This window comes from Natator depressus, chromosome 8 (genome assembly GCF_965152275.1).
Source record: "Natator depressus isolate rNatDep1 chromosome 8, rNatDep2.hap1, whole genome shotgun sequence".
NCBI classification, from domain to species: domain Eukaryota; kingdom Metazoa; phylum Chordata; order Testudines; family Cheloniidae; genus Natator; species Natator depressus.
Window position 1 is genome coordinate 36,141,845 of NC_134241.1, and position 141,235 is coordinate 36,283,079.

General features: G+C 46.7%; 2 protein-coding genes across 2 annotated transcripts; both read right to left on the reverse strand.

The window, feature by feature from the left end:
- Positions 1-22,486: 22,486 nt before the first annotated feature.
- On the reverse strand, positions 22,487-84,117 carry PFDN1 (prefoldin subunit 1). The gene is made up of 4 exons (XM_074962136.1): positions 83,974-84,117; positions 82,988-83,154; positions 55,433-55,517; positions 22,487-22,756 (listed from the first exon to the last, which is right to left on the reverse strand). The coding sequence occupies exons 1-4, from the start codon at positions 84,115-84,117 to the stop codon at positions 22,673-22,675; spliced, it is 480 nt and encodes a 159-aa protein (XP_074818237.1). The 3' UTR covers positions 22,487-22,672.
- Positions 84,118-102,033: 17,916 nt separating this feature from the next.
- HBEGF (heparin binding EGF like growth factor) lies at positions 102,034-116,105 on the reverse strand. Its single transcript, XM_074962137.1, has 6 exons — positions 115,841-116,105; positions 115,145-115,318; positions 110,083-110,260; positions 105,426-105,581; positions 104,714-104,807; positions 102,034-103,294 (listed from the first exon to the last, which is right to left on the reverse strand). The coding sequence occupies exons 1-5, from the start codon at positions 115,881-115,883 to the stop codon at positions 104,735-104,737; spliced, it is 624 nt and encodes a 207-aa protein (XP_074818238.1). The 5' UTR covers positions 115,884-116,105; the 3' UTR covers positions 102,034-103,294; positions 104,714-104,734.
- Between the last annotated feature and the right edge of the window lie 25,130 nt (positions 116,106-141,235).

The window sequence follows — 141,235 nt, forward strand, 5'->3', positions numbered from 1 at the left end:
CAGGTCTGTTAGGTTGGCCAGAGACAGGGTAATGTTATACTTGCCAGCAAATTGAAGGGCTGCACGCATGTGACAGTTCTATTTCTGGGGCTGGGCAGGGTGTAGGGTTTCTGACTGGCTTCTGTTCAGAGGGGATGCAAGAGAGTTTGGTGGGACTCCTGCTGAATTGTTTAGAACTTTGTTTGTAAAATGCACTGATCACAGCTTTAGGAATATCACCTAGCTAAACTGGCAGTGTGTCTGCCTAGAGCAACAGCCCTGAAGCCACCAAGGGCTCCAGTCCCCTCAGGCAAACACTAATATGACTAGAGAAGCCCTGTGATATGCCCTGAAGGTCATGACCAGCTCTGTCAGACCAGTGGAGGAAGCCCCTCCCTCCTACTGAGAATGTACTCCCAGTGCCTTGCCTGGCATTCAGATCTGGGCGCTCGGAGCATTCCAGCTGATCCCACCAGCTGGGGTGGGGCATAAGGAGAAGTGGACTCAGCCAGCCAGGATCCAGCTCTCTAGGGCTTCAGAAACACAAATAGCTTGAATTGCACCTGGAAAGTCAGTGTAATGTCTGGAACTCAGATGTGATGTGCTCTGAGCAAGAGGCCCGGCACAGTAAGGTGGCAAACGCCTTGCCAGGAAGGGATAGAAAAGGCATTCTGAGCTATTGTTGCTCCCTGGAAATCCAGGAGCAGCTGAGAATCCCTTCAGATTAAAGGGCAAGTGAACATCTCCTCTCAGCTGAGGGAGAGGAACCCCCCCTGTCATCTCTTGCAGAGATTTCCCCTGTCCATCTCCTTCACCCTCCATAGGTATCATCCCCTCCTTATTCAGAAAGCATCTCTGCTACTTAGGCTGGACCTCCGAGGTGGTAGGCAGCTTCTGCCTGAGGCGCAAGATATACGGCACCATCCAAGGATCTCAAAGTACTTTGCAAATGCTTCTCTCACCCCTATGAGGACAGTATCATGCAGAGGAAACTAAGGCACCAAAAGGAGTGGTTACTGAGTTAGTGAGAGAGCTCAGGAGTTCTGACTCCCAACCACTAGAGCACACTGCCTCCCTTTTTGGTATTCACAAGCAGAGCTTGTGTTCTTCCCTTACTTGGCTCCACTGTTGTCCCTCCTCCATACTGAATAGCTCAGTGTTCTCTGGCTGGCTCTGGACAATGGTGCTCTGTGGCACCAGGGTTCCTTTCTTGTTGCAGCTCTGTGTGTAATGCCAAGAAGAAAGGCAATAGCTAGAGAATGTCTGAGCATTGTCTGCTGCCGGGGGGAAGGAGGGGGCTGATTTTCATGTATAGCAGGCTAATCGGAGTGAATCTGGGCTGGATCAAATAGCTAGATGTCTGGCTTCCTTTGACTGCACTCCTCTGGTTTCTGCCTTTCTTTTCAGAGAGGCAGCAGGACTGAGCTGGCCTCTTCATTCCTGGAAGGGCAAGGCACATGTCAACTCCTCTCTACAGCTGTATTCCCACCCCCTCAGGTGGTCTCAGTAGTAACCCTTTTCACTGCGCTGGCACCTTTCATCTGGGGACCTCAGAACACTGCACTCCTTGATTGAGGCTCTCACCCTTGAGAGGTTGGCAGTGGATCACGGGGAATGCCTTACCCCACCTCTGAAATGGGATAGGATACTAGTGCATAAGCAGCTCCATGCAAGAGGCTTTAGGGAGAGGCTGTCTCCAGAGAGGCTTACCAGCACTTGATTCTGAGCTTTCAAACATGAAACCTAGGTAAACAGAATACCTCAGCTCCAACATAATGACTTTCCAGTGTGCAGTTGGTGCTGGTGACAAGTCTTGGACTGACAGCCCTGGGACAGAAGCCCCTTTTCCGCAGGACAAGGCAGTGTGGTCCCTGGCAGTACAAGCTCTGTCTATTTGTCTCACCCCTGCAGTAAAGAGGGGAGGGGAGTTGTCTCGTGATCCAGTCACTGCTTTTGCCTTTGCTGAGACTGCCTGCGTGGGAGTCAGCTAGAATCGTAGAATATCAGGGTTGGAAGGGACCTCAGGAGGTTATCTAGTCCAACCCCCTGCTCAAAGCAGGACCAATCCCCAATTTTTGCCCTGATCCCTAAATGGCCCCTTCAAGGATTGAACTCACAACCCTGGGTTTAGCAGGCCAATGCTCAAACCACTGAGCTATCCCTCCCTACTGCTAGCTGTGGTTGTTTGTGCACTGGCAACCAGCTGCCACATCTTTGTGCTTGAATTAGAACTGAGGAAGGATGGTCTGGTGGCTAGAGCACTAGCTTGGGACGGGGGGGCAAGTCCCTGCTCTGCCACAGACTTACTCTCTGGACCTCAGTTCCCCCATCTGTGCAATAGGGATGACAGCCCTGCCCTGCAAGGATAAATACATTAGATTGTGAGGTGCTCAGATACAATAGTGATATGTTCTTATCTGGCCTCCACAAAATGGGTCTGTGCAAATGGATTCTACAAACTGCCTTTGAAACCCCAGCAGTGTAATAGTGTGGCTGGCATCATCTGCCTTGCCAGGGAAAGATGGGATCAGATGCTAGAACAAGGTGAGGGGAGGGTAAACCTTGCTTTCCCCAGCCTGCGCCCGGGCAGACAGACAAGCTGGAAGAGCTGTTCCCTTCTACAGCTGACTCTGTGGGGGGCAAATAGACATGTTCACTTCCTGTAACTGTAGGCTGTCAGGGAACACAGAACACGAGAGGCTTTTGTCTTGATTACGTTCCCAGCAAACGGAGGTGTTAATTGGACTCTGCTAATTAGAGTGGGACTTTTCCTGGGGGAGATACTGAGACAACTCCAGTGTCTTCCTGCAAAGTCCTGTGGTAATCCTAATAATTCATTCTTAGAGCATTTTACAAACAGGAACAGATCACCATCGTACCATGTGCAGTTAAGTGACTTGTCCAGGCCAGTACAGTGGGTCTCTGGCAGAGCCAAGATAAGACCTTGGGTGCTCCTGGCCCACTGAGCCATTCTGCTGCCTCCCTGTGTAGAGCATGCACTGGTGCTGCCTATGCTTGTGTCTCAGGCTCTCATACAAGAGCAGGTTAAACAACCACCTAGGCCCTGCAAACTTCCCCTTTTAGCAAACACCCTGAATATGCCAAATCACTTCCAGGATCCTCTCCTACCCGCCCAGTTCTCCCCTCACCTATCTTCAAACAGTGCTGCTGCTGCTGTGCTGTCCCAGTGCAGCCGGGATAAGTCCAGAGGCAGATGACAGTCCAGTGCAATTGTTCCAGGTTGCAAGCAGCTGTCCCCACAACAGAGGCTGAAATCTCCATAGTCTGTTCATGGTGCTCATCCCATCAGACTTCTCTTGCCATCTGCTGCTGAGTGCTGTGCTGTGCTGCTTGGAGCTATTAGTCTGCTCCCATCTTTTGGACACTCAGGCAAACAGAATAATGTCGAAAATGGCAGGATATGTTGGGTTAGGTCAAAATCATTGGGAAGCTGGACTGGTACAAACACACAACACAGGCCATTCTGAGTTGTTCCAATTTACCATCATGCTTTTGACTCTCCAGTAAAGCATTTGAGTTCATCACCCTGTCTGAGGTGATCATCTGCCTAGGTCTTTCTAGTCTACCTCATCTGTAGAGGCTGAGCCTGCATCTTAACAACGTTGAGTTAAAATACTTTGCTCAACTGAGTGAGGTTATGTGCTAACATCCTTCTCCACTCCCAACTTCACCCCCTCCATCAGCCTGGGGATGCAGCTGAGTCACTCCTGGGCCAGCTCAGTACCAGTGGGGCGGGTGAGAGGAGGGGGCTGCAGCTCGGGTGCTGAGTGTACAATCCTGTGTCTGGTGGAAGGTTGCCCAAGCTGCTGAGATGTTTGGTGCATGATGCTGTGAAGTGCTTCAGAGAGGTGCGGCATTGATGGCTCCACCACAGCAGCTGGCCCAGAAGCGTAGCAGTGATTAAACTTGAGGGGCAGGACATCAGCTCAGTAAGCTCTCTGCAGATGCAGCTATTGCTCAACTGTTCGGCTGAAGTGAGGCCACGAAACCGCTACATTTTGTAATAAAACACGTTTGTACCGCTGGCAGGGAGACAAATGCTCCAGTGACATGAGCAGAGGTCTCCTGAGAACTTACCCGTGTGCACTTTTCTTGGTCTTGCTTGTCACAGCGTGCAGCCCTGACCAGCTGGGCCCCTCATTCAGCACTGCTAGAAAATGCCATATGCAAAGCCCTTCACAATGCTCTGATTATGGGTCTGACCCACTGACAGTGTTTGAGCAGGGAATGTTCCCTTTCCATTTATTTGTATTTCCAAATCAAACTGCTTCTGATTCTGGACCCTGCTGGAGTTCCTCCGTGGAGACCAATGGCTGTTTTTAATCTGTTTCCCCATTGGCTGACAATTGCCGAGATGGATACCATGAAACTTAGTTTTCTTTCTGGAAACAGGCTAGAGGGATTTCCTTAAAAGGCACTGCCCCAAAAGTGTGCCACTGCCCTGTCTGTTTCACTCATTCACCATTCATGGCGAGAGGACAGTTTTACAACAAGTGAAAGTAGCATTAGTAAAGCAGGGTAAGAAATTGTTTCTGAACTTTTGGGTGCCTCTCATTTCTAAAGCAGTCATACGAAGGATGGTGTCAGGAACATCTTGTAAATTGCTGCTGCACTGTTCCTTTAGGACGCTGCCCCGGAATAGGCTTTGTTTGGAAGTTAGCTGCAGAGCTTCTGAGATTCTAATAGCAGGCAGTAGGACATGCTGGATGGAGGTGACCTCCACGGGACTGCTCGTCGGGGAGCAAGGCTTTAAGCCAAGCCTTTAGGAAGCGGGGGTGAGTTCTTATACTGCTTCCTCCCAGGAATGTCCCGTAGCAGGAACAACCCCACCCTGTATTCCTTGTCCTGTGCACAGTCATGGTCCCTACCCCACAACAGAGGGCTGAGGGAGCTTTGAACTTGTCCCTCCTAAGAGTGCTGATTTGAGCGTACACTACAGAAGATGCCAAATAGACTGGTTCATATTCTCGACTGGGGAGATCGGTCTCTGTGCCCAGTTTCATAGATTCATAGATATTAAGGTCAGAAGGGACCATTATGATCATCTAGTCTGACCTCCTGCACAACGCAGGCCACAGAATCTCACCCACCCAGTCTCATTCCCAGTTCATTAAGTGATGTACATCTGGAGGCTGGGTACAGCCTGCAAAGCACTTTTACCATTAAAGTCTCTGGAAAGCAGGATGCTTCCCCAAATCTGTCTGGATGAGTCTCTCGCCATGGCGGGCGATGCTTTGAAAAGCCAGGGAAACCCATGCTGCCAGCTGCCTTAGTGCTGCTCTCTGGACCAAGACTCCATCTCAGTCTGTGGCCTGCCTGAGGTCCATCAGTGACACCTGGCACTTAAATCATCCTTTGTCTTCAAAGGGCTTTGCAAACATTGACCATGCCCTCCCACCCCTGTGAGGGAGCTGGTACTATCCCAGTTTACACAGGGGATGTGCCCAGGACCACACAGCAGTCAGTATCGAGCTGGCATTAGAATTAAGGCCTTCCTGGTTCTCAGTGTCTGACCCAGACAGCTCCACTGCATCGGGTTCATTAAACCTGGTGCAGCACATGATCTGTGCCTGAAGTACATCAGAGAGCTGCTGCTTCACTGCTGCCTTTCACACATCCAGTAGCCTTTCTACAGGGGCTTCTTTCTGCTTCCATGCCCCAGCGCAGCCAGATGCTTTAGGATTGGACCCAGTGTTTTTAATCCTCCCTAGCACCAAGTGCAGCATTTGGGCACTTTCCTCCCCCTTGAATATTCTGGAACGTGCCTTGGCCTTTCCTGTGCAGTCTCAGCAGTGCCGCTCTGGATCCCACAGAGCTCATCTACACACGCAGCACCTCCGTAATTCTACCAGTATAGTTCCAGCAGCAAATCCTCCTAGTGTGGAGGCAGTTAGACTGGTATTCAGGTCTTTGTACCAGTATAGCCTGCTCCTGTACAGGAAGGGAAATAAGATATACCAGTGTCAGGCATCTTTACACCTGTGTGTAACTGCATCCTCACTAAGGATGTATCAGTGTAAAAACTCACCTTCCCAACTGACAGTTAAGCCGTGACACAAGCTGCGTATAGACCAGGCCTAAGTATAAGCAAATACTGATCTCAGATGCCACAGCATGGAAACCTAGTGAAAGGTGTGCCCTGTACATCACCCTGCTCTCTTGTGCCATGGAAAATGACTGCTCCTGTCAAAGCCCTGGCCTTGGGTGCAGCATGGGAGGGCTATCTCAGTGCTTTTCTGGCTGTCTCTGAGGCGATGGTTACAGCGCTGTCAGCTGCTGCCATAGACCGGCAGATGTAGCATCCCCTGTGTTTGGATAAACAGCAGTGATATTTACTAAACTCTCTTGAACTGGTTGGACAAAGGAGAGTCCAGATGGATTCCAGCTAAACCAGTTTTCTTGCTCAATTATTGTAACAAGAATCTGGTTTTGGCTGGTCTGATCCCACTGCACCTTTCAGTGTGGTAGTGTCTCAGCAGTGATATTGATCTGGGGCAGGAGTCTGTAAAATGAGGTGTTTAATACAGGGTCTAGGAAGCGTTGTAAATCTGTGTGGCCCAGAGCGGAATGATGCTACTGGGAATGGATTTTGAGGGGGCTTTGTAAGAAGTGTAGAGGCAGGGTGGTCTCGGAGTGAAGGTGCTGTGCTGGACTTTTGGGTTCTGGTCTGGATGCTGCTGTATACTTGCTGGCTGAATGAGGGCAAGTCATTTAAACCCATGCTTTCAAACATGGCCACTGGTTAGGGACCTAATAGAGATACTGGTGTGTTCTGTTTTGTTTTGTTTTTTAAGATGCTTAGTCTCCACCCTTCCTCACTGAAGGTGTTGAGTACCTCAGATGAGACCCTGGGTGTGTCAGGTCAATCTCCTCATTTGCTGATGTGGGCATCTGTCTCAGCATCTTTTCCTGTGCAGTGAGGAGACCTGAGAGGCAGAGGGTCTTTGGTTTGTAGAGTGCTACGAGTGAGAGCACCTTTCACGTGAGGATATCACAGAATGGTGTGTTCTGAATTGTATATCGGGCACAGAAAGCAAATGCCGTGTGACACACACATCAGAGGCCAAAACTACCTGGCAAGTCTGGCAGAGACCTGAGCCATTGGCCATGCATTCTCATGCTGCCCAATATTTGTATGTACCTGACTGCAACCCTTCTGAACTCTCCTCCTGTTTCCCCACAGTGTACATTGTGGAAGAGCAGAGAAGGGACAACACAGGGGAGAGTGCCTGCCTGACAGCGTGTTGGACTGCTCTGTGCTGCTGCTGCCTCTGGGACATGCTGACTTGAGTTCCACAGGAAGTCACCACAGTCAATACCTCTAACTCGGAGTGCTATGCATTCTTCTGTGATCTCTCTTGTTCTGATATCTTTCTATCCATGTAATCAATGATCCGCTTTGCCCAGCCAACAGTCCATGTCTGATGTAGCTCTAGCACCATGGTGGTGTTTGCACTCCTTTAATTTAGTGAAGGGAAATCCCTTCAAAATGTATGTCTAAGATTTTTGTTGTATTTTAAAGAATGTGCTAAATGATTTTTTTTATTATTTTTTGGCCAAAGGCTTCATTATTACTCAATGTGTGTTTATCATTTTAAATTTTACCTTTCTTGGAAATGGAGAAATATGCAATAATTAAAGTCAATGACTGATTTTTCTTTGCTAGTTCCCACTTCTGTTTCAATAAATTTGTCAGATACAGATCAGCTGTGTGTCAGGTATGTGGTATGTTGCTTTAGTTTTGTTCCCCTGGACACCTTGCACCTACTCTGAAAATACAACATAGCAGTGACGGAGCTCCCTGCTTAACTGGCCCCCAAGAGCCTCATGGGAGTTTGTGTTGTGGAAACTGATAATTGTCTCCCCTGCTGCAGTACAGAAATCCTGGGTGGGTGTGTGTGTGTGAGTGAGTGAGATGAGCTAAGAGAGAATTACTGTGGCACCAGCACCCATTTTCCATCAGGTATACTGCTGTTATGTAGGTAGTAACAGCACAGTGGAATCAGTCTTTAAATGACCACTCAAAGGACTTGTGCCAACTGTTTCCAGCAAAGGTGGAGGGGAGGTTTGCAGAGGGAGCTGGGAGATGCTTTGAGGTGGTCTCCAGACAGGAGGTTGCCTAACAGGACAACTTAACTATTTCATTGACATTTGGCCTTTTTGCGGTAGGTTGGGATGGAGACATCTCACTCCTCAGATGCCATATTGCAACAGCCACCACCACAATTGATTCTGATTCAGCCCCACTGTTGGTAGGCTTAGCAGAGCAGCTGAGGGCTGGATGGGTCCTGGAGGTGGCTGAACTCTCCCCTAGTGTCACTCTGAGGCTGGGTGAGGCTTGTGAGCAGTAAGCGTGAAGGGAGCTTGTGCTAGGTCTGCCCTGGGACCAGCCTGTCAATCTCTGGGGCATGCCCAGCTGTGTTTTTTGGCCAGCACTAAATTCATCCAACGAATGTTAAAATTGCTGCTGTATTTCTCCAATGTGGGAGACACTAGATATTAAATTACCAGCAAAAAGCATTATCCAGCAGCACTACAAAGCTCCACCTAAAGATGCTGCAGCCTCTTTTGGACAGCTGGTTCTCTGCCCAGTATCCTCCGTTCCTGTTCCTCGTAAGTAGAACTGAGTCAAATTCCTGAGAGTATTGTGTGGTAACCCCCTTATCAGCAAGTTAATGATGAGGCCAAAGTGGCAGACTTACAGAGGGCAGACAAATCTGTATTTTCAATCTTCCTGCTTCAGTCCCCTTGGACAGGACTCCCCAGCTGCTTGCCTCTTGCCAATCTAGCCATATCAACTCCTTGCAGCAAAAACGGTCTCTGAGGGTATGTCTACACTGCAATTAAAAGCCTGCAGCTGGCCCTGTTTAATTGCAGTGTAGCTGTTGAGCCTCAGACTGGAGCCCAGGCTCCAGGACCCTGTGATGTGGTAGGTCCCAGAGCTCAGGCTGCCTGACCATCTACACCACAATTAAACAGTCCCTAAGCTTGAGCCCCGCAGATGTAGTGCAGTGTGGACAGACCATCGTTCCATGTTTGCTCGGAGCCTAGTGCAATGGGGTTCTAGTCCATGAGTAGGCTCCTAGATGGTACCATCTTACACACAGTGAATGTTTAAAGAAGCCATCACATGCAGGGACTAAAGATAGTCTCAGAATATGGTAACCAAACTCACTGCTATTATACTTCCCAGGGTGTTGGATCACTTCCATTAGCACCAGTAGCAATGTAATCATGTAACTCCCTTGAGAAGTGTAGAGCCTGGATTTGGCCCCAATTAGCATCCTAGCTTATCACAAACCTTGAGACAATGTTCAGGAGACAAGACTTTTAAATTTTCCTCTTCTCAGGGCAACACTGGCTGGGGCAGAGAACCAGGCTGGGGATTAATAGCCCAGGAAGGTTATTGCCTAAGCCTGATTTTAGTGTTTGGAATTTCAGTTCTGCTTGCAAGAAGGCCAAGTGAAATTCTCTTCTTTCAGAAACAAAAAACTGTATTGGCTCAAACATGCCAAAGCCCTGAATCAGTGCCACGCCGAGGAAAATAAATGGTTTCAAAGGCCTGTGCTTCCTCAGTTTAAGGCTGTCCTGACTCTGTTTACCATTAAAGCAAAACATTTCCCAGTACAGATTTCATGGTCTTAATTTGCAATGAACTAACAAGTTCAGGGTTTGAGTGCAAAGTTGCAGACACTATATTGTTGTCATCCACATTTAACACATGAAAAGCTTTTAAAGTGATGCTTCCTTCAACTGCTGTGTCACAGGAAATGGCTTTTGCGGTCTTCCTTTGTATTAGAGGCTTGGTTACTGTTTCAAGCCTGCAGTTAGGTCTACGTGGGCCTGATAGTATGATTGCAGCGTGAATGGAGCAGAGGTGGGTCTCCAAGAACAATCTCCGGCATTGCCTCTCTTTAAATCCTCATTTGAGGACTTCAGTAACTCAGCCAGGGGTTCATTACAGGGGTTGGGTGAGGGTCTGTGGTCTGTGATGTGCAGGAGGTCAGACTAGATCATGATAAGGGCCCTACCTACCAAATTCGTGGCCATGAAAAATGTGTCACAGACTGTGAAATCTGGCCTTTTGTGTGCTTTTATTTACCCTACACTGTACAGATATTAGTGGGGAGACCAGCATTTCTCAATCGGGGGTCCTGACCCAAAAAGGAGTTGCAAGGGGCTTGCGGTATTGCCACCCTTACTTTTGCACTGCCTTCAAAGCTGGCTGGCCGGAGAGTGGGGGCTGCTGACTGAGGGCCCAGCTCTGCAGGCAGCAAAAGAGAAGTAAGGGAGGCAATACCATACCATGCCCTCCTTCCTTCTGTGCTGCTGCTGGCAGCAGGTCTGCCTTCAGAGCTGGGCTCCCGGCCAGCAGCCGCTGCTCTCCAGCTGCCCAGCTCTGAAGGCAGCACCACCACCAGCAGCTGTGCAGTAAGGGTAACAGTACTGCAAACCTCCACCCCTGCAATCACCTTGCGAGCCCCCTTCCCCCACACCCCCCCAGCTCCTTTTTGGGTCAGGACCCCTACACTTACCACACTGTGACATTTAAGATTTAAATAGCTGAAATTTATGATTTATTTAATCCTATGGCTGTGAAATTGACCAAAATGAACAGTGAATTTGGTAGGGCTCTAATCATGATGGTCTGTCTGGCCTTAAAGTCTATGAACAACATTTTTAAAGCTAAAGCAGATTCAGGAACTTGCTGAGGGGAGGCTGTGATCACAGCTGTGCTGAAACTTCATTTTTGTTTGGGCCCAGCACGCAGTCCCCTGGATTTATACTGAATGCTCACTGTATTTGGGCAACTTGGGTGCAGTGAGCCAGGCCCCAGCAAGCTGTCTGGGTCACAGAAATTGCACTGCAGCCAGTGAGGTTTGCAGCAGAATGCAGTGGGGGAGGGGCTGTTTCTGGGCCCTGGGGCTTAGAATTGGACGGATTTTTAAACTTCTCCTTAACCACTGAAACAGATGGCACAAAGTTCAGCGCAGTGCCCAGGAGGCCACACAGACTTCCTGTTTGGCAGCCTGCCCTCCCTGGGCGTGCAGGCGGTGCCGATGTGTTCTCCACAACCTGGTGTCAAGCCTGAATGAGAAATAAGGGAGGGAGTCGGGTGGGCAGCGGTTCGCTTTGGCATGTTGACTCCCAGCAGGGACGGCACTCGGAGTTGTCCCAGCCCCAGGTAGCGAAGCCCCTTTTGGCCAGTCTGATGGAGCTGCTCTTTGAGAGGTGCAGGTTTGGTTTCCATTCTAGGGTTAATCCTGGGGGAGTTCCTCACCCAAAAAATTAAAAATTCTGTGTACAATATTTTAATAGTCTGAAAAATGCAGATTTTATTTTTCAAAACAACAGTATACAATCATGCCAGTTTCTGTTGTTTTGGTAACTTATTTCAAAATACCTATCAGCAACTATGTAAATACAGACACACACAAAATTCCTCCAGGAGTAGAGAGTTAAGGAAACCCCTATGACAACCCAGTTTCTGCTTCTCTGCCCCCTCCCTCCAGAGCCCAGTAGAGTGACCAGACACCCATACCCCATTCCCCCAGAGCCCAGCTGTGGGTCCCTCCCTGCCCAGACACTCACACCCCCTCCCACCTCAGAGCCCAGGGATCCTGAGGAAGAAACTACCTGATGCTGGTCCCAGGCCTGCGCCACCCCCTTCCTTCAAGGCATGCTGGGAACTGCAGCTGCTGGGAAGCCCCCGCTCCCTCCCCCTCCCCTCGGCATGGTCTTCTACTTGCGAGCTGGGCTCTGCCGGGTTCAGTGGCCCCTACTAGCGGACAGCAGCTCTGCAGCCCATTTCCATGGAGGAAAAGGAAATTCTGCATGTGCAGTGGTGCAGAATTCCCCCAGGAGTATAGGGTGCTCATAGGTTGGGCCGTGGGGAGAGGGGACTATGCCATGGGAGCAGCCGGGGGGAACCCTGCAGCACAGAATTAGTCACTGGAGCCATGGGCCAGACTCTGGCTGAAGGGGCTCACCGTGCACCCACAACGTCCTCACTGCAAGGCTGAGCCCTCTGTCCTGGGGGCTCTCCATCCTGGGGCAGTCAGTTCATTCAGACAGCTTTTTTCAGATTGGATGAGATGTTGTGTTTCCCTCCATGGTTCTCCCCTTACTCCCAGCTGGATTTCCTGGGAGAGAATACTGCCGGCACTGGGGCCTCTCACTCAACTGCTGCATTACAGCTGAGCAAATAATTAGCTGGTTTGGTGGTTGAACTTGGTGGGAAGAACACGGCTTGTTTCAAACCCACATGGAATTTTTCCAGGTCCCGTCTGAAAAGGAAAACTCCAGGAAATGCCCTTTAGGTGGAATGGTGCGGTTTGACTGTTGATTTGAAATGATATTTTCTAACTAAAATTTTTACATGTAGCTTTGAAAAAATTTTGACATTTCCAAAAAAAATTCAGCTTTTTCAGTCTGAACTTATTTGCTGAATCTGAGCTAAATTCAGGGATAGTTTTGGGGGCCCCCCAAATGCCTTTTTCAGTGAATTTACCATTCACTGAAAAAAGAAATTCTCCCAGCTCTATTTTGGAGTCAGTGTTCTCAGCTAGCAGCGCCCCAGTGGGCTGCCCTGCCTTCCTCACATTGCTCAGAAAAACCAGTCGTCATCCTCAGAGGGGGAAGGGGAAAAGCCTCATCCACCCACTCCGGCATTTGGATGGAGGCTGGTACCTGGCTGCTCCTCCCAGGAGGAGCAGCAGCCTGGGGAGGTGGGAGTGGAGCCTGTTTCCCAGCCAAGAGGGACTCAAGGAACTTTTGCCCGAGTTGTATCTTCCCCTCTGCCTGTTTTATCTTCATCCATGATTCTGCTTCCTAACCTTCAGCTGGAGGAAGAGGGGCCCAGCCAGTCTGCAAAGCAAGTGAGCATCTTCAAAGGGAGAATTACAATATACCTACACTTTCTCCTGGGGGCTGCAGGTGGAAGAGGGGGCCTGTGGGGGTGCCCCTATGCTGGTTGAGTTGAAAGGGAACCTGGGACCCTTACTTCCCCTAGTCTAGTGGCTGTGGTGTTGCAGTGGGTGAGCAGCCATTCGGCTGTAACTATCAGGAGATTGGACTCCAGGGTCAGTGTTATATTTTGGAAGTTGGTTTTTTTTAACCATTTCCTCTGACCCAGAGCTCTAAAGAGCAGGGCCAAGACCGCCCAGCAGCCAGCGGGGTTCTCAGGCATTGCAGAAGCGCGCACACGCCCAGGCCCTGGCTGGCAGGGCTGGAGGTGCCAGAGTTGCCCTTGTAGCTGCACCACTGAGGGGATGGCTCCTGCTGCATCAGTTCTTCCACCTCACAAATCACCTGGGCGCATGCACACAGCACTGACAGCCAGGAAGGAAACACTGAGGGAGAGCCTTTGTGAAGGAAATCAGGCCCATGGGATAGGCCACAAGCATTGTCAGAGAAGGTAGAACGGGTGCAATCCCCATCCCCATGCCCTGCTGGAAATGCCTGAGCCCCACCCTGCCGCTCCAGTGCCCCTGGGCATCAGAATACAAGCCACACCCATTGCACGTCTGCTCCTGGTTCTAGCCCACGTGAACACTGTTAGCCAAGTAGCTGGGCCTTTCATAGAATCATAGAATATCAGGGTTGGAAGGGACCTCAGGAGGTCATCTAGTCCAACCCCCTGCTCAAAGCAGGACCAATCCCCAATCAAATCATCCCAGCCAGGGCTTTGTCAAGCCTGACCTTAAAAACTTCTAAGGAAGGAGATTCTACCACCTCCCTAGGTAACGCATTCCAGTGCTTCACCACCCTCCTAGTGAAAAAGTTTTTCCTAATATCCAACCTAAACCTCCCCCACTGCAACTTGAGACCATTACTCCTTGTCCTGTCATCTTCTACCACTGAGAATAGTCTAGAACCATCCTTTCTGGAACCACCTCTCAGGTAGTTGAAAGCAGCTATCAAATCCCCCCTCATTCTTCTCTTCTGCAGACTAAACAATCCCAGTTCCCTCAGCCTCTCCTCATAAGTCATGTGTTCCAGACCCCTAATCATTTTTGTTGCCCTTCGCTGGACTCTCTCCAATTTATCCACATCCTTCTTGTAGTGTGGGGCCCAAAACTGGACACAGTACTCCAGATGAGGCCTCACCAATGTCGAATAGAGGGGAACGATCACGTCCCTCGATCTGCTCGTTATGCCCCTACTTATACATCCCAAAATGCCATTGGCCTTCTTGGCAACAAGGACACACTGCTGACTCATGTCCAGCTTCTCGTCCACTGTAACCCCTAGGTCCTTTTCCGCAGAACTGCTGCCTAGCCATTCGGTCCCTAGTCTGTAGCTGTGCATTGGGTTCTTCCATCCTAAGTGCAGGACCCTGCACTTATCCTTATTGAACCTCATCAGATTTCTTTTGGCCCAATCCTCCAATTTGTCTAGGTCCCTCTGTATCCTATCCCTGCCCTCCAGCGTATCTACCACTCCTCCCAGTTTAGTATCATCCGCAAATTTGCTGAGAGTGCAATCCACACCATCCTCCAGATCATTTATGAAGATATTGAACAAAACCGGCCCCAGGACCGACCCCTGGGGCACTCCACTTGATACCGGCTGCCAACTAGACATGGAGCCATTGATCACTACCCGTTGAGCCCGACAATCTAGCCAACTTTCTACCCACCTTATAGTGCATTCATCCAGCCCATACTTCTTTAACTTGCTGACAAGAAAACTGTGGGAGACCGTGTCAAAAGCTTTGCTAAAGTCAAGAAACAATACATCCACTGCTTTCCCTTCATCCACAGAACCAGTAATCTCATCATAGAAGGCGATTAGATTAGTCAGGCATGACCTACCCTTGGTGAATCCATGCTGACTGTTCCTGATCACTTTCCTCTCGTGTAAGTGCTTCAGGATTGATTCCTTGAGGACCTGCTCCATGATTTTTCCGGGGACTGAGGTGAGGCTGACTGGCCTGTAGTTCCCAGGATCCTCCTCCTTCCCTTTTTTGAAGATTGGCACTACATTAGCCTTTTTCCAGTCATCTGGGACTTCCCCCGTTCGCCACGAGTTTTCAAAGATAATGGCCAATGGCTCTGCAATCACATCTGCCAATTCCTTTAGCACTCTCGGATGCAACTCATCCGGCCCCATGGACTTGTGCACGTCCAGCTTTTGTAAATAGTCCCTAACCACCTCTTTCTCCACAGAGGGCTGGCCATCTACTCCCCATGTTGCGATGCCCAGCGCAGCAGTCTGGGAGCTGTCCTTGTTAGTGAAGACAGAGGCAAAAAAAGCATTGAGCACATTAGCTTTTTCCACATCCTCTGTCACTAGGTTGCCTCCCTCATTCAGTAAGGGGCCCACACTTTCCTTGGCTTTCTTCTTGTTGCCAACATACCTGAAGAAACCCTTCTTGTTACTCTTGACATCTCTTGCTAGCTGCAGCTCCAGGTGCGATTTGGCCCTCCTGATTTCATTCCTACATGCCCGAGCAATATTTTTATACTCTTCCCTGGTCATATGTCCAACCTTCCACTTCTTGTAAGCTTCTTTTTTATGTTTAAGATCCGCTAGGATTTCACTGTTAAGCCAAGCTGGTCGCCTGCCATATTTACTATTCTTTCGACTCATCGAGATGGTTTGTCCCTGTAACCTCAACAGGGATTCCTTGAAATACAGCCAGCTCTCCTGGACTCCTTTCCCCTTCATGTTAGTCCCCCAGGGGATCCTACCCATCCGCTCCCTGAGGGAGTCGAAGTCTGCTTTCCTGAAGTCCAGGGTCCGTATCCTGCTGCTTACCTTTCTTCCCTGTGTCAGGATCCTGAACTCAACCAACTCATGGTCACTGCCTCCCAGATTCCCATCCACTTTTGCTTCCCCCACTAATTCTTCCCTGTTTGTGAGCAGCAGGTCAAGAAAAGCTCCCCCCTAGTTGGCTCGTCTAGCACTTGCACCAGGAAATTGTCCCCTACGCTTTCCAAAAACTTCCTGGATTGTCTATGCACCGCTGTATTGCTCTCCCAGCAAATATCAGGAAAATTAAAGTCACCCATGAGAACCAGGGCGTGCGATCTAGTAGCTTCTGCGAGTTGCTGGAAGAAAGCCTCATCCACCTCATCCCCCTGGTCTGGTGGTCTATAGCAGACTCCCACCACTAAATCACTCTTGTTGCTCACACTTCTAAACTTAATCCAGAGACACTCAGGTTTTTCTGCAGTTTCGTACCGGAGCTCTGAGCAGTCATACTGCTCCCTTACATACAGTGCTACTCCCCCACCTTTTCTGCCCTGCCTGTCCTTCCTGAACAGTTTATAACCATCCATGACATTCTTTCTCTCAAGACCCATTTAGGTGACCTCTTCCCTCACCTGGCAGCTGTATGGGTGCTGGGCACTTGCTTTTAGGGGGGAGGTACGATGTTGTGGAGGGCTCACATGCTTTCCTGTTTCAGAGTAGCAGCCATGTTAGTCTGTAACAGCCTCGTCCAAACAGTTGCTCAGATCCTCACTCTGCTGGGGCGGGAGTGTTTAAGGAGCCGAATTTGGGCAGCGTTCGGAGTGAGCACAGGGGATCTATTTATAGAAGATAAAGCCAACAACTCCGTGTTCCCTTTCCCTGATCCCCATAATCCCTCCCCGTGACACAGGCAGCATCTTCATTGCATCTACTACTGGGCTCGGTTCCTCAGGCATGCATATTTCATCCCCACTCCTCTCCTGTGCAGAAAAACCATAGGCCTGGCAGCCAACCTTGTCAGCTGATCACCCCTGGGCTTTGCAGGGAACTGAATGATTCCAGAGCAGCCCCGAGGCTGCGGGCCGAGGGTGAGATCCCAAAACATGCGTCAGAAAAGCTACGGCAGCCGGGAATGCTGGGAGCCCAGCCAGAGCACCCACCGAATGCAGCTCTTGCTCAGCCTGTCCAGCGCATGTCAGGGAACTCCTGGCACAATACTCAGAGAGACGCTAGCTGGTGCTGCCGGCAGCATGAAGCCCAAGGGAACTGCAGCTCCCATTTAGCGGGGAACACCCTGGAGCCGGGTGAATACAGCAAAACAGCGTCCCACCAAGCCCGGCCTCATTTCCTAATGACTCCACCCCAGGCACATTCCTGCCCCGCAAGGGAGCAAGTTTCACTACACAGAAAGCAAATTTCACAGTCTACCCCCACGCTGTCCACCCACTCAGCCTAGCAGTGGCCCGAGGCAGTACCATGTGACTTCTCAGACCATCCCAGTCGGGCAGCTCAGCAGGCATGCGGGGGGTATGTAATCACCCCGTAGTGTAAAATGCTCTAGAAGATTCTTGTTGAGTAAATGTGAGGCAAGCCTGCTTGCCTAGTGAACCTGATACCAGAAGAGATGACGTAATTGTTCACTGTGAATTTGATCTTTCCCTCACTGCCCTGCCCTAAATCTCAGCAAATGGCAATGGCCATTCATGAGGCATGCAGCGCTCTCCTTCATTAAAATAAGCACCCTGCTCTCCTGGCCCTGCTCTGTTGCCCTGCCTGAGGCTGGCGTCCCGCATGGCTAATGTGCATTCGATCCCCAGTGCAGTGACAGCAGAGTCTCTAGTCCCAAGACACGAAGAGCCCCAGGCTTTTCATAATCTTGGCAGGAAGCCAGGGGATGTCTCAACAGATGGGACAGAGTTCAGTAAACACCCAAGGGGCTATTGAGGACCTAGGAGCTGCCCCTACGCAATGCACGCCCCTTGTGACAGTCACGGCTGCCATGCCACCTGGGGCCGGCAGCCCAGGTGGCACCGGAGAGAGGTAAACGCCACCCCGATTTTCTGCAGTGTAACGTCAGGGACTTCCATGGAGTCACAGCTGATTGATAGTGGCAGTGCCGAGAGCAGGAAGGGACCTATGGCAAGGCCTTGTTAAGCTTGCAAGGCTACGCACCAACAAAAAGTCAGAGAGGAATTTCCCACTCTCCCCACCCCCTTAACGCCCCCGGCTTTAGCCTGGCCTCCTGGAGTTCATTTCTTGCCCCCCACACACACACCCCTCCCTTCCCCAGCCCTCCTGGCTCCAGCACTGTTCCCCACGCTGGTTTTGTGCCAGTTACCCACAGGCTCTATCTTCAGTGCTAGGCCTCAGCCTTAAGCCAAGGTCTGACAACCGCAAGAGTAAAATAACTAATGGCGGGGCGGTGCCCTGGGCACCCACCACACAGGGCTGCCAGCATTGCATAAGGGACTGTTTTCTTAGCCCCCATCTCACCCCTCCCAATACTATCACCATTAATAACACCACAGAGCACTCACCTACATTCACCAGGGGCATCTCTTGCTGCTTTTTGCAGCACTCAGCAACACCTGATCTTGTACCGAGATGAAGAAATAAGGGACGTCCCTGTAATATGTACCGCCACCTGGCCCTGCCCATCAGCCTTGACTCTGAGCCACAGCCTCAGTGGGGTGTAGGCAGGGACCACCTCCATGGGCCAATCATGCTTGGCTGCTCTGCTGAGATGGCCAATAGGGGACCTGGGAGGAGGAGGCTTCATTTGCCCCAAGACCCTACCCTAGAGAGGAGGGCAGGGAGAGGCCTCAGTCCCATTCACCAGAGATAAGCATCCACACCACAAAAATCACCCCCAACTGGTGCCATCCACCCTCCTCACTCCTCCCAGAGCCAGCGGTGGCCCCGCCCCAAGGCCAGGCAGACCTTGCTCTGGGTCAGTCCAACACGGCTCACGGGCATGTGTTTTAGAAAAAACCCAACCCAGGGGATACAGAGGGAGAGATCGGAGGAGAGGAGGGGAGCCACTCCAGCCTCGTCTCAGAGTGGAGTGCTGAGCTCTGCCACCTGTCAATCGATCCTCACAGTCCAGTTCAGCCTGTCATTCAGCTTCCCGGTCTGCAGCCCCAGTACCTGGGAGCCTTTCTGCAGGCGGGATGGCACTGTGCTATGGGGAAGCAGTGGCAGAGACTGGGTCCCCCTGACTGATCCCCCGGCCCACTTCTCTGAGGGGGATGGGAGCATTCGGGGCTGCAGCCCAGGGAAGCAGGGTTTGCTGGCTCACCTCCCAGCTGGGCCTGCACTGCAGGGTCAGGTAAATCCTAAGATAGGGCTTGCACACAGCCCCCTCTAGCCCAGTGCTGAAGGCATCACCCCAGACTTTAACCCTGGGCTCCATTCCCCTCAAATATCCTCCTTTGGAACGGGCTACTGGCCCTCGGCTGCTTGCCCCGTGCCAACCTCCCTACAGGTTCCAGGCCCAAGGGGAACCAGCAGCAGGGGACGGCAGGATGCGGCCAGAGCACGGGCCAGAGGAGCCCTTCCTGGCAGCGACCCTTCCTAGTAGTGAGGACTCTCAGTGGTCACCTCATAACCCTGGCAGCTGCTCCAGGCCCTGGGGAGAGTCAGAATCCTGCAACCAGTTGCTGGCATGGGACGCAGTGAGTGGATCGTTATTTATTACTGAGCAGGCAGAGGCTCTGTCACGTACTGCCCCAGCAGGAGCAGCTATTGCTGAGCACAGCAGGCAACCCAGGCTGGAGTTTCAAGAGTGGCTGGTGGCTTTGGGTGCTCAGTACCCACAACTGCTGTTGGAGTCATTGGGAGCGGCAGGTGCCCTGCATAAAGCCTCTAGCCCTGGAGCGAAGGCTCAGCTAATGGGGAGGGTCAGGGTCCAGCAGAGGGCAGTGCTACACACACTAAGCCTGGCGAGCTCTCTGAACAGAGCTTGTTCATTTCAGCCCTTTCCTGCTTATTCACATTTCTGCAGAAGTAACTGAACAGCAAACAGATCAGGCACCCAGAATACAGGCTAGAATTTTTGGCATAACTGTCAAACCCCATACCACCCCCAAGACACGGGGCCTATTCTGCCTTTGGGCTGTGGCTTAGTCCCTCAGAGATGGGGTTTATTGTGTGAAGGAAACTCCCTATGTCACTAGCTCCCGGTGTTATCTGGGGAGAAGTCCCCACCCCACCTCTCTCTGACCAGCAAAGCTCCTAGCAGAGGTTTTACCTGGCTCCCCTCACTGTACTACCCAAGCACCTCGCAATCTGTAAGGCATTTATCCTCCCAGCGAGGTGGGGCAGGGCTGGCACACAAGACACTGCCAGACAGTGTCCAAGGGCTCACAGCAAGTCCAAGAGAGCAGGGAATTGAACCCTTGTCTCCCAAATGTCAGGCTAGTGCCCTACCCACTGGACCATCCGCCCCTGCCGGTTCCAAGGGAACCCTTTTTGGAGGGTTGGCACGAAGTGATTGACTGACAGCCCTGGGTAACAAAAGCCTCCTGATCCTCCAAACTGGTAAAGGCTGGGCAGCAGCAATGCCAGCTTCTGCCACACAGCCACGTGCATGCCTCCCTCTGGTTCTCAAGTGACCAACTGTCTCTAGGCAGCTGCAGTTCAGTCTCCTTAGCACTTCTGCCCCGAAGATGCCAGCTACTGCCAGCCGTGACGGTGGAGCTAACTTCATTTCCCTGCCATTGCAGGCTTCTGGCCCTCGTGTGCCTTGGTCCCTCCTATTCTCTGCCTGTGGCATGTAATAGCTAGTTTCCTAGGGGCTGTGATACTTTGGACTCATTGCAGTGGCTGGGTTTAGTGTGCGTGTGCTGGGGGTGGCCCGGGATATACAGGGGGTCAGACGAAACCATCTGATAGTCCCTGCTGGCCTTGGATTCTATGACTGTCACTAACTCAACTTCTGACTTGTCATGGGCCAACTGGTCAGTCATTGCAAGACAGTGATTAAAATAAGTCTGGCCTCCTCCTAGCCCTGGGATTATGGCCATGCTGGTGCCACCGTGCTGGACAGGGGGTGATGCTGCTGGAAAGCAGCAGGGGAGCACTCACAGGACGGCATCCTTGTCTCTCTTCACTTTGCCTCTCCCACTAGATGAGTTTCACAGGGCTGCTACGATCCAACCCTGGGGGACATAATTAACCCTTCGTTGTGGGTCTCCAGAGAGAGCTACTAGAGGGGATATCATCACACAGGCCATTCATGGAAGGATGGCACCAGCCTGTTTAGCGAATTAACCCTCTCCACGCACTCGGGATGTAGGCCTTAGTCTCACATTAGTGCAGGGAAAGCTGAGACACTGACAGCTCACGTGTCTTATCTAAGGCTACCTAGGAGTCAGTAACAGAGCAGGGAACAGAACCCAGGGGAACTCCCAGTGCCCTGGCCTCCTCCAATCTCATGAGTGACACATCTGGGGCCAGTTAGGCCATGAAACTTGGGCACCAGACAAAGGGCAAATCTATCAAGTTACATGTTAAAGAAAGATGCAGCACAGCGTGGCATTTCACATACCGGGGCTCTAAAGACATGGAAATATTGCCCTGGAATACATTAGTGTCAATAAAAAACCCTGTAACTTGTATTTTGTTTTTTTGCAGAATGGGGAGTATTCATTACAAACATTATCCACAAGGGGGCACCAACACAACACAGTAACTCTTAGTGGCTATGAGAACTCAATCAGAGAGCTCAGTTGTTTCAGAGCAGTAGTTAACCAGGAGCTTTCTAGTGATAAAGTTTAATCTTGTATATGAATACAGGCCCATTGGCAATGTCCCGCCCTGGCATGCCTTGCTGTGCCAGCTGCCACAGCCCTGGCATCCAGGTTTGTTTGTAAGCTCTTTGGGGAGAATACAATCTTTTACTCCATTGATAAAGTGAAATGGGGCCCTGACTGGGGCTCTTAGACATGACTGGAATCCAAACAACTATCCCGGCAAAGATTCTTACTGACATCCCAGGCAGCGACCATTTTCCTAACAGCTACATACACAACGGAAGAGGGCAAGTGACATTACAAGCAGTGAGGTTTAGAGAGAGATTAAAGTTCAAACCATGCTCCCAAATCTTTTCCTCCTCCTCCAGTTTAGGAACGGAAAAGCCATGCTGCACGTGTCTATGTATTTTTCTGCACATACTCTTCTCTCGAGCCAACCACTTCTTCCTGCCATTTGCTTCTGTTTCAGTTTTGCCAAAGGAAACTCCAAGAGCTCTTTCAAAGCAGCATTAAAAAGAAAAACAGAAAGTCCTTTGTTGCCCTGCTGCTCCTTAGGAGACAGTGTGATGCTTTTATCACAGCAACCCACCAGCGTTCGACATAAGACATGCCTTCCCCTTGAGCGCTCTGACTGTGTGCCATGTCCCACTGATGTCAGTCATCCTATTCATGGGAGTAAGCAGTAGGCTTGGGAGTAACCATTTGCTACACTGGGCCTTAAATCAGGTCTATGGGCCAGATTTTCCAGTGAGCTCAGCATGCTGGGTGCACACTTGGTGGTGCTGAACTCTCGAACATCCAGCCCGAAGTATCAGAACAGGAACTGCTGGGTGCTGAGTGCTTTGGAAAATCGGGGCCTGATAGGGTTCTGCACTATTAAAATCTGGCCCACTCTGAGCAAAAAGGACGATACCTGAAGCAGCACATGGTTTCCTCCACTGAAAAGCCAACAGTATGAACGCAACCGGTATAAAATCCAAGCTAGTCTGCTAGACACAGGAGCTGGTTAACACAGCAGTCTTTGCAAGAAGAGTTTATTACAACATCCAGATACAGAAAGGGTGAGACACAACATCCAACGCATTCAAACACAAACTCCTCCCACCAACAGGTGGCAGCAAACAGAGCGCAAGGTCATCTCGTCTAGAAAACATCCCCGTTCTAGCTAATCAACGTGGGCACCAGTGAAATGGACCAACTTGGCTGAGGGAGCCACGCCCCTACTGTGCTCTTCGGGCCATCAACATTTCTCGGATGTTATCTTCAGCGTCCTTTACACTCCGCTCCAGGTACGACTTCCTCTGCTGCAAGGTACAAAATCAGAACAGACTCAACAGCCATATCACCCCCACACGATGCTCTGTTTCAGATCAGTAGCTGAATCTCTGCTTTCCTGTGGTAAGTTATAGTGCTGGGAGTGAATCCTACAGAATGGTATCAACATTCATATCACCATAGACAATGCGTGGGGGAGGGGGGAGGAGAGGGGGAGGGAGTCATCATTTGGGCTCCATGCAAATCACAAGTGAGTCATTTTTAGTGAATAAAGGTCCCAGCATATACTGGTTCATACACCAGGGCTGTTGAGGGTTATTTTTGAATAGTTTTAATCTTTATTAGATATATTTTAGGCACTGTCATATTTATAGGGAAAATGTGTATTTCATTTCTTTACAGACATCGTATTCACAATTGTCATTACATCAGTAACAAAGCATTAAGAAGAGTGACAAGCTAACTGCAATAAAGATACATAAACTTAACATTCTGAGCCTGAAACAAAGGAAAAAAAACAAGGAAAAGAAAAAGTACCTCCGTACTGTTATAAAGTAGCTCTGTATTCTATGTACTTACATCTAAAGAATCAACTGACAAGAACCCACAAGGCCCATAGAATAATCTATTCACACTCAGGTAATACTGGAACATCTATAAAATCCTCTTCCAGCCCAGTCAAGTTTTCACAAATTGGATAATAGAATCATAGATTTTAAGATCAGACGGGACCATTATGATAGTCTAGTCTGACCTCCTGCACAACGCAGGCCACAGAATCTTACCCACACACTCCTTCGATAAACCTCTCACCTATGTCTGAGCTACTGAAGTCCTCAAATCATGGTTTAAAGACTTCAAGGAGCAGAGAATCCTCCAGCAAGTGACCCATGCCCCACGCTGCAGAGGAAGGCGAAAAAACCCCATGGCCTCTGCCAATCTGCCCTGGAGGAAATTTCCTTCCTGACCCCAAATATGGCAATCAGCTAAACCCTGAGCATGTGGGCAAGACTCACCAGTCAGACACCCAGGAAAGAATTCTCTGTAGTAACTCAGATCCCACCCCATCTAACATCCCATCACAGGCCATTGGGCATATCTACCGCTAATAGTCTAAGATCAATTAATTGCCAAAATTAGGCAATCCCATCATATCATCTCCTCCATAAACTTATCAAGCTTAGTCTTGAAGCCAGATATGTCTTTTGCCCCCACTGCTTCCCTTGGAAGGCTGTTCCAGAACTTCACTCCTCTGATGGTTAGAAACCTTCGTCTAATTTCAAGTCTAAACTTCCTGATGGGCAGTTTATATCCATTTGTTCTTGTGTCCACATTGGTACTGAGCTTAAATAATTCCTCTCCCACCCTGGTATTTATCCCTCTGATATATTTATAGAGAGCAATCATATCTCCTCGCAAAAAGAAAAGGAGTACTTGTGGCACCTTAGAGACTAACCAATTTATTTGAGCATAAGCTTTCGTGAGCTACAGCTCACTTCATCGGATGCATACTGTGGAAATGCATGACCTTGCACTTTTCACTATTAAATTTCATCCTATTACTATTACTCCAGTTTACAAGGTCTTCCAGATCTTCCTGTATGATATCCCGGTCCTTCTCTGTATTGGCAATACCTCCCAGCTTTGTATCATCCGCAACCATCTCCCCCAAATTCCTAGTTTAAAATCTCTCTTAATCAGTTGTGCCATCCTCCATCCTAGAAGTCTATTTCCCTCCTTACTCAGGTGAAGTCCATCCCGAGAGAACAGTCCGCTGTCCATGAATGCTTCCCAGTGGCCATACATCCCAAAGCTCTCCTTATAGCACCACTGCCTGAGCCATGTGTTGATGGTCATAATCTTGTCACACCTTTGCTGCCCTTCTCTAGGAACAGGCAGAATCCCACTGAAGATCACCTGAGCCTCCATTTCCTTAAGCGTCTTCCCCAGCCTGGCATAGTCTCCCTTGATATGCTCCAGTGAGAATCTAGCCATATCATTTGTTCCCACATGAAGGATAATCAATGGATTCTTTCCCGCTCCCGTTACGATCCTCTTCAACCTCAGGGCCACATCCCATATCTTAGCACCTGGTAGACAGCACACCCTTCTGTTCTCTGGATCAGCTCTTGTTACAGGCCTGCCTGTTCTTCTCAGGAATGAGTCCCCAATCACATAGACCTGCCTTTTCCTGGCAATGGTGCGATTCTCCAGTCTATCCCCTGTTCCATCTGGCCGCAAGTCCTCTCGATTCCTATTGTCCCTTGCAATCCTCTGCAACCCATCCCGTATCCTCCTGGGGCTCATATTTGGTGTTATCTCCACTGACTCTTACCCCCTTCCTATAGGACTATCTGCTCTTCTCTTCCTTCTTGCCCTCTCACCTTCAGTGACCACCTGCTGTGCCCCTTCTTCATTTTCCAACTCCGCAAACCTGTTCCTGAGCTCTATTTCTCCTTCACTGGCCCATCTTTTCCTCTGCCTGGTTCTCTTAGTCACATGCTTCCAGCGTCTACTTTTCTCACCCAGCAGTATCCCCTCAGAGTTCTTTGGTCCTGCTTCCATCTGCAAGTCTGAGCTTTTCCCTTCAGCCTCCTCATGTCTTTGCTCCATCATCTGCTCAAACCCCCTTCTAAGCTCAACCAGAGTTTCCATCTGCATCTCCAACTGTTCCTTTGCCTGGCTCGGATCTTCTCTTCCATCAGCTCTATCAGGCGGCACTTCATGCAGACGAAATTCTTTTCAGGTACCCTCTCCAGGATCATGTACATGCCGCAGCTTCTACATCCAGTCCTCTTCATTGTGCCTTCCACTACTTGGGTCACTACCACTGCTGCCTCTGTGTCTGTCATAGCCTTCTCGCCTAAGTCCTGTTAGTCTAGGAAACACAAACCAAACCGAGCACCAAAACACTGCCAGACCACCACACACTCCCTTCACTAGCCTGTCTGTCCCTTTGCCTGGCTCTTATTCTTCCCCCCCAAGCCCCCTTACAAACTCCCCTGTTTACAGCTCTGTTTGCTGGCTCCTGTGCTGCTGCAGCTGTCTCTGCCACTGCCTGGCTACCCATATAGGACCCCTAGTCAGAGAAGCCCCGCCCGCAATCAGGGCTCAGCTTCTCTCCCAGCACACTGCCCCTACAAGCCTCTATACATACCACCTTTTATCCCCTTTCTTGGAGATGTGTGTTCTAAAACTCCTTAGCAATCAGAAAAGAGACTTTTTAAAAAAATCATCGTGAATTAGGCTAAACTTGGCAGGGAAATGGACAGAAACTTTAACCCAGAAATAGGAATTCAGCCAGTAGCATTTTTTCCTCCTCGTCTGGGTAACCCTAGAGGACTGGAGTCACTTCTTTTGACTATTCGCTCTGAGTTTCCAAACAGCAGACACCACTGGCATATCTCCAGCGGACTCCAAAGCCACAGAAAGCATTCTTGTCGGAGTGGACTGAGATCTAAGTACTAGAGGCAGAACTCTAGATCCAAATTCTCTTCATTAACCGGTGCAAGGAAACTTCAGGGAGGCTCCCAAGGACCTTGACTTCCAGAGGAATGAACCGTGATCTTTGAGGACACCAGTCAGGAATGTAACACTTTGGTAATTGTAAATTCGGTTTTAAAACCCAAAAGTGACAGGTGTCAATAGCGGTCTTGGTCCTGGTTCAGAGCTGCCTCCCATGCTCTACCCATTCAGAATTAGGGGTCCACCTAGGTGACAGGCAAAAAAAAATTGCCTGTGAGCACCCTTCAGTTCACTATATTGCCTCCAAAACAGATTGTAAGCTCTGCAGGGCACAGGCTGCACCTACCTTTGTGTTTGTACAGAACCTAGCACACAAGGCCCCTGAGCCTGATTACAGCCTCTCAGGACTACATTAAGAACATCTATATTACAGGGGTAGCCCATGGACAGAGCTTGACTGACAAGCCAGAGACTCCTCCATAATGGCCTGGGGAAGCTCCAATTCTAGTCAGTTTCCAAGGAAGACCTCGATACCAGCACTTCTGTGCTATATGCATTTGCATTTATTATTACATGTAAATTATAACATCCTGGACCTCACCTCAGAAATCTTTACTCAGGCAAGGAGCCTGATGAGACCACCTGAGTAAGGGCTTGCAGGGTCAGGTCCACTAAATGCAAGTTAGGGGCCCAATTCTGTGAGATGCCAAATCCCACTGAAGCCAATGGGAGTTGGAGCTCAGCACCTCATAGAATCAAACCCAAGGGACAACCCACAGCATTGCAAAGTTTGGGACTCCCAGCTAAAAGGAAAAAAAACCCACTAAGCAGCAAGTCAATGGAGTGTAGTTATCCAACGTTCATCTACACTGCAATATAAACCTGTGCATGAGCTGGAGCTCAAGCCTAGGTCCCTTTGCGTCTACACTGTAATTGTGCTACCCCAGGGTTCCAGGGCTCTGCAGGGCTGGAGAGTCTGAACTCAAGTTAAGCTGTGACCTTGGGTCCAAGCCCTATTGCTTTGCAGACAATCAAGCGGGACTGCGTCTAAGGTCCTAGGAGTCAGCCGATTGTCCCGTGGAACTGTGGGATACTACTTCCTCAGTCCTCTCTAGCCCATCAATCTGAAATCCACTCTATTGAAAACGAAAGCCGCCGCTACCCCCCCTCCCTTTTGCAAACAGCAGCAGCTCATGTCAGTATTAACCCATTCTCTTCTGATCACCAATCTGCAAGCACACTATCAGAAAGCCTCCTGGGTTTGCAACAGAAAGCAAACCGAGCAAACCTTTTGCCCTTTTGCAACACAAGCTGCTTCCTGGTAACTTGCAGGCAGGCAGTAAAGTTATCCCACAGTGCACCACAGTCCTAGGGCTAGAGTGGCCATATTCGCAGGGGGGGGGGGGAGGGGCGCACCACTAGGGACTCTAGGATAAGGTTATTCTGACACAGCTCTGGACTCTGCAGTGTGGACACCAGAGCTGTAGGTTCATGCACAAATTAGAAAAGTCTTAACACAGGGTTAAAATAAAATAAAATATAGGACACTCAAGTCCAGGGTTCCCTAACACAGGTCAGCTGACTCAAATCCCACTCACCCTGGGCTTACATTGCAGTGGAGACATACCCTAAGTCCTTTCTGGAACAGGTTTAGAGGTGAACTCCCCCCAAAGGAAACACAGAAGACTCACACACACAAAGGCTGGGACAAGCCGACAAAAGGCAGGAAATTCCAGGTTAAAGCTCCAGACCAGACAGTCTCCTGTCAGGCTTTGCCAAGACACGGGGGAGACTGGGAGCTCTAATGCAGCAGGAAAAGTCATTAGAACATGGTACTATGATACAATCCTGCCAACATCACCTTGTGTCTGCACTCTTCCAGCCAGACTCCATCCAAGGCATGCTCGACTGAAAAGCCTACCACTAACTACAGCTGGAGTTAGTGGTAGGCTACAGTTCAACTAAACTGTTTAGTACAGTTACAAGTCTGTAAATTACTCAGGACAGTTAACAGTAGTCAGATGATCTGGATGGAGAAAAAGTGCCCAGTCCTCTCTCCCAAGTCAACCCCAGCAATGACATCAGGAGCATCTGGCTTTCCCTCTGCCCACAGCAGCAGCTTTTCAGTAAAATGTTTAACGAGGGAGCCCAATAAATAGCTATACTAATACTTCACACATGTGTAGCATTGAGGTCTGTAGAGCACAGCACTCCATTCTCACAACCCTTCGAGGTATTTGTACGAATGTGGAAACTGAAGCAGAAGGGTTGTGTGATCAGCCCACGGTCACAGCAGCAGTGTGTGTCAGAGCTGCGATTAGAACTCCGGCATCCCCTGTCGTCATGCTGCCAAACAAAAGGTGGACGTGACTGACTTTAACACTAACACTATCCACCCGTAGGAAGTTACTTTCTAATCAAATGTTTTGTTAGCTGGTAGCTTATGAAATCCCCATCTGTTTGTCCTCAAGGCAAATTTCATATGACAAAATTTTGTTTTAAAAACCTGCCCTCGACAGATGCAAAGCGAGGAAACAGAGGGGTTGTATCATTTCTATTGCTGTCATTAAAGAACTCGTTTAATTACAATGACACAACTGATAGTTACCACCATCAGTCTGTCTTTATACACTCCATGGGATTCCAAACTTCCACGGGGAGGAAACCTAGCTAAAAACCCTTTAGGCCTTGCTTCCGATGAGTAAAAGTACTAGGCACACTAATCCTGCCTGACACATCACTGAAGCATTCATACTCTGGGCGTTGATGGTAAGGAACGTTTCTTCAAATAATCCTCTACGCTCCCCCCTTGGGGCCTCTTCTCCACTGGCAGAGTGTGGTCTCCTGCTAGTGTATGGCAGAGCACTGGAGGTGGAGCTGAATGCCAAAGGGGACATTACTTGAAGAGCCACCCCTTGCTCAGATCAGATCAACTCTAAGGTCCTGGGAGCGCAGGATACAGGCGAGAGCTGCTGGAGGGGTTGAACGCCCTTTAGCTGTGTTCCCACCCCATTATGTGGCTCGCAGGATCCAGTCTCATAGCTTAGAGGGTCTGCCACCCATCCCTACTCAGTCCCAAGGTGCCTTCGTTCCTCCCCACCACAAGGATGTCCTAGCACAGGTCAGTCCTCTGCATGAGGTCTGTGCTCTCAGAGAGGGCGACACTGGGCACCCAATGGGCTCCAAGAAGCCTTCAAGTTGGCAATGCCGGCAATGGAGCATCAGAGGCAGCCTAGAACTCAGCAAAGAAGGATCCAGGCCACATGAAGGCCTCTGCTGCAGGTAAAGGGAGAGGGAGAAGGCTGGGGGAAAGAGGGAGCCAAATATGTCCCGAAACAGCTCAACAAATGTGTTATCAAGGATCTAGGTCACCCCCCCAAGGAATGGGTTCACCAGCAGAGGAAGAAGTGAAGCACTAAAAGCTCAACCCAAAGAAGGTAACCTTACAGATACCTCCACTGGTGAGCAGCCCGAAGAGCCAGGACTACGGCTGGCTCATTACATTCTGACTAAGGGCCAAGCTCTAAGGAAGGGTGTGAAATAGACTATTGCTACATTTTCATTGCAAAGGGAAATCGAGGTGTTGTTTCCCCTCAGAACTGCAGGCTGGTTTCTGTTTAGGTAATCACTGGAGCAACATCAGGAACTTGTATGTAAACCCCTCCTCATTCCCTAATTACTGGGGCCTAGACGGAAACTCGATGTAACTCTCTGGTCTTGTCTTCACTGGGGATAGCCACAAATGTGTTACACAAGCTGATCTGAAAAACAGTTTGCCTGGTCAGATCAGTTTTAAAAACCCACCTGATGAGTTTTGAATATAGTTTTAAGTCATGTTTAAGGCCTACTCTGCTGACATGGCCACATTTGATTGGACCTAGTTGGTAGCAATAAGTGAATCATTAACGGTTAGCGTTATCAGAAAGTCTACCGACCTCTTGCGACAATACACCCATGCTCCACAGTGGTCCAATCGTATTTCATTTGCATGCTAATGCGCGTTTCATTGCCCTTGTTAACTGAACACCAACTGATCTTTCTGTAGGACGTACCAGAATGTGGTTGCAAGGTTTAAAATTCATAGTAGGGTTCTTCACTTGAGTTTCCTGCTATCTGCTGCCACCAGTTAAAGTGAAAAGAAAAAAAAGAAAAGGAGTACTTGTGGCACCTTAGAGACTAACCAGTTTATTTGAGCATGAGCTTTCGTGAGCTACAGCTCACTTCATCGGATGCATAGCATATTGTGGAAACTGCAGAAGACATTATATACACACAGAGACCATGAAACAAAACTTCCTCCCACCCCACTGTCCTGCTCGTAACAGCTTATCTAAAGTGATCATCAAGGAGGGCCATTTCCAGCACAAATCCAGGTTTTCTCACCCTTCCCCCCCCCCCCCACAGGCACACATACAAACTCACTCTCCTGCTGGTAATAGCCCATCCCTCTTTGAAACCTCTCTTTATAATGCGCATGATAATCAAGGTGGGTCATTTCCAGCACTAATCCAGGTTTTCTCACCACCACCCCCCCACACACACACCCCCCTCCAAAAACCACACACACAAACTCACTCTCCTGCTGGCAATAGCTCATCTTACAATGTGCACAGCAATAATCCAAGTTTAACCAGAACGTCTTGGGGGGGGGGGGGGGGTTTGTAGGAAAAAAACAAGGGGAGATGGCTACCTTGCATAATGACTTAGCCACTCCCAGTCTCTATTCAAGCCCAAATTAATAGTATCCAATTTGCAAATGAATTCCAATTCAGCAGTTTCTCGCTGGAGTCTGGATTTGAAGTTTTTTTGCTGTAAGATAGCGACCCTCATGTCTGTGATTGCGTGACCAGAGAGATTGAAGTGTTCTCCGACTGGTTTATGAATGTTATAATTCTTAACATCTGATTTGTGTCCATTTATTCTTTTACGTAGAGACTGTCCAGTTTGACCAATGTACATGGCAGAGGGGCATTGCTGGCACATGATGGCATATATCACATTGGTGGATGTGCAGGTGAACGAGCCTCTGATAGTGTGGCTGATGTTGTTAGGCCCTGTGATGGTGTTCCCTGAATAGATATGTGCCCACATATCTATTCAGGGAACACCATCACAGGGCCTAACAACATCAGCCACACTATCAGAGGCTCGTTCACCTGCACATCCACCAATGTGATATATGCCATCATGTGCCAGCAATGCCCTTCTGCCATGTACATTGGTCAAACTGGACAGTCTCTACGTAAAAGAATAAATGGACACAAATCAGATGTTAAGAATTATAACATTCATAAACCAGTCGGAGAACACTTCAATCTCTCTGGTCACGCAATCACAGACATGAGGGTCGCTATCTTACAGCAAAAAAACTTCAAATCCAGACTCCAGCGAGAAACTGCTGAATTGGAATTCATTTGCAAATTGGATACTATTAATTTGGGCTTGAATAGAGACTGGGAGTGGCTAAGTCATTATGCAAGGTAGCCTATCTCCCCTTGTTTTTTTCCTACAACCCCCCCCCCCAAGACGTTCTGGTTAAACTTGGATTATTGCTGTGCACATTGTAAGATGAGCTATTGCCAGCAGGAGAGTGAGTTTGTGTGTGTGGTTTTTGGAGGGGTGTGTGTGTGGGGGGGGGGGGTGAGAAAACCTGGATTAGTGCTGGAAATGACCCACCTTGATTATCATGCGCATTATAAAGAGAGGTTTCAAAGAGGGATGGGCTATTACCAGCAGGAGAGTGAGTTTGTATGTGTGCCTGTGGGGGGGGGGGGGGGAAGGGTGAGAAAACCTGGATTTGTGCTGGAAATGGCCCTCCTTGATGATCACTTTAGATAAGCTGTTACGAGCAGGACAGTGGGGTGGGAGGAAGTTTTGTTTCATGGTCTCTGTGTGTATATAATGTCTTCTGCAGTTTCCACAATATGCTATGCATCCGATGAAGTGAGCTGTAGCTCACGAAAGCTCATGCTCAAATAAACTGGTTAGTCTCTAAGGTGCCACAAGTACTCCTTTTCTTTTTTCTTTTTACGAATACAGACTAACACGGCTGTTACTCTGAAACCAGTTAAAGTGATACATTACATTTGTAAATGTTTTTCTTCACTGCTCTTTAAAAGGCAAATACAGCTAAAGAAACCTCTAATATAGAGAGTTACAGCCGTATTCCACCCTGACATGCACACACGTGTACGTGGAAGTCACAGTCAATTTATGCATTTGTGTCCATAAGAAAAATCAGACACTTTGCCAAAGTCTCCTCCCCAACTGAGCATGTTACTTTAGTTCTATGGTGTTTTTAAACCTCAACACACCTCTCTGGCCCTGATCCTGGAACTGACAGCATGCTCACGCAGCACCCCACTGACTTCAGAGCAATCTGGGGAAGCGCAGCAGGGCACTTATGTGCTACCAACTGCAAGACGAGGGCCTACACTTGGTAATCAAGATCTCCGTACTGGAAATACAGCTTCTGTGTTCTACCTCAGAGATGGCTGCACAACATGGCTCAGTAACATTATCTAGCAGAGCAGCAAATGGAAAATACCCTACCCAATTGAAACTGCCAGGGCCCTTAGCATCAGCAGAATAGAATTTCCCAAACTGGAAGGACAGTAACATTGTCCCTTTTCTAAAGAGCCAAGAGACCATGGGCTGGGATTCTCACAGAAGGCTGAGGGGGGTGGAGCCCCATTCCTGCTGAATTTTGATGGCCTAACCCCCTTAGACTCTTTTGAAAATCCCAACCCTGATTATCACAATTTATCAAGGCCTCAGTTTTACACTGTATGCAGAAGACAACGCATTACCAGCACCAGTTACATCAGGATCCAGGTACAAACAGTTATGGACATGTCTACACTACAGTGGCACAGTTGCAGCTATGCCACCGTAGCACCATAGCATAGATGCTTCCTACATCAATGGAAGGGGTTTTTCCATCCATCCACCTCCCTGACTAGCAGTAGCTAGGTCGACAGAAGAATTATCCTATGCACCTAGCTGCCTCTATACTGGGGGCGAGTTCAGCTTAACTAGGTTGATCTAAATTTTAAGTGTAGACCAGGGCTCAGTTGCTGCTGTGGCAAGCAGGAGGAGGGGAGAATAAGGGATTAAGTAGCATGAAAAGGTTGGGTTGCCAGCTGATGTCTTGGTCTGAAACAGAGGGACGGTCCCTTTCAGAAAGGCTGCCCCCGGCCCCAGTGCAAATGACTCCTCATTTAGCATACCATGTATATATAGATTTACCAGTTAGGACTCTGCTACCAACATAGATCTTTGTAGTTTTACTGAAGCTTATTCAGTGCAGGCTACTGCAGGTAGTTTCTTAACTACTCATTGCCAAACTGCAACACTTAGCAATACCAGTAAATAAGCTTAAATCGTTTGTCACATAAGTGAATCATCCAGCACTCAAAATGACCAGGGATTCCGGTGCATCTCAGTTACCAGCACTTACTGGGCTGAGTTTGCAAGGAAATGGTTTTCAGTGGTTTCAGAAATAAGTTTGTTTTTATGGCACTGCTATTTACAGGACTTCCAAATATGGAGGAGTGACCTGATGTTACACTCCTCCGGCATGTGGTGTAGCCTGTTAATTATTGCCCAGCTGAGGAGCTAGAAGCACAAGGCTGCCTTGAAGGCAGCTGAATGCACATGTGAATAATTTAATGAGATCTGTAGTTCTAACTCTTTGGGGAAAGGGCATATTTAATGTTTGATTTAAAAAAAAAATCCTTGCTGATTCAGAGAGTGGGGCCAGAAGAGATGCCTATGAGGAGCCAACCTAAATGCCGGCATTTTCAAGGATTGCTCACTATGCCACTCACACAGATCTGACCTAATCTGCTTCAAGTTTACAGAGCATGAACTTTGATAACCACCCTAGTAATCTACTCTCCTGCTCAACTGCTCCCACTTCATCAATCCATTTCCCCTTCACTAGCATTTGGGGGGAAATCTCCCACCATGGCACTATCACCAGTGCTATTTAGGGCAGGTCTAGACCAAATGGTGGGAGAAACATCTTGTCTACACTAGAGCTCTCACCATGGCTACCACCAGTGGGAGATTCCCCAAGATGCCAATGTTCATTATTTTACCTTCAGAGACTGAATAACTACAACACCTTCCTTCATTTATAGTGCTACCTGGAAGGTATTTATGGACTGATCACGTCAACCCGTTTGCAGACTCTCTTATTTCCCTACTACATATTGTTACAGATGGAGTTAAAACCTCTTACACTGATTAATTAGCAGACATCTTTCTTTCAGTTTAAATGTAAGAAACAACTGCAGTCTCCAAGCCAAACCAAGTTCACTCAGGAATTCTAACCACTCAGAAGAGGAGGTTTTCATTGGGTATTGTCTTGGGGGTAAGGGTGTGTGGGCATGGGACAGACACAGCACAACAAGGAGAGAGACATGACAGAGACCCTGACAAAGCAGGAAAGAAAGCCAAGTGGACTCTATCTGTAAACAAGGTGTGTAGCCCTGGGAGAAGCCTAGTGAGAAGTTTTTGGGTCAGAGTGCTGGCTGAAAGAGTTTGGGGCTGTGAACAAGGAAGCTGTCTCCTGTTTTGGGGTCCTCCTATGTTTGGAGAAGCACAACTTTGTACATTCCTTGTAAATTAACAAGACTGCATCAAAGAAAATACCTGACTCCAATGTCAATTTCTCCTCCCCATAGTAACAGTAGGGAAATAAGGGAGTCTGCCACAGGGCCCTGAACTTTGACTTGCTGCTCCGGGTCAAAAGGGGTAACACTCCATTTTGCCCTTTAGTTGCTCCTCCAGTGCCATACCCTTCAGCCTTTGTTCTAAGTTACCTTTCTTTGCCTTTTCCCCCCTAATTCTTCTACGGTTGGTCATAACCTGGGTGGGATTTCACTAAGGCTCTGTCGAGTAAAACTGGTACCTCCCACATGATCAGAGATGCAGCCAAAAATAGCACTGGCTGTTTACGCATCCTTGTCATACAGAGAGCTCACGTTAACTTCTCTGGCATCAAGATCTGGCCCTTCTAAAGTAGGCAGACCATAAACTGAATTCACATTGGACACTGAGCAGCCATCAGATGAAAAAAGCTACAATTTACCTAAGCCACATTTAAACCAGTGACATGGGGAAGAAAAGGAATTAGTCAGTCTTCCTCCATGGCTTTACTTGATAGGAGGCTGTAACAGTCCTTAGTTTCAGTTATTGGGAACATGAACTTGACTCTTCCTCCTTCTTTTGAGGTTATGCAAGTCAGGCTGTGTCCCACGAACGCTAACTCTCTCCTGGTACTTACTATTACAGTCCATTTAAGAGGCTGCTTTGGTGCTCTGGTTTGTGTCTTGTCAGCAGTACAATAATAAGGATGTTTTAAATACCTACCATCACATTCTAACCTGATGTGTCTACTCCTAAGAGGTGACCTTGTGTTTCAAACCCCTATTCGGGTAGCATGCTGCCACCTTGTTTTCTGATCTAACCAATCCTATTTGGTTTCATCAGCAGCTGCAGAACTGTATTCTATTTAACGCAGAAGTTGCTACAGCCGATACTGCCTCGAGAGGGAAAGAGCTGTGATTAGCACAGATTCTCTCTCTGGCAATCCAGGAACGAGTTTCCTGCATGGTTCAGGTAAATTGGAGTTCAGTGCATTGGACATTCCTACCTTAAGTTTTTATGACATCATCTCCTAATAAGAATCATTGAACTGGTTCCATTCCGAAACAGATATGCAGCATGACACATCAAAGCCATACATTCTTAATAGGTTAAAGAGGTAGTAGCATGCAGGCATTCCACAGGGAGGGGGGGAAAAAAACTATGACTCAGATCCCTCACTGACTAGTTTTAGAAGACTAAAGAAATATATTTCCTACAGCCTTGTGGCTTAGATACTGGCCCTACATTGAGAGAAACTAGGATGGTTTTTGGTTGGACTTCGCATATCTATGGAGAATCCCAAATTCTGTTCTCAGGAGAGGATGTGCTACTGACGTGTCTGCTGGTCACCCAACCACTGTGGCACATATTCTTTCTTCTTTAAAAAGCCAGTATTACAAAAAAGCAGTATTATCTGCTCTCCATGATGAACCAGGCTGTGAAAGGCAGAACTCTACATTACGCATAGGATTTAAAGACACAGTCTTATCAAATAATTGTTTATAATTTATTTTTCATCATTTTTGATGTTTGCATTGTGCTTCTTGCTCTGCTTGGACAATGGAAACCCAGAGTAGCCAGTTTCAATTTCTAGTTCTCATGCCTTAGCCCAATGCTTCAATCTGTGGGCAGCAAATACTAAAAGGGAACGTTTAAATCCAAACAAAAAGCTCTTCGTGGAAATTTAAAAGACAGTCATGGAAACTTTCTGCCTAATGTTAGGCTTTGTAAACCCTTGTTCCTACAAACCCTAAATGATGGGTCTGAAGCAAGCTGGCAGCTTCCTTTCCTGAGGATGCTCTTCCCCCAGTGCCTTTTCCCAAGGATTATATCACATTCTGGAGCGTCAGCCTGCCAGTTGCCAGTATTTTATTCTCACAATCAGAAGCCTTTCCTTGAGGAAGTCTCTGAAGTCTTTGGACATGACACAATGCCTCAAATAGCACCCCTGATGTAACTCATCTTGTGACATCGGCTCTATAAACTTTTTGGCCAAGAGTTTCTGTATCTCTAAAGTTAACATGTGTCATTTTTGACATTCCTCAGGGTCTGTGTGGGAACACTCTTTGGGAAAGTGATCAGATCCCAAGATATAGTTGGGTATACACACTCGTCTGGAGAAACATTTCCCCCAACCCTACAGGGCTTCAGCCAACATCAGGATGGTTAAAATTGTCCACATAGCCCAGGCTGGAGGGAAGGAGATTTTGCTGTCTTCAAAAAGATCGGTAACAAAGTCTAAAATTTTTTGTCTACCCGTGGTCTTTGAAAAGGACATAAGAATGGCCCTACTGGGTCAGACCAAAGGTCCATCTAGCCCAGTATCCTGTCTTCTGACAGTGATCAATGCCAGGTGCTTCAGAGGGAATGAACAGAACTGGAAATCATCAAGTGATCCATCCCCTGTCGCCCATTCCCAGTTTCTGGCAAACAGGGGCTAGGGACGCCATCCCTGCCCATCCTGGATAAAAGCCATTAATGGACCTATCCTCCATGAATTTATCTAGTTCTTTTCTGAACCCTGTTATAGTCTTGGCCTTCACAACATCCTCTGGCAAGGAGTTCCACAGGTTGACTGTGCGTTGTGTGAAGAAATACTTACTTCCTTTTATTTGTTTTAAACCTGCTACCTATTAATTTTATTTGGTGACCCCTAGTTCTTGTGTTATGAGAAGTAGTAAACAACACTTCCTTATCTATTTTCTCTATACCAGTCATGATTTTATAGACCTCAATCATATCTCCCCTTAGCCATCTCTTTTCCAGATCTGAAGTGCTCTATCATTTTGTCACTTACTTGGCCAGAGTGAAATCTAATTAGCCAAACAGATTAGCCCATCTAATGCTAGACTAGGCATTTGCTGCTACAGTTATGTCTTGGGGAAATTCAGAACATAGCAATCAGTAGGCTTTTTTCTGAGCAGCTGCATGGGCATACACCAGTTCCCGAAGTCTAATGAGCCCTGGGCCATCTCATGTTGACTAGAACCCCCATCAGACAGGGATACTCTAAGATTTATACCTTATTGCAACTGATGAATAGTCTGACTTGTTCACAATTTGTCTTCCAAAGCAGGATATTAATTTCAGGAAATTCCACTAGAGTCTGCTCAAGGCTGAACACCAGATGGAGGAGAATCCAACTGGATTTGCCCACTTTGCAGGAAAGTATCACACCCCATCCATGGCTACAGACACCAATGGAGCACTTAGCCTAGAGGGCGACTAAAGGATTCACGTTTATGTACAGCCCCTGAGCTACCACTTCTAGAAGGGAATGGCATGTACAGAACAGGGGAGCCCCAATCATTTCAAAAGGAGTCTGCTTCTTTAGAAGAGTTATAAGGATTCATTCCTATGATGCTCATCACCAGAACTTCTGAACTAGTAAGTTTGCTCCTCACCTTTGAGGTTTTTAGGTTTCTGGAATTAGTCCCTGCAATATTTCTTGCTATACCACCACTAGCTGAACGCTAACACTCTGGCTTGGTTTGTTAGGGCAGGAGAAGTTTGCCAGCTGCAGGAAGAAATGTTGGAGCTGTTCTACCTAAAACGTGTACTGATCCCAGTGTCCCACTTCCTCATCATGGACACAAGCAAACAATGTGTATTTTAAAATGGCTAAAGGTAAATGCATACATCGAGGAACAAAGAATGTAGGCCATACTTACAGGAGGGGGAACTCTATCCTGGGAAGCAGTGACTCTGAAAAAGATTTGGGGACCATGGTGGATAATCAGCTGAACATGTGCTCCCAGTGTGACGCTGTGGCCAAAAGACCTAATGAGATCTTGGGATGCATAAACAAGGGAACCTTGAGTCGGAGTAGAGCGTTTTTTTACCTCTATACTTGACACCGGTGTGACCGTTGCAGGAATACTGTGTCCAGTTCTGGTACCCACAATTTGGGAAGGATGTTGATAATTGGAGAGGATTCAGAGAAAAGCCACAAGAATGATTAAAGGATTGGAAAACATGGCTTTTAGTGATAGACTCAAAGAGCTCAATTTATTTAGCTTTACAAAAAGAAGGTTAAGGAATTAATTGATTACAGTCTACAAGTGCCTACAAGGAGAATAAATATTTAATGATAGTCTCTTCAATCTAGCAGAGAAAGGTATAATGAGATCCAATGTCTGGAAGATGAAGCTAGATAACTTCAGACTGAAAATAAGGTGTAAATTTTTAACAGTGAGTAATTAACCACTGGAACAGAACCTTTTACCAAGGGTTCTAGTGGATTCTCCATCACTGAATTTTTGAATCAAGATTGGATGTTTTTCTAAAAGATCTGGTCTAGGAATTATTTTGGGGAATTTCTGTAGCCTGTGTTATACAAGAGGTCAGATAAGATTATCACAATGGCCCCTTCTGGCCTTGGAATCTATGGATCTACCCAGCATTCACAGACCAGCTGACATGGTCCAGAGAGAATAAAAGCAGGAGAAAGATTCTGCAGTATATGAAAACATCGGCTCTTGTTCTCTTTTTGCCCTGGATGGTATGTTTTCACAGTGCTGGCAACACAAAATACCAGTACCATAAGAGGAATTATTGTGAAACATAAATCATGCCTGTCAACAGGCACTGCCCCCATATTTGGAAACCTATTGCACACAATTGTCATTTCATTTGAACTACAAAATTTAATTAGAGGTGTTTGAGGGTGTAGATGAAGCCTTCCTCAGCTGTACGACAACTATTCCACGAACTTCTGCACCAAAACCTGATATGAACTACAACCTGAGAAAACTGACCTGTGCAGCGTCAGTGTGTGGCTGCAGAAATGTACTCTTTCTGGACTCAGCAGATCGATTACTGGTTAAACTAAACCTCTTGGCAAAACTCAACCTTTAGGCTGGGATTTTCAAAAGCTCAGCATTGACCTAGATGTGCTCCTGTTAACTACTGAGCAGAGTTAGGCCAAATGCTGAGTGCTTCTGAAAATCCCACCATGTCATCTGAATTTTTGCTTGAATATTTTCTGTGCAAAAGTCCTTTACAAAACAGAATCCTGCAAAATGTAATAAGTTCCTCAGTTCCATGCTTTGGCTCCTAATATATTACTACTGCTAAACCCAGTAATGCGGTCAGAACACTTCCTGTCAGAATGACCTTTTTAGAGAAAAACATTTTTTGCAAAGATTTGTATTATACTTTTCCTGCTTTTCAGCTCTGCCCTCACATTCAGTGTCAAATGAAACCTTTTTTTATTAATTATTTTCTAAGATTTCAAAGCCCAAATGTTTTTAAAAAATCAGAAGCCAATAAGAAATATCCATTCTTCCTAACTCAGACCCTGCTGAACTTCTGGTTGCCTTACAGATATATGCAGAGAAGTGGCCAGACATTCACACAGTTACTTAGGGCTGATCTACCATAAAAAGTTACTTCGGCATAACTACGTCTCTCCGGGGTGTGATAAATCCATACCCCCGAAAGATGTAGCTATGCTGACCTAATCCCGGTACAGACAGTGCTAGGTCGATGGCCAGACTTCTTCCACTTAGTTACCACCTCTTGGGGAGGTGGATTAACTACAGTGACAGGAGAACCCTTCCTCTCACTGCACTGAGTGTCTACAGTGAAGCACTGCAGCAGAACTGCTGCAGCATTTTAAGTGTAGACTAACAATTAATTCGTAACTCCAGGCATAGTAAAGAGTGAGAGAGGGAAGACATGTGCCAAGAGACAGTTATGGCAACACCCTCGAATTCCTGAGAACCAAGGTGTGGTTTAACAATGCTGACTCAAGGCTCGGTCAGTTCTGGGCACAGGTAAGCGTTCTAGACAATATAAACAATTATTTCCTGTTCCCACCTGGGGCGGGGGTGGTGGGGGAGGAAACACAGATTAGCCCTGCAATTAACTGCATAGAGTAAGGGGCAATGAGGAGTGGCTGGATGGGCCACAGTGACTAAGAGGTGAGTACAGAGATAGTAGTCCCATGAGTAAGGATTTCCTATGTGAGTAATGCTATGCCAGGGAAAAAGCCCTGAGGAAGTTCTGGGCATTGCCTTGGATAGCATTTCACTATAAATTCCAAGCTGTCCTTTTAATGTGTTAATACTCTGTTTCCAAATTACAAGAACGATTTTGTAACGTAGCAACTTTGTGTAAAAGACATTTTCAATTTATTCATAAAAACAGGATCCAGTCCTATCAAAGGAAATGGTAGTTGCTCCTCAGGTACTACCATTTCCTCTAAGGAGATCCTGCAAAGCTAAACATCATATTTAAAAAAATGTGGCCAAAATTTTCAAACCTGGGTACCTAAATTTAGGCTCTTAACTCCTTACATAGATACCTGATTAGAAGCAGACTTTTTTGTTTCTACCTATTTCACATTCTAGTTCTCCTTCACTAGAACTGAACACTGGCGTGCAAACAATGCAGAGATAGGTGATTGTTTTTAAAGGCTTTTTCCATTGGAATTTTTAAAAAATGATAGAAACATTTCAATTATAAAGTATATTTTTCACAAAAATCTAAATTCTGGGACAAATTTGACCAGAGACCATCCCTTCAAAAAGCTATCAGAATAATTTTAGATTAATTTATAAACACCTATGTCAATCATTTTCCTAGTTTCAAATCTACTACATGTTTATACACCTAAAAAAAATAAAGACAGGAAAACCAAAGGTCCGAAAGACGAAAGACAAAAGACAACAGTGAAAGTAAAAAACGGGGTGGAATTTCAAACTTCTGACTGCATGAAACTTTAGCCCCTTCTGGCCAACCTACATGTTTATTTTATACCATTTACAGCTCAACTGAAGGCTGGTTGAGTGAATTATTAAAATGATAATAATCAAGTAGCTATCTGCACAACTTGCAGGCCTTACAAAAAATCACTATTATGAAGGTTTATTCCAAATTAAGGTCTAACCCTGCAAAGACATACACACAAGTAAATGTATACGTATTGGTTGTCCCACTGAATTCACAACGGCCAAAAACATGTAAATGTATAAAATAGCTGAAATTTTAAAGTCTAGATCTCATGACCTCCCAGGGCTAAGCCAGTGCCAGATCCTATTCGAAAGCTGGAAATCGACTCTTTTAAATGATCTGATTCTCCTTTTTCTATCCCTGTTAGGTTTAAGGTCTAATACCTGCCAGCCTGTTACTTGCATACCACTTACTATTAGACATACTTTGCTGGCAATTTTAAAAGCCCCCAGATACACTTTTCACCTGTGATCTGTGTTGGAGGCCAGAAGTGATCTAATGCATCAACCCCATCATAGCAGGGCATAGAAACTGACCTCCTGGCTGCATCATAATTACTATAGAGCAACTGATTCCCTTTTAGTTGCAAGGCTGTGATCATGCAGTAAGACTGCTCATCATTACGTGGATCACAGGTAAAGCCACCTCTACCTCACTTGTCCTGCTCCTGCCATTACCTGGACAGAGTCAAAAACTGGAGTACATAAGCAGTAAAGAAATTAGTGCAGTATTAACTTTGTCCCATCTCTCACAGCACTAACTGGCATTAATCCAAATTTGTAAAGCAGCAACCAAATGACATAAAAATGCTCTGTAAAAAGAATGTTTTTGCTCTTTGATTATTCTAGTTTCAGGGTATTCCATATCCTCCAGCTGGCTACAAAACTTTTTTTTTTTAAGCCAAGAAGGCAGCGAGAGGTAGGGGGTGTGGGGTTGTTGTGGCTGTGTTTTTTTGTTGGGCTTGGAGGTTTTTTTGGAGATGCTCTGAGTATTTTTCATTTTTAAATGGGAGACTAGAATGTGGGTTCCCTCTCCCCACTTTAAAGATCCTGATCTATGTGCTAGGATAAACTTCAGCTACTTTCTTCCTGAAAACCGGCAACTATATACAGGGTAGGTTCACACCAGCAGCTCTCCCTACATGTCCAGTGCGCTGCCCTTCCATAGAAGAACCTGCAGCAATGGAGGCTTAGCAGGTGGCACCAGAGAGTAGTGGGTGAACAGCTGCAGGTTGTTACCACTGGGGAAAAGCTTCTTTATATAACTCCGCCTATCCCCAAAGGAAGCACAGAAATGAGAGAGCAGGTTGTGGGGCTTCCACTCCCCATATGCATAGAACTGCAAATAAAGTAGGGCTGTCGATTAATCACAGTTAACTAATGCGATTAACTCAAAAATATTAAGTGCAATTAAACACACTGTTAAACAACAGAATGAATACCATTTGAAATGTATTAAATATTTTGGATTTTTTCTACATTTTCAAATATATTGATTTCAATTACAACACAGAATGAAGTGTACAGTGCTCACTTTTTATTATTTTTTTTACAAATATTTGCACTGTAAAAATTATAAAAGAAATTGCATTTTTCAATTCCTCATACAAGTACTGTAGTACAATCTCTATCCTGAAAGTGCAACTTACAAATGCAGGTTTTTTGTTACATAACTACACTCAAAAACAAAACAATGTAAAACTTCAGAGCCTACAAGTCCACTCAGTCCTACTTCTTGTTCAGCCAATTGCTAAGAGAAACAAGTTTGTTTACCTTTACAGGAGATAATGCTGCCCACTTCTTAATTACAATGTCACCCAAAAGTGAGAACAGCAGTTGGCATGGCCTTGCTGTAGCTGGCATTGCAAGACATTTACATGCCAGATGAGCTAAAGATTCATATGCCTCTTCATGCTTTGGCCATCATTCCAGAGGACATGCGTCCATGCTGACGACATTCGTTTAAAAAATAATGTGTTAATTAAATTTGTGACTGAACTCCTTGGGGGAGAATTGTGCGTCTCCTGCTCTGTTCTACCTGCATTCTGCCATATATTTCATGTTACAGCAGTCTCGAATGATGACCCAACATGTTGTTCATTTTAAGAACACTTTCACTGCAAATTTGACAAAATGCAAAGAAGATATGAACGTGAAATTTCTAAAGATAGCTACAGCACTTGACCCAAGATTTTAAGAATCTGAAGTGCTTCCAAAATCTGAGAGGGATGAGATGTGGAGCATGCTTTCAGAAGTCTTAAAAGAGCAACACTCTGATGCGGAAACTACAGAACCCAAACCACCAAAAAAGAAAATCAACCTTCTGCTGGTGGCATCTGACTCAGATGATGAAAATGAACATGCATTAGTCCACACGGCTTTGGATTGTTATCGAGCAGAACCCATCATCAGCATGTATGCTTGTCCTCTGGAATGGTGGTTGAAGCATCAAGGGACATATGAATCTTTAGCACATCTGGCATGTAAATATCTTGCAACACCGGCTACAACAGTGCCACGCAAATGCCTGTTCGCACTTTCAGGTGACATCGTTAACAAGAAGCAAGCAGCATTATCTTCTGTAAATGTAAACAAACTTGTTTGTCTGAGCGATTGGCTGAACAAGAAGTAGTACTGATTAGACTTGAAGGCTCTAGAGTTTTATATTGTTTTGTTTTTGAATGCAGGTTTTTTTTGGTACCTAATTCTACATTTGTAAGTTCAACTTTCATGATAAAGAGATTGCACTGCAGTACTTGTATTAGGTAAACTGAAAAATACTATTTCTTTTGGTTTTTACAGTGCAAATATTTGTGATCAAAAAAATAAATATAAATTGAGCACTGTACTCTTTGTATTCTGTGTTGTAACTGAAATCAATATATTTGAAAATGTAGAAAACATCCAAAAATATTTAAATAAATGGTATTCTATTATTATTTAACATTGCGATTAATTTTTTTAATCAAAATTAATCGCTTTAGAGCGCTAGAATAAAGCAATGAAAAGGAAGGAGCCAGTGTAGTGCAATTCCCTTCCCATCCATGCAGCAGATGAGTGATGGGTTTTGGCTCTTCCCTCCAGTAGCTGCCACACACAGTGTGAAAAGATGTAGAGAGTAAACCCTAAAAGGGGCTGGCAGAGATTAGATAAAGACAGGGAGATCATATCTGTGCATTCGGCAATCTTTCTGTCAATGCCCAGCAGTGCCTCAGATGCACTTCAGGACACTTTCCTATCGAAGAATTTTAACAGGTCTCATGGGTGGACAGAATTCTGTTACCAATTTTTCTAATAAACTTGAAAATGGAGCATCCACAGGATAGAAGCCTGCATCCATATTGGTAACAACAGCTGGGAGTTAGCAACGTGCATTGATGTAAAGAGCTCAGAGCAAGCCCAATTGCCAAAGACCAACACCAAGTTGGCTGGATGAACTCTGTGCAGAGAGCATTGAAACTGCCATCACAGGCACATGGAACAAGTTACACAGAGCTTTCACCAACTTCCTGAACTCTCCATGCGTTTGACCATTCAGATACAATGCAGATAACTCCAAAAGTCACATGAGGCCATTAAAGCCAAAGTAACACAGCCTTGACTGCCAAGCCTAGTACAGGTTTCAGAGTAACAGCCGTGTTAGTCTGTATTCGCAAAAAGAAAAGGAGTACTTGTGGCACCTTAGAGACTAACCAATTTATTTGAGCATAAGCTTTTGTGAGCTACAGCTCACTTCATCGGATGCATACTGTGGAAAGTGTAGAAGATCTAAGCCTAGTACAGTTAGGAGAGGGTAGCTCCACTAAGGGCCAAACAAGTCCAGGCTTCATCAAGCCATGGAGAGGCTCAGCTGAGAATCTTAACAGCTTGGGAGGCCAGAAATTCTGTCCTGGAGCCTTCCACACCACCATCATAAATGGCAGACTTTGGGAAAGTCTGAAAACAATACAAGATTTTCCCAAAGAGTTCAAACAGCCAAAACTTGTATGCAGCCACTACACCAAGGCCCCCAATGTTGCTCAAACTACAGCTGAACTGGTGTTAGCAATGGTGGGAAACATTTGCAAGATGTCCATAATGCATCTCGTGCCATAAGGTCAAGAGAGCGCTCAAGCAGACCAGCACTTACGGGCACACTTGGAGCAGTTTTTAAAAATGACAGCCTCCTTCTATGCTAAAAGGGAAAAACCACACAATCAAAATAAAATACATCTAGAGTAAAATACAGAGAGGCCAATTCTTGAGAGAATTCCCCTGACAGAAGAACAAACAGGGACACTCATTCTCTCCCATTTATTTGAAAAAGACCACACACTCCAGACCACTGGCCTGCTCCATGAATCCACAATGGGATAAACAGCTTGTCAGTGGTAATTCATGGGATTAAGTGTGGTGCAGCTCAACAACAACATAACATTGTTACCTTCTGGTGGCTGTTTAGTGGCCTGTGAAATGAACTGAGGGTTCACACTAGTTTCTAGGCTTTCACATAATTAAACTACACTCACAATTGGCACACATGTTGACAGTCTCCGTATGGAAACCCAGGGTCTGCCTAAAGCATGGAGAATGGGCTCCCTTCTCACTTCTGGAGGTGGTCCCTCAAGAGCAAAGTGGAGACATAAATGCCTCCATTACTGCCTGGACTGTACTATCCTGGTAACAAAGAACTTCAGTCTCCAAGCCAATTTGGCACTTTTCATCAGCACTAAATTTACTATTTAATTAAAATAGCCTTGTTCTCATGGAGTAGCCCTGGCAAATTGCAGAGACTCCTTATCTGATTGATCAGTAGAAAGAAGATGCTGCTAGTATCTTACACCTGCAGTCAGGCCCATCCTTTCATCCAAAGATCCTCTAACATAACGAACCCATACACCGTTTCTGTGAGGGATATATGATGCTTATTTTACAGAGGAGGAAGGTGAGGCATTGAGATATTGCTAGTTTCCCAAGATCACAGACCATGTCCATGGCAAAGGCAGGAACAAAACTTTGAGTCCTGACAGCCAGCCTCCCTAACTATTAGATCCCATTGCCACAGAACGACCCTTTCCTTTTTTTCTACCATAAAGGAGCCTTGCAAAGTTCAACTCACCCTCTTACTCAAGGAGACTAATGGTATTTGATGGACAAGTAAAATATTCGTTTCTACATCATCATGGCAAAGGGTGGGCGAACAGATCTTTAGCCTGGGTCGGGACAATTTTACATGGCTTCTCAGAAGCCACATGACAAAGGTTCTGAATTAGAATGCAACCACTTGTTTATTTTCCTGTGGTTTTCCAGGATCTTAGTTTTTGCTGTTGACAGACACTGAAGATTTAGCCCTACAGGAGCAGTCAGCTTTCATCCTCTTGTACATGTGCATAGAGTATTAATGTTTGGGAAATGTGAGACACACAACAATGTTCTTGTCAGCACTTTAAAAAAAGAAATCCCATTCAACAAGAATGGAAGCGGGTTGCTTTTGCCCTTTCTATGAAGGAACTAAATTCAACAAGTGGCACAGAGTGGAGAAAGCTGCCACAGAGCAGCCTCCCCCTTATTTGTTATTTTTAGCAATTTAGTCTGACAACGCCTGACAACTAAACATGCCGAGAATAGCGGGAGGGAGGGGATTATCAGATACTACCAGTGAAAAAACACAGCAATAATCACTTCCTCCACGCTGAAGGAAGAATCATTTTCCATGTCTTTATAACATAACAGAGTTTGGTCTTTTTAAAATGCCACATTTAAAAACAGAATCCATCTAGCCCTACAATGGAAACGGATAACATTTCCTGAAACAAAGCATTGTTCCACCCCAGCATATCATGTTTCCTTAAAAACAAGGGAAGAAAAACATTACTAGGTTTTTCTCCTAATACTGCACAAACATTGCTGAGCTAAAAAGGGCCTGTGCTCATCCTTTTAGAATGCTTTCAAAATAGATTTCACACACACACAACAAGAGAATTGATATTATCAAGGCTGGAAAAATCCAATTGCTACTGGTGAGTGGGAAGCTCCTCTTGCAAGTATGTGAGCACAGGGTATCAATCTCTGCAGAATTTAAGAGGTTGCGGGTTTTTTTATTGCCTTATGGTCCCAACCTTGCAAGCACATAAACACAAGCAGTCCCACTGACTTCAGTGGAACTATGCACAAGTGTAAAGTTAAGCACCTTAAGTGTTTGCTGGATTGGTCCCTGCAATGGCAAAGATCATTTTCAAATGTCCATTGAATGTAAAGTGCCATCTTTGAGTTTTTGCACATAGAGGTCTAGTTCCTCTGCCACTGCTCACAACTTTGCCATGCAATAGAGATACCTGAAACTCAACAGTTAAAAAGAATCACAGCAATTATATGATACTGCTACAGAGAAAGCTAGGAGCAACATCAGAGGCAGGCACTGGAACTATTCACGGGAAAGCAGGACCTACCATAATGAGGAGAGAGAGAAGTAGAATAGCAAAGACCTTTCTTTCTCCCACTCAATCCTCGCAGCAGTAAGGAGGCTTTAGAGACCGGAAAGGCAAAAAAAAAAAAAAAAAAAAAAATCTCTTCTTCCTTTCCTGCAGGTCAAGGGGTTGGAGCGAGCTTCAAGTTTAATCAGATATCTACTACCCAGGGGCAAATATTGGAGATGGATCTAGAAAGCACAGTTCAAGAACAGCACCTTGGTACAAATCCCAGCTCACCCCAATTCCTGTTGTTTGTATCTAACCCTGTCTAATGGGTGTTTATGAATTTTTTGAGCGCTGGGTATTATTCCACCATTTTTCAGCACCTTAAGAACTGCACAATTTTTTTTTATACAAGTGAATTTCAAGAGGCTCCCTGCAGTACCCCTAAAAGTGGCTTCCAATGCAGCTGAGTCTCAAAGCCATTTACAGGGCCAGCCTTGTTATTAATTCCATTTTGACTGAAGTTATTATAAAGGTAGGCAGTTTTATTTTTTACTCAAAACTGGCCAAAAACCCTTCAAAGTAACCTGCAATTTATTATTTTAACTGGGATTGTATCCATTGCTAATAAAAGCAAAAATAGGGCAAACAAGTCCTGAAAGAGAAAGTTGAGTTTTATATTGCAGGCTCAGTGTTCAGTAGTTCACTATGGCAGTGCTGTGATTGTAAAAACATGCAGCTCAAGCCTCTGAAGAACACCGAGATAGTGATTTTCAGAAGTACTCAGCACCCAGCAGCTCCCACTGTGACACCTATGGCCAGATTTTCAAAAGAGCTCAATAACCAATGGGCACCCAACATACTGAAGACCTGGCCCGGCTTCCCAGGGCTGAACGCTTAGGAAAGTTCTGCCCTACGTCAGCAGCATACATCTCATGCTGGCCTGATAACAGCTCTGCAATACTAATGTCTCACACAACAAACTCCCAACAATGCACTGGATCAGCCCCCTTGAGGGTGGGATTTCCAAAAGCACCTAGAGGAACTAGGCACCCAACTCCCAGACTGTCAATAGCAGTTGGGCACGCACTTTCAAAAAGCACACTCAAAATGGGCACTATTTTTAGCATGCAGAGTGCTACCAAAAAGAAACACACTTCCAGGATTTTATAATTAATTATTAAGCGAGGCTAGGAGCACTGCCTATTATTAAGGTAACCCAACACTCAGTCAAGACTCTATTTTCAATTGCTTAAAAAACTTTGCAAACTTTGGACTGAAATTTTCCATGCCATGCCTCAGGCTTACTTTGGGGGGGGTGGGGGGGGCACGCAGGGGCACGCTGTAAAGCCAAAGTAATTCAGCTATTTCCAATGTCATTGGAAATGGGTTGAGTTGGGTATCATTCCAAACCCTTTCTCCCACAAACACAATGGTATCAAATATGACAAACATAGAACAATGATGTAAATATATATTTGAGAAAGTGTTAAAGTATAATTTTTAAAAAATTATTTTAAATACGCAGCCCTCACAAAGTTAAATTGTGGCCCTCAGCTGTGGGAGGGCATAGGCAGTGTCTAGGCAGCTGAGTGCAAAGACAGCATCTTTACGGAAGCACTGGAGCTGTGCCACTGTAGTGGAGATGGGGAGGCGGTAAAGAAAACAGCAGACATTGCGGAGGTAAATCCAACCTATCTACATTTAATAATCTAAAGGTGGGGATTTTTAACCTCACCATGTTTCTCTCAGTCTGATATTTTCTTTAGGATGATCTAGTGGAATCACTAAGATCACGTAAGTTTCACATTCTTTCCTCCATGCATCACTGGTTGCTTTCAGGACCAGAGAAATTCTCTCCCAGCTACTCCTGTGATAAGTGACGTAACTTGGATTCAGGTGTTTCCCTGGAAATCCTCAGCTCACAGGAAGCATCAATGTAAGACTTCAACCTTTCTCACAAGGAATCCCATGGCACTCCTGGAACAGCCAGCTTGATAGGTGGTTAATAATGGATATGAATCTTCATTTTAAACAAACTGTAGAAGCTTTAGGGAACCTGGCCCCCATATCAACAGTTAAAAAGGAGAGAGCAATCCAACTGGCAGCCACTTTCCCTCTCCCACCAGTTACTGACATCAGTCACTGCTTTTGTTACAGTCAATTCAGCGCCAATAACCGTTGGCCAAAGGCAGCTGTAAGCTTCAAAGGACAAAAAACAACCATCAAGTGGACAGCTCTGAAGCTCTGCCTAAGAAGTAGAAGGTTATAATTTATGGGGAACTCCACCCATTCTGCTTAACCCAGCAATCTGAAAGTTCAGAAGGTTAAGAACCATTTCCCACCAGGAACAGATGGAGACATGCAGCTAAAGGTTATAGCTGCTGAAAACTGACCACAGTCTGGCAAGACTAGCAGCCTGGGAGCCCAACACTCAGTAAACAAAGGCCTATCAACCAGATTCCATTTGGTTTTAACACTGGGACTGCATCTAACCAGGACGTTTACAGCTGCCTTTGCAGCTACACCTGTGCGATCAACGGTGAAATGTTTAGTATGTGGTAAAAATGCCTGTGTCCTGTCTACACTAGAGCTTACTCATCTTAAAGCACTACTATTACCAAAGAGGTTAGTCTGAGAGCGTGTGTAATTTTGTGGGCAAGATAATAAGAGAAAGTTAAGGGAGGTGTCATTTGATTCATAGAAATCTACAGAACCATAATTTCAATGTGTCCCCCTCTGCAGCATGGCGGGAGAACTCGCTGCCCCCAGGTCCCCACTCCAGGATCTCCAGTTGGCAGAAATGTTCATAATATGATGTCACTGGAAACGGGTCAAGTTAGGTAACATTCCAAAGCCCTTTCTCCCACAACCCTAAAACAATGATGTAGATATACATTTGAGAAAGTGTTAAACTATAGTTTTAAAAAATGATTTTTAAATACAGGCATGTCAAACACGCAGCCCCCACAAAGTTAAATTGTGGCCCTCAACTGACAGCACTGTGTTATCAGTTAATGCCCAGAACATATCTGATTAATTTATTTTAATGTTACAGATTACTATAATGGAAGGAGCACTTCAAATTGATTTGTCATCATCGGCAAAAAAGAAAAGGTTCAGTGGTACTGATTATTAGCTTGGTTTATTATGACAAAAGAGTTGTAATGAGGCACTGGTTAAGACATCAGCATGCAGCCAGAAATTACTGGAATCCATCCGCAAACAGTACACAGGTAGTTATATCATTATGTAACATATATATGATGTATGTTATTACAATCCCAAAGTAATTTAATACAAAAATCCTTGTTTTTACTTCGGTCTTGATCATTTTTAGAAGTCTATGGGGAGAAGAAAAATACCAACTAGTAGTTGAATCTTTAAGTATACCCCTGCAGAGGACCTGGTTAAATACAACCCTCAGTTGCAACTTGCATGCTATAAGAAGCGCACCCAAAAAATGAATTTGGCAAGGTTGGAGGGGAAGTACATTGAGCATTAAGAAAAAGTCAAAGATTTTGGGACAGGTGCCAACTGTGGGTGAGACTTGCCTTATACTAGTTCCCATGGCATGCATTTAGAGAACACCTGCTTCTTCTGCGGTAAGCTGGAAGCCCGAAGGCATCCATTAAGTAGAGTTTCAACACATGAAAAACTGTATGCAGCAGTCACTCTTAGTGAGAACGCTGCTCTTTCCTTGACAACCCCAGAACTCCAACAAATTTCAAATGAAACATTAACTGTGCTTAGAATGACTTCCCCAGAAGTAACCAAGCACCATTTAAACTCATTAGGTGCTGTTAAATACCAAGAAGGAGCAATTTTAAAGCTACAGGTGAGCTTAATCGCACTGGCTCCCCATATCAGAGCTCATTAATATTATGACAAAAGCAGTCTTCAGTGATGAGATAGCTAAAGATGTCACTCAAATGGATACTCTGGGTCATGATTTGCATGAAGCCTTCAAAACCCAAAGAATTATCCAAGGCTCTGTCAATCTATGGGATCTCATTAAGAAAAACAGACTAATGGTGTGCTCGAATGCAAAGAGGGAAGTCAGAGTGAAGGTGGCAGAGACTATTACAAAGCTAACTGCAGACAGGTTGTTGCTCATCTACTGGTCAAGTCCAGACCTCAGCATGACGATCTTCTATGAGAAACTTTGGGGAAGTATGAGTTCTCCATGATCAATGTTCGTATATGATGGAACCACCCATATGTGCCAGGCAAAAAACAAACTAATGCACATCTTGCATGGTTTTCCTAAGCCAGCACCTACTGACAACATGATCAGTACCTTATGCCAGCAGAGGCCTTTCGGGATAGCAACCATAGATGGTATGGCTAAGGTACAAACTGTCGAGAAACTAGAAACTGTTAACACCTGCCAAGATTTGGCTGAACACTTCATTATGTGGCTACGAAGAAAATACTGGATCTATGACGGAATCCATCTCACACTTGACAAGTATGTAGAAGAATCAATTAAAAATATTACCAGAAAGAAGAGACTCCATTGTACTGCACTTGTCAAATATAAAATCACTGACTCCACGAACATCCCCAGTGCCACAGTGAAGAAGTTACTGTCTCATACTCACACGAAGGATGAGTTAACTGCATACCTTGTGGGAAAAACGCTCCAGCATATGAAGAATTGCTCAAAGAATTTCATCGGTGTATGGTATAATGAAGCTGCTGCCTCAGTGGTCAGTGGAGTTTCTTCATAGTTCCTATGAGGAAGCTGACTCTAAAATTATCTTGCATGCCATCAATGTCACAGAGAGAGGTGCTACTAAACTTCAGATTTTTTCCATAAGACTCGGATGTTCCAGTGCTCTCTGTCAGACGCTACCCAAGACTTCCACCAGATGCTGTTTTTGTGCCTGCTGCTGTGGTACAGAATCACAGGCTGTATATACCTCAGAGATGTGTTCCTATCCCTTGGACCATTAAAAACCACCCAAAGCCAGCTGGAAAGGCCAAATTATCTTACTGGAAGGCATTTGATTCAGCCTCTGAAGATCCTGAACTTGCCCTGAAGTTGCTCAGAACAGCTGAGACAGTCATTGACGAAGTCGTAATTGCACTGGAGGTGTTCCTATGCCCAGTTTACCATTTGAAGATCAACATTATGACACTTGCAAAGGCATGCAAGCGTATGTTTTCCAAGACGCAAATGGAGAAAGATTGCTACCAACAAGGGATGCATTTTTACCTGCTATCAAGAGGACAAATTATTAAGCAATGGAATGGCTTCAGGTTCAGAAAGTGCATTCAAATCAACCCTTTAATAACTGTTGAAGCAGCACGGGGACTCGTGAACATCACTGACATTGGGTTTCATCACTGACTGTCCCAGCCATGAGGTCAACCCAAGCACCTCGGCTCAGAAATGACAGCTGTAATTTGCAAGTGCATCTTTCATATTATTCATGGAGAGAGAATTTTCTATAAATACAGTGTTAATGTTTTTCTCCAGAGTATAGGACAGCACTGTCAAGCTACACTGCCCTGGACTTCACAACTAAATAGGCACAGTCCCAGCTTGATCAGACCTGGCAACCCACACTTGCTAACGTCCAAAATGTAGTTAAAACGTTATCTTGCCTCATATCATTAGCACAGCTGCCCCCATAGACATATCTGTTCTCTCCTTTCCGCTGAAAACTGAGACCGTTAAAAACAGATTTTCAATGGTTAGGATATCTCCCTCACGGTGGATCCTACTTTTATTAGGATACTGTGATAACAAAAACATATCCCCTCATTAAAGAGTTTGTCATGATGCCGTTACGGTTGCAGGCACATCTCTGTAGTTGGAGTGTGTATTACGTTTCAAGAATATTATAGTTAGAACACCACAAACGTGAACAGTAGATACCAAGGAAATGCAAGCTTAAGGTTGTCCTATTCAAACACGACACCCAAAACTACTTTAAATCTGCCTCATCCTATCATCCGTTCTTTGAATAAGAACGCCTTTCACCACATTAAATCCTCAGTCTTTAAAATGAAAAAGACCTAAAAATGGCACATTCTTACTCTTCAGATCTGCTCCCTGTGTCTATTCAGAATCATATCGAAGTACTTTATTGAACAAAATACAAGAACCTGATTTTCAAAAGTAACGAACACATGCCACTTTCGTTGTGTTTAATGGGAGTTGGGGTTGCTCAACATCTCTGAAAATCAGGCCATGCATTTAAGACTTTTTTTTTTTGGTACACCTTTTAGGGCTATATAAGGCAGAGTAGACTAATACTTGTCATCTCTCTCTCTCACTTCATCAGCAGAACCATTAACTAAGTTCTGCATGCAGATTATTTACTGCTAGAGATGCAAAAGACAGATGCCATCTCATCTTTCTGATTCTAGGTTGCGCTTTCAGGGCAAACAGAAGAAAAGCACCTTTCTATTTACCTACTGATCTGTAGTCACTGAGTAAATATAGAACTCCACAGTGCCACTTTTCAGAGTAAAATTGCAGTTTAAGCACTTCACATCGCTATTCCATGATGCAAGCACACACACGCGCCTGCCCTGCCTTCCCTATTGTTAATTCCTTCTCCAAACCTCACACTAACATATCAGACTGTTTGGTCAACTTATCATTTGCTTCCCCAAACACATTTCTAAAGGGTTATTTTGTTTTGTTTTTAAGTTCTTTGCTCAAGATACTAAGGGGCAGGGTTTCATATTATTCACATATTAGGGACATTTAAAAAAAGACATAATGGTAACACTTTTGGTGCATTTCTATTTGCGTCCCTCTGAAGAATTAAATGTAATGAGCAAAGCAAATGAACCTGGTTTGTATCCCCTGGACATTGGTCAAGATTAAATGGATACAATGTCCTGTTTCAGCAGTTTGAACTTGCAAAAGGACATTAACTGAAATTACTGTGCATTTCCTATATAATTCTGTATCTCTCAACTACTCAAATTATGTAATATGTCTAAATCATATTCATTACTTCTAGACTAGATAGGTATTTTCCTAACAGGAGGGTCAGCAGGATATGTATTGCTAATATTACTACCATGACAGCTGCTGCATTCTACCCAAGAGATAGCAATGTTTCAGCAGTGGATAGGAGTTCTAGTGTTTTAAGATCCTTTAGGATGAAAGAAAAGGAGGACTTGTGGCACCTTAGAGACTAACCAATTTATTTGAGCATGAGCTTTCGTGAGCTACAGCTCACTTCATAGGATGCTGTAGCTGTAGCTCACGAAAGCTCATGCTCAAATAAATTGGTTAGTCTCTAAGGTGCCACAAGTCCTCCTTTTCTTTTTGCGAATACAGACTAACACGGCTGCTACTCTGAAACCTGTCTTTAGGATGAAAAGCACTATATAAATATACTATATATGTAAGGGATGCAACAAAGACTATCATGTTGAGTTTTTTTTAAGGTCCTACTTTCAATATCACCTTAATTCACCTAAAACTTACCTCAAGTTCTTTAATTTTCTCTTCTGCTATTTTTTGTTTTTCTAAGAGTTGGTTGTGAATTACTCCCTTGGACTGAAGGATAAACCTACAAGTGAGAAAGAAAAGAAAAGTCAGGCACATTTACTATGGTCGCAGAGAGCTAAACTACATCAACCAAATGTTACTCACTCTCATCCTGTGCTCTGTAAGGAGAGACTGCAGAGAGATTCATTTACAGCACAATAAAAGATAATGGAATTGATTACTCAATGGGCTGAAAAAATGGAGGTGATTATCTAGTGAAAGCGGCCCAGACTTCACTCAATTCAAGACAAACTAAACACTTAAAATGGAGTAAAGGTTGACGCCAAACTTTTCTGCCCCATGCGCTGTTACCAGCCTTCTGGATGGTCTTAACATTTAGAGAAGACACTTGTATTGCACAGCTTGCAGATGAAATACTGAAGATTTGAACCACAGAACATGTTACATAACTGTTCATGCATACAAATGGCTGATACTCTGGCACCACGCTAACCTTTAGGTTTCCATGCAAGTCCCATAATTTCGTTATCTCAGTTTAAGAGTTTGGATACAGAGATACACTAGATCTGTATTTCATGACTGTAGTGGGTGGTTACCCGCTCCTGCCCTGTGGGGCTTGAGAGCCAGGGCTGAGGGCAACAAAGGCTAGGCTGATTGGGGAAATGGCTGCAGCTGGGCCACATCCCAATCAGGCCACAGCTGGGCCTATAAAGGGACTGACTGCTAGGCTGAAGCTTAGCCAGTCTCTCTCTGAACGCAGAGAGAGAGAGAGAGAGAGAGAGAGAGAGAGAGAGGGAGGGAGGGAGGGGCCTGGCTGCAGGGACCTGAGGGAGAACCTAGATTGGAGCAGGGCTGAGGGGGAAAGGCCAGGGGAGCTCCGGCCTGGAAACCCCCAGGCTGCGAGGCCTAGGTTAGGGCCTATTGGGTACTGGGGTTGCTAGGGGGCAGCCCACGGGTAGACAGAGGCAGTAGGTCCAAACCCCCTCGCCTGTGATGAGTGGCTGATATACTGCAGTCTGCCCCGGGGAGCGGGGCTAAGCGATGACTGGCAGTAGCCAAGACTGAGGCGAGGTGGGGGTAGTGGGTGGGGGTTCCCCGGGGAGGGGAGACCCTCAGAGATTGTTGGGGTTTACTGCCAGGGGGCAGCACCCCAGTGGGAGGAGGCATCGGGTTCTGGGAGGGACTGGGGCTGGCAGTAAGGCGGATCACCAGACAGCAGAGGGCGCGCCAGAGCCTGACAAGCTAATTCCCAAGGACAACTAGCAGGCGGCGCAGCTGGGCGAGTCCAGCTCTATTACAATGACGCTTGGATATTTCATGGCACATGGAATCTTTGCTTGAAAAGGGAAAAGAGACTGTCTTCAGTAGGCTATGTATCTAATCATTAATCATTACAGGACTTCTTCCACGGATTGTTTATGCCTGGAATATGACTGACCTCTATGGTTAAGATTAGATCTGGCAAAAATTCAGGAATTTCCATTTCTGTGGGAAATTCTGCCATTTCAAAAAAGTTTTCATTCCAATTCAGAACAAAAACTTGAAATTTCAGTTTCCCACAGAAAAGAAATTCTGAAATTATTTGTTTTAAAAAAAAAATTTCAGTTCCATTTTTCTAAATGAAAGAGCAGCTGCCGCCACCTCCCAGGCTGCCTTCCATTCCTGGGGATGCCCTGGGATTCAGGTGAGCTCCCCACCACAGAGCAAGGATCCTAAAGCCCTGAGAGCCATGGCTCCAGCCAGAGCCTGATCTCGGGGCAGTCCACATGGCAAGGTTGCCCATGAGCCATAGACCGTGGAAGCTCTGAGGTCGCTGGCCTCAGGACAGTTGTCACGGAGGGGTCTTCCCGGAGCCAGAGGAACCCTACCTGTGTTTTGTCAGAAGTTCATTGAACCCAACACATTTCTGATAAATATTTCAGGTTCAATGAATTGGCATTTTCCAATTAACCTTGTCCCCGATCAGCTCTAGTTAAGAGTCAGGTATTAATATTTTGGTGGTAACAGAAGACATGAACCTGCGTAATGGCTGGGATAAGGCAAATCCTGGTGGTTCTCACTATGGAGACAGATTTATGCTTGTTTGGGTGCCCTTAACTGTGCTTTAACAGTTTCCATTGTTTAGGGCTTGTTTATTTGTTTAAAGTGAACTTTGAATTCCAATGCTATCTAAAGTTCAGTTTTGTTGCATTCATATTTTTTTAAACTGAAGCTGCAGTCACGAATGTCTATTTCTTCTTTTTCTCCATTTACAATCAAGTTATGAAGATAAGTTTCTTATGAATTATAGATGAAAGTAACAGCAAGTTTGTACAGCCATCATAAGAAAGCTGCCCCCAAGCTGCTCAGAGCAGCGTTCTGAGTAATCACACGGCTCAAGGCTACTCTCAGAATATGACAGATAACTTGCAAAGAGGTAAAGGCTAACTGAGTTCAAGTAAATTTTAGGAACCTTACATAGCTTTCTTCATCCCCTCCTCTCACACACAAGGAATGCACAAGCAACAGATTAGCCTCTTCCCTACTTAGAAAGTCACCCAGAAGGATTAAAAGGAGCCTCCACAGCTCATACCATTGTGTTCAAGGTCTCTCCCAGGGCTAACTAGTGTCTGGGACCATGTCTTCATGCCAGGTGACAAGTGATCAAGTTGAACAGCTAAAAGGAATAGCTTTAGACTGGGCAGTGCCAGACTACATGCCTCTTCTGCACAAAAGTTTGAATTCAATGTGCAGCATAATCTCCCATGACAAATGGATATTATTAACACATTTATTCAGGGCCTGGAAGATGAACAGAAATGAGGATCCTCCTGCACAGCTTGAAAAACGTACCCAACACCAGCTGCCGGAGGATTAAGCCTGGGTGAACAATACCTGGTGCCATCACAGCCCTGCAATTTATAGCAACAGAAGTGTTGGGTGCTGCATTTAATTTTAACATGTTGCCAATTCATGCTCTCCTTAATGTGGTTCTCACACTTTACAGTGCTTTCCTTGATTTTGTTACACATTCTTTTCCTTCCTGGCTTCACTCTACTTTCTCTCTCTTATAATTCACATGGTAGCTCTTCTTATGTAGTTTTCAATGTCTCTCCTCACTTTGTCCCTTTTCTCTCCAACCATTTTGTGCAACGCTTCTCCTTGGTATCATCTTCGCTACCCCAAAATTCCTCTTTTAATATCTTTCTCTTTTTATTTACTCCATCCCCTCAATTTCTCCCTCTCTCCACCTACCAGCCTCAACCCCTCCACCACCTGTTCAGACACTGGTAACCTTTTCAGGCCTTAACACTCAATAGCCAGGTGCCTAAACTAAAAGGAAGGTTCTGTCTCTCTGGGTGCAGTGTCCCTGTGAGAAGCCACATCCACCCGTGTTCCCTCAGGGAAAGGGAAGGTCACTGCATTTGCATCAGGTGCAGCCCTGGATCCTAAGGGGCACCATTTCTCATAGCCTCCAGCTATCAGGTTTTGATAAATATAAAGCTCTCTCACACATCCTTTGGACAGTTGGAAGAGAAAGGGAGCATTACCCCTGCTTCTTTCCTATACTAAGCTCTTTGAGGCAGGGACTCTTTTTGTTCTGTGTTTGTACAGCACCTAGCACAGCAAGATCTTTGTCCATGCAGCTCCTAGGCACTGCTGCAATACATATAAATCATTCCTCTCTCACACCCGAAAGCATCATGGCTACTGTAACGGTGATGGTGGTTGTGTGTTTGGGGGAGAGGTGGCTCCACTTCCCTAATTTTTTTTGGGGGGGTGGAGGGGGTGGGGTGGACCACAACTGTGAACAGCTGCAGTACCTACTCATTTGCTGTACATAGCTTTCCAAAGTTGGAGTAGTTCAAACTGACCATCTTCTCTGTTCCAGTGCTGTCCACTGTGTTCTAAATATGGAACAGTGAAAACTGACAAGATTCTGGTCAATTTTCACTGCACTGCAATTTGGACAATCTCTGAGCAGCAGCACTGAAGTTGTCCATGCAGACTTAGGAAGACTACACAGCATCAGTTTACACTTGGTTTACTCTGGAAGATCTTTGCAGCTGTAAGGGCTTGAGGATTGTTTGTTTGTTGGTTAAACGAAAGCTTAGATTCTGCAGCTGTCAACACCATTCAACTGAGAAATATCCTCCCTGGTGCCTTTTCTCAAACAAAAGCTTAAGAATGTACATTGATAGCAGCCAAAGACCAAAATTTTCAAATTGAAATCTTAAAGCTAGAAAATTACATCTACATTTATCCACCTAAGTGGCCTGACTTTCAGAGGTACCAAACCATCAAACAACTGGGTTACTGATGATGTAGGTGCCTAATTTGGGGCATTCAATTTCAAAAATGTTGGCCAACGTTTTCACCCAACTGAGGAAAAGTGTACCATTTATCTGAGCCACCAGAGAAAACAGGGAGGCCTACTCCATGCAGTCACATAAACAGCATTAGAGTAATTTAGCAATTAGTAAATTAGTAATTTTGGCCCAGATTTTGCAATTTCAATTAATCCAGCTAAACACTTAGCTAGAATGTTCATTGTTGAGTAGGAGAGAAATCAGGCAAGATTGTTTTTGTGCAGTACCTACAGTAGCGGGTTACACTGAATTGTATTGCTGAGAAACATATAGGTATTACATTTTGACATTTTAAGTAATGTCAAAGAAACCTAGAAAGTACACTAGATACTTTGGGGATTGGTCCTGCTCCTGAGGTCCCTTCCAACTCTGATATTCTATGATTCTATGCTTTCTTTAGTGTGTATACAAAAGAAATATTCTAAACATGTTAATTCAGTGCAGAGTATATGAAGAAGCTGAATAGCTGGTGACACTGCAGGGACTAGAATATTTAGAGTGTTCACTTTCACCTAGCATACAATATAATGTTTTGGGGTGTTTAAAAAGCAAGGGGCAGATTCTCAGCTGGTGTAATTTAAGTTAATGGACCTATGACAGTATATAAATGACAGGAAAAACAAAGCCAGCAGGGCCCAGTTGCCTCCTTCGGAAGTGTGAAGTTGAACTTGTGAGATTAACCTAACTGATATGAGCTACATAGGGTAAAAAGGCACTGAGCAAGCTTCCACCGCACCCACCTCTAGTTTCCGCAAGTGAAGTTCCACCACTCAAGAGTTATTAATTGTAATTATGATGACTGGTATGTGCCAATGTGTGGACGTTGCTGTACAAGACAAACACCATGGCAATCCCTGCTCCAGAAAGCTTTTTACCTAGACATGGATCCATTAGGGACTGGAATGAGGCCAAACTCACTTCACATGCTTCTTTCTTCAGAAGCAAAGCTTTCTACTCCTGATTACTCATAGAACCTTCAGAGCAAAAACCAATACACTCTGCAGCCAAACAGCATGAAACCACCACCCAGAAAGTTGTGAATTTTCCCTTTTCAGCTTAATTAGCTGTTAACTTTAAAGTCTAATAACTTTCACAGCTGCTCCTCATACAAGAAATATCCATATCTCATGTAGTAGGATAGATTCCTCAAGTACTGATGTTCCATTCATTTGAAAGGACAGTCCATTAAAAATAAGGTTGCAAGTTTTTAACAGAAAAACAGCTCAATGTTCTTTTGATGATTTGCATACATAAAAGACTTCCTAAGGTCCCTAAAAATGTGTAAAAATGAGAAGAAGGGAGCCAGCTAGAATATATTAGGCTCTTCTGGTGCCATGTGAGAGATTCTGTGGATTGTTCAACAAAATCTGGGATGCCAGCAGCACAAGCAGCTCTTTATTACAGTGAGTGAGTATTTCTCCGAGAGAGAGAAAGAGAGAGAGAGAGAGAATATGAATGAGTCTGAGACTCCTCATGACTGCTGGCTCTAAAGACATAAAATGTATTGTAGGAACAAAAAAGTAACAGTATTACCAAGGACAAGCAGAAAGAAAAAACACCCCAGAAAATCTTTCACAAATTCCCCCACTGATTTCTATATTCCTCCCAATAACCCTCTGTTAATCCTAAAGCAGGATTTTTGTTTCTTTGAAACAGGGTAGAGGCTATATATTCCCCTTAGAAACCCAGCTGTTTGTTTCCTTCAGAGTTCCCTCCATTTCCAGATGTGAAATTTCTAGCATATGTCTTTCCATTATTTAAATCGATACAGATAATTTTATGCCCCTCCCACTCCAACATGGTCTGCAGGATGTAGCTACTCATCAGTAATCCTATAAACTGCGGGCCCCTTTGTCACTCTCACATACTGGCAAACACACCCACATACGATGTTCACACTGAACATTTAATCAATAACCCACAGTTTGTTTGTGCCAGGTGTGACAATGCTGCTCGTGGGAGCCAGCTGAGATCACTCAATTAGGGTGAACTGCAAACAAAAACAGGGCAGACAAACCCCAAAAGCTGGTGGATATTCCAATACTTAGATTTACCAAGCCAGCACAAAACAGCTCCTGTATCACCTCACTGGTTACTCAGAAGTCCAAACAACGCAGTTCCCTTAAAGTGCTCCATCCAGATACACATCATGATGATGATTGAAAATCTTATCTCATCATATAAAAGAAAAGCTTCTTCCAATCCCAAAGAATCAGCCACACACCCAGGTCCAATTATAACTTAGATCTTACCCAAAATACACGCTATATATATACACACACAAGAATATAGCCAATTCTTATTAACTAAGCTAAAATTTATTTAAAAAGAAAAGAGAGTTTTGGTTAAAAGATCAATATACATACAGACTCGAGTTCAATTCTTGAGGTTTAGATACGTCATAGAGATGAGCTTGTAGTTGCCAAAAGCCCGTTTAGAAATAGTCCATAGGTTATAGTCCAATGTCCATATTCAGGGTGACTCCAGTCAGTGACTGGGGATCTCAATCCTTATGGCTTAAGATTTCCCCCTCTTGAAACCCAAAGCAGATCTGAGATGAAGAAGGATCACGGCCCAAGATTTTTATACATTTCCTGCAACCTTTTGGCCTGAGAAAACAATAGGCTTAACTTTCCTTCTTCCAAACGCCATGGCAATTAGCACAGGATAATTTATCCATTAAACAGTTCAGATACAGGTTACCACAACCTTCAAAAGAGACATATAGATAATAATACTGTTTCACTCAAGTGTCTTCCTAAATGTTAATATTCCTTTTTTGATCTTTGAATCAAAGCTATAGCAATAGACAAGACTTGTTTGCTTACATCACAAGACCTGAACAAACATCTACTCTATCTCTAACAATGCAGACTTGCATTTCAAAGCTCTATCATTTACATATCTTCCTAACCAGTCTTTAAAGTTTGGCCATGGGTCAGGTCAGTCTGAGTTAATTCTTTCTGGCCCTGTCACCTTTCAATGAGATATTATAGTACTCTCATAATGTCACACCAGGATTTACTATTTGACTTACAAAACAGTATTACATTGTAAAATATTTAAACTCTTGCTGAAAGAGTTTATGGGGATACTTGTTCACAAATCAATGCAGAGTATACATTTTATGGCACACAAGTTATGCTGGACTGTGGTGACACCTGTACGTAAGTTTGCCTAACACTTTCCATTAGGAGCCCCTGATTTCAGTTGTTTATAATTTTGCCAATCTTTAACCATTCAGGCTGAAATTTTTCATGCCTCAGGCAGATTTTTTTTTTTTTTTTTTTAAATTCAGTAGAAATTATTCAAGCTATTTCTGAGAATCAGATAAGGGAGGAAATAAGTAGTTCTGCCAATGTTAAAAGTATTTTCTACCAGCTCTAGTGCCTCCCAGGTTTGGAGTAGGAACCTGAAAATTGATGCCAGGATAATCCATCTGCCAGAGAGATGCCTTTTGCTATCCAAATGAGAACCCATCCATATTTGGCCAAATTATAAACCTCTAAAAATTACCATTTGCACATGCTCAGTAAAACTTGTTAGAGGTTTGTGACTAAGATCTCTGAACATTCTAGCCACACTGAGCATAACTCCAGCCCTGCATAACTTCCTAAATCCCAACCACACAGAGCATGCTCCTGGGCTAGGGAAAGTACTGCAGCTGCCACCCCTTTGGCCTAGGAGAAGGCAGACGCTAAAGTAAGCGGGGGGGGGGGCATACAGCTCTGCTTCCCGGTTTGGGAAAGCTCCTCTTTCTGCTTCAATCTGTTTTAATCACAGGGGCACTGGGCACTAGGAGGAGACAAGTCCTAGTTTCGCTCTTCCACTGGTGTTAATTCTTTACACTTCACAGCCCTTATTGTTGAGCAAAGCCTCATACCCCTACCTTAGGAGGTGAGCAGATATCACTGTCCCTTACATATGGGGTAACAGCACAAAGTCACCTCTGCCAGAACTATTGGTTTCAGAGTAGCAGCCGTGTTAGTCTGTATTCGCAAAAAGAAAAGGAGTACTAGTGGCACCTTAGAGACTAACCAATTTATTTGAGCATAAGCTTTCGTGAGCTACAACTCACTTCATCGGATGCATTCAGTGGAAAATACAATGAGATTTATATACACACAGAACATGAAAAAATGTTATCATACACACTGTAAGAAGAGTGATCACTTAAGATGAGCTATTACCAGCAGGAGAGCAGGGGGAATAGCTCATCTTAAGTGATCACTCTTCTTACAGTGTGTATGATAACACCCATTTTTTCATGTTCTGTGTATATATAAGTCACCTCACTGTATTTTCCACTGAGTGCATCCAATGAAGTGAGCTGTAGCTCACGAAAGATTATGCTCAGATAAATTGATTAGTCTCTAAGGTGCCACTAGTACTCCTTTTCTTTTTCCCAGAACTATGAATACAACCAAGAGGCTGCTCTAATTTACTGCAGCCTTACCTGGCTGCCTATGAGCTTCTCCAAAACCCACAATTGCTGTAGCATTCCACAAATCAGCCACTTCCTTTTCTTTCCTAGCATGTCCCTACATCAGTGGCTATGAGAGGAAAAACATAGGGCTGAGTACACTGGAGCATGGTAAAGGGGCCATAGCAAGGACTAGAATATGGCCCCAGGTCTCTAGTATGGTAGACCTAGTTCTCATGCATTTGGGCTCACTTTCAGAATCAATGTGCCAAATTTGTATTTGGCTGTGCTGTCTAATCACTAGGTCACACGCTACTCTCCAGAGACTGGAACAGAACCCAAGATTCTCAATATTCCTTTGCTGTCGAGCAAAGTTTTGTAAGTCACTGGCAAAGTATATGTCACATGCCTGTATTGGATGGTCCACAGACAGGACAATAGCCTAATGCTACTACTAGTTACTCCTCAGACTGAAGTAGCAAAGGTCTGTGTTATGGATCTAAGGTCCTGGATTCCAACCAGACCAATGATTCATGCAGGAAGTCAATATGGTTCCATAAAATGGGAGTTTTGGTTATTCAATTCACTTTAAAAAAAATCATCTAAAAAGTTACAAGTAAAAATGTTAAAAGAATGTTAAAACTGCAAAGGAAAAGTTGGGAAATGCTAGAATTAACAACTTTAATTCAGTTCCCTTGTATGTACACAACCTTAATGTTCTTTTAACATAGCTTTCTGCATATAATATATAAATATATAATGCAGTAAATATATCATGGCATGCTGTGTAAATATATGTAACGTTCTGGCTAAAATGCTTTGCCTCACACATGTAATGCTGTAGGCCAAAGCTTTTTTCAATCAGACCAAGCAATGTGAAAAGTTAGGCTAAGCCCAGTCATGCCCTCATCTATTTAAAGATGCTTTTTAATGCTGAACTCGTGCTGCCATTCAAGCTTTGAGAGTAACCCAGTATGGGATTAGTGCATTTTAAGTACTGTTCAAAGCCAATGGAAAAGAGGCTTCCAAAGGAGCTGATCTTGTTCCCAAACAATCCACCTTGACTGGAACAGAAGCTGGCTGCTCAAGTTCACAACCACTCAGGACAGACCCCTCTCCTTTCTCTACATATGTCCATTTAAATTCTAATAATAATTCGCCTGTGTACTTCATAACAAGGTACTAGTTATACACTCAGCAAGCTTCAGTTTTAATTACTTTATCTAATTGAGAAACACCTACTAGCTGTAAATTCCAATACAAGATTTAAAACAATATAGTAATTCATCATTGTACATGTTTTAAAAACACTATTTTATACACTCTCCCTCTTCATATCTAGATATTTCATATTTTGTCAGTCTGTTTTTTATCATCTCATTAAGCAGCTTATGTTCTTTGGCTGATGCATTTGAGTCAACTCATCTCAAGCAGATTAGATGGCAAGTTGTTCCTATGTTTGCTACTATGAGATAACAGGCAGCTAAAATCAGAAAATTCTCAACACGGTTAGACTCTACTCCATTTTTCTCCAATTAGCAAATATTTTGGAGCAAAAATTCATATAGTACATAAATCTCCCATTACAGGCTAACAAACTTTAGCCAAAGAAGTTTCTTAGCAATTCTCTGCATTTGTGGAGGCAAATCAAATTTTTAATTTTACTACTGTATCTATATACAGGTAATTAGATTCTTATATGCATCAGGTTTAATGAGCCATTTGGCAGTTTTAGTTTAAGAAGTGTAGGTGCAATAATGTACACATTGTGCAGTTGTACCTCCGACATTTGACGGAAAAAAAGGATTAACTTTACTCTTATAGAGACAACAATGAAATTGCGTAGATTAACATTTGCAAGTTATATAACTATTGACCTTCAAGGACAAAGTGAGGAACAGAAAATGCCAAACTACTTACATTTTCAAAACTATGTGTGGCATGTCAGGAACAAGCACACCTGCCCCATCTGATGAGACAATGTTATTTGTCTTACACCTGTACCATGTTTACTTTAGCTTTCCCTTTATTTTGGATCTGTCAACAGCTCCAGCATATTACATTACTTCATACAGGAATAGTATCACAGCTTCCAAACAGCAGTTTCTGCATTGCTAGACACTTAACTAGATGGTAGATTTATACCATTGTTCATACTTAGTTTCTTAAAAAAAGCAAGTAGTGGTTCACCTCTAAATTGGTGATAAACATAGTATGACCAAAAATAACGCTACAGTAGTGAGAGTCAGCTTTTTAAAGGGCACCATCCATTCTTTTCGAAGGCTAGATCAAGATTTACTGAAATTCCGACTAATTTGTGTCTTCCTGTGATGGTGCATACCAACCCCACACTGAACAGGCAAAGGCTAATGAACTGCTGTGGGCCCACTCAGCCAAATCCCACTACACCTGCACTCACTGCAAGTAATGAAGGGGCAGTTAAAAGGAGAGAAAGAGAGTTCAGTTACTGGCTGACTAGCAAGGAAAGCAGACCTTGCAGGTCCTTCGTGCCTGGAGGAAAGGACCAGCCCTGCACTCCTGCAGGGACGGTGAACTGTCAGAGGCCTTGGGAGAATGGGAGGCCTGGCACAGGACTAGTGAGTTTGTTTTGGACTGTTCTTCTGTTTTTGTTTTTAAAATGTTATTGTTCCAGGCTGGGCTACCTGGCAGATACCTGAGACTGTTACAGGGGACCACTGCCCAGAAGGAGTACGGGGAAACTGCTTCAACAATCTCTTTCACCCCCTGTAGTTTTTCTTGAATCCTCAAGCACATGGTCACACTTCCTTTCTGTAGTATGATGCTTGAGCAAACATTCACAAGCAACATCCAAAGATAAATCCGTGTCGGAAGTGGAATGATAATTTCAAATATCATTGGCAATATTTCCCTTTCTAACAAATCATAGTCATGAATCACCCCACCCCAAGCAGTCCCCTAATCATTCTCTCTTCTAATTTCGTGTTTAACAAACAACATGAACAAACAATTTTTAGCTAGTTAAGCAGAGAAAACACAACAGACCGTAGAGTCTAACAATATGCCAGCGACATACTTCAGGTAGGTGTATGCAATATGGTTTGGTACAGACTTTCAAAACTGTATGCTACAGAGGCTGGAAACATGCACTCTTCTCCATCTCCACAGGATAGATTTGACAATACTGTATAAAAAAAGGAATTCACAGTGAAGTCAGTCAGTCAGTGCTGCACCTGATTTGGACAGTGGGGGCTGGGATTACTAAAAATGACGGTGGGGAAGGCTAAGGTGCTGCTGTCATGTATCCTTTCTAACAACAGTAGGATCCATTTCATAAAATTTTGCACAATTTTCCAAAAACAGAAGTAAAACAACATCAATTTGTATAGCAGAAGAGCCTCTCGAAATTAAAAGGCTATCAGCCAGGAGAAAGAAAGATAGCAAAGACTAAGATGAATGCTCCCTCATCAGCACCTAAAGAGTTCTCTTGAACACTGTTTCCCATGAATTAATATATAATAAATACTCATGTGATGGAAAGAGAGAATGAATTTGAGAGAGTAAAGTAAGTATTTCCATTCCACTGCCACATTTCCCCCTCTCCATTTAGGCAGTCCTACACCTACCCAGGCCTTCAAAAAAACCATAATGTTCCTTACACCTATAAAAACAAGTTGATGTTTCATTTGTTGTGCATCTTCTGGAGAGCTACACAGAGCTTAAACTGAAATGTGAGGCATAAGGACAACTATGCAAAAGACCACAAGTGAATAAAAACCCTGGCTTTTTATTTGCCAATTTTGGAACGCCCTTATGTTGCATAGGTTTTGCTTTTACGTACCATAGAAATTGCTTTCGTGATACAAACAGAAAATCATTGTCAGGTAAAAGCATGGGAGGAAGTAGTACTGCACAACTTATCGCAGATGTAGAGATAAATATTAAATGTTCTTTTGACTCCAGAATGCTAACCAACATAACTGATATATAAGAGGTGTTTAATTACCAGAAGAAAACTATAGAGCACTAAAACAATCACAATCTACGTACCTAGTAACTAAAAAACAAACCTAGGGCAAGAATTTATTCATGAATATCTAAAAAACAAGACTAAGCACTTCCTCCATAGTCAACAATCAAGATATATCCCAGGGAATAATCATGCAGGTGACAACTGAGGAAGAAGAAACTGATTCATAAACAAGGATCCAGAGTAAAGAAATAGCTATTTTTGACAAGATGACATTCCTTGGCCAGCTGACAAATCTGCATCCCCCAGGAATTCTGTGATGCTCAGAAAAAAAGCCTTCAGAGCTTTGCCATTCTGTCTGGTACATGTGTGCGTTCCAACAGAAGTGATATTTTCAGCTCAGAACTAAAAATCCAGTCAGGAAGAGACATACACATTGATACTGTTGCATGTTCTCCATGTTGCCAAATGGCCAAAAATGGACAATGATGTCCAGTCACTTGACGGATATATTTCTGGACACACCTGCATCTTTGATCATGTTTAATTCCTTTAATGGAGAGGTCAGCTTTGCGACCAGGAAAAGAATGAACTCAAGAACAGTTTGTATAAAAAAAAAATTGGTGAAGTGCTCTTTATTCTCGAAAATGTGAAGGCTTCCTTGGTCTTCAGGCCTTTTGTGCAAATGACAAGGGTGGGAAATCTATTCAGTTTTTCTAAGAGAAGCTGGATAAATGTTTTTAGTTATGGTGATGGTTTAGATGCTTTGAAGCCTAAGGGGCTAAGCAAAAACATTCCCCATGCTCCTGTTTTAAATACCCTGAGAAACCTTCTCTGACATACTACAGCAAAGACAGCAAAAGACCTGAAGCAGGAACATTGCAAGGTCAGAAGTTTAGAAGAGAAGCTCACCCAATACTTCGTGTTTGTTTAACCACATATCTTAGAGATCTCTCTGTGCACGACTGCTACAGCTCACACCAGATGAGTTGCATTTGATGACAGCCTGCAGATGATGGGCATAACTGGGGACTGAGATAAGGTGAGGGATCCAGTGCTATGGAACTTGCTTCCTGAAGTAGTCTACCACTGGATTGCTGACCTTCGAAGTATAAGGCAAGACATCTTTTTGTGTTCAAGCATTTACATGATAATACACTGTCATTGGACTACAGATAATCAGGCTGTTTACTGAACACAGCTTATGCCACAGTAGTAGAGTTACAGTGTGTCAAATTAACTTGGAGAGCTACACATGTGGTGTAAAAAGCATAACAGTTAACTTGCTGCAACTTCTCTCACTGCAAGCATGGATGGGAGAACCTGGAAGACAAGCTTTTTTGTAGGACTGGTAGAAATGCCTATTACTAAGGTTACCTGACACTTCCTATTATAAGACCCTGATTTTAGTTACTCATAACTTTGCCAAACTAACATTTGGGCTGAAAATTTCATGCCACATGTCTGCCTCAGGCTGAAATTTTTTTGAACTTTCAGTCAAAATGGTTCAGCCCTTTCTGCGAACAAAGGATAGAAGAAAATACTCTGTTTTCCCCATGTTAACAAATGCTGGTGACCTTTTATTTAATGTTCTAGTGCCACCATATTTTGGATCTGGGACTCAATGTGATAGAGGGTCTATACCCATCAAAATCTGCCTAAATTTGGCCAAGTTATAAACCTTTGAAAAAATCTCTGTTTCCACATACTCGAGAGACTTGCTAGAGCTGAACAATTAAGACTTTGAAAAGTCCTTGGCTCCTAATGCTGACCACACTGTACATGCACCATCCCCACAGAGTGACTGAGCATACCCCAGCCCACGGCTACATGAGTTTAGAAAGGCTCTCTCTGTAAAGGCTGCTCCAGAATGAGGTAGGCGGGCCATTCATCTAGTACTAAACCAGACAGTCAGACTTTTCTAGTGTTTGTCTCCCATGCAGTACTATGACAAAACCAGACATGCTTTTGTACTGTATCAGGTGGGGGATGCCCTTTTGAAGAGCACACCCCTTTGCCCCCACCAGCATGACCTCGCACACAAAGTCCTGGAGACAGAGTGGCACACTCTTAAAAATGACACCCCCACATCTGGTGTGACCTTGCATGCACCATGGGGGCACACTTGGGGGGGGCTCTTAAAAATGGCACCCCCACACGCAGCATAACTTCACCCACACCATGCGTCCAATATCATGCCAACAGGAGCAGATCCATGCTGTTCTAGGAAGTACTGGAATGTCTGGTATTCCAGGACGAGGTGAGTGGCCACCCTAAACTGGGGTCAAGCCAGGCACTGGGAATGAGAGCAGGGAGCCTATTTCCCCTGCTGGCATCCAGGTAGTGCAGAGGAGGAAGCAGCCTCATTCTAATACAGAGGGGCAAAAAACGGACCAGTGAACGGGAAAGGAGGAGACTGGGACAAGTAGTCTGGTGAGACTGGGTTGTGAGGGTGAGAGAACCTGGGAACTGGAGTGGAGATGGGATGATGGGACTGGTTGGGCAAGGAGACTGGGCCAAGAAGCCTGACAAGTGCAGACTGGGACTGCATAGGCAAGGAGAATAAGAGTGGGGTAGGGACAGTTTGTGGGAGATGGGGCAGGAGGGGCTCAAGCCTGGGGGAAAGGACAAAAGAGTCAATAAACAATAGAGCCCACATCTCTCCAGAGCCTGGAATGAAACCCAGGATTCCCCAGCCTCACCATTCTTCTGCTGTCTGTAAATATCCATGGACCTTACATCCTCCTGTGGTGCTGGACCACAGAGAGGATGAATATTGCTATCAGTTACACTATTAGTTCAAGGGGCAGAGGGCTGTACAGTAAATATAAATGTTCCAACCCTCCTGATCAGCCGAAGGGGTGTCAATATGCTGCTACACAACAGAACTGTTCTTTTTTCAGTTTGCTTTTTTAAAACCCTAGTAAATTACACACACACAAATCTATGTTAAAACTGCAAAGTCAAGCAGTCCGAAGTTTGGACAGGCCAGAATTAAAGTTGCCTTTGCAAACTTAATTTGGCAGCTCTGTGTGAATGCTTGATAATACGATCTTTAATTACAGGATCACACATTTTTTTGCACAGGACCCAGGCCTTGTTCAGTGCACAGGATGGATGGTGCTCACTAAATGAACAGTTATTCAATAGTTTGTTTTCTCCTCATTGTTTAATGTGTGGCCCTAGGATTTATTTACAGTACACTGTTCAGACCCTTCTCTGAAGACAGAATTATTAATTTCCTCAGGCTTTTCTATGGCGCTCATCACTGTGATATCCAACTGCTCCAGAAACATGAATTTATCTTCACAAAATCCCTGTGAGATGAAGGGGTGGTATTATCCCCATTTTACAAAGAAGCAGCTCAGGCACATCAAGATTCTGATAAAAAGTATCAACTAATTTTAAGCGCCAAATCTGATATTCAGGTGCTTATCATTATATAGCACACACTTCAAGCCACAGCTCCCACTGACTTCTATGCAGTTGTGAGAGCTCAGCACTTCTACAAATCAAACCCCAGGCTCTCAAGTTGGGCACCCAGAAATTGAGGAACACGCAGTTAGTGACCATTGGTGAAAAGGCTGGTTTCAGCAACTTGTCTATCATCATACAGGAACTTTGTGGCAGAGGAAGGAATGGATTCTATTTCCTCAAAAGGGCATTCAACTGTCTTTAACCATGAGACCCTCCTTTCTGTTCCTGCAGTCCCCTGCCTCAAACACAATACACCTTCCAACTTCTGCAACAAATGAAGCAGAGGTCTTACACACTACAGTCTGCCTTACCACACAACCCTGATACATCCCCAGAGGAAGTCTGCCCTTTGCATGGATTGCACCAGGGTGTTATGGAAAAAATAGCACATAATCATGTTATTGAAGACTGTATCATGACACCTATGCACAAGAGGGCCCAAATTAAGGTTACACAGGCAACCTTAATTCTGACATTTCCCAGCTTTTTACTGCCTGACTTTACAATCTTCTTGTTCTTTGAATGTAAGGGGTTTTTTTGTGTAGTACACCGGACCCTCGCTAGAACGTGGGATTTGGAATCCATGCCAAGTACTGCGTTATAGCGGGGACCACGTTAAAATTAAATTACTGTATACAGTAAATGTCACATCCATAAAGTATAGAAAACCTTAGAAAATAAACTACTTCAAGGAAACGAGAAAAAAAAATGTTGCTTTATTAGAGATTTAAAGTAGACATTACAATAAACTAGTCTAGTTTTTCTTTAAAAAGCCGGTGAGTTGCTTTTGCTTCTTAGTGCTTTGCTGCTTCCACTTAGAAAACTGCAAAAGACGACGTAGCTGCATAATTTTTATAGGCTCAATGTCTTGCATCTCAAAGCAGTCTCTAAGCCGGCTACGGTCATATTTGACGTTGGAACTTCATCTTCCTCTTCTTCTTCCACAGTGAAGGCCAATTCTTCAGCTTCTGGAATGGTGTTTGGTCATACTGCCTGAAGAATTTGGTCATCCGTTACACTTTCAGCAACGGGACAAAATTCTTCTACTTCATTGTCGCCTCTTATCCAGGACTCGATATTTTATGGCAGAACAGTTACCCCGAGCCTGGACAGTCGCTGGCACAGCTCCTGCATCCACTCCATGTCTGTTCTTCCAACTTCCTCCTCTGTAAATCCCTCGAAGTCAAATTCCTCATCAGACTGATCTGCTTTCTTCATTTTCTTCCAGGAGTGGGTGGCCAAACGACTCTCTCAGTCCCACCATCCAACAGCAGTTTATTGTTTCAGTGTGTAAAATTCCAGGAATCACCACCAATGTAAAAGTCTTTTATAGTCGACTTCTTCAGAAAATCGATGACAGACAACTTGCTTTCTATCATTTGTCATACCAAGTTCCATCAATAGTGCTGCTTAAAAATGGTGATAACACCTTGATCAAGCAATTCTGGAAGTCGTGTTTTTAGGTAAGTATTCAACCCATATTTTACCATCACGGGTTCTGAGTCTTTCAGCCAGAGGATGCACTGGACAGTTGTCTAGCAAAAGAACGGCCTTTTCTTTTAAGCGTTTTGCCTGCAAATGCTTCGCACAGAAGCGACAAATTCAGTGAAGAACGATTGTTCAAAAATCTCTTGTCATCCAGGAATTTTTGGAGTTCTTGTACGAAAACAGCATGCAATTCACATTTAAGTGATGAAAGCACCGAGGCATGCGAGACTTTCCAATGCACAACGGTTTTAATTTTAAGCTTGCCTGTTGCATTCACACAAAACAATAAAGTAAGGCGATCCTTTGCCTGTTTATAGCCTTCTTTCTTATGTTCATCTGTTCTGACAGCCAGGGTTTTATCAGGCAACATTTTATAATAAATTCCTGTTTCGTCTGCATTGTAAACCTGTTCCTCCGAGTAACCCTCTGCCTGTAAAATTGCCCTCAGCTTCGCAGGGTACGATTGCGCAGCGTCGGCATCAGCAAAGTGTTTTTCTCACGAAACTGCAATCTGAGAGATTCAGTGACTTTTCTGAAATCGCCTTAAAATTCCTGAATTCGCCATTAAGTTCCCGGTTGAATTTTTCCGCTTGCATGGCTATAAGCGGACCAGAGATCGGAATGCCTTTCTGCTGTTCTTGCACAAACCACGTGTACACTGCAGAATCAAGATCGGCATCATTCACTAAATGGGCTCGTTTTCTTTGAAGGCTATGCTCTTCATCCGGGTTATGAAATTAAGTTCTGAGCTTGTCAGCATTCTTTAGCCATCCAGAAAAGGTGGACTCGTTAATGCCAATATCGCGGCTAATCTTTGCCTGGGTTTCACCATTTCTAAGTCATTTGATAGCTTCCAATTTCTCCTGCACCAAGCCTTCCTTTTGCCCAACATTTTTGACATCTTTCTAAAGATAAATACAGTACTGTACCTGTAAATTTTTATCACATTACATTTGTATGGCTTTCTAGGCCTATAGCAATCGTCTTAGGGCTTGTCTACACTACCACGCGGGGTAGATCTAAGATACGCAACTTCAGCTACATGAATAGCAGACGCTCTCCCGTCAACTGTGCTTGCACTCCTCATTCTGGTGGCGTACTAGAGTCGACAGGAGAGCGCTCAGCGGTCGATTTATAGCGTCTATACTCAAAAAAATTGTACTGTACTTAAATTTGGGATCCACGGCCACGACCGCGTTATATCCGAATTCACGTTATATAGATGCGCGTTCTAGCGAGGGTCCGGTGTATTCATAAAATCCTAGTACCTCCTGCATCAAGAGTACGAAAAACCTACTTATCAATAGCAAGCAGAAGTAGCTTGCCCTGGCAAGCACAAGTACCTTCAGCATCATTTTTTGCTGAAATAAAGCTATTTTATATATACACGCGCACACATAATACATGCACACTTTGGCATTACTTGGCAAGATGCCACGAGGCTGGGATATCCTCTAAGCAACGGAAACTTACAGTATACAGCAATTCATCACCTTCTACTATGTGGCACTGACTTTCCTTGTGGGACATAAAAATAGTTATAGTAGAAGTAAATCTAGCACTACTAAGCTCCCTATACTGAAGAGAGGTGGGGTTGCACGCTACACATAAATTGCAATGAAGAAAAGCCATGTTTGGGAATGACAAATTGACTTTCACACTACGATGATACAGAGAAGGCACCTCAGAGAGACAATGTGCTCATGTTCAGAGAAGGGAAAAGTAAAGACCACAATACTCATTCATATAGTGCTTATGAAGAAGTGAAAGATTAAATCAGTTGCCCCTGGGGCCGCATGTATTTCACATAGGTATAACCATATATAAATGGTTTTAAAAAGTTATGGTTGCAAAGTGACCTGACACAGGGGTATCTTCCTAACTACAATTCTCTTCCAATGCCCCTACTGCTGCTCATAGCTTATCCAAGCAGAAGAGTGAAATTAATAAGACTCAGGTCAGTTCAGAAATCCATGGGCAGAAGTGAAATTGATAAAAATCATGTCCACTACACCCTGCAGCTTGGGAAAGCTACCAGCAATAGAAGCAGTAGGCACTGAAGTAGTTCCAAGAAGCTGAGGGAGTAGAGAAGAGTAGCAGACACAAAAACCTCCATGACAGCAGCCAGGAGTCTTAGGGTTAGGTAGGGTTAGGCGAATGGTAAATTGAGCCCTGCATGTCCCTCAGCTCTTTGTGAAATGTGAATATACAGGTCACCGAGAAGAGCCAGATTTTGCTACTGTTTTGTTGGCAAAAAAGTTATGATTGTTGCTGTATGCAAAAGTGTTTCTGTATGAGACAGAGACTTGTCTTTGCAGTTGCTGAAAATAGGGATCCTGCTAATTTATGACTTTTGACTCTCACCAAGAACAGCTGAAAGTAGCAACATGGTCAAACCTCCAGGGAAATGGACTAGATTATCTAGGTCTTTTGCACCTCTCAATTCTAACATCATTTTTCATTTGTGTGGTTAAAAAAAAAAAAAAACAACCCACACTTCAAAAATCATGATCAAAATCAGATTATTATTAGTTGCCATGCAGACAGAACATTTCTTGGGCACAAGCTTGAAAATAAAGTTGTATGAGGTTATTGAATTTGTTTTATTTTTATAATCAGACTGTTCCTTGGGCATACAACTTCTAAAAAAGTGTCAGAGGAGTAAAACTGAAGACACATCCTAAATAACTAAATATCAATACATGACAAAAAACTTCAGTTTTGGCATCCCACAGCAACAAGAACTGCAGTGAACCGTATAGTGTGTCTGGTGTAAATAAATGTTTTCCCTTACAACTCTGACTGGATCTATTAATTATCTGAATGTTAGAAGTATGTAAAGGGAAAGGTCTCAAATATTCAGACAGAGAATTCTGTAGTTTAAACTTTCATCCTAGTTCTTAAAGCAACATGATGATGTCAGTTCACAAATAGCTTAAGTAGCCAAACTAGAAGTTGATGGTAGTTGTATCAGGCTACATAACAAGCCTTTCAAAAGAATATGAAGTAACAGAACTAAAATGTACTTGGCAAGATGCCACGAGGCTGGGATATCTTCTAAGCAACGGAAACTTACAGTATACAGCAATTCATCACCTCCTACTATGCGGCACTGACTTTCCTTGTATTAAATCAAAAATAGCTATAGTAGAAGTAAATCTAGCACTACTAAGATCCTACGCTGAAGAGAGGTGGGTTGCACGCTACACATAAATTGCAACAAAGAAACACAGGTTTGGGAATGACAAAACTGGCTTTCACATTACTATGATGCAGAAAAGGCATCAAAAAGACAACGTGCTCAAGTTGAAAGCAGAGGAGAGCACTGTTCCCTCTAAGCTGTTCGCGCGCACACAGATCTTAAACCCCGCGCACATTGCGAAACTCCACGCACACTCCAGCTTCGGCGGCGGCATGTTTTTGTTTGGTTGGTTTTTTGCGCGCACGCTTTGGTGGCGGCACAAAAGAAATTTTTTGCGCACACCATCTGTTAAAAATTAGAGGGAACATTGGAGGAGAGTAAAAACCATAATACTCATTCATATAGTGCTCGTGAAGAAGTGAGAGATTAAATTGATTGCCTTCTGGGGCAGCATGCATTTCACACAGGTATAACCGAGATCTAGAGTAAAATGCTTTTTGAATCTCTAAGTTATACACATACACTGGGCAAACACTGAAAGATTTTTCTAGACAAAAAGTCAAAATACTGTTCTGTGAGTGAGCTGGGTTTTGAATTTATTAAAGCTAAGCATAGGAACAAAAACAGCCTACTTCCAATAATTTGGCCATTCATACAATTACTCACAGGTGCACTGATGACATTAAAGTCCGAAACTGACTCTGAACCCCAACCCTTTCCGGGGTATAAGAGTAAACGACACCCAGGACCTTGATTTAGAGATTGTCCACACCTCCTTTGATAAAAAATTATTATTAAAGTAACCTACCACCCACCTTAAGACATGCAATATTCTAACCAGTGCTGAAGAAACCATAATGTGAAGCTAGAGAGCTCACAAACAAATTCCTCCCAATGTCTAAACTCCTTCACTAGCTTGCTTAGAAAAGGAAGCTGGCAAAAAACAACCTCTAATGCTACCTGACATTTCCTAGATTATAAAACCAGAAGTGACTATTGTGATAATCTCTCCATCATAACCCAGGCCATAGGATTTCCCTGAATTAATTCTTGTTTCAATTGAAACACATATATTAGAAAGACATCCAATCTTGATTTAAAAGTTCCTGTGATGGAGAATCCACTACAAACCAAGTAAGGTGTTCAATGTTTAATTACCCTAACTGTTAAAAATTTGCAACTTATTCCTAGACTAAATTTATCTAACTTCAATTTCCAATTGCCAGTATCCTGCATCCCTTCCAGTCAGGCTTCAGGCCAGACACATCACTTGTTACTCTGGCATGTAACTTCATCTGTCCATAAACGAAAGTACACCTATATTCCTCCTGCTGAACTTCTCTGTAGCGCTCCCTACAGATGTTCACCAAACATTGGTGGCTCACCTCCAAGAAGATGCAGACATGAAATGTAATGACCTGAAATGGCTCAAATCAAACCCAGATAATTGTAATTTGGGGGGGAGGGATAGCTCAGTGGTTTGAGCATTGGCCTGCTAAACCCAGGGTTGTGAGTTCAATCCTTGAGGGGGCCGTTTAGGGATCTGGGGCAAAAATTGGGGATTGGTCCTGCTTTGAGCAGGGGGTTGGACTAGATGACCTCCTGAGGTCCCTTCCAACCCTGATATTCTATGATTCTATGATAATGGGCAACTGTTTCTCCATGTCCAAAACCTTCACCAGTGTGTTCATGCAAGATTCAATTGTCTTCATGTTATTCCACATCTACATGAACCTGGTGAGACAATCCAGGCTGAACTGCCAACAGCATGAAGATAATATCCAGCTATGTCTAACAACTTTTACATCTAAAATAAGCAGCGCCTGAGCAAACAATGTTTGGCTAAAGCTAAAACCAAGCTAGACTCAGGTGATATTAGTAGGAAGAAGGAACCACTCAGAAAAACCTGCCTCCTCTGTAACATCCCCACCTGTGGAGGATATTTGTCCTCATCCTGAGACAGTTATGTTAGTGTACAGCTTGGAGCCTGTTTGGATCCCTCGATCCTACTGAATGTCAAAACCATGTATACTTCCTAATGAAACCAGCCAGAAGATCATGCCCCTTTTGATCAGACACAGACCTGGCGATAGAATGATCCACACTCACGACCCCCAAGTTTGATTACTGCAATTCATATCTAGGAATGAAGCAGGCCAAAGCTCCAAATAGTACAGAACACAGTAGCCATGGTAAGCTCATCTGGTTAGCAACACAGGTCACAGTCCACAACATCCCTGTACTGATAGGCAGCAGTAGGAAACCACAAATCGTCATGAGGCCTCGCTCCCTCTTACATCCAACAACTACACAATTAAACAAATGGAACAAATACAAATATTTACAGTAGAAGCAGGTGCCAAGCAGACTAAAACCTCAGGTCTTGATCCCAACTCACAAGAACAGAGATTTAGTCCAGAACTGGAGGCGTTCCTGACAGGTGTAACACAAGATAGATTTTTTGTTGTGGTGGTGGAGGGGGAGATTAAATCCCACTATAGCAGTCTCAGATTTTACCATTTCAGAACAGTTTTTTGTTTTTTTAAAAAATAGCTCCTCCTGGCAAAAGTAATGAGGAAAATAAAGGAATCCACCCTAAGGAGTCTGAGCATTAGAACTGCCTGGGTGTTTGGTGACAATGTTATCTAGCCTAGAGCTATTGGAAAAGGCAACCAGCTCACCACTTTGCAAACCACTTCTGTTAAAGCCTTCCTCCTTCAAGCGCATGAGTGTAACGATACCCACCGTCAAGTAATCTATAAGAACTGAACCAGGATGTCTGTATCTAAAAGCTTGAGTCTCTACTGCTTGAGCTAAAGGGGCAGGCCCCACTATCTCTGAGACAGCAGCAGACAAACATTCATACAAGCCATTAACATGAGGATTACTAAAGTGTTAGTAGGTTACAAGAGAATGCTAGTGGTTCCTAGTGGAATGAGCTATCAATTATCATCCATCCCAAACTAAAACTACCTTCCATTTTACAATACAGTGTCAAAACTCCTATAACTAATGAGGCATAGGAGAGGTTGAGATCCTATTTAAGGATGAAGACAGGATCATAACTCTGGAAAGATTATTCTGTATAAATAAACCAAACAAATTAATTTGTGCTCTGCCCCAGAGGGCACACTAGAGCAAAAACCAACTACCGTACTTCTGATTTAAAGGGACTCCCCATCAATATTATCACCCTGAAAAATGTTTGCCTATTATTGTTACAAGTAATAGGAGAGATTATGCCATGAGAGATTAGAAGTAAAATTTCTCTTTTTTCATTCTTTTCTTTGTGCATTTGACAGTGCTTGTCTATGGACAGCCTGTGTTGCTATTTCCCCTGTCGCCCCCTTATTTGCATGGGTTTTTCACAAACAACAACAGCGAAGGAAAAAATATTGCGACAATATAGAAGATGCAACTGTGAAACCATAAAAACCCGAAGTGGGACTCAGGGCCAGGTGCAATACCTGCAACTATTTAACTTTTTTTTCCCCCTTTCTATTTAAATCTGATTAGATTTCAAGTTGATGGTATCCCTTCACATAAAACTAGGTGAGAAGGAAAGAATCATCCTCAGGACCACTTTCTCCCTTCACATTAGGGAGGCAGTACAAAACAAAGTTGCTAGTTCCTCTACGATAAAACTCCAGTATAGGATATTCCCAGGCAAATAACTGAGTTCACATTATATTGCCCTTTAAAACAACAACAGACATGATTTACAATATACTGCAGGCTCAAAATTCTGATAAATTACAATTCAGGTCCCAATGCCAACCTTAGCTGTACTCCTTATCTTCACTCACCTCTACCAAGCCCTGGACCACCAACTACCACAAGTCTATCTTCAATTTCAACAGCAGGCTCTTTAGTTATGAGGATATAACCCATGCCAACCTTTCCAGCCCAAACTGGGAACACATCACACATCAAGGAGTGGCCAATGTGGACTAAAGGAAGATCTTTGTGTCATTGGGGTGTAACTCCCACACTGGAAAGGGATCCAAGCTTTGTCAGAATGAAAAACAAATTTCAGAGATAGCAGGTAGTTGGCCACCAGCAACATAGCAGAACAGGTGATATTGGTTCAACTAAATTCCCTGAGGATACATGAAACTGAACTCAGGGAATTAAGGGTAGGTGGAAGCCATTTAGATTGTAAACTCTTCAGGGAAGGAACTGTCTCTTATTCTATGTTTGCACAGTGGCTTATACAGGGCCACTGATCTTGGTTGGGGTTTCTAGACACTACTATAATACAGATGGTAATAATATAAATAAGATGGCACATGCATATTCTGTGGTACAAACAGAGAGTCCAGCAGGGGCCAAACACCCCTCTCTTGGTCATAGGTAGAGAAGCAGAAGTAAAGCTCGCAGAAAGATGGTTACTCTGGTGCCTGCTGCCCACAGAGTAATCAAGGGTGCACAGAGAGAAAGGGGTCTCTAGACTATATGTGGAAGATGGACAAGAAAGTAAGGAGAGGAATTGATATGGATACTGGGACCTTAATTGCTTTTTACATTAAAGGGAAAAACACAAAAGAAACACTCCAGGTATTGTTTTAAAGGGCAATACAGTTGCCATCTTATCTTTGTTTTAGTGTCTCACTGCTCTGAAGAAGAAACCCTTCTCTTGCTTACCTGCTCAGGGTCTAACTGATCATATGTGATGTCAGGAACTTGGCAGTAATCTTGGAGGTTTGCCTTCCCCTGCAGCAGGGAGTGTGGGTCATGTGACAAGATTATCTGGGTATATCTCACTTAATTACTTCGCATTGTAGTGGACTCTGACATTGCTGCATCTTGGTCCCACCTATTCTCTGCCTGTGGCCTATTAGTCTTCTGTGGCTGCAATATTTTGGTCTAATTTTGATTGTTGGGTTTAGTTTTTGGGTGTGTCGCTGGCCTGTGATATGCAGGAGGTCAGACTAGATGATCTGCTAGTCTGTTCTGGCCTTAAGTTCTATGACTTTGATCTGCCTACAGGCTGTATCATTCACTTCTCTGCCTCTTTGCAGGGGACTGAAACCCATTTCCTCTGAAGGTGCCAGTCAACAATACCCTCATGTAACACCTCAAAATTAAATTCAGCTGTATGAATAAAATACTTATTGGCAGTTTACAGAAAACAGTAAGAGACAGTATGTACAGTATACTGGACCCCTGGAAACGAGATATAGAACATCCCTTCAAGTGGGCCCAGACAATTTGTCGGTATTACCTGATACACTACATGAAAGAAAAACCCTAGTACTCCCAAACCTTTGTCTGTCTTTTCCTTTCAGAGCATTAAGCACAACACTTATCCAGTAAGAATACACTATTAGCTTAAAGACTAGTTCATGTAGCCTTTTACAAGACAGTATCATAATTACAATAGGAAGGTATCATTAGCATTCCATCAAAATACATATTAGGTTTAGTTTAAGCCAGCGTTTCTTAGCCTGGGGTCCACGGTCACCAATTCAACTCCTGCTGATCAATTCAACTCCTACCACTCCCTCCCAGTGCCTCCTGCACACCGGGGAACAGCACTGGGAGGGAAGGGGAGAAGGGGGAGGGGCAGAAAGAGGCAGGGAAGAGATGGGGCAGGGGTGGGGCCTGGGGATCCGTGGCAAACTTTTAAATCAAAATGGGGGTCCTTGGGTTGCTAAAGTTCGAGAACCGCTGGTTTAAGCTATGTTTCTTTTGAAGACAGTTCAACGCACAAAGGTTATATTTTCCTCCTTTCCTAGTATTGTTTTAGAATTAACATATGCCACAGTGCACCTGGACAAACAGCTTTCTGGCATCCAGTTCACTTCATTTGGTTCTCTAAAGATTCTAGGGAACATCTTTCATAGAACTTTAATTAACATGCTAATGAACAGGTCACCATTTCAGTTCCATTGGACAATGATAACCCCTGAATGAATGCATTAAACTAGGAAACATACAATTCTTAGAGTCAAATACATATTTCATCAGGCAGTTAAAGTTGAACAGGTTTATAAGGAATACAAGCTCTGCTGCTGGAGTCTATAAACTTTCATGAAACCCCAAATGGAACTGTAATCCGCGTGAGCAAAGGCAAACAAAAATATATAAGCACTCTTTGAAATAAACTATGCCAGAAGACTGGTGAGTAGCAAACGTTGTACCTAGAAGGTTGATCCTGGGAATTACAGTGCAGTAAGTCCCTCTTACTGAAGACCCATTGAAATGATAATTAAAAATAGGATTATAAAACACCTAAACACAGTATGATACAAAAAAGCCAGAATACTTTTCATACAAATAAGTGACAATGAGAGAGCATCTGTCCTCTGCTGGAGACCCTGTGTGCTGCTCCAGCAGCTTATAGGACACACAAAAGCCCTGCAGACAGCCAAGGGAGAATTTCCCCTGTGTAGGGCCAACACAGCTCTAACTGCCATCCTTGGACACTACACCACACATACACACAGAATTATTATGAGGGGGAAATTAAAGTTTATGGCCCTGAAAGATGATATGTTTTGAAGGAGGAGAGTAGAGGATTGGCAGATCAGAGGTATGCAAAAGGCAGCTAATATTTACAAACCTGACACTTTATCACTGACTAAAGAAAGAAATGTTTCAAAAAGTAGTATAATTTACTTGCCATTACAGCAAGTTTTATTGGCAATTTGGAAGAATGTGGCCATAATCTCATCATCATAATCGGTAAAAAGTTACTCACATTCTCCCTACACCTTCATACATGCGTGTCTCATCCACGAGAGTCATAATCTCCGTATCAGTGAGGTGTGCATGCTTTTTCGTCCTGTTTAGTTGCTCAATTTGTATATCTGCCAGCTTCACCTTTTGCTGTGTGTCGATAACCTTGGCCTGCAGTTCAGTAAAAGCCTAATGAAAAAAGTAGGCAAGTTACAATTATGGAAATTTTGGCCTTGAACATCATAACTTTTGCACAGGTAATTGAAGTTTTACTGGTCCAGGAGTAATAAGTAGCACTTGTGGACATGTTCCAGCTGTTTTCATTTTGGACTCAGAAAACTCAGCAACAGCTAACTCAGGTGCAAGGGTTTAAAAGTGAACTGCCTCTTTCAGCTATAATGACACCAGGGATTCCAAACACAGACAAGCTTCTGGGGACAGACTGTCAGATCAAGGATCTGCCCTCCTGTGTGGCACACATACATGTTTTTAACTTGTCTAGCAAGACTCATCCCTAGTGATTTGCCTCCCTTCTGGGGCACTGGACTGCTCCTCTTCACTGTGGATGCCTGGCCTGACTCACTTATATCTGCTCCCCAAGCCTTCCCCGGCCACCTCCCAGCGCCCACGACCTTCCCTAACAGCTCTAGTTCCCTCCAGGTCAGGGCTGGGGAAGCTCGCCCTGCCCAGCCCAGCAGCAATGGGAGGGAGCAGCTCTACCCTCTGGTGGGGAGGGGATCAGCCCTGTGGCCAGACAGAGGGCGAGCTTTGCAGGGAGCTAGGTCGAGTGTCTCTCTGGGGCCTGTGGGGAAGTCTCTCAGGTGCTCACGCTCCCACAGCTCCCCGGCGCAGCGAGTCCCAGGCGGCGGGGCCTGGCTCCCGCCAACCCTGGGACACCCGGCAGGGCCCTGCTGCGGCCGTCTCTCCTGCAGCCACCCAGGCAATAGGAAAGGAGGCTCCGCTCACCGCCCCCCGCACGCAGCGCTACAAACCGGGCCCGGCCGGTACCTTCTTCAGCTCCAGGTCCACGGGCGCCGCCATCTTGCCAGCCTCTGCGCGTGCGCATTCACGGCAGTGGGACCCATTCCAGTGCGCGTGCGCAATGAGAGGTGCGCCTCTGCGCCCCCCATCACACACTGGACAGCGACCCATGGGGATTCCAAGACAGTCCTGGAGGGTTACCGGCAAGCCCACGTCCCTGTTGGGCTACTGACAACCAAATTGCAGTACAGCAGGGATACCACCCAGATCCACAACCTGCTGCCATCTGAGCTAAAGGAGAATCACCCGTAGCTGTCTGCAGTATGGGGTCTCTGACACACAGTCGAGCAGTTCTTCTAACTCTACCCCTTAGAAAGTGGTGCCCATATATGCTAGCCAGGCCATTGCAGAATTGTATTTGTGGTAGACCCAAGCTTTGCTCACTGAGATGAATGGCTGAAATTGCAGATTACGAACCGTGCAAACTATCAATAGACCAAATAAAACATAAAGGATATCTCATCACACAATGTGAGTGGTCATGTGTCCTGTAGTTGCAGGTCAACCAGGGACCAGAAACAATATCATGTGACTGTATGCATTGTTATTAATAAGCATTATTACACTACAGGTATGTTTGGCATTTCACCAGCTAATACGAAAATAAGGCCCTTGCCCAAGGAGCTGGGCGTACAAGGGATTATTCCTGTGAAAGTCAACAGGAGTGTTGCCACTGACGTCAGTGGGTAGGATCTGGCTTAAATAAACTGGAAAACTTCACAGGAATGACAAGAGGGGTGAAACAAAGAGAAGCTGCTATTGAGAGAGCCTTATTGACAAGGAATTCAGATCAGTTCACTCATGACTGTTGTGTGTTAATTCTCATTGGAGGTTATGGTGCAGTTTTATTTGCCCATAAGCTGAGCCACAAGTGAGGGAGCATACAGTACCAGAGCATACATAGTGATCAGTTGCAACCTGAGCAGTAGGATTTTATTGGAATGGTTTGTGATACTACTTCTCAGTAAAAAGAAAAGGAGTACTTGTGGCACCTTAGAGACTAACCAATTTATTTGAGCATGAGCTTTCGTGAGCTATAGCTCACTTCATCGGATGTATTTGCATCCGATGAAGTGAGCTGTAGCTCACGAAAGCTCATGCTCAAATAAATTGGTTAGTCTCTAAGGTGCCACAAGTACTCCTTTTCTTTTTGCGAATACAGACTAACACGGCTGTTACTCTGATACTTCTCAGTAGTTACTTAATGTTGGTGCAGTGCTTTAAACATGGAAAGTGGTGCTTCTCAATCTTTCCAGACTACTGTACCCCTTTCAGGAGTCTGATTTATCTTGCATACACCCAAGTTTCCCCTCACTGAAAAACTACTTGCTTATAAAATCAGACATAAAAATACAAAAGTGTCACAGCACACTGTTACTGAAAAATAGCTTACTTTCTCATTTTACCATATAATTATAAAATAATCAACTGGAATATAAATATTGTACTTACATTTCACTATATATACAGCAGTATAAACAAGTTGTATGAAATTTTAGTTTGTACTGACTTTGTAGTGCTTTTTATGTAGCCTGTTGTAAAACTAGGCAGACATGTAGATGAGCTGATGTACCCCTTGGAAGACCTCTGGTTATCCCCAGGGGTACACATACCCCTGGTTGAGAACCACTGATGTAAAGCATCACGGGGCTAATCTTGACATGTTCCAAAATCCTGTGACTTCCATTTATTTTAACGGAAGCATTGGCCAATGCCTGATCCATCTAGGTTCTTATACCCCAAGGAAGAGAAGATATAAACCACCCATAATGCACTTAATAATTTGTGCAATACTACACCACCCGGAGAAATTTATTCCTGACCAGGCAGTGATTAGCTTACATCCTGAAACATGAGGATTGACAGCTCCTCTAATTTACTGTAATTGCAAACGTTATTCATAGAAATGGCTGTTCTTTTTACAAAGTGTCTCCCAGCCTTTTTGGAAACTTACCTAACTACATGCATCAGTTTAATGGGCCATCGTATTAAAGTGTATTTACCTTTACCCATTTAAAATTTCACTGAAAGGATCTCTGCCTCGCTGTTGCAGGCAGCTAGCAACTTTCTTAATTTAAACAAATAGGGAGGTCTTAATCCAGTTCCCTGTGGACAGGTGTCCACATCACAGAAACCACTGCTACGGTAGGAACAAATTGCCATTCCTATTGGTTGACTCAGCTGAGAGCCAAGAACTGAAAAAGTCACAGGGATACTGTTAGGGGGCTTATTCCTTCACCCACTTACTTCCCTAGTCCTTCTCGCATGAACAGAGAGCAACAATACCCGAAGTCCAAAGGTGCAAACAATTCGATGTTTATTGGGGTGAACTTCCAGCAAGCATGATTCCAGTTTCCTTCCTTAGTATCCTCCTTCCCAGCTCTGACACCACAGAGCCTTACACCTGTGTCCCTGTTCCCATTCCTGCCCTTAGCCAAACATTATTCCAATTTCCTTACCCCCATTCCCTGGTCCCATTTCCCCCTTTAGCAAAACATGATTCCAATTTCCACACCCCCATTCCTTGTTCCTGTTCCTGTTCCTGTTCCCGTTCCCGTTCCCGTTCCCATCTCCATCTCCATCTCCATCTCCCCCATCCCCTCCCACCCACGCCCACTCACTTCCTCATTGACTACAGATTATATAGTAAAACTTGAGTTCTGCTTAGCTATACCTTAACCAATCATTTTCCTGAAATTTAACTAACCAATCCTAACATATTGTAACATGATTAGCTAACCAATTATATCCCACCATCTTAATTAGTTTACATCCAGCAAATTAATTATACAGCAGACAGGAACAATCACAGAACCAGACAGAGATTATACAGACAAACAATAGCAAAGTGGGAACTATAATGACAAGACAGTACAGAAGTGAGGATTTCACATCCCAGCTATTGATAAGTGAGTTCTTGCCAGACAGGATGCTATCAAACTAAGTTTCCTTTTACATTTTCTAGGCACTTCCCTTTCTCTGGAGGTGATAGGAATACAATCCTGTCCTGATAGTGCCTCACAGCCCAATAGCACCTTATTTCAATGTGACTAGTTTGGAATGTGAGGATGTGACTGTTCGCTTCCTAGCTTATGGCTGCCTCTGCTGCTTAGCCAAAGGCCTTAGCCTAAGAACAGCGCCTCAAACTGTCACAGTAAGAGAAGGCCCTTACACCAGCAGACAGTGATTTTGATTCTTTCTTTTATACCTCTAGAACTAGCCAAGTGATAAGAATACACCTAAATTCTTAAAGTACAGGCCTTTGCAGACAGGCCTGAATATCTATATCCTAACAGATACTACTTAAAGGAGGCCTTCCAGGTCAGGGTCAAGGCTCTTGGCATGACAGGGCTGGAGTGTTTGCCCTCTGCTGCCCACACTATTCAGGTCCTGTGCAGGGTTCTCAGCCCAGCACCTTTCACCAGCAGTATAGCTGCATACAAGTGGGATTTTTAAAAAACTGAAAAGCCTCCCAATGAAGTACAACCTCAGAACTAGTCACTGAACACTCCCCGCCTTCTATCAATGAACTACAGAATTGCTCATTGCTGGGCCAAAGCACATCTTGTCCAGCAGGGCTACTGCAATGTGTGTGGTGATTACTGGTGTTGGGGACACTGGGGCATGGCCACTAGGTAACTCGAGGGGATGGAAGACCACGAGTGTCGATGAAGCCCCCTCGCACTAGGCCCAAGTGTCCTTGGCCCCCCTCCCGCCTGGAGGCACTCACAGCAGCTCTGCGTACTAGGCCCAAGTGTCCTTGGCCCCCACGCCTGGAGGCACACACAGCAGTTATGCTGAGAATCTGCAACAATATGCTGCAGAGTCAGACTGCCTGAAACTAAGCAAGGCCACACAAGGCAGATATGGAAGAACAATGCTGAATAAAGCAGCTTTATGTATAGTTTAACAAATGATACAGAGAACCAGGGAACTAGCTGGGAACTGGATTGGCTGGCTATATGGATACTTGGGGCAGCTTGCTATTGGATAAGTATGCTGGGAAAAAGGATGTATAAAAGCCTGTGTAACTTCCTGCTCTGGGTACAGGATTTGAGATTCAAATCTCCCTGTACCTATTTGAAGCTTCAAATAAACTTTTCTGCTTCTCCACCCCTTTGTGATTATTGGGTGTAGCACACCGGGTAACGAACCACTCAAGCTGTTGTTCAGCCTCTCGGCACTGGGTGCCGGCAACACTGGGAAACAATGTAATACTTTTTTATAAGGTTTGCTCCCTGCCTTCTCAGGGGGGTTGACATACTGAGCTGAATAGTCAAACGTGGGGATCATGTGGCCATGTGGAGTGACAGAGCTCTGAAGCGGACTCTTGATCAATCAGTTTGAATTCCTTGAAGGTGGTGTGCAATGCAAAGTGCCCTGCAAAATAGCTCCCCTGTGCTGAGGACCAGAGCTGCTTTGTTTGAATGTTGTTAGCAACAAAATTGCTTTTTGATAATGGTGACCAGGTGAGGCCACCTCTAGAAAAATATTTAGAGCCAGGAAGGGAGTTATTACTGACAAACCCCGATGAGGCTGCTCCTAGCCAGAATGCTGGCACTGGATTTGCTTCGCTTTTTAAGCAAACCACCCTTTCACATGCCTTAGGGGGAGCATTTGCTATTGATTCAGATGATCTAAAGCTGTGTAACAGACACGGCGCAGTATGACATGTGAATGTGAGCTGTTTGTCTCATTACTCACCAGGGAGAGTGAGGGCAACCAGCCAGTCCCAGAGAGAAGATCCCTATGGCCAGAAGAATATGTGCAACTAAGGCAACAGGTCAAAAAGTAATAACTGTAGCTAAAAACAGAGGCAGACTGATGATGATTATTAATACCTTGCAGTTATACAGGGCCTCTCATCCAGACAGATACTGAAGTGCTTTACAAATGACCCCTGCTGGTGGCTGGCTGAAGCCCTGAAGCATGAGCTTTTAGGAACATAAGACATAAATCAGAAGTGAGCCCCAGGGCTTCTGAGCCCTGCCCCCCACCATCACAAGTAACCCCATCATACAATCACACTCAGAAATGTATGATGCTCTCTCTTGGATATGAATATAGTCCAGCCATGTTAAACCATACATAAGGAAGAATACCACATCCTATAACCCCAATAGATACGGTGGCCTACAACATGGTTATGATATTTTCTTTCTGTCCACACGGTAAAGGATAAATCATAATAAGGTTGGGCCATTAGCATGTTATAATAGCCTGGTTTATACCTGGTTATTTTTGCTGTGTAGACATGGCCTAATGTATGAATTCCACAGATCTTCTGTCCACACTACAGTTTGGATGGGAATCTATCACCCTTTCACTACTGTCAGTGCAGCTCCACTAGTGATAGCAATGACAAGAGCCCTAGTGTGGACATGGTGCAGATGCTTTTACCACTGTATCAGCTACACTTGCTCAGAGCTAAATGCCAGCAGCTAGTCTCCACCAGCTCTCCCACCATTGCTATAGCACCAATACAGACCCCTAGTGCTGGCAACAGAGGGAGATTTTTGAAAACAGCTCAAGATAGATGCAGCTTTTATTTTCCAGAAGACCTTTTATACATCAAATACCTACACACCTGTAGATGCCAAGAAGGTACTGAGCTGGTGAAATAGACAACAGGGGAAGGATTTAATACCATGGGCCAAAGAGAATGATGGTTACAGAGGTAGTAGGAAGGAAGTGGCACATGGAGCACCTCAGAATTGGTGTACCTTGTCCTGTTTATCCAGATGGTGAATGATCTGGAGAGAGACGCAGGTAACACAAGTGGGGAGATGAGCAAATGTGAAAGAAGCTCTGAGGAGGCCTGGAAAAGGTGAGAGAATGACATGCATTGTCATGTATCAAACACTGTAAGCAAGTACGTGCATTCCCTGTAAACTGCAGTGGTCTCTAAGCTGTCCATCCGCAACAGCCAAACCCACCTATAACCTCCCCAATAACTTCCCCAACTTTCCTAGGTGCCTATCCCTGTTTCTCTATTCCCCATCAGCATTAGCTGCCTGTCCCTCTGCTACACTGCACAGATCCTGTTGTCTCCAGCACACAGTGCTTCCTGAGGAGGAAAGGAAAATTTGAGCTGAATAGCAGGAAAAAAATTCTTGGCAGCAAATTCGATAATATTGTGGCATAGTCTCCCAAGAGAAGCAATAGAAACCCCATTGCTTGAGTCATGAGCAATTTATAACTGGACTGGACAAAAGACTGAAGAATGCACAGTGGGGAACAATTCTGCACTAGCCCCAAGGCGTGGAAAAGGTAACCTATCGGTCTTTTTCCATCTCTTATGGCTATGATCAGTGAAAAGCTCTGTGTGGCAAAGATGACTGAGGAGAGCACCAGCACCCTAGCTGGGCTGGCAGACGAAAGCCCTACAGCTGGCACACAATGGGCTGCCCAACAATAGAAATGCCAGTCATAGGTTAGAGCTTTGAAGTCCATTTCCAGATGAGATGACTGGTGAAGGTTTACTTCTCTCATAGGGTCAGTTCCTGGTCCCACTCTTGAAAGCAAAGGGCAGAACTCCGATTGACTTCAATGAGAGCAGGATTTAGCCCTTAATGCTAATGACCATCCACTCTATGTGTGACAGCAATTAGAAGGCAAACAGAACATGGGAATGTTTCAATAGGAGGAACCGAGTCTCACTCCCACCAGCTGTCCTCTTCTACCTTAGAATTGCTCTAGGCTTGGTTTCTAGGAGGCTAATGAGCTTCAGCTGCTAATTAACCCTTGGTTCCCCAGCCTGGGACCCTGTTGCTTTCTATTCCCACTACGCGCCACACTGTCTAGACCTCTGTGGTGTGATAGACTCTACTACAGAGCAATTCATAGCTCTCAGAGCTATTATTTCAGGCTGTCTGCAGACTCAGGCAAACATCTCTGTATCAGTTACACTGTGTTCACAATTTGAAGGTTTTGTTTGCCACTAAAAGGGCTAGGGCAGTGGTTCTCAAACTGTGGGTCAGGCTGGCTTAGACTTGCTGGGGCCTGAGCCACAGTGCCCAGGGCCAAAGCCAAAGCCTGAGGGCTTCAGCCCTGGGTGGCAAGGCTCAGGATGCAGGCCCCCTGCCTGGGGCAGAAGTCCTTGAGCTTCAGCTTTGGCCCCCTGTCTGGAGCGGTGGGGCTCCGGCTTTGGCTCCCCCACCTGGGACAGTGGGGCTCGGGCAGGCTCAGACTTCAGTCCCCCCTCTGCAGGTCATGAAATAATTTTTGTTGTCAGAAGAGGGGCATGTTGCAAAGAAGTTTGAGAATCCCTAGGCTAGGGACTTAATTTTTTACCAATGAAGGCAGAGATTCTGGAGCACAAGATAGCAGACACCAAAACCATACAACCGCTCCATCAGCCTGGTTCAGCCTCTGATACCTTCAAGAGAAGCTTCTGTTACTGCCATTAGAGCCCATTCCATACATTCATTACCCTCTGCTACATACAGAAACATCTCCTGGGCCCCCTTAGTGCCCCATGCCCACCACTCTCTTGTGTTAGGTTTGTTGCTCTTTGGTTTCCAAATCTTTTCCCCAACCAAATGCCTTTGTAGTATCTACCTGCTCTCTGCCCCTCTGACTTTTATACCCCTCAGCCATGTCTGATTGGAATCCCCTCTTTTCTAATGAGCATAACTTTAGTTTTCTGAACACCTCCTATAGAACTAGCCCCAAGACCCTGTATCATCCTGGTTCTCCATTTCTGTACCTCTCCTGGATTTCCCACACCTTTCCTGCCTATGGTAGGCCAAATTGCCCTCCACTGCCAACACCCATTAAAGACCCCCACATCTGTGAATACTGCACGTGTTTAAAGGCAGGTCTGCCTCCTGTTAACAAGGTAAACATTTTGGAACCCTCTCCAGACCGTCTCCTGGTCATTCCTGGCCTCTGCACCATGGCTTTGCATTGCCGTGGCACATTAATGCTGTATTCTGCAGCCAGCTGGCAGTTCTACTATAGCTTGAGAAATATTCTTAAACAAGTTTCAGAGTAACAGTTGTGTTAGTCTGTATTCGCAAAAAGAAAAGGAGTACTTGTGGCACCTTAGAGACTAACCAATTTATTTGAGCATGAGCTTTCGTGAGCTACAGCATCCGATGAAGTGAGCTGTAGCTCACGAAAGCTTATGCTCAAATAAATTGGTTAGTCTCTAAGGTGCCACAAGTACTCCTTTTCTTTATTCTTAAACAAGGGGTTGTGTGAATGGATTTCTGTGGAACAGCTTTGATTGTTATTCATTGGACTATTAAATCAAAACCCTCGCAGGAGTTTTCCCCCCCACTCATAGCAGGCTGCAAGATCCAATACCAACTGCCCCAAAACCAGGTGGCCTTAGGGGAGAATGTCAGCTGTATGTGCCATACAGAGAAAGAGGACAGTACTGGAGAGGCGTGGGCCTGGGTTCTAGTCCCCTTCCTTGGGGCTACTACTGCCTTTTGGCTGTTAGGAGGGAAGTGAAGGAACACATAGGAGGAAGGGACAGAGCATTCAAGGAGAGCCCAAAAAGAGGGAAGGGAGCAGGGGCCTGAAGACAGCTCTTTTTACAGTCAACTTCGAGGCTGATCATGCCTCACCTCGAAGGGCTGATGTGACCCCGCAACCTGAGGGGTCTGGCCTTGTCGGGTTGGTGAGGAATAGAGCTAATGGAAAATTTTCCAAGATAATGATGATTTGATTAATTCTAAACATTTGCAGGAATATATCAATTTTGTTGACATTTTCAATGGGAAAGTATCAAAATGTTTCATTTAAAAAGTATATTAATTATATTATATTATATTATCAAAATGAAATATGTCAGAATATTTTGTTTTGCAAATAATCCTGAGATTTTGACTTTTTGTCCTGATTTGGGACAAAAACAAATTTTGAAATCTCAGAAAATCACAGGACATCCATTCTGGTTTTTGGACTTTTTTAGTGAGAAGTAAGACTGCTGGGGAAGCACCAATTTTTGGCCCAGCTAGCAAACTCATGGACAAAAGGAACATGCCCACTGTAAACAGCTAGAACTGCCCCATTGCAAGCAGGAAGAGGCAGGCATGGAGCATAAAATGGCATCTGAAGGCAGCAAAAGTGGACCCAGAAATCAGGATTTCTTGGCCAGAGGGTCCCAGGGTGGATTTCTGGGGCAGCTGCCCCAAATGCAAACTCTGCAGCCTGCAATTGCAGAATTCACAGGACCCTGATCAGACACATTAATTTTAATGCTCCTCCCAGCACCACTGAAATGTCCTTGTGTTGTATTAGTGAGGCTCAGGGAGGCGGGGAAGGGAGTTCAGCAGCAGAGCTGCTGCTGGTGGTGCTTTGTGGCTGTGAAATGAACAGTGCAGCTGCCTTATGAGGGGGTTCAGAGCTGCCCAGACATGACCCAGCCTGGTGTGGGACTGTAGTACACTGAGAACAGAAACCCAGGGTGGGGGTGTCATTTTCTGGAGCATTGCCCTTTCATAGAATCATAGAATATCAGGGTTGGAAGGGACCTCAGGAGGTCATCCAGTCCAACCCCCTGCTCAAAGCAGGACCAATCCCCATCTAAATCATCCCAGCCAGGGCTTTGTCAAGCCTGACCTTAAAAACTTCTAAGGAAGGAGATTCCACCACCTCCCTAGGTAACGCATTCCAGTGTTTCACCACGCTCCTAGTGAAAAAGATTTTTCCTAATATCAAACCTAAACTTCCCCCACTGCACCTTGAGACCATTACTCCTTGTTCTGTCATCAGCTACCACTGAGAACAGTCTAGATCCATCCTCTTTGGAACCGCCTTTCAGGTAGTTGAAAGCAGCTATCAAATCCCCCCTCATTCTTCTCTTCTGCAGACTAAACAATCCCAGTTCCCTCAGCCTCTCCTCATAAGTCATGTGTTCCAGTCCCCTAATCATTTTTGTTGCCCTCCGCTGGACTCTTTCCAATTTTTCCACATCCTTCTTGTAGTGTGGGGCCCAAAACTGGACACAGTACTCCAGATGAGGCCTCACCAACGTTGAATAGAGGGGAATGATCACATCCCTCGATCTGCTGGCAATGCCCCTACATATACATCCCAAAATGCCATTGGCCTTCTTGGCAACAAGGGCACACTGTTGACTCATATCCAGCTTCTCGTCCACTGTAACCCCTAGGTCCTTTTCTGCTGAACTGCTGCCGAGTCATTCGGTCCCTAGTCTGTAGCGGTGCATTGGATTCTTCCGTCCTAAGTGCAGGACTCTGCACTTGTCCTTGTTGAACCTCATCAGATTTCTTTTGACCCAATCCTCTAATTTGTCTAGGGCCCTCTGTATCCTATCCCTACCCTCCAGCGTATCTACCTCTCCTCCCAGTTTAGTGTCATCTGCAAACTTGCTGAAGGTGCAGTCCACACCATCCTCCAGATCATTTATGAAGATATTGAACAAAACCAGCCCGAGGACCGACCCTTGGGGCGCTCCACTTGATACCGGCTGCCAACTAGACATGGAGCCATTGATCACTACCCGTTGAGCCCGACAATCTAGCCAACTTTCTATCCACCTTATAGTGCATTCATCCAGCCCATACTTCTTTAACTTGCTGGCAAGTATACTGTGGGAGACCGTGTCAAAAACTTTGCTAAAGTCAAGGAACAACACGTCCACCGCTTTCCCCTCATCCACAGAGCCAGTTATCTCGTCATAGAAGGCAATTAGATGCATGATTTGCCCTTGGTGAATCCATGCCGACTGTTCCTGATCACTTTCCTCTCCTCTAAGTGCTTCAGAATTGATTCCTTGAGGACCTGCTCCATGATTTTTCCAGGGACTGAGGTGAGGCTGACTGGCCTATAGTTCCCAGGATCCTCCTTCTTCCCTTTTTTAAAGATGGGCACTACATTAGCCTTTTTCCAATCGTCTGGGACTTCCCCCGATCGCCGTGAGTTTTCAAAGATAATGGCCAATGGCTCTGCAATCACATCCACCAACTCCTTTAGCACTCTCGGATGCAGCGCATCCGGCCCCATGGACTTGTGCTCATCCAGCTTTTCTAAATAGTCCCGAACCACTTCTTTCTCCACAGAGGGCTGGTCACCTCCTCCCCATGCTGTGCTGCCCAGTGCAGTAGTCTGGGAGCTGACCTCGTTCGTGAAGACAGAGGCAAAAAAAGCATTGAGTACATTAGCTTTTTCCACATCCTCTGTCACTAGGTTGCCTCCCTCATTCAGTAAGGGGCCCACACTTTCCTTGACTTTCTTCTTGTTGCTAAAGAAGAAACCTGAAGAAACCCTTCTTGTTACTCTTAACATCTCTTGCTAGCTGCAACTCCAGGCGTGATTTGGCTTTCCTAATTTCACTCCTGCATGCCCGAGCAATATTTTTATACTCTTCCCTGGTCATTTGTCCAATCTTCCACTCGACTTCTTGAGACTCTGGCTGGTGATCAGCAAACAAGGTCAGTTACCTGCAGGTGAAACTGAGGCCCAGAGAGGTGAAGGGAATTGTCCACGGTCACACAGAGTTAGTGTCAAGGCCACTATTAAAACTCAGGCTTCCTGACTCCTAGACCCCTGCTCTAAGCTCTGCTTCCCGCCTGGCTTTTCAATTTGCCGGTTTCAGCAGGAAATGTTGTGGCCGGTGACACATAGGAATTTTTGCTGTATTTCTGGCCCAGGCTGCATGTCCGGGGGGGGCGAGCATGGGGCTCTGCAGCGTGGAGGTGGGGGGAGGTTGGAGTCTGCATTCCTGAAGGCCTCGGTCTGCATAGTTTCACAAAGCATATGCGCTTGGCAGGCTCCCCTTGTATTCAGCTCCTGTGCTGGCAGCCGGAGAGCGGGTGGGCGTCACGCAGACTGGAAAGGCTGATGAAGCGGAGGAGTTTGAACCCAGGCGAATTGGGAGCAGCCAGGCCAAGGCAATCAGGACAAACCAGGCAACTAGGTAAGACTGGCACCCGCATCGTCTCCTGTAACCCAAGAGCTGTTTACTGCCTGGATTTCTGCTGCTCTGGCTCAAGGTGCACCCTGGCACCTGTAGCTGTGCCCCCGTGGTGACCGTGCAGGCAGCTGTCCAGGTGACTCCATGCACCGGAGCCGCCTGGACATTCCAGAGCGGGGCTGGCTGCCACACAGCGTGGTCTGTGAGAGGCCAGCGAGGCCTCGGTCACCATGGAAACCAGACTTCCCATGGAAAGGTCACATATTTGGTGCGGCTGTAATCCGGGCCCCTCCAGAAATGGAACGTTTCCCCCATTTTGATGCCACTGGCCCGTTTCCCAAGGACGCACGGAGAAATCTGTAACGAGAGTGGCTTCTGGGAGCCTGCCCCGCCCCAGCTGGTGTCATGGGCACGGCCACAGCTCCCTGGGCTGAGCTCCCTCCCAGAGACAATGCTGGCATAGAGAAGGCAGCCAAGATCAGGCTGTGGAGGCATCGAAATGTGCTAGCTGTCCTCTTCCTCTCCCTTGCAGCAGCAGTACTCCAGCACCCTCGAGAGGGGGCACAGCAGCACTCTCTGACAGCTTTGCTATCAAACACGTAGCGAAGTCGGGCTGGCGTTGACATTATGAAGGGTTTGGTCATCGATTCCCTGCAGAACGCCTGCCTTCCCCAGTTATAATACAGCCATGGCACAGTGACACTGACAGAGGGTAAGAGTCTTAGAGAAGCCTTAGGGAGTCAGGGGAATTTCAATGGGATCTGGGCCCCTAACTCCCTTAGGGCATGTCTCCACTGCATCTGGGCAGCAGCCTCCCAGCCCAGAGCCACGATCTCCTGCTAGTGCTCTAAAAGGACCTGTATAGATGGTGCTTTGACACTGTGGCATAGGCTCTGAATCCCCTCAGGATTCAGAGCCCGAGCCCCAGTCCAAGCTGCTGCATCTCCACTGCTATTTTTAAAGCGCTAGCTCAAGCTACACTATCATGAGTCTGTGGGCCTGGGCTGGGAGGCTCACTCCCAGATGCATCATAGAGCCCTTAGGCTCCTTTGAAACATCCCACCCAAAACTGCTGCTGCCCCCTCGCCAGCACAGAGTCCCTCTTTTCCACCCCCTCCACCCCCAGAGACACCCAGAGCATGGGTCTGTGTCTAAGCAGTGCCTCATGCACTAAGAGCGTTCGGAGGAAGGCGCTAGAGCACAGAGGAGAGTCCAGTCGCTTACACGTGAGATGGAGCTGCTCAGTTGTGCACCCAAAACAGCACCCAGTTGAACAACGTAGCGGATGCAACTGCTCATTTGGGCCAGTACATGTGACATGAATTCCTAGGAAGTATTGGGGAGGAGGGGACTTCAACTACCCCACCTACGGCCTCAGCCTTCGAAGCTTCTTCTGATGATGACCCATTACATGAGGTCAGTTCAAAGCCCTCCGAACTGTAGAAAGGATGGACTACACTTTTCATGGAGGTTCTTATTTTGGGCAAAAAGGAGTTATGAGCTTGAAACCCCAAGAATACCTTGAGCATGGTTTGAATGACTGGTCACCTGCCAGAGCCCATGTTGGAATTGGGGGATCTCAGGTAAACTTGTCCCGTGAGTGTAGATTCTTTTATTATTTTAAAAATATTTTTTCTGTATTGCTTTTACCTTAAAAACAAAATATGGGTGCTTAGGAAGAACTGTGTGGTAACATATATTTGGGGCAATTACACTATGTACCGTGTCTGAGAAGAAACACAAAGCAGGCCTGCTTCAGCAGATTGTCTTTTGTTGGGAAAAACATAGTGAAGGCAGGGAACTGTTCATCCTGGAAATACCCAGTCAGGAGGGTGAGAGACGGGGGTCACCACCCAAGAGAGGTGACCGGTGAGGAACCAAGAGCCTAGAGTGGGGGGAAATACAGGTGCAGTTGCCCTGCACTGCTCTCCTCATAAATAAATAGAAGAACGAGACAGATATGGACAGCAGCTAGTAAACTCAGGTGCTGAGGAAATGGTGACTGTGCCCCTGTTAACCATCTGCATCCTATGCCCACAAACACCCTTCTGTTAGCTGCTGAATATCTGAAAGGCTCCCCCCACCACATAATGCCTCTGTTTTCCATGTTAAATAACAATTTTTGGGGTGTCCTGTGGCCAGGCCCAGGACTACGGCTGCCTGCCTGATCTGTGAGCAGCTCTTAGGCTCACGACTCTCCACCCCACCCAAATCCTCCCTCCAAGTCCACTCATGGTAGAAGGAAGAGAGAATGCACAGACTCGATTCAGCAGTTCCCCATTGTTCTCAAACCCTCAGTGACTACCTCTGGTGATAGATGCTATCTCAACAGCTTTAGGGAGTGGAGCTATGCCCCGGACAGGTAAAGCCAGGCAAGCTTTCCATCTTCTGCTCCATTGTGGACACGGCTCAGCCCTCACTCTAGAACTGACAGAGTGGTACGTTCATTCCCCAGCCCCAGTCACTTCCCTGCTCAGACTGGCAGTAGCACAGGGAGTTTCTGTGACCACCACCTTCACCTTGCATGGGATCCAGTCAACAATTGCTTCTGGCTGCCATTAACCTGGGCTGGGTTTGTCCTCTGTAGAGAAAGGCCCCATAGCCTGATACTAATCCTTGGAGCCATTCATTATTTCTCACCAACAGCAAACATTAACATTCCAGCTGTCTATAGAAAGAAAGACATCCTCTTGGCTACCCAAGTGGCTTCCCAGCCTGCTAAACACACTGTTCTTGGGGATGCAAAGGCATGGAGGAGGAAAAGTGAAAAGGAGATGGCTAAACATGGTCAGATAGGAAATCCTAGGGATGACCCTCAGGTCTGGTGCTCTGAGCCACTGCAGTGGATGTAAGCAGAGAGTTGGCTAACACAGTGGAAAGGAGGAGAGGCAGGAGTGGAGTGTTGGAGGGATCATAACTTCAGTAATACAGGAATGTCAGCCAGAACAAGAGAAGACAATGAGAATGAAAGAACTGGAGAGCAGCCTTCAAACTCCAGGCATTACCCAAAGGGGAACCCAAATGTTCTTCCTTCAAGGAGATATTTGGAGTAATTCTGAGTCCTGGGGAAGGCAGTAGGAGAACTTGTAAGTGGCAGGCTTCCAACAGAATTTAACAAGTTACTTCTAATATGCTATTCTCCTCTTTCAGTCAAAGTGAGACCGCTCTGCTAGCCTCATTTTCAGATGTAGAGTACGAAGCTTTGGTGCTACATGGGGGTCCTCAAATCACTGCATAAGCACTTGAATGTGTTACTCATCTAAGGAGGGAATAAACACGATATTGGTCCAAAGTCTGGGACTTCACAACCAGCACCAAAATGCCCTGTTAAACTAAGGAATGTCATTAGTATCTAAGATCCGGATTTCACATGAAACATCATTAGAAAGGCACACCCAGAAAATTTGGGATCCATGGCTTTCCAATGGTATAGGGCTTTTATTTCTTCACCTGGCAAGTTGTAAGTTGTTGGGCCTTCACATTATGTCACCTTTTAGTACGGTTTTACCCTTTTCCCTCCACTTTGCTTGTGACATGATTTCAGTGGATCTTGAGAACCACTAGAAATTGCAATTATTGCTTCATACCCTGCCAAGTTTATAAATGGCATAAACACATTAGCATTTAATAAGAGATCAGCTGCAAGGATTTCATCTTAAACGAAGCAGAAGAAGAAAAAGCAGAAAAAGCTAGATGGCAATCAGCATGTGATTTTAAGGACTGATACTTCATGCTCTGCCAGAGCTAGACTTTGGCATGATCAGTACAAATGCTTTAAAGGACTAGAAAATCTTAGAATCATAGGACTGGAAGGGACCTCGAGAGTGCTCCAGGGTCCTCGAGGTCATCTCATCCAGTCCCCTGCTCACATGGCAGGGCTAAGGATTATGTATACCATCTCTGACCATAGGCGCCGACTCTGTGGGTCCTCCAGGGCTGGAGCAACCACAGGGAAAAATTCGTGGGTGCTTTGCACCCACCAGCAGCCAAGCTCCCCGCCCTCCCACCCCAGCTCACCTCACCTCTGCCTCAGCCTCCTCCCCAGAGCGCGCCGCATCCCCACTTCTCCTTCCAGCACTTGCTGCTGCAAAACAGCTGTTTCGCAGTGCAACAAGCTCTGGTAGGGAGGGGGGAGGAGCGGGAACGTGGTGTGCTCAGGGGAGGAGGCGGGGCTGGGGCAGGGACTCTGGGGAAGGGGTTGGCATGGGAGCAGGGCAAAGGCGGAAGGGGGTGGGGCAGGGGTGGAGTCCGGGCGGGGGGAGGGGGTTGAGTACCCACCAGCACCGGCAGAAGTCGGCACCTATGTCTCTGACAGGGGTTTGTCTAACCTGCTCTTAAAAATCTCCAATGACGGAGATTCCACAACCTCTATAGGCAATTTGTTCCAGGGTTAACCACCCTGACAGTTAGGAAGTTTCTCCTAATGTCCAGTCTAAACTGCCCTTGCTGCAATTTAACCCCATTGCTTCTTGTCCTATCCTCAGAGGTTAAGAAGAACAATTTTTCTTCCTCCTTCTTGTAACAACCTTTTATGTACTTGACACAGTTATGTCCCCACTCAGTCTTCTCTTCTCCAGACTAAACAAACCCAATTTTTTCAATCTTCCCTCCTGGGGACCGTTAATCATTTTTGTTGCTCTTCTCTGGACTTTCTCCAAATCTTTCCAGAAATGTGGCGCCCAGAACTGGACACAATAGTCCAGTTGGGACCTAAACAGCACAGAGTAGAGTGGAAGACATACTTCTCCTGTCTTGCTTACAACACTCCTTCTAATACATTCCAGATTGTTTGCTTTTTTTTGCAAGTGTTACACTGTTGACTCATATTTAGCTTGTTATCCACTAAGACCCCCAGATCCCTTTCTACAGTACTCCTTCCTAGTCAGTAATTTCCAATTTTGTGTGTGTGCGCCATTCCTTGCTCCTTCTTAAGTGGAGTACTTTGCATTTGTCCTTATTGAATTTCATCCTATTTACTTCAGACCATTTCTCCAGTTTGTCCATATCATTTTGAATTTTAATCCTATCCTCCAAAGCACTTGCAACTCCTCCCAGCTTGGTTGCATCTATAAACTTTAAGTGTACTCTGCATGCCATTATCTAAATCATTGATGAAGATATTGAACAGAACTGGACCCAGAACTGATCTCTGCAGTATCCCACTTGATATGCCCTTACAGCTTGACTGTGAACCACTGAAAATGGGTTGGAAAACTGTCCCCAGAGAGTAGTTATGCACCCACCTTATAGTAGGTCCATGTAGGTTGGATTTCCCTAGTTTGTTTATGAGGTCATGCGAGACAGTATCAAAAGCCTTACTAAAATCAAGCTATACCACATCTACCTCTTCCCTCTATCCACAAGGCTTGTTACCCTGTCAAAGAAAGCTATTAAGTTGGTTTGACATGATTTGTTCTTGAAAAATCCATGCTGATTGTTACTTATCACCTTATTATCATCTAAGGGAATGTCTATACTACCCACCAGATCGGCGGGCAGTGATCAATCCAGCGGGAGGTCAATTTATCGCATCTAGTCTAGACGCGATAAATTGACCCCCGAGCGCTCTCCTGTCTACTCCTGTACTCCACCGGAGCGAGAGGCGCTGGCAGAGTCGACTGTGGAGCGTCAGCAGTCGACTCACCACAGTGAAGACACTGCGGTGAGTAGATCTAAGTACGTCGACTTCAGCTACGTTATTCACATAGCTGAAGTTGCATAACTTAGATCAATTCTCTCCTCCGCCCCACAGTGTAGACCAGGCCTAAGTGTTTGCAAATTGATTGCTTAATTATTTGCTCCATTATCTTTAAGGTACTGACGTTAAGCTGACTGGTCTGTAATTTCCCCGGTTGTCTTTTATAGATTGGCACTATATTTGCCAGGACTAGAAAACAATGACAAATATTGCTCAGTGCCAAGATGAGCCCCCAAAATGTGAAAATGAGTGTGCGGACTTAGGCACTCCAGTCTAAAAATGAGCCCTTGTGTAATGCTAGAGAAAAGCAGATTTCCCATGGAAAAACAGCTAGCTCTCTCTGCTTTGACACTCCCTGCTACCGTCTACACATCACCTTGCTTTCAGGAGGCTTCCCAGCATAGGGCTCAATGAACAGGAGACACAAGTGAGTTTGGGTTATTTTTATTTTGATTGTAACGTCTGAACCAGTTCTCGAAGCGCAGGATGTAACAACATGAGGACGCTCACAGCAGCCTCTGAAATCTGACATGCATAAGAACTCAAACTTCTTCTAATGCAGGGACTTCAGGAATCTCCATGAGGGAAGAGGCCCCATAAAACTTCCTTGGGGTCCTGAAGACAACGTAGAGAGTATCTTGAGATAGTTTCCCCCATGTTTGTCTCCTGCACCTTTGGTGTTTGGCCTAGGCTTTGAATTTTGAATGAACCCACCCCTTTTTTTCAATCACAGAGGTTGGAATAAGCGCCAGTCGAGTTTCGAATAATAGAAATGTTTGGACAGTATAGGTCAGATTCAGCGGAACTGCACTCACCAACAGCTGGTCTGAGTTTGCCCCCATACATGTGTTTCCCTTCACCTGCTGATTCTCAGCAAGAAGGGAGAAGGGAACATGCAGAAGTGCTGAAATCTGCTGTTTGGCTCATGCTGTCCATATTTTTCCCCTTATAGTGCCACATGAAATATTCATGGACAATAGTTAGTAAGGACACAAAGTTCCTTATTAAATGACCATATTAAAATTATCTGACTCCTTTTCCAGTCATCATTAAATAATATCTAAGCATTTGTAACAAAGTGTTAATTATTAGACCATTATGTTACACTTTAAAAAGTGAGGGCCCGATCCTGCTGTCTGAACTCATAGTAAAGCTCCCCTTGATTTCCAGAGTACAGGATCAGACCCTAAATAAATACTATGTACAGTATATCTAAAATAAATATATAATTTAACATGAAAAATATCTCGTTAAATAGTTTCCCTCCCCGCCTCCATCTAATAAAGCCGCAGTCAGTCTCCGCAGAATCGAAGTCTTTCACAGTTAGTTCCTCAGCATGCGTTTGAAGGATCCAAATTCAGGTTTGGTTATAGTTACTCTCCAGTCCCTAGCAAAGCTCTAAAGCTAAGGTCCAGTTTTCCATCCTCAGCAGGAGCCCTTCAGCTGAGACTCCTCAAGGAATTCCACTGCTTATTGGAAACCATCCAGCAGGAAGTCACCTCTCCTGCCACCTTCTTCCATTCCAGCAGATCAGGTTGGCTCATTGAGATGCGTTTCAGTAAAGCAATTCCCTGACACAACCCCCAAAAACAGATACTCCCCTTCTACTCCCTTTGGTTTTTCAATAGGTCCAATAAACAGAGTCTTAAGTTCCTATGTCTGGCTTCTTGGTGGAGGTAGAATTGCTTCACTGCTGAATCCTGAAACACAACACAAGGCTGGGTCATTTCACATCACGGCTTGTGCCTTGTGCAAGGCGACGTGCTTTAGCGGTGGGTGCAGATCCTCACAGAACACCCCGCACCGATGCATTGATTCAGGAAAACACTGAAGCCCATACATGGAACTTAGGAACATGCCTACGTCAAAGGAATTCAGGCACATGCGTGAATGCTTTCCTGAATCAGAGCCAGAGTAAGTGTCCCATCCATTTGGATGTGGAGTACTCTGAGCTCCCAATGACTTCAATGCAGCCTCTCAGACCTTGCAGAATCAGGGATGCAGGTAGGTATTAACAATATGCCTCATCTTCACAGGTACTGATCACCAACAGCTCCCACTGATTCCTGTGTGGGTTGTGCCAGGATCAGACCCAACAACCTATATTTACCTTTTTGATAAAGCCTCCCCTGGAACGACACCCACTAATTAGTAAACCCTTCTACATATTAATTTACCCATCTGGGAGACATGACATTTTCCTAATTTAAAAACCTGGAAGCATGTGTGATATCAGCGTTTGGACCAGCGGAGGGGCATTTCCCAGCACCTGCCCACCACTGAAGTGCAGCTGCCTCTGGGGTGAAACACAGCCTCTGATTGCCAGTGCAACACTGGAAGAATACCACTACACCAGTGGCTGAGGAAGGGAGTGTGGAAGAATGATGCAGTAATAAGGGAAGGACACGTGGGAGCGAAAAGGTAGGGCTTTTTTAAGGCAAGATTTAAAGAAGGGAGAGAGGCAGGGAATCCCAGAGAGACAGAGGGGAACAAGTGAATAAACAACCCTCAATTACGGAGAGGGGAAGCCATGACCAGAGGGGTGAGCAAGGGAGCTATGTGGCTCTGAGGTCAGAGAGACAGAGCAGAGGGAGCAGGACCCTGTGAGCAGGGGATTGGAACAGCAGAGTGGGTTGGAAAGGGGGAAGCATAGAGGAGCATCACCCAGAGAGGGACTGGGCAGAGCAAGGCATCGTTGGTCTTTGGAAACCAGCAGGGTGATTCAGAATTGGGCTCAGCCAGGAAGCCACAGATGGGTACAAAGCGATCCGTTCACTTTAGGCCAGTGGCAGGGCCAGGAGACCCACTGCAGAGTCACGGATTTGCTCCTCTGGGGGCTGAATCAGAGAAACGGGGTTTGTTCCCTATCGGAGCTCAGGTAATAGGCACAGGCTATCGAGCTCCCAGTCTCAATCCGAGAAGGACGCATTAGTCATTGTCAGACTGCACGAGAGAACAGAACTGGCCCAGTGTGACAGAACATCTGCAGAACCCATCAAGATCCATGCCCACCAGCTGCACCTGTCGCTGCCCACAGGGCCTGGCCCAGCAGGGCCGTGTGCAGTCTTGCAGATGGAAGCTGTCCCTGCCATGCCGCAATGCCCATGCCGGAGGGTTACCTTGCAGGTCCCCCGATGCCATCAGTGGTTTCCGGTGATGCCCAACTTAATTTTCTCTTCATTTTCTACATCATAAACTCCTCTTTTGTGACATCTGCAAACACAAGCAGACAGACATTCACTAGCATGCCGCTGGTGCTCTGGTCAGGGTCACGAACCCACCCGCCACAACAGGAGCCGCCTGGGGCCGTCACTGTTCTCATCTTGGCCATAAGATGCAGTGTCACACCTTCCATCTCAGTCCCTCCCTTGGGGAGGGACGCAAGAGGCTGGGCATCTCTGATGTCTGGAGAAAGAAAGCAACTGCTTCCCATCAGCCCACTTCTCCCCAAGCTGGTTTGACACTGCTGGATCTTCCCTTCAGAAGCCAGGGCAAAGCTGGGAACAAACCCAGCCCATGGTGAGCATCAAAAACAAACACTCAAGACAAGGAGGACAGAGAACTGGACAGCAAGGTGGTCCCAGGCTATAAATGCCATCAGCCACTGAGCCAGGGAGACCCCTGCTCCCATACACAGAGGGCTTGATCCCCAGGGAACACCAGCACTGGTATCAGCAGGGGCAGTTCACCCAGGTTGGGGTGAGGGCTCTGGGTTTAGGAGCAGGCGGGTGTATCCCATGCAGTGCGACCACAGGGAGCCTCCTTCCCTCCCACCCCCGAAGTTGCGGGGCAGGTCTTGTGAATAGCGTGTGGCAGCCCACTCCCCAATACCTGAGCATGAGCAACGCAGCAATGATGACGAGACACAGAGAGGACAGCACAACTGCTACGACGGCCAATGCCGTGGTGTGGTCATAGCTGGTGGAGGGGTTTTCCACGGGGAGAGTGAGGCCATGGCACCGCTCACCATGGTACCCTGGCTGGCATCTAGTTTTGGGGAGAGGAAAGACAGTTTAAAAGACAGTAGTAACAGGGAACTCTAGGAGCAAAGTTTTGCCTTGGGCATTAATTAACATCAGAACTGTTCTCCAGCCCCTTCCACCCATGTGTCACAGAACATTTCCATCCCCCTCCTAGCTCTCAGGACACAGCATGGCCTCCTCCTCACTGGTGAGACTCAGCCCAAGGCCCCGAAACTTCGCTCAGTGCTTCGATCCTTCAGGCCTGGCATCGCCATTGCTGGCCTTAGCTGCACCCTCTCCAGGGCAGTCATCTCCCCCCAGGGACCGGGGCAGTGTCCCTGACAGGTCCCAGTATCGCCTATTGCTCTCTGCTGTCCTTCCCACATCCAGTACAGCCCAGCACCCTGCCCAACCTTTTGGCATTGCTGCTGTGCACTGGGCTGGCATTTCCCAAAGTGAATCACAGTGAGAACTCGCCCAAGCATCAGGATGGGGCTCTCTAGCCTGCCTGGATCCCCAGCAGGATGGATTCAAGCCTTCAGCATGAATATATTGGGCTCCATGCAGCTTGTCACATGGGGGTCTTCCCCACAAGACTTTTGAATCCAAGGCTCTGCGGAGACATTAGCAATCCCACAACATTTTCAGGGACCTTGCTCCAAAGTGCCCTGCTGGCGTGCAGCGTGCTGTGATCCCTTTGGCTATCTCGCTCCTCCCCAGAGCTGGCCGTATTTCACAGGTGAGTAGAACACTGAATTCATTCAGTGCTATGTAAAAAAAAAAAAAGCGTCAGAACAGCTGCCCCGTGCATGATGGGCTCCCAGCTCCATCCAGTTCTGTTTGTCTGACCTGAACCGTCCTAGGTCACCTAAACCCTCCAGATCCTGTCACATGCCTTCCACTGCTCAGAAGCGAGTGAGAGGGCGTGAGATTTGTGGGGAGGCAGGCTGAAGGGGTGGGACCAGGGGCATCACTCCACCCTGACCATCAGGGTCAGAGTTTTGTCATTGGGACACGCTTGAGAAATCCCAGCTCCCGTTAGATACAGGCTAAGAGGAGGCCATTAAAATATGAGCTCAACTAAGTGTCGCCCACTGCACAGAGATCCTTGAATTCTATTAGCACGTCAGGGACTTAGAGTTCAGCACTAGGACAAACCTCTTCAGCTCCCATTTTCAGAGCCTGGAAGTCCCATTTAAGGAAGCCAAGGACAGGTCTGACCTCGTGCTTGCTAACGGAGATGAAAGAGGTTTGAATGCCTCCTCTGGGGATATTTCCCACAGATGCACTTCTCAAACGGGAGCAAACGAACACTTGTGACACATGCGCCACCCACCTCTCCTCTGCCCAGGTAATTATTCATGTAACAGAAATAAAATCTGCATCAGAGCCAGGAGGCTAATTACCCAAACACCCCTTGCAGTGAATCAAAGGAGAATCACGTAAACAGCCTAATATACACACACACACACCCATAGCCCCAGACCCTTGCCAAGGCCCAATCAGAGAGGGATGAGCTTCTCGTCAAACATGTGGACACATGCCAGACATCCAGATCAAGTGTCCCATGTTTAGATCGAGCGCCATTAAATCCAGCACATGCCATGTGTCAATGTCATCTTTAGCCTCCAATGCTCACATTACACCAAGGGCAAAGAACCACAGGAGCTAAGGGGCCAGAAGGTCTCCAGCAAACCCCAAGCCCTGTCCAGAACAAAGTGCTGCCAGTGCCCTCAGCTAACACCATAGTGTGCTACATCGACATGTTCTCCCAACAACCACAGCAGGCAAAGGTCGCAATGAAACTCAAAGCAGCAGCCCTGGATCTGCTGAAGACGCTGGCTGAGCAGAGCAGGGCTGGAATGCTCACAATCCCTCAGCTTTCTCAGCGGGTGGCTACTGGATACCAGCCACTGCAGCTGAGAACTTCGGACTCCTTTAGATCTTGTTAAAGGCCAGAGCAGTGGCCTCAGTGAGCCACCTTGGAGCCTCTGCTCTAGTCAGGGAGAAGGGGAACTAAGGCAGAAGAGTGCGGCTAGGGAAACTAGCTCATGGGAATGGGGCCTTCTGAACAGTGGTGTCTGCCTCCAGATGCTGAGGTCTGGATGGGTGAGCCTTAATCCAGCTCCTGCCCTTGCCCTCCGAACACCTCCTTTCATTGCTGCCCCAAAGGCCTTGTCCCCACAGGAAGCACTGGTTAAGAAAGAGCATCCCCAGCCAGATCCATCAGGAGTTCAGTCAGGTGCCTGACTGTCCGGAGAGTCCGTCCCCTCAGGTGCCTGCTGCGCTCCTGCAAGAGGTGTCATCGACCTCTGCAGCAGCCCAGATAGTGAGCTGTTTAGGACCCTTACAGCAGAGACTGCTCTGCTGGCGGCTGCTGCGAGCATCATGTTTCAGGAGCCAGCTGCTCAGGCTGCTAGGAATTCCCTCAGCTGCAGCTTCAGGGCAGAAAACACTCAGAGGCTCCCAGAGCAGCACTCACTGATCTCTGCAACACCACGCTGCCCCACGTTTCCAATGCCAGAAGGTTGCACACGACGAGCCAAGGCTCTGCGATCTTCAGCAAGTTCGGTGGACAGGCAGCGGTAGCTCAGGGGACAGGTTAAAGAGCACCACCAGATCAGTGTTCTGGGCAGTCTGACAAGAAATGAACTGCAAGGTTCAGGCCAGTGTCAACATTGCAACAAACTCTCACTAGCTTCAGCTTCCCCGACCTGTGCAGTGGGCATGGGTGACTGATACTTCCCTACCTCCTGAGGGTGATGGCAGAGGGAGTCCATTCATGTCTGAAAGAACTTTGAGCTCCTCAGAGGAAAGCACCCAGGAGAGGCAGAGAATGATTAATTAACAGTAGTCCAGCCCAGGGAAGCAGCTCCAACACGGGGGTAAACAGAGGAATGGCTCACAATGGAACAGCTTCAACATGTTCCTGGCAGGCTGCCATGCATGGTGCCCTCAAAGCTGTTGTCTCCAACCCTGGCTGCTTGGAGCTGGGACAGAGATAGTCTAAACACCATATTATCCTTCTGCTTGCACTACTGCACTGGTGCAACAGACAGGACTGTCACATTTGAAGAGGTGGAAGAAGAGATTTACTTTCCCTTTCCAGCCCCCAAGCCCTGAACTGCTGCAGAAGAAGAGCAGAACCCTGCACTAGATGGTCTAGGACAAGAAGGCCTTGAAGGGAGCTCCTCAGAAAGAGACCTCAGTGCTGGAGAAGACCATCTGCATGGTGAGACAGTACCAGACAAGCAGAAGTGCACATAAACTCTAATGCGGAGGGAGAACTTGCTTGCAGCACTCACAACAAATACATCAGCTTAACAAAGAGAATCCTAGAAATCAGAGATGGAAGAATCCAGTCACATCTAGCCCCAGCTCCCGCTAGCCACTGTAAAAACCTTCCCTACAAGGTGTTCTCCAGGGCTTTTTTCTTCAGCTTCCACTGTTTCCCTTTGAGAAACTATTCCATGGCCTAGTGGGTCTCACTGGTACACTGTGTGACAGTAGCGGGTGCATATGCCTAATGCTGAATGAAAGCATTTTTCGGTCTTGTCCTTTGAAGACATCAAGAGTAGGTTCTTGGTGTGGGAAGAATACTCAGTCACTCTGCGAATGTCAGAGTCTCCCAGGGCTAAGTGGATCCTTCCAGCTTCCCCGTTCTCCGTGACTCTTCCTCTATCCCCTCCCTACCCATCACCAGAGCTGCTACCTGCACAATACGCCATGGGACACATTAATTAGATGGGCCCTTGGAAAAAGGAACAGCCATGTTCAAGAGCAGCCACTGAGTTCAGGTGCCTTTGTTGCTGGGTGCCCAGCTTGAGACGCCTATGGTTAGATTTTCAGGAGAGTTCAGCTCCCTGCTCCCAGGACCTGATCTTTAGAGGTGCAGAACATCTCAGCTCCAACTGACCTGAGCTGAGCTGGAGTTGGGGGGATCCAGCACTCCTGAAACACAGGCTACAGGCACGTGAGTCTGGGTTCCTAAAGTCAGCGCCCATTTCTGAAAGCGTGACTGGAAAGGGCTACCAAGTGTCCTGCAATAGACAAACACGCCACAAAAGGAAGTTGTGTCGTACTGACTTCCTGAAGGCTAAACTCCGTGCTCACTCAGGGCCCACGGAGATTCACGTGGCATCCCCGGTATCAGACCACTGGGGAATTTAATGGAAGGCCGACATGTGCAATAGAGGGACACACATCTGGACCTGTGTCTTTACCAAGACCCAACGGAGTCCAGGGTTGAGCACAGGGTGCCAAAGCGATGCAAAAACTCAAGCAGCATGTGAAAACACAATAGTATCCTCACAGAGTGAGAGTATGTGGAGCCCTGCAAATCCGCGGATGTATTGTTCACCATGTTTGTGGACCGCGGATTGGATGTGGATCCAAATTTTGTATCTGCACAGGGCTCTAAGAGTATGCACTAAAAATATCTCCTACACTCTTCCTGTGTGTGGTTTAGAGAATTCAAGGAACAATGACTAAGGTTTCCCTAGGACAGAGATATGCTGATAACTTACATGCAGGATGGAGCTTTCAGCTCTCTGATGTATTTGCATTCTCCATGAATACAGAAGTCCTTGTACTTTCGCAGACATGGGTCTCTCTTCTTCCCCTTGCCTTTGCCCTTCCTCCTTTTCTTCCCGTTCCCTTCTTTTTTTGGAGTAACCAGACCTTCTGGCTTGGACAAGAAGGCAACTGGAAGACAATTTTAAAAGAAGAACAGAAGTCAACTCAACTGTATCCAGCACAGCATTTTGTCAGGCATCTGCCTCAGCTCTAGCATCACTGACAAACTATCTGCCCCCAGCCAGAGGTTTCACCATTTTTGCAGATTTCAACAAATATCAGAGCATTTCTGATTCATAAAGATGCTAAAGGAAAGAAAGGAACAAGTTAGTGGAGATTCAGAGAGAAAAACAGCACAGTACATATCTCACATCTTACTATTATATACACTGGTTTCCACTGACCACAGAAGATTAGGCATTGAGTCTTTATCTACCCTTTATTTCTCTGATCAGTCTGGTCTTTTGTAAGAGACTATTCATAGTCCTAATCAGGCTGATTTTCCCGTGGTTACAATGATGGCTTGCACATAGGACACATGCAGTATTACAGGGCACTGGCAGGTCAGTTCAGGCCCCAAATTTAGGTTTTCTGAAAACAGGCTGATGTAAACAGACACAGTCCCATGAAATCTGCCGTTTTTGAATTTCAGTGGAAACAATTTTTAAAGTCAAACAATGCCTCCCCAACCTGTGCTTGCAAATTACTCTGACGACAGCTACAGCACACCAGGCCATCCTGATGCTCCCCACAGACTTAAAGTGAAACTGACCAGGCTATTCTCATTCTCCAAGTGAACAGCTTGATCCTGCCAGGTGCTGAGCACCATGAATTCTGAGGGACTTCAGTGGGAGCATACAGCGTGCCTCATTGGCTCAGGAACAAAAGCAGGAATGAAGGGATGGGAACCTTGTAAGAGTTCTTCACTCTATGGTGGTGTCAGTGACACAGCTGAGGAATCATCACCTTGTGCCATTACCACTCTGCATCCAAACATCACACTGCAACATGATGTCAACTTTCAAGCCTTGAAAGTGGATATGTCATAAGCTACTGTGTCTCTTCCCCCCCCCCCCCCCCCAGGCCTGGAGGAAGTGGTATTCCTCACTGAAACTGGGACAGCCCCAGACAACATCAGACATGTGGCAACCATGAGTCAACAGTGTGATGCAGTTGCAAAAAAGACTAACATCATTTTGGAGTGTATTAACAGCTATGTTGTATGTAAGAAAAGGGAGGGAACTGTCCCCCTCTACACAGCACTGGTGAGGCCTCAGCTGGAGTACTGTGTCCAGTTCTGGACATCACACACTTTAGGAGAGATGTGGACAAATTGGAGAGAGTTCAGAGGAGAGCAACAAAAATGAGACAAGGTTTAGAAAACCTGACCCGTGAGGAAAGGTTAAAGAAACTGGGCCTGTTTAGTGTTGAGAAAAGAAGACTAAGGGGGGCCCTGATAACAGTCTTCAGATATGTTGAGGGCTGCTCTAAAGAAGACTGGGATCAATGGTTCTCCATGTTCACTGAAGATAGGACAAGTAGTAATGGGCTTAATCTGCAGCAAGGGAGATTCAGGTTAGATATTAGGAAAAGTTTTCTAATTCTAAGGATAGTGACGCTTTGGAACAGGTTACCAAGAGACATTGTGGAATCCCCATTGCTGGAGATTTTTAAGAAGAGACTGGGCAAACACTGGTCAGGATGGTCTAGGTTTCCTTGGTCCTGACTCAGCACAAGGGTTGGGCTAGATGACCTCTCGAGGTCCCCACCAGCCCCACATTTCTATGATTAAGGGCTAGGTTCCAATACCCTCTCTCACTTGGAGTAAGGCCTGAATCCTTCAGCACCCCTTGGTAGGCAGCAGAAACTGACCTCCAAGTACCACACAGTGTGGGGGGCCTGGCAGTACTGGCAGGTTCAGACTCCACTAGGGCCAGAGAAATAGACGAAGGAGCCACCTGGGGTATTGTAGGAGCTTTGCAAGTTGTCATTTCATGAAGAACCACAGAGACCACAAAACTCACAGGAACTGTGTGTGTCTGATGGGAGCCCTGCTGGTTTATCTCCCTGCCGCAGGCGCTGTGACCCACAGGGCAGAGGGTTGCTATCGCAGGGAAAGGGGAAGGACGCTCAAAACTGCACCATGGTGCTTTCACTTCTCCCTGCTTGCCTCCCAGGCCCTTGTGCCTCTATCCCCTTGTCAGCAGATCAGAGATCAAGGAAACTCTGCAGGTGCAGGACAGAATCATTTGAGGGAAGCCATCTCACAGGCCTGTCGTTCCACTCTGGCCAGCAGCTGGCTGACAGGCACAAGAAGTAGGAAGGGTGTGGGGTAAGCCAAGAGCAGAAAATGATGGCACAGACCCCTACATGCAGAGAGCATGTTCCAGACTGATCAGTGCCTCGAGATAGCTCAGGGACATCTCGCTTCCACTGGGTACGGCTGACACAGCAGCTAGAGGCATCAGGAGAGATGGGGTTTGAAGAAGGGGCTCCCAGGCCAGAGAAGAACTGATGACCACCTTGAGCAGTGTGTCTCAACCCATCCACGCTGGCCACCCTCATCAAATATTTTCACAATCCACTTACTTTGCTATAAAGCAAGGGTGGCAATGATCAACCTATGTGATTCATTTGTGTGTGTATTTTGAGAGGCTGACAGAGAACACTTACCGCAGAGGGCAAGGGTGTGAGGGGGAGCCAGATCTTCTCTGCTTTAGACTTTAATAAAATTTCACCTTTGCAATCACTCTGACTGCTCTCCATGACCCTCCCCCCAAAGGGTGCAACCCCCCCAAATGAGAAATGCTGCCCTAGAGAGTGTGGGGGAGGTGAGAACTGGTGACTACCACTCCCTGAAGTACTAGGGTCACATCCAAATATCCCACTCCCAACTGATCCTCTTCTCAGAGCTGAGACATCGGAGGCCTGTCAGCTCACCCACACTAGTGCGAGACACCTCTCTCCCTTCCAAATGCTCACTGCTTGCATTCAGAAAGAAGAAATGCGCACACCCCAAGAGGAGCAGAGAGATGTGGAGAAATGGAGAGGAGAGGGCAGCCCAGGGAGTGTGGGTGTGAGGTGGGGAGAACTGTGACAGCTAGTGATGGGCAGAGACAGGAAAGGAGAAAAGTTTATGGTGAGAACAGACAGGGAGAGAGGATGAGTCTCCGCAAACTCCACCCCTGTGGTGCAATAGATCAGCCTGGTTTTGCAAAGCTGATGGGCACACATCGCAGATGGAGAGGAACCAGCCTGGAGAGGGAACAAAAAAAGAGGAAAAGCCACAGAGCGTAACAGGCAGACGGTGTGCGTGCGTGCAATCTGAGTGACATCAGTGGAGTTACATTGGTAACTCCAGATCTGAAATTGTCCCTGTGTCAAATCCTGGTCACGACCAAGCTAACTCCCCCACTCCTGCGGTATTCAATGGGACCAGCACTTCGCCCAAAGAACATCAGAGAAACCAAACATAAATGGACAGGCACAGCGGGGTGAAGGTGGACTCAGATGCCCGCAGCTCAGTGACTAACCCCTGGTTGGTATGAGGAGTAGCAGTGTGTGGGCAGTGGGGTGTGACTCATGGGTGGTGACCACTCCAGACGGGGATGGCATGCAATCTCAACTGGATGGATCCACAGGGGAGCGTCCCAGATGATGTAATACAGAGAGCTCAACCTTTCTGTAGGCTTTTGGGAACCATCCTATAGAAGCGAATAGGGAATCCCATATATTTTATAGATTTCTACACAGGGGTGCAAAACACCCATGGAACGGATCTCCTTCTCTATTGAATGACATGGGGTTTTAAAGCCATTTCCACAGAGCCCTCTCAGTGCCCTCACTAATCTAGACTGGATATTTTCCTAAAAGGCCTGTGGCTGATTGTAATGGCCCCTTCTGGCCTAGGAATCTATTAATCTATTCCGTTCTATAGGACTTTCCCACAAAAGAGAGGACATTACTTCAACAACTGAACAGTTACAGGACCCCTTAGCTACCAAGTCTCCCTCTCCTCCTGCTCTGGAGAGGGCTGTGCATTAAACATGCCATCAATGACTGCACATGGCAAAGAACTGAGTGCTGGATCTGGGAAGAGTCCCCAGGGACTAGGGGTAATGGGGATGCAGCACTGGGGATTTGAGTGTAATGCAGCACTGGGTCTCGGCAGGGGCACTAAGGACTCCAGGGTAACAGAGAAGGCAAAGAGCACAGAAAAGGAACTACTAAAAACAACTGAACCGACACAAAGCAAATAAGGCAGGAATTTCCGTGGGAACATTCTGGCCTGGCTTCCCCTCCCCCGTTGGATTCCTGCTGTCAGGGCTTTGCACACATCAATCAACAACAGAACTGCCCCCTCAGCTCTGGGGCTTACCCCACTCCTGGCCTCTCCCACGGACACTCCTTGTCTTTCAGCACCCAAGAGGAACTCTCCCCAGAGTCAACCCCACTCTAGCTACAAAAGTTTCTCCCTATCCACCCGGCCTAGGCAATCACACCATGCTCCTCACCCCACAAGCAGCCGCAGGAACAACCTCCCAAGCCAGGCCAACATGTAAGCACCCCCTTAATGCCATGCCAGCTCAGCAAAGCAGGTGGTTAGCTTTAAGCATGTTCCTTGGAAGCCAACGGGACATGCTTAAAGTTAAGCACCTGCTTATGTATTTTGCTGCATTTGACTCACTCCCTCTCCTTCCCCCTCTCGCCATGGTGTCACACAGAAGATGCGGCCTGTGACATTCCCTTGTGCGGGGAAAAGGTCCCCTGGCACCAGGTCACTTCCTCCCTTACCCAGGAAATCCCAGCGCTGCCAGAGCTAAATCGATTTCCCTTCAGCAGCCCGCTGTGCTTGTTCCTGAGCTGGGCTCCCAGCCTCTCACCTTGGATCCGAGCACCCAGCCTCTGGGCAGCCCCGGATCGGGACCCGCGGGCTGCCTGCCCCCGCTTCCCACCGCCGCAGGGGAGGCCACCTGGCGCTGCCCGCGGCCGGCGAGCCCCGCACACACGCACCTCTCGGGAGCTCCAGGAAATAATCCCCCGACGAGAACCCGCCGCCGTCCAGATCGCGCTCCTCCTCTAGCCCGCTCCCGAGCAGCCGCGCGACGGACCGGCCGCCGCTCGCCTCGTGGAAGCCCGGGCCCCGCAGCACTTCCAGCCCGGCTCCGGGCGCCGCCGCTGAACACCCTGCGGGACAGAGAGTGGCGTTCCTGAGAGGACAGCGCCGGACACCGCACCGCACCGCAGCTGCCAGGCGCTCGCCATAGGCAGCCCCGGGACTGGGTACTGTATTTACAGTCACAGCCCTGGGCGGGCCGCCCCCCGGGTGACTGAAGGTGCCAAGCCCGCGACAGCGTCCGCACCCCGGCAGGGCACCGGCCGCAGCGCCAGGCCGGGGGCTGGGAACTGCACAGCGGTGCCCAGCTGGCGGGAGCGGAGCGCTCGGGACGGGCTCCTGGAGGGAGGCCAAGGCGAGGGGCTCCCCCGCCAGAGGGAGCCCGGCCCCGGCCCGTTATGCAAGCGCGGCCTCCAGCACCTGGACACTGGGCGCGTGGACAGGGGGGTCCGGGCTGCCCGGCGGGCTCGGCCGCGGCGCCAGCGCACGGGCCATTCGGGGGAGGGGCCCGGGCAAGGAACAAACTTTGCCCGCAGCCGCCGCTCGCGCTCCCCTGCCGGACGGCGCCGGGCGCAGCTCTCCCCGCTCCTCACCTGCAGCCAGAAGGACGCTGACAGCCACGAGCAGCCGCTTCATGTCTCTCCCTGCCCGGCGCGTGGCTCCCCCACTGGCTGCTCCCACCCGCTGGCCGTGCCCGCGGCGCTCTGGGCTCGGCTCTGCGATCGCCCCGCTACCTCCCACGGCACCCGCCTCGCTGCGCCGCCTCGCGTTAGACACCGCTGGGCTCCCTCGGTCCTGCCAGACGGCTTGCTCTGCCCGACCGTCCCGGCTCACATGTGCCCAGCTCGCAGCAGGAGCCCTCTCTCTCTCCAGCCCCAGTCTGTCCCAGCACCAGGGGTAGAGGGTGGGGCCATGCTGTTGTGTACGCCACGCCCGCTGAGGGCGGGGGATGGCGTGAGTGCTTTGGGGACTGAGTGGGAGGGGGATTCCCTCTGTCAAGTTGGTGCTGGGTGACTCAGGTCCCCTTACTTTGGGGGGTGAGACCGCCAGGTTTCTTGGGGGTGGGGCAATCTGCAAGTCAACTGTAAAAGTTTAATTAGGCAGGCCAAAAAAGAATTTGAAGCGCAACTAGTAAAAGACTCAAAAACTCACCCAAAAAAAAAAACTTTTTAAGTGCGGTAGAAGCAAGAAGCCTGCCAAACAATCAGTGGGGCCACTGGAGATCTGGGTGCTAAAGGAACACTCAACAAAATGTAATTGCAGAGAAACTAAATTAATTCTTTGCATGGGTCTTCACTGCAGAGGATGTGAGGGAGCTTCTCACACCTGAGCCATTCTTTTTTGGTGACAAATCTGAGGAATGGTCCCAGACTGAGGTGTCAATAGAGGAGAGTTTGGAACAAATTGATGAATAGCGATTGGTTAACAGGACCAGCTGCTATTCTGAAAGAACTCAAATATAAAATTGCTGAAATACTAACTGTGGTAATGTACCAGATGACTGGAGGATATCTAATGTGACACCAAATTTTTAAAAAGGCATCAGAAGCAATCCTAGCAATTACAGGCTGGTAAACCTAACTTCAGTACCAGGCAAATTGGTTGAAACTATAGTAAAGAACAGAATTATCAGACACATAGATGAACACTCTACATTGGGGAAGAGTCGACTCAGTTTTTGTAAAGGGAAATCATGCCTCACCAAGCTATTAGAATTTTTTGAGTGGCCCAACAAACATGTGGACAAGGATGAGCCAATGGATATAGTGTACATGGACTTTCAGATAGCCTTTGACAAGATTCCCCATAATAGGCTCTTAAGCAGAGTAAGCATTCATGGGATAAGAGGGACGGTCTTCTCATGGATCAGTAACTCGTTAAACGTCAGGAAACAAAGGTTTGGAATAAATCGTCAGTTTTCATAATGGGAGAGAAGTAAATAGTGGTGTCCACCAGTGATCTATACGGGGACTGGTGCTGTTCAGCTTAGTCATACATGATTCTGAAAAAAGGGTAAACAATGAGGTGGCAAAATTTTCAGACAATACAAAATTACGGAGGATAGTTAGGTACAAAGCAGAGTGCAAGGAGCTAAAAGGGAATCTCACAAAACTGGGTGACAGGGCAACAAAATGGCAGATGAAATAGTGTTGATCAAAGTAATGCACATGGGGAAACATAATCCCAACATAATCCCAACTATACATACAAGGAGCTAAAAGGGAATCTCACAAAACTGGGTGACAGGGCAACAAAATGGCAGATGAAATAGTGTTGATCAAAGTAATGCACATGGGGAAACATAATCCCAACATAATCCCAACTATACATACAAAATGATGGGATCTAAATTAGCTGTTACCACTCAAAAAAGAGATCTTGGAGTCATTGTGGATAGTTCTCTGAAAACATCCGCTCAATGTGTAGCAGCTGTCTAAAAAGCTAATCGAATGTTAGGAACCATTAGGAAAGGGATAGATAATAAGACAGAAAATAGCATAAAAGCACTCTATAAATCCATAGTACACCCACACCTTGAATACTGCATGCAGTTCTGGTTGCCCCATTTCCAAAAAATATATTGGAACTGGAAAAGATACAGAGAAGGGCAACAAAAGTGATTCGAGTATGAAACAGCTTCCATATGAGGAGAGATTAAAAAGACTGGCACTATTCAGCCTAGAAAAGAGATTACTAGAGGGGATATGATAGAGGTCTATAAAATTATGACTGGTTGGAGAAAGTGAATAAGGAAGTGTCATTTACTCCTTCACATAACACAAGAACCAGGGGGCACCCAATGAAATTAATAGGCGGTAGGATTAAAACAAACACAAGGAAATACTTCACACAATGCACAGTCAATCTGTTAGTCTTTAAAGTGCCACCGGAATCCTTGTTGTTTTTGTGGATACAGACTAACACGGCTATCCCTTGATACAGTCAATCTGTGGAACTTGTTGCCAGGGGATGTTGTGAAGGCCAAAAGTAAAACTGGGTTCAGAAACGAATTGGATAAGTTCATGGGGAATATATCCATCAATGGCTATTAGCCAAGATGGTCACTGATGCCACCCAATGCTTTGGGTGCCACTAAACCTCTGACTGCTGGGACTGGACATTGGCCAGTATCAGAAGACAGGATACTGGGCTAGATGGACCATTGGTCTGACCCAGTATGGCCTTTCTTATGTGTGCTGATGGCAGCCACTCCTTCCACCTTTCCTCCCCAGTGTGGGGTACCCAGCTGCTCCCTCTTTCCCTTGGGGTTTGCACTTCCTGTGAGGAGCAGGGCCTCCCACACTGTTGTCTTCTCAGGGACTGGGGGAAGTTACAGAAGAGCTCAGGGTCCACCCTGCTGGGTGCTTTTCTCCACATTCCGGGTGCTTTTCTCCACATTCCTCACCTGCTCTTTGGAGCTAGTGCCAGAGATCCATGCTTCACGAGGCCGAGTGGGCCCAGCTCCAGTCAGTGCCAGTGCCATGGGTGTGGCTAGGATAGCATTTGCATGCTGCGGGTTGGAGGATGAGGGAAGGACAGTGCCACTGGATCTGAGCTCTGACTCAGGGCTGAGTCTCCCAGACAGCTACCAGAGGTAGCTAGATTGTTATCTGAGACACACCAAGAGGCACTAAATCTAGGGTGTCCTCTAAGAAGAGGTTTAGACCCAGCCAAGGAGGGGAATGCCCATAGCACCATGTGCTGATCTGGTGATCGCAAAAATTACTACCCTACTCTGGCACTTAGCATCTAGGACGGTGCTCAGATGCTCAGGTAATGGGCATAGTATAAGAACATAAACAGATGCCTTCGCTCCTTTCTGGAGAGCAGTGGCATTAACTCCGCCAGGCTGACCAAATTCCAGCTCAGTTATTGAGACATTCTGCTGACCTAAAATTCTCCCTGAAGTTTCAGTTAATGCTGAGCCTGACTATCCACTGCCCTGGGCTAGGTGCAGTCATTATATTGGTGCAAAGAGCTATCAAATCAGAGTGGATTTTGTACCCTCTTTGCCCTCGCTTTCCACCAATGCAAATGACTCCATAAGGGGCAGGGCAATGGAACATCAGGATCTCCGTGTTCTTCATTTCCTGTTGCGTATTATTTCTGTGTGCTGTTAGACAGCTGCAGTGCTCTACCCAAGAGGGAGCTGCATTTCAGTGGTGGGGAAAGTAAATTAATGCATTAATTAAATCAATCCCTTAGCTTTCTCAAAAGACTGTTATGAGGCTTAAATTGTTAGTCCCAGTAAAGTACTCTAAGATCTTTGCATGAAAAGATGCTAGAGAAGTACAAAATATTGTTAATGGCGATTCAGAGTCATTTTGTTGATAATCATAATACTTCCTCCAATAGAGCAGAAGGATGTCTAATTCTGCATATGCACAGGCTTTATGGGTAGCTGCTTCAGCAACGGGACCTGGGTACCATTGTAGACAGCTCAGTGAGACCTCTCTGTTCACTGGGCAGCTTCAGTCCAAAAAACAAAGACATTAGGTTGCAGAAAGAATGGGATGGAGAACGATGGAAAATATTATGTCTTTATGTAAATCAATGGTGCAGCCTCATCTAGATACTGTGTTCAGTTCTGATCACCCCAGCTCAAAAAGACGTTGCAGAATTAGAGGGGTTCAGAAAATAGCAATGAGTATGATTAGAGGACTGGAAAAACTCTTCTATGAGGAGTTTGAAAAGATTGGGATTGTTACCTTAGAGGGGATTCAAATAAGAGAGGTTGTGATAAAAGTATATAAAATACTGAATGGTCTAGAAAAGGTAGATGAGGAGCTTTTGTTCCCCCATCTCAAAGGGACATTTAAAAAAGCTACAAGGTAGCGAATTTGAAGCTGATAAAAGGAGACACACTCTCATTTGGTGCATAATCAGAACATAGAACTCAAAGCCAGAGGGTGATGACAAAACAAAGAGGCCAAGAACCTAGCAAGATTGAAAGAGGGATTGGATGTGTCTATGGATAACATTGGCTGAACCAGACAGTCTCTACGCAAAAGAATAAATGGACACAAATTAGACATCAAGAATTATAACATTCAAAAACCAGTCGGAGAACACTTCAACCTCCCTGGACACGCAATTACAGACCTAAAAGTCGCAATTATTCAACAAAAAAGCTTCAAAAACAGACTCCAACGAGAAACTGCAGAACTGGAATTAATTTGCAAACTGGACACCATTAAATTAGACTTGAATAAAGACTGGGAGTGGATGAGTCATTACACAAACTAAAAACTATTTCCCCATGCTAATTTTCCCCCTACTGTTACTCACACCTTCTTGTCAACTGTTTGAAATGGGCCATCCTGATTATCACTACAAAAGTTTTTTTTCTCCTCCTGATAATAGCCCACCTTAATCGATTAATCTCATTAGAGTTGGTATGGCAACCTCCATTTCTTCATGTTCTCTGTATATATATATATATATCTTCCTACTGTATTTTCCACTGCATGCATCTGATGAAGTGGGCTTTAGCCCATGAAAGCTTATGCTCAAATAAATTTGTTAGTCTCTAAGGTGCCACAAGTACTCCTCGTTCTTAAGACTACCCAGAGTTACACCAGTGAATGCTAAGAGAAGAGCATTGCATGGAAGATAAAACCTCGTGCTTCAGACAATCGCTGATTATGAAACCTAATCTGGGGGTCAGATCATTGCACATCTGCTAGGTGCTTTCACCTTCTGCTGAGGCATCTCACGCCAGCCATTGCCAGAGACAGGCTACAGACTAGCTGGACCATGAATCTGATCCAGACTGGCCGTTCCTATCTTCCCCTGAACATTTTAACATATGTGTTTGTCTTGTCATTTTAAAAGTAATGTTCATAAACTCAGAGAGGCAGATTTTTTGCCGAGCCTCCCAAGAGGCACAGTCAGAAAGCATGGCCTGGGTGCAGGGCAAAGCTGGTTTTACACCATCTGTGCACTGCCCAGAATTGGAGCTGCTGTGGAGGCCCAACTAGCCCCAGAGGTTGTTCTAATTTAGGGCAGCCTATCAGGAACTGGCTGCAGAATCCCTAAAGCACTGAATGCTACAGGTACATCCCCTTACACCTTCAGCCACACCCTGTACACTGGGGCCCGCAAGGAGGCACAGCATAGAGCCCCATATGTTGGCTCTGTGGTGCTCCTGCAGCAGAGAGTTCTTCCCTGGGCCCTGGGTCTTCCCCTGCCTCAGGGTCTTGCACAGGGCTATCCACATCATCACCAATGCCTCATGTTTATCAGCCTGAGTCCAGCTGGCTCCTTTCCTTCCCAGGCCCCCCCTTTTCACTGGTTCCACTCTGCCACACACACACATTCAGGTTCACTGTGTTTCTGTGGATGACCCCTAGCTCTGTCTGGCACTGCCATGGATGCTGGTACTCTGGCTCAACCTGTATTTGGCCTAGATCCCATCCTCGGTGACTTGTTATTAAACACTGCTGAGGCTAAGCACTGGGAAAGCAGAGTGGCTTTGCATTGTTCTGAGTCATCGCTGGCCCCCTCGGATTGTTCTTCCTGCTGAGTGGAATTCCCAGGCCCCAAAATCTAGGTGTCAGTTTCGGTGCAGAGAGGTCCATTAACAGTGTGACTACAAACCCCTTGGTTGCTGTTGTTGTCTCTAAGGCATACAGCCGGATTTGGCAACTCCTGTTCACACCCAGTTTCTTGCTCAGACATGACCGTTGTAATTGTTTGTTTGTTGAGGGCTGTTCCTTCCGGTTCCTCCAACCCTCATCAGTGCTTACAGACTTTGGCAGCCAGGAGTTATTGCACAGACAAAATGATTTTATCATAACACTCCAATTCTCACAGCTCCGCATTGGCTTCCCGTTCAACAGGGGTTGCCCAGAAGAGGCTGCACTGTTTATTTCCCATGTTATGTAAATGCTTCTGCAGAAGATCCTTTTCCCCAGCAGTTTGCTGCCATGTTCCACTGACATCCCAGTGGAACGTGTGACATATTTGACAGGTGGGGCTGTGTGGGAGGCGTGTTTGGGCTGCCTTACCTAGTACATGACATAGTGAGGGAGAGAGTTAAGGCACATGGGAAGCTGGCCATTCGATTGGCTGGGAGCGTTTTGCCTGCTCTGCTCCCCAGAACCTATGAAAATCCTGGTCTCTGTGTGAGAACTAGTGGCTCCACTCCTCATATATGTTTAGGCACTGGTTTGCTATGGTCACCGAGTAAAGCAAGCATTGTATTCTGGGGCATGGAGTCTCTGTGGGTCACACACCAGGCAGGTCAAGGATAAAATAACTGAGATGGTGCCATATTCTCCTTCTTTATAAAGTATAAGGAAGTCCACTAATGTTTAAAGTTGGTGGTTCTTTTTTTTTTTTTTTTAAATCTTAGAAATATCAGGAATGGTAAGTCTTATCTTCTCTGGTGTTCGTGCTGGGCTCATTAGTGGGCTCAGAGGTGAACTGTGAGATCTGGGGGCGGGGCTGAATCTTTAACAAAGACATCTTTCCTCCCAAGTGTTCCATGGGTGTTCGAGTTAACAGAACAGGGCAACAGCAAACCGAGAGTTTTAAAGCCAGAGCAGAAATCACGCCCCCACTCCAGTAATCAGCTTTTACCTCCCTGGTATCTCTGCTGTCATCATCATTCCCAGCTCAACTCAGTGTTGGTCTCTGCTGGAGGCAGTCACCAGGAGTTATTTCCGGATGTGCCCCAAAGCTCTGGTTGGCTGTTTTTTCCACTTCCCTGCCTCCTGGGAAAGAACAGCCAATTGGAGCTACTCCGGGCAGCAGAGTGCTCTCTGCCCCTCCCCTCAGGAGCCGAGAGAAATGTTTGGGTAGGGGATGGGCGAGAGGGAGCAGCTGCCAGCATTTTCACAGTGCGGGAGGGTGGAGCAGAAAGAGCCCAGCACCTCAGGGTGGCTCGTGCTGCAAAGCCCATCAGTTCTCCCTGTAACCCAGAGGCAGAACTGAGGCGCTGTGTTTCCTGGGCAGGCAGCCTCTGGGCAGGTGCCCAGGGAAGAGAGCTCTTGTCCCAGCTGCTTCCAGGATTTTGCCTCTGGTGTCCAGTACTGCCCCCGGGGTGGCAGCGTGGAACGCCTTCGTTAGTGGCAATGTCCTCGCCTGTTCAAAAGGAGCGGGGTCAATCAGCTCTGGGTGCCTCCTCACACTGGGCAACTGTGGCCACCTGCCAAAGGTGCCATATAGCCCGGAGGGTCCCCGTCCAGTGCCCCGGGCTGGAGCAGGTCTGATGCTCCCTGAAAGCCTGGTGCTGTCACCAGGGTAACAAGCCCCGGGAACTGTGGTTCCTGTTAGACTGCAGCCTCTGTCTGCTGCTCCATCACTCACCTCATGAGCCCATCCATTTCCCGCTGGTGTGTGCACGGGGGTGGGGGCAGATTGGTACTGGGGGATGGGGAGAATAGGGGCTTACACAGTCCCTGGCAGGAGGGGGATGGGGGAAAGCCCAGAGGTAATGGAGAGCAGACAAAGCCTTTGCCATGGGGGCAAGGGGAGGGGACAGGGTATGCCAGAATGGGTGGAGGTGGTCATGGGGGGGAGATTGGATGACCTGGTATGAGGGGGAGGAAGGAATGGGGGAGGAGGGAATAGGGGCACACAACCCTGGCATGGGGGAGAATGGGGGAATCCAGGAATCCTGGTATGGGAGGAGGGAGAATGGGGCACACACAGACCCTCTGGCCTGGGATATTGGGTGGAGTTGCAGAAAGTCCCTGCATTAGAGGGGATGGGAGGGTGGTGCACAGGGAGCTTGTGGGGGGGCAGGAGGATGTAGGGAGCCCCTGGGGTGTACAATGACCTTGGCCTGTACAAGGTACCAAGTGAACGACTCTCTCATGCAGATGGGCTCCATCAGCCCCCTCCAGCTCCTGAGGCCTCGTCAGAGCAGGCACCTCCCCAGCTGGCTCTGAAGCAAACTCCACCCAGTACAAAACTCACCCCCTTCCTGGGCTTTGGGTTTCTTAGCACAGACCTTAACAAGCCATGATAGCTGCTCCAGCTCTAGCCTCCTGACTCAGGACTTCTCATCCCCAACACTAGACCCTCTCCTTCACAGCCACTCCCCCTCCGTCTGTCTCCCCTTAACCCTTTCCCAGCAGGATCTGTTACAGAAGTGCTGTATCAAAGAGCCATTTCTGTACACAGATGTATATGGAAAGAGCAGGTTCAATAAAGCTGTTATGTGCTGCAGATGGCTTTCTGAGGCTGGCTCAGAACTGGATCCACACCTGCTAACCGGGTGTTTCAGAGTGATAAAAATGGGTTCCCTGAAACCCTATGACAATTACTGTGCTTTTGCACATGCGTTTTTTCTGTATTTTGAACTGTTTCCCTCAGGTTACTTTGTGAAAGACCCTACACAAACAACCGGGGAAACTGACTAACTAACAGATCCTGCAAAGAAACCTGTGGAACTGAGCATACACAATGTGCTGTCACATGCACTTAAGTAAATTGTAAAGGCAGCAAGTTAAAGATCCAGCCAGTCTGGCAGCTGGCCTCCCTTGATCTCTACCTCCTTGTGTGTATGTGTTACAATGCCATCATTAATTCCCTGATGCCATAGTACTTCTACACAGGCCCCCTGCCTCATTCAGTGCACAGAGTGGACTGAGCACAGTGAACAAAGCAGCTGTTTAATATTTATACTTATCCTCATACACACTTTTACAAGTCATTTAGAATGAGGCAGGGCTCCTTCAGGGAGAGATTTGTCCCATTCAACCCTCCGCCCCCTCCATCATATTCTGCATGCACCCACACATTAAAAATGAAATTCCGTTCAGTTTTCTTATGCAACCCTGTGCAGGGCTGAAAGAATGAATACTGACTGAGAAACTCCACACAACTCACAGCACATACCCATACATGGGCAGTGCCAATAGCCCACTAGAAGCACACTCCTTAGTAAAGCCATTTTATCAGAGAGCAAACACAAGCATGGAGTATGACTGTGGTTTGCAAAGCCATCTAGGAGATTTGGATGCCCACTTCCCCATAGCTGAGGCAGCAGAAAGTAAATGCAAACTCCCCCTTTCAGATGCCTGCCACTGGTGCAGCACTAGGAGGAGCTGGACAGGGAGGTCCAGGGAATGTGCTGATTGAAGGGAAAGAAGGATGAAGTGTAAAACAGGAGAGCAATATGTGAACATGATTGGATGGGTTTATAGTGTAAAATCTCCCCAAACCTGTCTGAGGAGCAGATACATGAGGAACTGCCAAGTGACAGCCAGGCCAGAGATCAAATCCCATAATGTACTGCACACCCAGAGGAAGATTCCCCCCAATTCCTAGTAGTCTGGGGTGTAGGGGGCTGTGTGGATCAGAATCCCCAGAAAGCACTATTCCATAATTGATCAACCCTACTGATGGCCCCAGGGGAGGTCGTGGGCAGGCCAGAGGCTGCTGGGGTGGGGTGCGGTTAGGGAGGAGGGGAGATGGCCCATGACAGGTCCCCTCTCTTACTGAGCAGTCCTCAGACTGAAAAGGCCTGAGCCATTGCAATGCAAAGCATCTGTTCCTTTGGGACACAGGCATGAAAGGAGTTCCTTTGTGTGCAGTGTTGTGAAGAGGCTCTCTCCTGTGGCAAGATGGAGAATTACAGTCTGGCTATAGCTGCAATGATCTGCCTGTCACAGCTCTCTGTCACTGACTCTGGCAAGTAAAGTCCAGCGCAGCCCTGTCACTTGCCAGTCCTGCTGTCTCGTGGCTTGTGCCAGCCTCAGATCACCTGTGTCACCTTTCTTATGTGTGCTGTCCCCACCGCTGTCTCCCATCTCTGCGGTGCTGGGAGCCAAGGAGGAGAGGTCGCATTTGGGCCATCTGTCTAACCCAGCTGCCGAGTCACATCCCTGGAAAGGCCCAGCGAGCAAAGCAGCACGGTAACAGCAGCACTAGGAGCAACAAGTAAGCGCCGCTGGGACACAAACCTGCAGTGTGATATGCTGGCGGAAGCCACAAAGCACCAGCGAGGCCTGGGACTGCAGAGCCAGAACCACCCTGTCCTGGAGCAGGGCAGGGCTGGGCACCAGAGAGTCCAGTGGTGGGATACCAAGAGCAGCTGTGAGCATCGCAGCACCACAAAGGGACAGACAAACTGGTGGCACTTAAGAGACAAGCCCCAAAACAACACAGAGCCCCGGTCCATGCCTGGGGCTCACAGGCGCTCCCATGACACTCGTAACAAATCAGAATAAAGGAGAAGATGGAAATAAAGAACCGTGAGTGTGGGGGTAGGACAGCTCCTGGCAGAGTGCAGGCCCTAGCCCAGGGGTTCTCAAACTGGGGGTTGGGACCCCTTAAGGGGTCACAAGGCTATTATATGGGGGGTCGTGAGCTATCAGCCTCCGCTCCAAACCCCGCTTTGCCTCCAGCATTTATAATGGTGTTAAATATATAAAAACGTGTTTTTAATTTATGGGGGGGGCCTCACACTCAGAGGCTTGCTATGTGAAAGGGGTCACCAGTAAAAAAAGTTTGAGAACCACTGCCCTAGGGAGAGGCACTGCCCAGGGTAGACCGAGGGGCTCTAGGTAGAGGTGCGAGAGGAGGCAGTATGGTCTAGCTGAGCAGGCCCTGGCATGGGATTCAGGAAACCAGGCTTCTAATGCTGGCTCTACCTGTGATGTGTGGCCTTGTGCTAGTCACTGGCCCTTTGCCCTTCCCACTTTGACTGTTTTCAGCATAAGCCAGGGACTATCTCTCACTGCAGGTTTGTGCAGTGCCTGGCGCAATGGGGCCCTGATCTCAACCATGGTCTCTACGTGCTGCTGTCACACAAATAAGAAAAAGCGTAGGACTAAGGACGAGCCAAAGAAATGGGGGAAATGGGAGATAGTGACAGGGGTTGGATGTGGCCTCAGGGGTGTAGTTACAGAGGCAATGGGATCTAGTTATGTGGTAATGAGAGAGCTGAGGGGCTTTGCAGCAATGCGATGAAATTAAGAAAAGGGAAGTATAGGCTGAATAACAGGAAAATCTTCCTAACAGTGAGATTAGACGATGGATAAGGCTAAGTTTTTGTCACAGGTATTTTTAGTAAAAGTCAGGGACAGTTACTTAGAGAGGTGGTGGAATCTCCTTCCTTAAGAGGTTTTTAAGGCCTGGCTTGACAAAGCCCTGGCTGGGATGATTTAGTTGGGGATTGGTCCTGCTCTGAGCAGGGGGTTGGACTAGATGACCTCCTGAGGTCCCTTCCAGCCGTGAGATTCTATGATTCTATGACAGGTCACAGGCAATAAACAAAAATTCACGGAAACCTGTGACCTGTCCCTGACTTTCACTAAAAATGTCCCTGACTAAAGGGGTAGGCGGGTTCAGCACCCACTGCTGCTGGGGCTCCCATGTGCCCCATCGCTGCGGTGCATGGGAGCTCTGGAGTCCCCCTGCCCGCAGGGCTGGGCTGATACGGGGTCCCCTCTGGGGCAGCTGAGAGCTGCAGAGTCCCCCAGCCACTGGCCAGGGCTGGGCAGCTGCAGAATCTCCTGGGGAGTCCTCACTGCCTGCCAGCTGGGCAGCTGCAGGGGGGTCCCCCCCACCCGCCATGGCTGGGTAGCTGTGAGATCTGCCAGCTGGCCGCCACGGCTGGGCAGTTGCAGGGGGGTCCCCCACACCCACTGCAGCTGGGAAGCTGCTTAGAGTCCCCTGCTCCTTGTGCTCCTCCAGCTGCCCAGCCGGCAGGCAACAGGGACTCTCCACAGCTGCAGGGTCCACCAGGCCCCTGCCACGGCTGGGCAGCTGCAGGGTCCCCCCACCAGGGTGAGGGCTGGGAACTGCGGGGGTGGGGCTGGCTAGGAGCTCCAGCCCCAGGGCAGAAAATCTCACGGAGGTCAATGGAAGTCACGGATTCTGTGACTTCCGTGACCTCCATGACATAATCATTGCCTTAACTATGGACCATTCCCTCATTGGAGCGGCTGGAAGCCCTGCTCCAGGGGTCATTTACAAGTAGGGGTGTGTTTTCACTGGGACGGGGCGATGGGTAAATTCCAGCTTGGGCTGACATACAACAGCTAGCTCTGATTTTTACAAGAAGTGCATCACTGCAGCATCACAAGCAGCAGGATGGGTCAGCTGCTGAGGTCATACCTAGTGTCTCAGACGGGATTGCCCTGAGGGAGTATATCTACATTGCAGTGTAAGCCTAGGGGCACTGGGATGTGAATCAGCCCACCCTGGGTTAGAGAATCCAAGGCTTACACTGATTGTCAACCCTAGGTTAAACATTTTCTAACCTGGGCTCTGGCATCCACACTTTATATGTCTACACTACAGTGCTTTTACTCAGGTACAAGTCTAACCCTCCTTCCATCTCCTTCCAGGCACTCAGGGTGTGGTTTACTCCAAGGTGGTGGGCATCAAACATATTCCTGAAGTAATTGCTAGCTTCACATAAGAATGGCCATACTGGGTCAGAGCAATGGTACATCTAGCCCAGCATCCTCTCTTCAGAGAGTGGCCAGTGCCAGATGCTTTAGAGGGAATGAACAGAAGAGGACAGTGATCCATCCACTGTCATCCATTCCCAGCATCTGGCAGCCAGAGGCTTAGGGACACCCAGAGCATGAGGCTTCATCCCTGACCATCTTGGCTAATAGCATTGATGGACTTTATCCTCCATGAATTTATCTAATCCTTCTTTAAACCCAGTTTTACATTTGGCCTTCACAACATCCTTTGGTATCAGTTATCCTTCATTTTCTCCACACCATTCCTAATTTTATAGACCTCTATCATATTCCCCTTTAGTCGTCTCTTTTCCAAGCTGAAAAGTCCCCGTCTTTTTAATCTCTCCTGGTATGGAAGCTGTTCCATACCCTTAATCATTTTTGTTGCCCATCTCTGTATCTTTTCCATTTTTCATGTATCTTTTTTGAGATGGGGCAACAAGATCTTCATACAGCATTCAAGGTTTAACTGTATTATGGATTTATATAGTAACATTATGATATTTTCTGTCTTATTCTCTATCCCTTTCCTAATGGTTCCTAACATTGTTAGCTCTTTTGCCTGCTGCTGCACAATGAGCAGATGTTTTCAGAGAACTATCCACAGTGACTCCAAGATCTCTCTATTGAGTGGTAACCATGAATTTAGATCCCATCGCTTTATATGTATATTTAGAATTATGTTTTCCAATGTTCATTGATTTGCATTTATCAACACTGAATTTCATCTGCTATTTTGTTGCTCAGTCACCCAGTTTTGTGAGATTCCCTTTGCAACTCCTCATAGTCTGCTTTGGACCTAACTATCCTCTGTAATTTTGTATTATCTGAAAATTTTGCCACCTCACTGTTTACCCCTTTTCCCAGAATATTTATGAATGTGTTGAATAGCATTGATCCCAGTAGAGATCCCTGGTGGACACCACTATTTACCTCTCTCCATTGTGAAAACTGACCATTTATTCCTACCCTTTTTTCCTGTCTTTTAACCAGTAACTGATCCATGAGAGAACCTTCCCTCTTATCCCATGACAGCTTACTTTGCTTAAGAGCCTATAGTGAGGGACCTTGTCGGAGGCTTTGTGAAAGTCCAAGTACACTACTATATCAGCTGATCTCCCTTGTCCACATGTTTGTTGACCACCTCAAAGAATTCTAATAGCTTGGTGAGGCATGATTTCCTTTTATAAAAGCTGTGTTGACTCTTTCCCTACAAATCGTGTTCATCTATATGTCTGATAATTCTGTTCTTTACTAATGTTCCAACCAATTTGTCTGGTACTGAAGTTAGGTTTATTGGCCTGTAATTGCCAGGATCGCCTCTGAAGCCTTTTTAAAAAATTGGTGTCACATTAGCTATCCTCCAGTCATGTGGTACAGAGGCTGATTTGAGTGACAGGTTACATACCACAGTTAGTTGTTCTGCAATCTCGTATCTGAGTTCCTTCAGAACTCGTGAGTGAATACTATCTGCTCCTGGAGACTTATTACTGTTTCATTGTTTCATTTATCAATTTGTTTTTTGAGAGAATGAGGTTTCCAAACTGCACCGGGGCTATTGCTGGGACTCCTGTGTCCATAGTTTGCCCTCCTCAAGGAGCTTGAGTCCGTAAACCACAAAAGCCACTACTCCATTGCTATGCAGGCCCACATGTACCACAGAGGGTGATTTATGAATGTCAACATGGGCTACACTGTGAAAGTTCATGTCGTCGTGGTTTTCCACTGGTCAGGAGTTTACATTCGTGGGCAGGCTGGACCACTAGTCCCACCAAATGACATTGTCCTAAATGGAGTTACTATTCCCACTGTAATTCTGGGGACCCCGCATGCCCCCATTTACCTTGGCTTGTGAAACTGTACCCTGATCTTAGAGGCCCTGGGGAAAGACGGTGTAGTTAAACTCTCAGCAGGTGTAGAATGGTCGCTGAATGTACTTTTGGCAGATTGAAATCCCGTTGGCGATGTTTACAGACCCATTTGGATGCCAGTGTCTTCCCAACACTGTCCACATCACTGTGGCTTGCTGTGCTCTTCACAATCTTTGTGAAGCCAGAGCTGAGCCATTTGCCCCTGAATGGGCCTATGACAGCGAGGGGCAACTGAGTCAGAACACTCAGCCAGAAAATGCCCCAACCACAGCTGGACCCGGGGAACAGAAGTCAGGAATGCTCTGTGCTCCCACAGTATGGACTTGCCTGGCCCAGTGGAAGAGGGAGAATAGTACCTTTATGGATGTGCTTGTGCGGGTGGGGGGGCTGATTGCTTGGGGGGGCGTTCAGGGCTTGGGGATTGCCATGCAATGTACTATGAATGACCTGACTGGTTATCAAGTGGGGCACAGGGGCGGTTGATTCACAGCATGGATTGATGCAAGGCAGTGATGGAAGTGATTGCTATAGATGACCGAACCAAGGAATCGTGTTTGCATACTAATTCCCAGTTGTCCCTGTCACCTTTCTTATTTGAAATACACAGTATGTGATGTCATGCAGTGACAGCAATAAACTTTCCTGACACAATAAAAAGTTTTATTTATAAACATGTATTAGAAAAGTACACCATTAAATCACTGTCCACCAGCTGGCCGTCGTTACCACTGCAAACCAGCCGGAACAACAGAAACTCAAAAAAAAAAAAAAGAAAGAAGTACATGAACACGTGCAAGCAGCAAGACCATCTGCCTGGCCCCCTGTTCTCCTTTCCCTTCCATCCACGTTTGCGGCACCCTTGGTGCCAGGGGAGGGGGTTAATAGGGAGGACTGCATGGGCCACAGTTGCCCTGCCCAGCCACAGAGGTGTCCAAGCTATTCCCAGATGGCAGCTCAGAGGTACTACAACCATGGTGCAGGTGCAGGAGGAGCTGGTACTCTCATGGCCAGTAGTGACAGCAGCCACTCAAACAGCTCTGTTTTCCTCCCTTAGCTACTGTTCCTGTTCCAAGAACTGTGAAACAAACACCTGCTCCCACATACCCTCAAGCTGTGCAGCCAGCCTGAGTCTTTCCTCTTACATGGGATGTCCCAGGTCTTGTATCCTGGCCTGGGAGGCCCCAGACAGCTGCCACATCCTGGCCTCCACCCAATGTCTGCTGAAACCTTGTGGGCTGAGAAGCTAGAAGGACTATAGCCTCAGCCAAGGCCCCGCCCACAGGAGCCCTGATTGGAGGATCACCCAATTCCACCTATTGGACCAACTACGCTATTTAAGCCAGAAGGAGGCCGACGTTGTTTGAGAAATAAGGTGATTGCCAGTTGTGGCTGTATAGGATCCTGCTTGTGCCCACCTCCTGCACCCAACCCGGTTCCTGCTCCACTCCTGGCTCCTGCCTATGCGCCTGCTCCATGGTTCATCCTTGCCTCTCCTCCAGTTCCTGCCCTTATGCCTCACCTCCAATCACTAGTGACCAGTCCTGGCTCCGACCCCAGCCTCTGACTTCTGACTCTGGCTTGATCCTTGGCTCCAGCACTTGCTATCTGACCTCGGCTCTGACCCTCTGCTTCGATTCCTGGCTCTGACTCTGGCTTGACCCCTGGCTATGGTAATCAACAGTTGACTCTGATGCTGGCCCTCAGCTTTGTTCCCTGACCTGGACGCCAGCTCCAACCACTAGACCTGACTCCTGTTCTGACTACTAGGCTGGGCTGCCTAAATCCCGATCCACAATATTTCCTCTCGGCATGCCATTCCTCTAGCTGTAAGTCCCTCTGTCTTTGGCACTGGACCTGCTTGTTGGCCTGTCCAGAACTTCAACCATAAGTTCATCATGGAAACATTTCCTCTTGGAATGGTCCCTGAAGGTCCGTAGGGCCAAGCTTCTGCTGCCACGTGGGCGAGCTGTGGAGATGCGGCAGCCTGTCGAGGTTGAGGGGCCTGGAACAGGACAAGACACAGTGGGTTATTGTCTCCAATAGCTCAGTGCAGGAGCATAGAAAAAATCCATGTGGAATTTCAAGGGCACAAAATGATACTTTTCCAAACTGAACATCAGTATCTTGTGAGAGGGATGCTCAGAGCACAGAAGCTCCCTGGACACAGCCAGTTTAATTGCAGCGAAAGAAGCACAGAAACAATGATACGTTAAAATCAAAGCTGCTCTTTATTTTTCCCCTAAAATTGCAGAACCACTTGGGGTTGCGGGGAGGGTGCCATCAGTACCGGTGCTACAAAACCACTGTCTGTCATTTCAAGCCTTCAACATTTTGGAGGACATAACAATTCTAGTGGTTCCCAATTGGCAAAGGGAGATGTTATTCCAAGAGGCAGGTGGGAAACCCATAGGGTATGCAACCGAAGTATTCAAACGTATAGTGACTGAACAGCACATCTGTGAGTGGAGGGGGCTGGTCAGCTACTGAGTTGGCCCTGGAAAATACACTCTTCCCCGAAATGTGACTGCCCCTCTGGAGTTCCTGTTACAGGAGAAGTTTGCAGCTACCAGCACCTGGGATCAGGTCAGAATTCATAAGGGAATCATCAGGCTGCTGCGGTAACTTCCACAGGGCTTACCCTGTTATGGCTGCATGTGAACACACAGGACTCCCCAGCCATCCTACCCCACCCTGCTGGGCACATGGCTGGACACAATTTCAAACGCCAGTTGTGTGTTGTAACCCATGGACTGTGTGGACTACACGTCACTGAAATGGACTAGATTTGTAAATGGAGCACATTTCCATCACTGTTCTCTGTTTCCTGGTGGCTCATGACCCCAGTGAGTGGTTACCCAGCAGTGTACTGACAGGCATGGCAATGTAAGGTGGTTATTTTTAGGAAACAAATGGCTGTAGCAGAAATCTGCACCTTTCCAGTAAAATATGTCAATTCAAGACATTTTTTACTGTTTGCATTTCCTGGTCGCCATTTTGAATTCCACATGGTGAGGGGGGGAAGGACACCAAGACGCTGGCGCACAATCTGCCAGTAGCAGATACATGCTGCTACCTGGGGCTTGCAACTTTTGCATTGGTTTCCAGAGTGGAAATCCCTCCCATTCCTGTAGTAATAAACACTAACATAGAGCCAGAAACTTACCATGTTTCTGTGTCTGCAGCTGGTTCCTTGGCTGGCTGTTCCTTGGCGGGGGAGGGTGTCCCTTAAACAGCTCCTCTGAGTATGGCCCCAGATTGTGCTGCTGGAGCAAAGCCTCCTCTGGGACCCGTTTCAGGAACAATCACTTTGCTGATCTCTCTCTGCACCTGCTGCTAGCTCCCATCAGTCTCATGCTGGATTCTGGGGCTAGCAGGGCATCATCTGGGCTGGTCAGGTCATCATGCACCACCACTGGCTCCAGGCTGGACACAGTGCCCAGCACCCTGTTTTCTGCGATGATGTTAGTGAGTTACTCGAGGTGCGGTTCTGGTCCGTGGTTTGCCAATATTTGCTCTTAATCCGCTCCCTGCACTGGTCACCCGGTCCAGTAAATTTCCAGCACTGCCAGCTTCTCTGCTATTTGATGATATGCGTGGTCATTCCTAGTGCTCTTACTAAAGTCCATTGTGCTGCTGGTCTCGCACCAGAGATCTAACAAAATCTCTCTGTGCTCCCGTGACCACAAAGCCGGGCCCTCTGCAAAGGGCTTCTGCTTGGTCTTCACGGCGAGCACAGAAGGTTCTTGGAGGCATGTTCACAGCTCAGAGGTCAGAAACCAATGGAAGGGTTAAGTGCTGACCCGTCGAGCTACAACAAGAGGGGTTGCATCTGTTTCCCTGGAGTTGACTGGTGCCTCTGGCGACAGAGAGGACAAAGGAAGCCGACCCATGGGAGCGTGGGATGCTTTTGGTGGACATGGGAGGCTGCGTCTACGCTGTAAAGCAGTAGGGCTTGAGCCCTGGGGCCCAACTTGACTTGAGTTCAAAGCCTCCTTCCCTGCAGGGTCCTAGGCCCCTAGGTCGGAGCCTGAGTGACTTGTGTGTAGATAGAAGGGGGCTGAGCCTGGGCTTACATTGCAGTGTAGACGTAACCGGGTGACTAGCACCTCCTGCTGCTTTTGCGGACATGGCTACACTCTTTTTAGCATGCTCGCTCACTCAGAGCTAGTGCAGCATGTCAGCCCAACCTGGACACTACGCCTGTGTACAGGTGCAGTGGTACAAAGTGGGTAAGCTTTGTAGTCTCCTAGGGAGAAGTGGTTAAATTCCATTTACCATTGTTAAGGAAAAGTTAGCATATGTGACTCCATTTTGGTTTGGGGCCCACCATTGTTTAAATGCCAGCACATCATACACCAGGAGGAGTAATCCTTAGATACTGAATCCCTGTGAAAATCCTCCTCCTTGCCTCCAGCCTGCCTTGATTCCCAGTATCTGGTTTTTGTCAGTCTCTAACTCCCTGTCTCTTGGCCTTGATGTGAGGCCTCCCATCCTGATAATAAAAGTTACTGATGCATGGCTTTAGAACCATGCTGTGTAATTAACATACTGGTATAGCACGAGGAATGCACCAGGCAGGGATAGGTGGTAGATAAGACAAGGGTTTGTTTATTGGCTAAGGTTTCCGATGCACGAGGGCAACATGCTTTGCTAAAAAGTATATAACCTTTGTATAATCTCTATTCAGGGTCCCCTCCTGGCTAGCAGGGGGGCACCACGCTCGAGCGTAATAAACTTAGTGTCTTTTGGGAACTCTGCAGTTGTGGACTTTATTTCTGTGCCTCAGCCTAGATTCGAACTGTGCGTGACCTATCAGGTATAATTCGCAGCATTGGTGTGCGTGTCCTATCAGGTATAATTCGCAGCACTTGTGTGCGTGTCCTACCAGGTGTAATTCGCAGCACTTGTGTGCATGTCCTACCAGGTGTAATTCGTAGCACTTGTGTGCGTGTCCTACCAGGTGTAATTCGCAGCAGTTGTGTGCGTGTCCTACCAGGTGTAATTCGTAGCACTTGCGTGCGTGTCCTACAAGGTGTAATTCGTAACACCATGTTCACCCTTGTCTAGACTACTGACCTATATAGATACAGTTCCAGGGCAGACATGCCCTTCGTTGGCCAAAAGCTAGAAGAACAGATTGAATGTACGCAGCAAGCCTGCCTGGCCTGGGAGGTGCATGGGTGGGTGAGATGGGAAGTCGCTCTAGTGAGACTTCCACTGGGAACTTGCTTTTGATTAGTTTGCAGCTGCCCAGCTGCTGAGCAAAGTGCTGATCCTTAACCTGGGATCTCTCGCCATTGTACTGAATGAACAGCTCATTGTAAGGATCAAAAAATTTGCTCTAGTCCCTTCCCACTGTGGTAGAACCAGGGAACAAGTGCTTTACACTGGGACAGGCGCTTGCACAGCCCTGGCCTCATCTCCCTGCTTCTTCCCAGCTGAGTGACAGCTATCATGTCCCCCAGATTTCTTTCAAGCAAAGTTTTGGGCTTTGCCAAGAGGTGCTGGTATAGCAATTCTGCTGCTCTGGAGTTACAGTATCCTATACCCCCACCCCTTGTTCCCCAAATGAAACATGACACCCCGCATGATCTTCCAGGATGTTGGCTGCACCCTGCCCATCTAGGCCGGCTGGTTACAGTACAAACAGCCTGTGTTTACTCATGTGTTGGGTGTGTGTTGCAGTATTTGCACTGTATACAAAGAGGTGGCTTGTTATCTTGGAGAAAACTGTAACAAAATGCCCAGGGAAGCTTTTTATGTCTGAGTGAGTGAGTGTGTTGTAACAACGCAGCCATCTCCTCCAAAGCCGGCCTCATCTCCTGAGCGCCAGCGTTGTGCTGTGCACAGCTACCATGCTAGTGACTGTTCCTCAACAGTCTAGGGTTACCGTACGTCTGTATTTTCCCAGACATGTCTGGCTTTTTGGTTCTTAAATTGCCGCCCGGGAGGAATTTCTAAATATCTAAAAACGTCCGGGATTTTGCCATTATTATTTTTCCCCAAAGAAGAGTTGATCATTCAAGAAAGAAAGTGAATGTTGATCACTCAAGAGAGTGCCCACTTCCCCCCCCTAGCTCCCACTGCTTGCACCTCAAAACAGCTGTTTCACGTGGCTGGGAGGGAGAGGGGAGGAGGGGGAAATGCATCGCACTCAGGGGAGGAGGCGGGGTTGGGCCGGGGATTTGGGAAAGGGGTCCAATGGGGCAGGGATGGGACGGAGTTGGGGCGGGGACTTTGGGGAAGGGGTTGGAATGGGGGCAGGGAAGGGGTGGAGTTGGGGTGGGGCCAGGAGTGGGGGGCATGAGCAAATCCTCCCCCCTCCTTGTGGAGTGTCCTCTTTTCTGAATGTTCAAATATGGTAACCCTACTCAACACCCTGCTGGCCCTGGAGAGCCAGGGCCTCTCCACATCCCCCTGAAGGGGGACACATGAGCCTGCGTGTAACATTCATGCCAGCTCCAGCCAGTACAACTGTTTGGGCTGCTGCTTTCCCACACCCAGGAGCTGGGCAGGTGGGGGAGCCTGCAGCTCTTTGCATTCCTGCCATGGGAGAGCCACTGTCAAGATGGTGAATTACGATGCAGCTTGGCAGGGTGCCTCCAGCCTGGCTGATAACTCGGTCAAGTGGAGCTCCAGCTGCCAGGGACTGCCGGGGTGGTAGGGACCCAGCAGGCAGAGAAAGCCCTGAGGACTTTCCCCATCTCCTCTCTCTCTTTCCCTTTCTCACTCATTCAGTTTCCCTCTGTCGGGGGAGAAAGGAGGTTTTACAAGGAAAGCCTGGTGGTCCCTTCTGGCCTATGACTCCATGACATCAAAGAGCACAGGCAGGGCAATCCCGAGAGCCAGGAGAGAGTGATCTCGCTAGCTGGAGGTCATAGGCCCAGCAAGATACATGGTGTTCTGCATTAGTCATGGACAGCCCATAGCCATGGGACAGACTTGACCCATACCCAAGCTGTGGGGTCTCTGGGCAGATATTCATGTGAGTTTAGTGCTGCTGCGGTGTCTTGGATCAACAGCCCTGAAGAACGGACAGGGCTGGGCCAACATTGGCAGTGGCAGCTGCAGCTTCCTCCACATGGCCCTGGCTGTAGAGCTGCTCCCTGATCTGTCTGGACCAACACTAGGTATGAGAAGGTGTTTCATTGTCTGTGACCCGCTCAGGCTCTGGCATCTCAGCTCAACAAGGAGGCCAGTTGGTGCCGGTTGTGATGGCGGTGGTTGTAATATGGGCACCTAGAAACGGGCTCTGTGGATTTACTACCGTGTTCCAGGCCAATGGGGAAGGGATCGCCGATTGGTGGCTGTGAAGGGTGAGAATGAGGAAGATGGGGCGTTGGCAGGGAGAGGTGGGAAAGGGTTGCCCTCTGGAATTGATCAAATAGATGTTAGCTCAAAACACACTTAAGGGGGCATGTTTCCTGGGAGAAGAAGCTGCCTCATTTCGCCAGCTCCCCTTGGGGATTTCAGCCTCATGGGCCACAGACCGAGAGGGGAGCAGCCACGTCTCTCAGGCTTGTTTCAACAAACAAGGATGTGGCAGCTACCCAGTGTTTACACACAACCAAGAGCGGGGACAGTGAGTTGGTGATGACTAAAGCTCTCGAGCTGGCAGGAGTCTTGCTGCAACAGGGAGCCCAAAGCAAGTGTTTACCTGCTTCTCAGTGACCAGGACTGGGGGAAATGTAACTTACTCCCCCAGGACAAAGTGCAAGGATCATTCCCTCACCATGCTGGGAGCACATATGCAATTTGTACATGCCTTGCATTAAGCCAGGGGTCACTGATCTGTGCAGTATCCCGCCGTGATCCTTGTACATTTGTCAGTAAGGACCCTAAAGGTCTTGGCCAAGCTTTTCCTTAGTGGGGGCTTAAAGTTGAGCACCTAAATCCCCATGGAGGTACTGAAATATGGGGTCTGGCTCTCAGAGATGCTGAGCACTTTGCATCTCCCATTGCCAGCTTGGGAGCAGTGAGCACTCAACAGACTTTACAGAGGTGCTGTATGTCTTTGCCTGACGTTAGCCTACATCTTGCCCAAAGTGTTTAGCTCTATGGGCCAAACCTTTGGTGCCTCACTGCATAGTGAGTTCCTGGGCCTGTTTGCAGGCGTATTGACCACATGTGGGGGCACAAATGTGGTGGGGGTGAGAAGGGGGGCTCCATGTACACATAGGCACCTATGCTGCCAGTTAGCTTCCCAGATACCTTCATTGCTGAACATCCCAGAGGTAAAGCCGGGCATATGTGGCATGCTACGTGTCTAAAGCTCAGCCCTGTGGTGTAACATTAATACAGAGGTTGCACTGGCCCCTGGCATGTTCCCGCCCAAAGCTGGTTGATGTCATTGTTTCTGTTGAGAAATTCTCCCAGCACCCCGTCCCCTCTGAAAGCTACTCTGAGTAAGCTCTGCACATCCCATCTGATAGCCCAGCTCCTGGGGTGGGCCCGAGCAGCACTTGGTGCTGTATTACAAGGCTGGGGCTCTCTGCCCAGCTCCAGGCATAAACACAGAGCAGCCTCGGGGTCGTTCAACTTTGCACCAGGTGCCCAGGGCTGCTAAGGGCCATTCCAGCAGCCAGGAATTGCTAGATCACTGGGCCCTGACTTCTTCCCCCTAGACATGCCCCTGAAGACATGCTGTGATCCATGAGGGACGTAGTACAGGATCCAGTACAGCAGCCCTGCGCCACCCAGGGAGCCTCCCAGACCAGAGGAACCCTTACAGCTGTCTCCAGAGTGGCACCAAGCAGCCAGCCCAGGGGCCAGGATCTGTCTCTGCCAGCTGTTCACTGTTCTCCAGTTCACCTGAACTCTAAGTATCACTATTATTAGCTTCACTGTAGCAACTCCCAGATCTAGGCACCTTGCAAACACAGCAGCCAGAACAGTCCTTGCCCTGACGAGTTTACAATCTGACCCCCCAACCCAGCTGAAGGGCGGTGGGGTGGAAAGCGCTGCAGCAGACAGGCAAAGGGATCAGGGTGGAGGCAGGAACTCAGCTCGTTAGTTTCACAAATGTTTTGAAGATTAAATTAGATGTGAGCATGGAGAAGCCTGTTTCTGATCTCAGCCTTGGGGTCCCTCTCTCGGAGACGGACAAGGCTGCTAGATCACAGATTCCTGAGCTCTTTGGGTAACTGGGCCAGATGCCCAGACTGAGTCCTGGCTTGTACCAGCCTCCCATTCAATTGTGCCTCTAACCCACTGTGGAATGTGGACAGCTTAATTTGTGCCAGGGCTTGGCAGAATGGCAGTTGGGTAGGAGCAGTCTTCCAGGCAGGAGTTCACAATGCTAGGCACAGATCTATGGAGTATCAGCACCGATGTGCATGCCAGGTGTAGGGACCCATCGCTATTTCACAATGCCCTGAAAGCCATTCTCCTGCTTTGTCACAATAGCAGAGGCCAACATGCCCCAAGTTGCACCGGCAGGATCTAGTGCATGCCTGCCTCCTGGTGTTTACTGTGTGCAGCCCTGCTTGGCGTTGCCACCTGAGCTTTGGTAACTGCTGTAGCATGTTGTAATGCTGCTCAGGGGTTTGCATCAGCATTCACTAGCAAACAGCAAGGAGGGGTTCAGCCTTGCTGACAGCTCTCCATCCTGGCAAGTCTCTGGCTTCCTCCATGGTTTCGTTTTCTTTTGCTCGAGTTAGTGCTTCTGCCCTGAGCAGTCCCTGGAAATCAGGCATCTTCTCTGGGTGCTTCTGGGAAGCTGCTGGGCTTAATCAGTGTGAAATGTGATCCTGGAATGGCCACTTTGACATTGTAAGCAGTGCTTAATTTGTGCCAGGGCTTGCCAAGGCTGAGCCCCGGCAGCTCTGGGCTTGTCAGGTCAGTTATAAAAATAAAAAAATTGCTTGAGCCCCGGCCACTGTTTCATTACAAATTAAACACCAATCAGCAGTAAATCCTTGATGGACTAGGATTCAAGTCTGTGCAACGCAGGTAGCTTTGGAACTGTTGTCATTTTGTTTTCTCTGCATTGTACCTTTAAATGTCAAGAGTTCGCACACATGTAGCATGTATTTGGGGGGGTCTCTAGGTGTGGTTTACAGCTATGCCGGATAAAAAGGGGGAGGGGAAACCGGAGCACTGCAGGGAATTCCAGCACCCCATGGGAGGTCCCGATCATCCCCCTCACACACACCATATGGTCCACTGGCCCGGATTCCCTCTGTCTGAGAAGGGAATCGCCCTGGCTGCTCTGTGGCCTCTAGCTGGAGTCTGAAGATAGGGGGCGGAGCAGGGTGGCCTCTGTGGGGAGCTGTACTTTGGCCTCCCCTGGGGGGGTTAAAAAGCCAGCTGTGGGGTCACAAAGGCAGGGTCTGTGTGTATTGACTGGGGAGCATAGGAAGAGGGAGGAGACAGTAAAGCTGCCGCTTAGTGCCTGTGTCTCCAGCGTGTGACGCCGGCAATCGGTTTTGGATGGTGAACTCCCTGCCACGGGCACCGAACATTAGAGGAGGACAATAGACAAAGGAACAGCAATGCCAGTAGAGAGCCAGGCACCGGTCAGTGGCATTGCTGCCCAAAGGTCATAGTTTTGGCTCCACAGGGTGACAGGAAATGGATTTCAAACAGGTCCCTGATACTGGGGCTGTGGCAGGCTGCCTGTCCTCTGCTGTGACCTCTCCTCCAGCTGGGGGCTAGCCGCTCAGAGAGTGCCAGCCCTGCCCTG

What these genes read in the sequence shown, in the direction of transcription:
- HBEGF (XM_074962137.1), bottom strand. Translation starts at nt 115,883, where the DNA reads ATGAAGCGGCTGCTCGTGGCTGTCAGCGTCCTTCTGGCTGCAG. An exon ending in CAGCGTCCTTCTGGCTGCAG is followed by an intron (nt 115,319 to 115,840) that starts GTGAGGAGCGGG and finishes TCTGTCCCGCAG; the next exon opens with GGTGTTCAGCGGCGGCGCCC. An exon ending in GCTGCGTTGCTCATGCTCAG is followed by an intron (nt 104,808 to 105,425) that starts GTATTGGGGAGT and finishes TTGTGTTTGCAG; the next exon opens with ATGTCACAAAAGAGGAGTTT.
- PFDN1 (XM_074962136.1), bottom strand. Translation starts at nt 84,117, where the DNA reads ATGGGTCGCTGTCCAGTGTGTGATGGGGGGCGCAGAGGCGCACCTCTC. An exon ending in TGGACCTGGAGCTGAAGAAG is followed by an intron (nt 83,155 to 83,973) that starts GTACCGGCCGGG and finishes TTTTTTCATTAG; the next exon opens with GCTTTTACTGAACTGCAGGC. An exon ending in TATGAAGGTGTAGGGAGAAT is followed by an intron (nt 55,518 to 82,987) that starts GTGAGTAACTTT and finishes TCTCACTTGTAG; the next exon opens with GTTTATCCTTCAGTCCAAGG.